This window comes from Procambarus clarkii, chromosome 25, assembly GCF_040958095.1.
Source record: "Procambarus clarkii isolate CNS0578487 chromosome 25, FALCON_Pclarkii_2.0, whole genome shotgun sequence".
NCBI lineage: Eukaryota > Metazoa > Arthropoda > Malacostraca > Decapoda > Cambaridae > Procambarus > Procambarus clarkii.
The window spans coordinates 31,405,316-31,549,494 of NC_091174.1; the positions used below are offsets into that span (position 1 = coordinate 31,405,316).

At 44.0% G+C, this 144,179-nt stretch overlaps 1 protein-coding gene across 2 annotated transcripts; it reads right to left on the bottom strand.

The window, feature by feature from the left end:
- Nucleotides 1-25,238: 25,238 nt before the first annotated feature.
- Nucleotides 25,239-104,112, bottom strand: LOC123750550 (hematopoietic prostaglandin D synthase-like). Of its 2 annotated transcripts, none has more exons than XM_069331383.1 (5): nucleotides 104,097-104,112; nucleotides 49,417-49,567; nucleotides 30,623-30,815; nucleotides 28,739-28,862; nucleotides 25,239-25,736 (listed from the first exon to the last, which is right to left on the bottom strand). In XM_069331383.1, exons 2-5 carry the CDS (start codon nucleotides 49,547-49,549, stop codon nucleotides 25,563-25,565), a joined length of 624 nt encoding a protein of 207 aa, XP_069187484.1. In that variant the 5' UTR covers nucleotides 49,550-49,567; nucleotides 104,097-104,112; the 3' UTR covers nucleotides 25,239-25,562. The 2 variants fall into 2 exon arrangements, with proteins under 2 accessions (XP_069187484.1, XP_069187483.1); XM_069331382.1 differs by lacking the exon at nucleotides 104,097-104,112 and adding an exon at nucleotides 59,256-59,382.
- Nucleotides 104,113-144,179: the final 40,067 nt, after the last annotated feature.

A 144,179-nucleotide genomic window follows, 5' to 3' on the forward strand; every position in this document is an offset into this window, starting at 1 on the left:
GTCACCAGAACCTGACGTGTCGCTGCTTTGTCTACTTTTGTGGGGGCATCGTTCCGCATTCAGGATTTGCTTGGGTTCTAGTACTCGATCCAGTGGAAAGTCGATTAGGAATCCCAAATGCACGACTCGTGTGCGTCTCTCTCTGAAGGCTCCAGCTTTTCCACGCATACAGGTTTCCCTTACAGAACTCCTCCTTTTTCTAAGTAATTTACAGTCTGCTGGTCTCGTTGTGTTCTTATAATTTCTCCTCTCAGGTTGACTATGATGGAAAGTTTGAGCTCTGGTTGTTCCTTTTCCATTGTCGTTACTACTCCCTATGCTGTAGGAAAGTGGTCTGTATGCATTATCTAGAATTATGGAAGATGTGCAGAGTTTAACGATCTTTGGTGTGAGACTGGTGGTGTCCTCTCCTGTCTCATACTGTTGTCCTGTGGCCGGGCTGTGGAGAGAGGTACATTGTCTGACACAGGCTAGTGAGAGAATGGTACTGTCCTCTACTATCTCATACTGTCGTCTTGTGGCTGGGTTGTGGACAGAGAAGCATTGCCTGACAGTGGCTGGTGTGTGACTGATCCTGTTCTCACTGGGTTCATTATGACTGGTCTGTTGCTTGTAGAAGCACGTGGTGAAGCCTCGATAGCAGTTTTCTTCAGTGCCTGCTGCATCTCGGTCCACTGTCCTTCCTCGTCTGAAAGCTGCCTCCATTGCCTCTTTCTCTTTGACTTCCCTATGACGTCTCCACGTAGTGAGGACCCATTAACTGCCCTACCTAATGCCTGAGGCACTCCTAGGCCTGGAGAAATTCATTTCCCTCCAACAAGGGGCGTAAAATGATTCCTCCAGATGGAATCAGGGATACCTAACACCTAATTGAGCTGTTTGTCTACCTTTTCCTATTAGGCTAAGTATACCTTCTAAGGTGCCCTCTTTTTGCGATACCCTGCGGGCGATGTCTGCAGGGTATTACCTAGCCCTTCAGGGTAGGACTCTTAAGTTACCTGGTCCGTGATACAGTCCTAAAATATTTAAAAAAACGGTCATGGGCGATGGGTGCAGTACGACCGTTTAAGTCACCTGAAAGGTTGCACTCTAGCTGCCGTGAGGTGAGGATGTATCGCCTGGCCTCTCTGGTAGTTTGGGGCGTTTGCCGTTTTCGCCGGCAGGGGGTGTGGGTGTCTCTACCCTCCCTGCTGTTCCTGGCTGGAGTGGATGTGGCGCTTTTGACATGGGTGGCCATCTTCCCCTTGTTGTGAGGGTAAACTCCGTGGTTTGGAGTTTACGGTGTGTGCAAATTATCCTGTAGTAGAGGTGGTCATGTGTGACATACTCCGTATCCCAGTTGTGGATATCTACAGTGTTGAGCTAGTAACTGCTCACCATGTGGTTATCAAGTTTGTGGGGGAAGCGGCGTACCATGACTTTCTCCGGTGGTACGAGGGACGTACCTTGCAGCTGCCAAATAGCACCGGATCTGTCTATATCGGATCGCAGCGGTGCTATGACGTATGTGAGTGTCCATGGGGCCCCCATGGAGTTTCCCGAGACGCTTCTCCGGCGATTCTTCCAGCAGTTTGGCACCGTCGTCAGTGTGCGGATGCACTTGCTGTCGTCTGGCCAGTATGCGGGGGTAAAAACCAATATTCGTACCCTAGGGATGCGCCTGCGGTCGGACATTCCCTCCTCTGTCCGGCTTTTAGGGTACTATGTACGGGTGTACTATGCACGGCAACCGCGGACGTGTTTTCGTTGTGGCCTGTTGGGCCATCAAACTGCTGGGTGTACTGAGGCTGCGGTAGCTCCCGTGAACATGTTCAAAGATGATTTCCCGCCGCTCCCTCTGGAGGAGGACTCCAGGGGTGAGGTGGTGTGTGTCCCGTTGGATGCTGCGGTTCCCCCTGCATCGCCTGTCCTGCCTTCGGTTGTTGAGGACCCTCCTCCGGGTGTTGCCGTGCTGTTGGATGTGCTTCCTCACCCTGTCCCCGCTGCTCCCGATGAGCTTCCGGGTGATCTCTGTGTGTCGTCGGCGCTCTCCTTTTCCTCGTCCTCTACTCCTGCGCCTGGCCTTGTGCCCTCGTCTTGTGTTCCACCTGCGATGGGTGCTGGGGTGGCGGTGCCGCCGCCTGCTGTGTGCGGTCAGGTTCTATCTGTGGTTGAGGCTGCTGCTGTTCTGCGTCAGGCGGCGGTTCGTCCGGTTGGTAGTCCCCGTGTTTCTGGGTCCGCATCCGGCTCGGACGATGTCCGCCAGGAGCCCAAACGTTCCCGGCTTTCGTCTTCTGCCTGGGCTGATGTGGGTGACTTCAGTGACTGTGGGTCTTCGGGTGTTAAGGTGGATCCGGTTGTATTGATGTCTATGGAGTTAATGGTGACAGAGGTCCATGTGACTGCTGGTGCCCGTGACTCGGCAGTGCCTTCTGTTCCTTCGCCTCCAGGGGGCTCTCCGCGGTGGGGGGAGGTGGCTCCCGCTGCCAGGGATGGTATGGATACTGATCCAGGGCGTGGCCTAGTGGTTACCTTACGGAAGAATGCGTTGTCATGGTCGGGGAGATATAACCCCCATATACATATCTTAAGGTAGTAACCTTCAGCATCACTGGAACACATAGCCTGGTCACATATCACTCAAGGTTCTAGGGGAGTAAAAAGCTAGCAACAAATATTCCAGTTTACTGGCATTAAGAACCTTCCACAACAGTGAGAACTAAAAACACTCTACTAATTTCACACACATATCACCAATACTCTATATCCAGCTTCTCAACAACTGAGCATGATACATCAAATACAGGTCTGCAAACCGCATCAATCAACACTAGCTGACACCAGGAACTTCGCCTATCGCAGTGGAACACTAGTGCCTATATGCTGCTAATACTAACAAGGATGGTGGTGTGTCAACCAATAACACATGAGGTAAGAGGAATATCACATACAGCACCTTGGCATTTCACCAGTTTCTCAAAATATATCACCTCACAAAGGCACATAATAATCACCTACCACCTGGTATACATAAAGATAATGTTAAAACAACAAGATTAAAACCAGTGCACTAAAACAGAAGCGATAAATAAGCAGGGAAAAATGAGAAGTCCTCTCCTCCATTTTAAACTTAGACCCAAATATCACAGGAAAATGGTTATCATGTATAACCAAACTCAATTACGGGCTCACCATAGCCCGTGCTACATGGACACTTCGTCCTGAGTAGCTAAATCTTTAACAACAACAACAATGGTATACATAATGGACAACAGTAGAAAATGATCCATATAAATACATACAGTTACATGATTAACATCTAGCAGGCACAATACCCCAATATAAGGTTACAAATCACGGACAAAACCCTAACACGTCCGCTCGCCTGAGGAGATTAAAGAACAGTGACGTCTTGTGGCAAGCTTGCCGACAGGCGACACTGTTACCAACTTCAAATTGTCAATGGACCTTCAACTTTCAAATCTCGCTAACTCATTTACAATATAAACTCATTCATGAACTTCTAATTCGCTATACAACAACGTAAAGAGTATAAGGCACAACCTTACATAATGATATGTAATAGTAATTCGATACATTAAAGAAATTATCATGAAATACAAAATAAGTACACAAAGAAATCACACGGATACGAGATGGCAACACTGGCAGAGTCGGTACTTCACTGGTTCATAGGGGAGGAGGGGGGGGTGGGGGGTATAGGGAGGATTCAACGACATCACCAACGGTCATACATATGCACACAAAGATAATAAATATATACAACATGTGTATCATAAGATTGTCTAAGTGGAAAACAGTTCACAGTGCCAAAATTTCATATAATGTCAGGACAAATGGGTAATGCAAGGTGCAAACTAATATGGAATCTTCTCAGTATACATGTGATGAATACATATGGAAACTAAATGTGGACCATGTTACACTCGCTAACATGGTCCACATAATGTTACCTAGATAGCATGGAGGCATTACTTGCAATAAACATACAAGGATGTTTTTTTAAAATCTATGACATTAGGCTACTGCTATAACTAGACACACACACACACACATATATATATATATATATATATATATATATATATATATATATATATATATATATATATATATATATATATATATATATACATATATATATATATATATATATATATATATATATATATATATATATATATATATATATATACATACATATATATATATATATATATATATATATATATATATATATATATATATATATATATGTATGTATGTATATATATATATATATATATATATATATATATATATATATATATATATATATATATATATATATATATATATATATATATATATATATATATATATGTCCACAATTACATGGCATACATCTTTGATACAGAATTAATATAGACTGGGAAATGTATGTCACACATTGACAATACATAAAATAAGATTAATATATGGTAACATGAGATTACATCATATACACAATATTCGTGATACGAGGCTATCAACCAAGATATCACTGTATAGTTTGAGCACACTCATACACCAGTCTCAGTATAATCATACTGGTGTATGCGTGGTCATAACATCCCTCCATCCCAAGCAATGAGTACAATGTGAGACACAGTGTACACATTCTTACAGTCATGGACAGCAAAACCACATCATGAATAATACATCAATATTCACAATAATCTTCATAAGCTGCACAAATATACGGTACAAGCACAATTACAGCATCAACAACTACCATACATAAAACATATAATAAGAATATTACATCATCAAATTTTAAATCAATTACAAGTAACTCAGCACTTACAAGTAATTATAATCATTATCTCATCAAGTAAATCAGGAAATTTAGGGTGGTTCTTCACATAGGTTTTCTCAGATAAAACATCTAGATAAGGCAGAACATTTAACTTGCCAGGAATATGATGAATATGGAGATTGAATTTCTGTAAATACAAAGATCACCTCAAAATTTTTTTATTATGGATTTTCATTCTGTCATTAAAAGTTAAAGGATTATGGTCAGTATATACATCAACCTTATTTCCATGTAAATATACGTCAAACTTCTTGCATGCCAATACAAGAGCATAAGCCTCCTTCTCAACAACAGAGTAATTTCTCTCTGTACTAGAGAACTTTCTCGAAAAATAGTACACAGGATGCTCAACATTATCACATCCAATCTGGATTTGGACAGCCCCTGCACCCAAATCAGAAGCATCTATATACATGATAAAAGGCTTAGTAAAATTAGGACTAGCGAGGACTGGGAATGAAGATAAAATACTTTTTAAGCCATCAAAGGCTTCTGGACACTGGGTAGTCCACTTAAATCTAACTCTCTGCTGCAACAAATCAGTCAGAGGTGAAGCTACCATAGAAAAGTTCTTATAGTACCTACGGTAATAGGCACACATCCCTAAAAATCGCTGAACCTGTTTTTTGTTAGTCAAGATAGGATAATTTACAATGGCATTAATTTTATCAGATAGAGGCATCACCCTACCTTGACCAACCTCGTGCCCTAGATAAACAATTGTACCTCTAGCAAAGGTACATTTCTTTGGGTTAACAGTAAGTGAGGCCTCTTGCAACTTAGCGAACAACAAATTTAAACCCTGCAAACGTTTTTGCTAAGAATCACTAAATAAAACAATGTCATGTGCAGGCGATGAGTCACAATAACGTGGCTAAAGTATGTTGACCAGACCACACACTAGAAGGTGAAGGGACGACGACGTTTCGGTCCGTCCTGGACCATTCTCAAGCCGATTGTGATAAGGAATGTTGTTGTTGTTTCAGATTTAGCTACTCAGAACGAAGTGTCCATGTAGCACGGGCTATGGTGAGCCCGTAGATGAGTTTGGTTATACGCGATAACCTTGTTTCTGTGATATTTGGGTCTAAGTTTAAAAATGGAGGAGGGAATTCCTCCTTTTTCCCCTGCTTATTTATCGCTTCTGTTTTATTGCACTGGTTTTAATCTTGTTTTATTAACATTATCTTGGTGGCGGATGTAGATGCAGAATGCTCACTAATGAGTCCCATTCCTCAACGGCTTTTCTAATCATTGTAGTCGCGGTGGAATGTGCATCTAATGCAGCTGCTGTCGTTGGATTAATGTTGAGTTTGATGCGCAGGGCTTCAGTAGCTTCACATTCCAGTTAGTAGTGCAATAGTGGCGCCTCTGCTTCTGTTTCACAGATGTGACACTCTTTAACTATTGGGTTCATTACCTCCCAGCAGCACTTGTAACCAAGTCTGAGTCTGTGTATGGCTACTGCAATGTCTCTGGATATCTTTTTGCCAGGCTTGAAAGAGAAGTAACAGGAGTGGCTTGTTCGTACCATATCGCAGTGGATCTTCCTTCCGCTACTTAGGCTCTGTGGCGACTTTTGATAGTTGAGAATATTTTCTTCTTGATTTGCTCCTTTATCTGTGAGAAACTTTTAGGTATTTGAACCTGTACAATAGGTAGAGCAGTGGCAGTTTTTGCTAGTGAGTCTGCCTTTTCATTACCATCTATGCCAATGTGACTTGGTATCCAATTTAGGATGATTGACAGCCCTCGATTATGGGCTTCTTTTCCTATATGTTGAATTTCTGTGAGGAATTGTGTATTATCTCTGTGCTGACTGGATAACAATCCCTGGAGCGAAGATTTAGAGTCTGTATGAATGATGACATCATGTAAATTATTCTCAATTGTATAGTTTATTGCCTCCTTCAGGGCATATAATTCTGTTTGCAATACTGAGCACCCACTATTCATGCTCCAGTAAGCTTCATGGTTGGTAGTGTAAACTGCTGCCCCAGCAGAACCTTTTTCTTGATCAACTGATACGTCTGTGAAGATGTGAGTCGTTGTGGGTCTAGAGATGGTTTCCATTTGTGGTTCTATTACTTCCTTGAGCTTCTGCGGGTCACATGCTGATTTTTTAACTGGTAATCTTTCAGTGATTATCTTTAGATTCGATTCTTCCCATGGAGGAGGCTGTCGAAAGTGTTGATATGGTCTATCTTCCCCTTTGTTTTAATGGTCCATTTCAGGTCCATTTTCTCTAAACTCTTGACCACATTATCCATCCATGAGCTTGTTCTATACTGTAGGTTTTTCTGAAAGAATCTCTGGATGCTGTCTTTGATTGACAGTCTGGCGGTTGTTCCAGTAAGTTTTCCTATTATGGTGGAAATCCTTTGTTTCATCCTGTTTTCTAATGCTGGTAAATTTGTTTCCATTCTAAGGTTCTCTCTACGCGTCCATATAGGTGCTCCCAGCATTGTTCTCAGAGCATCATTTTGAGACACTTCTAGTTTCTCCCATTGGTTATCACTGAGGGATGTAAGAGCAGGAGCAGCATAGTCGATGAGTGACCTAACTGCTTGAACGTAGTACATTTTGAGTACTGGTAGAGATGCATCCTCTCTAAGACTGGTCAGTGAGCGCAAAGCTGAGTTTCTGGTTTTACAGCGTTGCTGAAGATATTAAATTTCTTGAGTGAATTTCAACTGGTTGTCTATTATGACTCCTAGGTATTGAAAAGAGGTGACCCACTGTTATAAAAAATAGTGAGCTTGCAATGGGGAAACTGGTACTATTAAGGGGTAAGGGTAGTTAGAAGACAGAGTCATCAAATATGGGAGAGCTAAAAGGCCCGGCCCTAAAAATAAACTATCCACAGTAATAATAACTTGCTACTAGACCATGTCAGTCTAAGGGTTGATCAATGCCCTCTCACACAGGAAGAAGGGATACTCTGTTCTATTTTACTTATTTATTAACCCCTTAACAACCCCCCCTATACACTCACACCAATAACAATAATAATAATAACTTTACCACACTACCTTACGTTAAAAGCCTTGGTCCACATAAGCAGTATACAAGGTTTTACTCTGAACACAAGCTAGGGTAAAGCTCTACTATTGAATAACTTGAAGTTAGAGTCAGCTTAGGGTAGGGGGACCACGTGGTTCCAATGGAACCCCCTTTAGAATAACTAGTAATATAAACTCTAAAAACACCTACGACACACAAAGTATACTACTCTACACATAGAACATGAGTATGCCAGAGATTGAATAATGTACTCAGTATATACTTATCTTGAACAAGACACAGAAATAATGAAACGAAGAGGAAGGAGAGGAAGTTCCTTTCACCACAGCCAGCAACCAGAGAAGGCCGCTTCAGCCCAGATCAGCCTCCCGCATCGTGTGGTGCCGGGAAGAGCCTAATTGATCGTGCAGCTAAGCACATTAAAAATCTTCCCCTATGCAACGTATTGTTACTTTACAAATTATTAGAGTATTAGTAAACATAGTTGGTGCCTATGTTATTATTTAATAATCAACCCCCAGCTCAGTCTTTAAATGCTCTTTGAAAAACAAGAATAGTCTTTCGTCTGGCAGGGAAGATACAAACAAAGACACATCGAGTTGCGTTTTGCTACTCTAACGTAGCTTATTTAGTTCAATTTTGTCCTCTGGTTTCCACTGAAAAACCCAGGGTCGTAACACCCACTCAATTTCTTGTCCTTGTATTGCCAGTCTGATGTCTTGAGTTCTTATTTTAACAGCCATAGCTTTGGTTTTATTGCTGTTTATTTTCACTTATATGCGTTCCGCTTCCCTGCTGATAATATCTAGGCATTTTTGTGTATGGTTCCTTGCACCTTTGCCATTGATGATGACCACAAAGTCGTTTGCATAGTTAAGAAGTTTGGCTTTTGGTAGCTTGAGCTTCATGAATTGTTCCATGAGACAGTTGAAGAGGAAGGATACTAAGTTGAAGAGCTTAGTATTCCTCCCTGCGGAGTTCCATTTTCCAGCCTCTTTGAGGTCGATGTTTTTCCTTGGAATTTGACTTTAGCTTCTCGGTTAAGCAGGCTTCCTTTGTCAAAAGCAAGAGCGTGTCCTTTGATTTCCTTATCCACAAGGCAGCACAGTGTAGCTGGAGCACTGGCTAACTCGAAGGCTTTTTCAAGGTCTAGAAAAATAAGGATTCCAAGTTTGTCATTGATTTGATCAAGGAGCGAGGTAAGGCATTCTGTGGTTCCAATACCTTTTCTGTAAGCAAACATATTTTGGTGTAGTGGATTGGCTTTCCATTCAATTCGATTAAGGGCCATTCTTTCTGCAGTTTTGGCCAGACAGCTTGTTAATGAGATGGGTCTTGGATTTCCTGGGTCTTTAGGTTTTGAAATGGGAACTATAATTGCACTGTTCCAAGAGAGTGGTCGGGTTCTTGTCACCCATGCTCTGTTGATAAGATTCAAGAAAGCTTCTTCACCCTTTTCTCCTAGCTTGGCTAGCATGTTGTAATTTTGTCCTCGCCTGGAGCTGTATTTTTAGTTTTCTTTGTAGCACTTCTGAGTTCTTTCAGATTGAAAGGTTGGTCTAGTTTGTCACGTAAGGCTAAAGCATCATCTATTTTTTTCCATTTTTTTCTTGCTGCTTGTAGTTGTAAGTAGTTGTTGTTGTTGTCTTTGTTGGTGAGTCAGAGTTGCTTGAGGAAGTTGAGTGGAACTGGCTCTTGAAGCAAATAGATTTGCTAGCCTTTCTGCTTCTTGCTCTGGATGAACATGGCGCGGCAGAGCAGAAGGCGATTTTCCTTTGGCCTTGTTGATCTGCCTCCAGATGTCGCCCAAGGACGTATGTTGATTTAGCTTGGCACACCACTCGAGCCATTTTTCTTATCTGATTTTTGCTGTTTCTTCGTGCACATGATCTCGGACAGCTCTAAGAAGTTCTAGATTAGCTTCGGTTCTATCTCTTCTAAAATTCTTTCGTGCACGATTTAGTCTGTTATGTAGCTCTTTGATCCTATCACAGTAATACCAATGGTCCCTGTGTTGTTGGGTAATTGTTTTCCTCTTGGGGATGGCGTGATTTGCTGCTCTATGTATTGCATTTACTAAATATTTTTCCATTTCTTCGGTGATGTCAGGAGGAGTGTAGTTTTGGTGCCAAGTTTCGAGAGCTTCCTGAAACTTCGTCCAAATATACCGTACCAAAGTACCATCCGGGCTCGGGAGCTGGAGGTCTAGGAAGTAGTGCTATATTAATAACTGATTTTGTAGCAAAGTGGTCACTAGTCAGAACATGATCCACTGACCAATGACACAACTCATAAATACTGGTGGATGGTGGAAACAAACGTGAGATCTAGCTTCCCCCCACCAGTGTGGGTTGGTTCCGTCGAATTAAGCAGACTGATTTCTGGCACTTCATCCAAAAGATGTTCAATATGTCTTCCGTTGGCGTCGGTTCTTGGTGAATCAAGTAGTAATTTACTATGAGCGTTGAAGTCGCCAGAGATGATAGTAGGTGTAGTGACTGCTATTTCAAAGTATGTTGAGAGATCCAAGTCATGTTCTCTCTGGCTCTTGTATACATTGAATATGGACAGCGTTGAGTTTCTCATAGTGAGATTAACTCCCATAATTTCGACGTTCTCGCCACAGTTGGGCAGGTCTGTGACTGCCGTGGCATTGATATGATTTCTTACTAGAATTGAAATGCCTCTGGTGCCACCTTGTGCCATAGGGAAGTGGAATCCTTGATATCCTGGGATATTGATATTTCTTTCAGTCCTGGTGAGTGTTTCTTGAAGTAGAACAATATCAATGCTGTCCTTGAGAAGCACTGCTCTGAGTGTTTGTGCTTTGCTTTTGAATCCTTGAATATTCCATTGTATAATTTTGAGATTGTCCATTTTTCCGTTATAGTGGAATCATTGAGTCCATGGTTTTTACACTACTGGTTTTCCCGACCGTTTGTGTCTTCTTGGCTGGAGTGGAGACTTTCTTCTTGGTTGGTGAGGAGACTCTTGGTTGGGTTGAAGCATCTTTGCTACATCCAGCTACTGGGGCCTTTGATGATGTAGGGATCATCATTTCTGCTTGGGAGGTCTTGGAGGCAACGGCAGGTATGTTCGTTTTGCTGTTTCTTAGTGGAGTAGTGCTTCTTTGTTTCCTCCAGTTGTTGGAGGCCCTGTCCTTGCTCAGACTAGAAGGATTTGGTGCGTCAGACTGTTGCTGATCTTCATTTATTCGGACTTGCCGAGGGGTGTACCACTGTCTTTTTACCGAGGGTCTGGTCGATTGGGGTCTAGAAGTTGTTACTTTGGGTTGCTGGGTTGATCCGAAAGCTAGTATTTTTTTTACCCTTTCTGGACATCGTTTGTTCCAGGCGTGATGTGTATCCCCGCAGTTCGGGCATATTGCTTTCGTTTGTTTGCCGTCTTTGTGCAGATTCTTGCATATGTCGGTATTGTGGAGCTCGCTACATACACCACATCGTTCCGGGCCTCTGCAATCATCTTTGTGGTGGCCGAAGCGCTGACATCTGTAACAGTGCATGGGTTCTAGGCTGTACAGTCTCAGCCTGAATTGAGATTCAGGCTGATCCCAACAATAGATCCCAACACTCAGAGTGTTGATGCGAGGTCCTTTTATTGTTACAAGAACCTGTCTTGTTTCTATATTGTTGTGCTTGCATCTTTCCGCCGTTGTGACATGTGGACATTCTAGGAGTTTGTTTGCATGAATTTCGACCGGGAAATTTTGAACTATCATTTTGGTGATTTTTTTCTTCTAGTCTCAGTTCCACTAGGTGTTCTGTGTTCCTGAGGTTTGTGATTATATCCAGATTAGCTGTGGATATGTTATATCTACCTCTAATGTCGGGCTTGGCTCTAAGATCAGATCCTGGATTATTCTTTTCTAGTGCGGCAATGTAAGCATAAGTGGAACCATCTACTGTTTTTTTGGTTTTGAATATGGTCCTTGGCATTGGTTTGGGTGCTGCTCTTGAGTTCTGGTTGGCTTCTAGTTTGGTTTCTTTGGACGTTTCTTCGGTTCTTCTTCGTTTGTTAGCCTTTCCGTTGACTACAAGTTGCCACGGTGCTTCGTTTAGGGTTGGGTCGTCTTCAGCAATTTTCCTTGCTCTTGCTACTATATCACTGTGTCCTTCTGACGTTAATAATTCAAGAAGGATGGTTGGGAAAGTCATATCCTGGGGCGACATGGCTACACTGTACTAAAAGAGTAACTGAGGGAGTGACTGTAACTGTGTACTGCTACACTCAGCGACTGACGTGTCTTTTTTGTGTGATGAGGAAGTAGTTGTTGTTGTTGTTATAGATTCAGCTACTCGGATCAAGTTCCAAGTAGCACGGGCTATGGTGAGCCCGTAACTTACCTGGCACAGGAGCGGGGCAAGAAGCACGGGCTATGGTTAGCCTCGTAGACGGGAGATGTCTCCCGATGAGGAAGATTGATAAAGATTAAGCCACCCAAGAGGTGGCACGGGCATGAATAGCCCGTAAGCGATGAGGAAGTAGAGACAGGCAATAAATAGGCAAGACAGAGCTGAGGAGCAAAGTAAGGTGTAGTAGAGGGGATAGTAATAATAATAAGAGCTGCAGAGGGCCTATTGGCCCATACGAGGCAGCTCCTATTATAACCACCGAAAGAGAAGGAGATAGGAATAAGAAGAGGATAGCAAGGGAGCGTAGGAGAAGACAATGAACAGAAAAAAGGAGAAGAGAGAAAGAAAATGAAAGAGAAAGAAAGATAAATGGAAGGGGTAAGCTTATGTTAGGTCACGTTTGTTAGAAAGATTAGAGCATTTGAGTTTATACTGTGAAAGAGAAGAGTCCACAGCAACAAAGCCAGGACTCAAGTTCATGTTGGGTACATTGTGTATTAGAGCCGATTCAACAAGACGGCGTCTGTGTAGAGTAGCGGCAGGAAAGGAGGAAGGAATTTTGGAGGAAGACCAATCAATGGGATGATTAGAATCCCTCACATGGCAGAAGAGAGCATTGTTAGTGTCAACCAACATATATTCTCCCTAACATATATTTGGTCCAGGACGGACCAAAACGTCGTCGTCCCTTCACCTTCTAGTGTGTGGTCTGGTCAACAAAACACTGTCATCTAAATAAGCACGGGCAATTTGGAATATCCTGCAGCAACCAATTCATTAATCTCTGGAAGGTTGCTGGGGCATTTTTAAGACCAAAAGGCATAACGTTATACTGAAAACAACCATCAGGTGTTACAAAAGCTGAATACTCACTAGCTCGACTTGTCAAAGGCACTTGATGATATCCCTTGGACAAATCGAGTTTAGATATATATTGACAGTGACCAATCTGGTCGATACAATCCTCAAGTAATGGCAATGGGAAAGTGTCTACTTCAGTTACCTTATTTAACCGCCTGTAATCAGTACACAAGCGCCAACTCCCATCCGGTTTAGGAACTAACAAACATGGTGAACACCAGGAACTCTGACTGGGTGTAACTAGACCATTTTCCAGGAGGAACTCCATTTCCCTCCTGATAATATCTCTCTTTTCTGGAGATACTCTATACGGATGCATACGAATAGGAGTGGTGTCTGTGAGCTGAATACCATGGCTCAAAACAGAGGTCTGGGTAGGAACTTCTCCAAACAGATTAGAATACTGGTGTAGTAACATTCTCAACTCTCCCTGTTTAACCTCATCCAAATGTCCCATCATCTTCTCAAAGCTAGAATTACAAAAGGTATGATTAGACAAGTCATCAGATATATGGTTCTCAGGGGTGACTGTGTCCTGTACCACACATGACACTGGCCTGGAGCCTTGAAATGCTTTTAACCTATTTATGTGCACTACCAAAATCTTGGAAGGGTTCTGCAGACTTTTAATTTTATATGTTAATTCAGAACGTCTGCAATAACTTCAAACAGACCTTCAAAATAATGAGCTAAGGCAGTTTCCACTCTGGACTTTAAAACAAGAATAAGATCACCTCGCTGAAAACATCTCAACTTCACCCTGAACTTCTTGTCATGGTTCTGTCTCATCTTCAACTGCGACTTCTTCAGGTGCTCAGTAGCACTAACTGTGCTCAGTAGCACTAGCTCAGTAGGCACTACCCACTAGCTCAGTAGGCACTAACCACTAGCTCACTAGTAACAATCCACTAGCTCAGTAGGCACTAACCACTAGCTCACTACGCACTAAACACTAGCTCACTAGTAACTAACCACTAGCTCAGTAGTCACTAACCACTAGCTCAGTAGGCACTAACCACTAGCACACTACACATTGACCACTAGCTCACTACACATTAACCACTAGCTCACTACACACTAACCACTAGCTCAGTAGGCACTAACCACTAGCTCACTACACACTAACCACTAGCTCACTACACACTAACCACTAGCTCAGTAGGCACTAACTACTAGCTCACTACACACTAACCACTAGCTCACTACACACTAACCACTAGCTCAATAGGCACTAACCACTAGCTCACTACACACTAACCACTAGCTCACGACACACTAACCACTAGCTCAGTAGGCACTAACCACTAGCTCACTACACACTAACCACTAGCTCACTACACACTAACCACTAGCTCAATAGGCACTAACCACTAGCTCACTACACACTAACCACTAGCTCAATAGGCACTAACCACTAGCTCACTACACACTAACCAGTAGCTCACTAGTAACTAACCACTAGCTCACTATGCACTAACCACTAGCTCACTAATAACTAACCACTAGCTCAGTAGGCACTAACCGGTAGCTCACTACACACTAACCTCTAGCTCACTAGTAACTAACCACTAGCTCAGTAGGCACTAACCACTAGCTCACTACGCACTAACCACTAGCTCAGTAGGCACTAACCACTAGCTCACTACGCACTAACCACTAGCAACTAACCACTAGTTCAGTAGGCACTAACCACTAGCTCAGTAGGCACTACCCACTAGCTCAGTAGGCACTAACCACTAGCTCACTAGTAACAATCCACTAGCTCAGTACGCACTAACCACTAGCTCAATAGACACTAACCACTAGCACACTACAAACTAACCACTAGCTCAGTAGGCACTAACCACTAGCTCACTACACACTAACCACTATCTCACTACACACTAACCACTAGCTCACTACACACTAACCACTAGCTCAATAGACACTAACCACTAGCTCACTACACACTAACCACTAGCTCACTAGTAACTAACCACTAGCTCACTATGCACTAACCACTAGCTTACTAGTAACTAACCACTAGCTCAGTAGGCACTAACCACTAGCTCACTACACACTAACCACTAGCTCACTACACACTAACCACTAGCTCACTACACACTAACCACTAGCTCACTACACACTAACCATTAGCTCAGTAGGCACTAACCACTAGCTCACTACACACTAACCACTAGCTCACTACACACTAACCTCTAGCTCAGTAGGCACTAACCACAAGCTCACTACACACTAACCACTAGCTCACTACACACTAACCACTAGCTCAATAGGCACTAACCACTAGCTCACTACACACTAACCACTAGCTCAATAGGCACTAACCACTAGCTCAATACACACTAACCAGTAGCTCACTAGAAATTAACCACTAGCTCAGTATGCACTAACCACTAGCTCACTACACACTAACCACTAGCTCACTAGTAACTAACCACTAGCTCACTATGCACTAACAACTAGCTCAGTAGGCACTAACCACAAGCCCACTATGCACTAACCAATAGCTCACTACTAACTAACCACTAGCTCAGTAGGCACTAACCACTAGGTCAGTAGGCCCTAACCACTAGCTCATTACGCACTAACCACTAGCTCACTACACACTAACCACTAGCTCACTTCACACTAACCACTAGCTCAGTTGGCACTAACCACTAGCTCAGTAGGCACTAACTACTAGCTCATTACACGCTAACCACTAGCTCACTACACATTAACCACTTGCTCAGTAGGGACTATCCACTAGCTCACTACACACTAACCACTAGCTCACTATGCACTAACCAGTAGCTCACTAGTAACTAACCACTAGCTCACTATGCACTAACCACTAGCTCACTATGCACTAACCACTAGCTCACTGGTAACTAACTGCTAGCACAAAACGCACTAACCACAAGCTCACTAGTAACTAACCACTAGCTCAGAAGGCACTAACCACTAGCTCACTACACACTAAACAATAGCTCACTACACACTAACCACTAGCTCACTACACACTAAACAATAGCTCACTACACACTAACCACTAGCTCACTACACACTAACCACTAGTTCAGTAGGCACTTACTACTAGCTCACTACACACTAACCACTAGCTCACTACACACTAACCACTAGCTCAATACACACTAACCACTAGCTCATTTGGCACTAACCACTAGCTCACTACACACTAACCACTAGCTCACTACACACTAACCACTAGCTCACTACACACTAACCACAAGCTCACTTCACACTAACCAGCAGCTCACTATGCACTAGCCAGTAGCTCACTAGTAACTAACCACTAGCTCACTATGCACTAACCACTAGCTCACTAATAACTAACCACTAGCTCAGTAGGCACTAACCACTAGCTCACTTCGCACTAACCACTAGCTCACTAGTAACTAACCACTTGCTCACTACGCACTAACCACTAGCTCACTAGTAACTAACCACTAGCTCACTACACACTAACCACTAGCTCACTAGTAACTAACCACTAGCTCAGTCGGCACTAACCACTAGCTCAGTAGGCACTAACCACTAGCTCACTACGCACTAACCACTAGCTCACTAGTAACTAACCACTAGCTCAGTAGGCACTAACCACTATCTCAGTAGGCACTAACCATTAGCTCAGTAGGCACTAACCACTAGCTCACTTCACACTAACCACTAACTCACTACACACTAACCACTAGCTCACTTCACACTAACCACTAGCTCACTACACACTAACCATTAGCTCACTTCACACTAACCACTAGCTCACTACACACGATATCAGTAGGCACTAACCACTATCTCACTACAGACTAACCACTTGCTCAGTAGGCACTAACCACTAGCTCAGTAGGCACTAACCACTAGCTCACTACACACTAGCACACTACGCACTAACCAGTAGCTCACTGGTAACTAACCGCTAGCTCAGTAGGCAGTAACCACTAGCTCACTACACACTAACCACTAGCTCACTTCACACTAACCACTAGCTCACAACACACTAGCTCAGTAGGCACTAACCACTATCTCTCTTCAGACTAACCACTTGCTCAGTAGGCATTATCCACTAGCTCACTACACACTAACCACTAGCACACTTGTAACTAACCACTAGTTCACTACGCACTAACCACTATCTCACTAGAAACTATCCACTAGCTCACTAGTAACTAACCAGTAGTACAGTATGCACTAACCACTATCTCACTAGTAACTATCCACTAGCTCACTAGTAACTAACCACTAGTACACTACGCACTAACCACTAGTACACTACGCACTAACCACTAGCTTACTAGTAACTAACCACTAGTTCACTACGCACTAACCACTAGCTCACTAGTAACTATCCACTAGCTCAGTAGGCACTAACCACTAGCTCACTAGTAACTATCCACTAGCTCAGTAGGCACTAACCACTATCTCTCTAGTAACTATCCACTAGCTCACTAGTAACTAACCACTAGTACACTACACACTAACCACTAGCTTACTAGTAACTAACCACTAGTTCACTACGCACTAACCACTAGCTCACTAGTAACTATCCACTAGTACACTGCGCACTAACCACTATCTCACTAGTAACTATCCACTAGCTTACTAGTAACTAACCACTAGTACACTACGCACTAACCACTAGCTCACTAGTAACTAACCACTAGTTCACTATGCACTAACCACTATTGTGGGTACCGACCTGTGAGATTTATATTTATTTAATTTATATGAATTTATATTTACGTTAATTTATATACTTCGATAGCAATTTGTATAATGATAAGTGGACTGTATTTCTGCAATAATCTCATAATCTCACAAATCGATCCTCTACACATTAGGGGGGGTTATTAAATTAATATATATATGCAGCCAATCAAACTACAGAAATAACTACATACATTAAAGAGGTTCCTTATCTTATAGTACAGCAGGTTAGTCCACCAGGTATAACTAGGGTGTAGACACCAAATTATCCTCTTTGAGGTAGCTTCCATATCACCCAGTAACTGGTGCACAAATCTTGCATCCTCGTCTTGACCTGTCAAAAGTGCGCTAGCTGTGAAGCCAGAATCCTATATATGACAAGCTATATCAGAGAAAACACTATACAGTACATAGAACATGAAGACCTGGCTTAATTACCTTTAGTTTGAGGCGATTTCGCGATCTAACCGGGTCACCCTATATCCTGACATTAATGGCCATAAATGAATGATAAACGGGTTTCGGATAGACACTTAACTTGAATTGTAGACATCGTGTTGGAGATGGTACCTTTGGTTTCCATAACACTACGTCCAAGTAAAATTAACAGGAGCCGAATTTGCTCCCGTGTGAGCCTCTGGTCTCGTATCAACAACAATGGCTGCCCCCTTCCTCCCTGACGCCTGGCCTACTTTGTCCACATGTCAGAAAGTGATAGAAGGGTCACATTTACTCTACTTTAATATTGATAATTAAGTTAATTTATATAAGATGTTTTTATGATGGTAAAGTCCAAAGACTTATGTATTTAAGAATAATTCCCAGCAGAATAGCTGGTGAATTATAATAGTATGTGGTGATGATATCCCGTTTTCTATAGACGGTAATTCCACTACAAGTTACGTTTTCTATGGGTAACTTGTTGGTAATACAGCTATTATCTGTATGATATATTAAATGGTGTCGGATTTTCCGACATAATTCCCCAGGGGGCTGCTCACGGGTCGAAGTCCTCTTTAGAACAGACGAACACCGATACTCCTCCTTCGAATTATTTGATTAATTTGATGTTAGTAGTTAGTAATCACACATTTGTGTGTCTGTTCGTACAGGACGGATGTCCCGTACTAGAGTTGTAGGGGTTAGAAGTCTAATGCGATTTCATTTCCCTGTCAACTCTTGAAAGGCTAATATTCAAGCCTAATTACATATTATTTAACCCAGAAGACTGGATGTGATCAAGTACTACAGTCAAGTATGATTCAGGGACTGCAGTGAGATCAGTGACATAGATATAACTTGAAGTTTCTTCAGGTAACTGGTCACTGATATATAAACACTGAGGCCCATGGAATACATCTTGATTAAATAATAAATGTATCAAATCAGTCATCAGATTTATTGGGGTTTAATTTAGTTAATTGATTCAGAAGATTGAATAGCTCATCATTAAAGTAAAGTATGGTTCTGAGACTGCAGTGGGTTCAGTGACATTGGTCGCAGTGACTTGTAGCTGATTTAGGCTACTGTTCACTGATTTGCCACTGAAGCCTCATGAACTCATCTTCAGCTTCAAATGATGATACCAACATCAACCTCTGTTACTATAGTCAGCTGTAATCTCCTTAGTATAATGCTACTGGAGAAATATAATCAGCTGACAAATTTAGGTTTCTACTGGTATTGTTTATCTGCAGGCATAGGTCTCCTCAGGCTTGATACTGGGCCTGAGAGTAATTTACCTCCTGCAGAGTTTAACATGGTTATGCCCTGATATTTAGTAGGGCTACCAATGAATTGATGGTAGTAGTCTGTCCCCACAAGGACAGCCATTTGGCATTTGATTTGCTCAAATTTACCTGCAGCTGCTTGATAATAGCTTTCCAGGTCAGCATAATCAACTTGAGATTGTTGTGACAAATCTTCACATTTCTTGATCTGTCTTGTTAAGTGGCCTTTAAGACCTGCAAGGGTTCTTTTCATTCTCCCTGCATTATCCATACTGGCTAGTTGGTGAAGCCTTGTGGGACTTGTACTTGGGCTGCTCATAATACTGAACAAGCACTGATGGTAGCCTAGGGTAAATTCTGCACTCACTAGGCAATAATCCTACCTCTACTAGAGGTTAGCACTTAAAATTAATACACATTATATATATACAATCATCCACACTAATGATTTGAGTGATAAACCAGTGTCACTGGAAGTACCTTTAGGTTAGCTCTTCTATATCACCCTAGGATGGTAGAGACACTAATTAATCACTCAAAGGTGTAATGACCATAAGTAAATTATTATATATACAACTCAACTCGAGTTGATAAAAATTACACCCAAAATAGGGTCTGGACCATTCATTAATGGTGTTAGGTTGTTCAATATAGTACAACTGACTATTGTAATAATGGGACTAGTATGAACAATAATAGTTCAACTAGTCATATCCTACCCTGTTGTGGGTTGGCAATTAGTAAATATTATACTGTGATCACTAGTGCAATATATATTAAATAATTCTCTATTTTGGAGAAATAATATACACAATTATTGATAATAGCCTCTTAATTAGCCTCTATGAAACTTCTAATATTATCTAGAAGTATTAAATATTATTAGTGACCTCGCGAAATAAAGTCCACAAAATTCGTAGATAATCTCTCGCGAAATGTAACACCACGAAATCCGTGAACAATCTCGCGAAGACACAGTCACTAATTTGGCTGGATTCTATATTAGCGCTGTCATTTCACGAAATAACACGCCACCAAATATCTGTGGGTGTGCATGAAACCGCTGACGAAGCTGAACTGGGCTGAGGGAGGCTCCTGAGCTCCCTCGAGGCTACGCTGCCGTCTTGACTGCTGGCTTTGTTTAAATAACACTGCACTAGTATATTTAATGAATCCACTGGTTAACTGGTTCATCCGGTACTAAGATGACCAAATGTGGGTTCAAAGGATCAAATAATCCGTCATCCGGTTCGAAGATGACCAAATAATGTGGGTACCGACCTGTGAGATTTATATTTATTTAATTTATATGAATTTATATTTACGTTAATTTATATACTTCGATAGCAATTTGTATAATGATAAGTGGACTGTATTTCTGCAATAATCTCATAATCTCACAAATCGATCCTCTACACATTAGGGGGGGTTATTAAATTAATATATATATGCAGCCAATCAAACTACAGAAATAACTACATACATTAAAGAGGTTCCTTATCTTATAGTACAGCAGGTTAGTCCACCAGGTATAACTAGGGTGTAGACACCAAATTATCCTCTTTGAGGTAGCTTCCATATCACCCAGTAACTGGTGCACAAATCTTGCATCCTCGTCTTGACCTGTCAAAAGTGCGCTAGCTGTGAAGCCAGAATCCTATATATGACAAGCTATATCAGAGAAAACACTATACAGTACATAGAACATGAAGACCTGGCTTAATTACCTTTAGTTTGAGGCGATTTCGCGATCTAACCGGGTCACCCTATATCCTGACATTAATGGCCATAAATGAATGATAAACGGGTTTCGGATAGACACTTAACTTGAATTGTAGACATCGTGTTGGAGATGGTACCTTTGGTTTCCATAACACTACGTCCAAGTAAAATTAACAGGAGCCGAATTTGCTCCCGTGTGAGCCTCTGGTCTCGTATCAACAACAATGGCTGCCCCCTTCCTCCCTGACGCCTGGCCTACTTTGTCCACATGTCAGAAAGTGATAGAAGGGTCACATTTACTCTACTTTAATATTGATAATTAAGTTAATTTATATAAGATGTTTTTATGATGGTAAAGTCCAAAGACTTATGTATTTAAGAATAATTCCCAGCAGAATAGCTGGTGAATTATAATAGTATGTGGTGATGATATCCCGTTTTCTATAGACGGTAATTCCACTACAAGTTACGTTTTCTATGGGTAACTTGTTGGTAATACAGCTATTATCTGTATGATATATTAAATGGTGTCGGATTTTCCGACAACTATCTCAATAGTAACTATTCACTAGCTCACTAGTAACTAACCACTAGTTCACTACGCACTAACCACTAGTTCACTAGTAACTATCCACTAGTACACTATGCACTAACCACTAGCTCACTAGTAACTATCCACTAGCTCAGTAGGCACTAACCACTAGCTCACTATTAACTATCCACTAGCTCAGTAGGCACTAACCACTAGCTCACTAGTAACTATACACTAGCTCAGTATGCACTAACCACTAGCTCACTAGTAACTATCCACTAGCTCAGTAGGCACTAACCACTAGCTCACTAGTAACTATCCACTAGCTCAGTAGGCACTAACCACTAGCTCACTAGTAACTATCCACTAGCTCAGTAGGCACTAACAACTAGCTCACTAGTAACTATCCACTAGCTCAGTAGGCACTAACATCGAATAATGTTACGAGAATAAGACACCATTTTTGTTCTGAAATTGTTTATTGACTCGCAACTACATCTCATCATATTTGATATTATATAAAGTATTACTTTTTATTGACTTGAGAGTAACGGGCCTTGATTCACATAGGTCTTGCAGGTTGACTGTCTTGATCTGTACATCCTCTTCAGTCGGATTGGCTTACCTAATTATTAACTAAACAGTTTGGGCACTAAGAAGTGCTACGAGGTCGTGCTTACTTGTAACTAACCACTAGCTCAGTAGGCACTAACCACTAGCTCACTATGCACTAACCACTAGCTCACTACGCACTAACCACTAGCTCACTATGCACTAACCACTATCTCACTATGCACTAACCACTAGTTCACTAGTAACTAACCACTAGCTCACTAGTAACTAACCACTAGCTCACTAGTAACTAACCACTAGCTCGCTAGTAACTAACCACTAGCTCACTATGCACTAACCACTAGCTCACTACGCACTAACCACTAGCTCACTAGTAACTAACCACTAGCTCAGTCGGCACTAACCACTTGCTCAGTAGGCACTAACCACTAGCTCACTAGTAACTAACCACTAGCTCACTAGTAACTAACCACTGGCTCACTAGTAACCAACCACTAGTTCACTATGCACTAACCACTAGTTCACTAGTAACTAAACACTGGCTCACTGGTAACTAACCGCTAGTTCACTACGCACTAACCACTATCTCACTAGTAACTAATCACTAGCTCACTAGTAACTAACCACTGGCTCACTAGTAACTAACCACTAGTTCACTACGCACTAACCACTAGTTCACTACCCACTAACCACTATCTCACTAGTAACTATCCACTAGCTCACTAGTAACTAACCACTAGTACAGTACGCACTAACCACTATCTCACTAGTAACTATCCACTAGCTCACTAGTAACTAACTACTAGTACACTATGCACTAACCACTATCTCACTAGTAACTATCCACTAGCTCACTAGTAACTAACCACTAGTACACTACGCACTAACCACTATCTCACTAGTAACTATCCACTAGCTCACTAGTAACTAACCACTAGTTCACTACGCACTAACCACTAGCTCACTAGTAACTATCCACTAGTACACTACGCACTAACCACTATCTCACTAGTAACTATCCACTAGCTCACTAGTAACTAACCACTAGTACACTACGCACTAACCACTAGCTCACTAGTAACTATCCACTAGCTCACTAGTAACTATCCACTAGCTCACTAGTAACTAACCACTAGTTCACTATGCACTAACCACTATCTCACTAAAAACTATCCACTAGCTCACTAGTAACTAACCATTAGTACAGTACGCACTAACCACTATCTCACTAGTAACTATCCATTAGCTCACTAGTAACTAACCACTAGTACACTACGCACTAACCACTAGCTTACTAGTAACTAACCACTAGCTTACTAGTAACTAACCACTAGCTTACTAGTAACTAACCACTAGTTCACTACGCACTAACCACTAACTCACTAGTAACTATCCACTAGCTCAGTAGGCACTAACCACTAGCTCACTAGTAACTATCCACTAGCTCAGTAGGCACTAACCACTATCTCACTAGTAACTATCCACTAGCTCACTAGTAACTAACCACTAGTACACTATGCACTAACCACTAGCTTACTAGTAACTAACCACTAGTTCACTACGCACCAACCACTAGCTCACTAGTAACTATCCACTAGTACACTACGCACTAACCACTATCTCACTAGTAACTATCCACTAGCTTACTAGTAACTAACCACTAGTACACTACGCACTAACCACTAGCTCACTAGTAACTAACCACTAGTTCACTACGCACTAACCACTAGCTCACTAGTAACTATCCATTAGGTCAGTAGGCACTAACCACTAGCTCACTAGTAACTATCCACTAGCTCAGTAGGCACTAACTACTAGCTCACTAGTAACTATCCACTGGTTCAGTAGTAACTAACCACTAGCTCACTAGTAACTATCCACTAGTTCACTACGCACTAACCACTAGCTCACTAGTAACTATCCATTAGCTCAGTAGGCACTAACCACTATCTCACTAGTAGCTATCTACTAGCTCAGTAGTAACTAACCACTAGCTCACTAGTAACTATCCACTAGCTCACTAGTAACTATCCACTAGTACACTACGCACTAACCACTAGCTCACTAGTAACTATCCACTAGCTCAGTAGGCACTAACCACTAGCTCACTAGTAACTATCCACTAGCTCAGTAGGCACTAACCACTAGCTCACTAGTAACTATCCACTAGCTCAGTAGGCACTAACCACTAGCTCACTAGTAACTATCCACTAGCTCAGTAGGCACTAACCACTAGCTCACTAGTAACTATCCACTAGCTCAGTAGGCACTAACCACTAGCTCACTAGTAACTATCCACTAGCTCAATAGGCACTAACCACTAGCTCACTAGTAACTATCCACTAGCTCAGTAGGCACTAACCACTAGCTCACTAGTAACTGTCCACTAGCTCAGTAGGCACTAACCACTAGCTCACTAGGAACTATCAAATAGCTCAGTAGGCACTAACCACTAGCTCACTAGTAACTATCCACTAGCTCAGTAGGCACTAACCACTAGCTCACTAGTAACTATACACTAGCTCAGTAGGCACTAACCACTAGCTCACTAGTAACTATCCACTAGCTCAGTAGGCACTAACCACTAGCTCACTAGTAACTATCCACTAGCTCAGTAGGCACTAACCACTAGCTCACTAGTAACTATCCACTAGCTCAGTAGGCACTAACAACTAGCTCACTATTAACTATCCACTAGCTCAGTAGGCACTAACCACTAGCTCACTAGTAACTATCCACTAGCTCAGTTGGCACTAACCACTAGCTCACTAGTAACTATCCACTAGCTCAGTAGGCACTAACAACTAGCTCACTAGTAACTATCCACTAGCTCAGTAGGCACTAACATCCAATAATGTTACGAGAATAAGACACCATTTTTGTTCTGAAATTGTTTATTGACTCGCAACTACATCTCATCATATTTGATATTATATAAAGTATTACTAATTATTGACTTCAGAGTAACGGGCCTTGATTCACATAGGTCTTGCAGGTTGACTGTCTTGATCTGTACATCCTCTTCAGTCGGATTGGCTTACCTAATTATTAACTAAACAGTTTGGGCACTAAGAAGTGCTACGAGGTCGTGCTTAAGCAAATTATTATTTTTAGTGACGACCTCGTTATGTATTAGATAAATACAAACTGAGGAGCCATGATGGAGGGAAGAGGGGCAGACACAGTGGTGTGGGAAGCGCTCAGTGAGTGGTGGCGGATGTTACAGGGTGCGATGATAACCACTCCTTGATCTGGGGAAGTTCCTTCACCTTGTTGACATGAGCCAGCAGGGCCGGGAACTTCCCTGTTCTCTCGGCCTCCTCTCTCCGTATCGCTCCATAAAATAAGCAGAGGACCAAGTCAGCCCAGGTGATCTGCCAGGAAGTGAGGCAATAATGAAATGAAACATATTTTATCGGAATTCGTACTTATTTTTCCATTTATATTTAATTTTTCTTGGAGTTCATTGAAGCTTGCCTTTATCAAGGATATTTTCTAAATTCCTATATTGTCATTTGACGTATGAGATCGCTGTTTTGAAAATTTACTTAGAAATATAATATTATTGAACATTTCTGGTGCTATACAATTTTTTTATTTTAATTTATAATGGCATATAGTGAGTAGTGTACATGATGTATGAGCTATTTTTGTTTAATATGAGTTAAAACTAACGAAGATATATGACCGAACCTAACCAACCCTACCTAACTTAACCTATCCTATCTTAACCAAGCCTAAACTAGCATAATAAAGTTAATAATTTATCTTCTTATTATAGTAAAATAATAATATTTCAAATACCAATTGTTTTTTTTTTTGCAAATAAGGAAAATCACTCGCCCTATTAGGGAAATCGGGCCTTGCATAGTCAGCCGAGAAGTGCGTTCTGGCTACTAAGTACAATATATATATATATATATATATATATATATATATATATATATATATATATATATATATATATATATATTGTACTTAGACAATATAGGTTGTACAATAGACAATAGGTTACGTTGTACAATATATATATATATATTGTACAACCCTACCTAACCTAACCTATAAAGATAGGTTAGGTAGGGTTGGTTAGGTTCGGTCATATATCTACGTTAATTTTAACTCCAGTAACAAAAAAATGACCTCATACGTAATGAAATGGGTAGCTTTATCATTTCATAAGAAAAAAAATTTGAGAAAATATATTAATTCAGGAAAACTTGGCTTATTAGGCAAATCGGGCCTTGCATAGTAGGCCGAGAAGTGCGTTCTGGCTACTAGGTACGACATATATATATATATATATATATATATATATATATATATATATATATATATATATATATATATATATATATATATATATATATATATATATATATATGTCGTACCTAGTAGCCAGAACGCACTTCTCGGCCTACTATGCAAGGCCCGACTTGCCAAATAGGCAGAGTGATTTTCTTTATTTCTCCACCGCCCCTCAAGCCTAACCATTTGGACTGGAGGGTAGATCGACGGTCTCGCTACATGCAGGTCGGCGTTCAATACCCGACCGTCCAAGTGGTTGAGCACAATTTCTTCCCACTGTCCCATCCCAATTCCTTATCCAGAGCCTTCCCAGTCCTATATAGTCGTAATGGCTAGGCACTTTACCCTGATAAGTCTTTAAGTCGCCAACCCCCACTTAAAAAAAATTCCATTTGAGTTACTTCAATTAATATTAGTATATTATATTAAGAACATGAATTACTGACTTAGTTATTTTAGTTAATGTTAGGTTAGGGTAAGTTAAGATAGCATATGTAGGTTAGATTTGGTCCTATTTCATCGGTAGTTTTTAACTAAAATTAATAACAAAAATCATTTATAATATAATGGAAGCTTAATCATTTCATAAGAATTTTTCTTTACCTAAACGAGGATACAGAGTATACCTGTAATGGGTGATGACCTTAACCTTTACTAACGTAGAGAGTACCTTGTGGTGGGGGCTGACCTTACCTAGACTAAGGCACAGAGTATACCTGTGGCAGGTACTGACCTTACATACCTACCTTGTGGCTACCTTTTGATGGTTCCGGGATCAATGGCCCCGTGGCCCGGTCTCCGACCAGGACTCCCGGTTGGTCGTCTGGTCAACCTGGCTGTTGGATACCGGCTGCTCGCAGCCTGACGTATGAATCACAGCCTGGTTGATCAGATATTACTTGGAGGTGTTTGTCGAGTTTTCGCTTAAAGACTGTGAGAGGCCGACCAGATATGGTCCTTATGTGTAGCGGTAGAGTGTTGAACAGTCTCGGGCCTCCGTTGTTGATAGAGTTCTCTCTCAGAGTACGTATTGCACCTCTGCTTTTCAACGAGGGTATTTTACACATCCTGCCATGCCTTCTGGTTTTGATGTGATGTAATCACCGTATTCAGATTTGGAGCCAGTCCCTTTAAAATATTCCACGTATTGATTATTATGTATCTCTTGTCTGCGCTCTAGAGAATACAGATTTAGAACTTTTAATCGGTCCCAATAATTTAGATGACTTATAGAGTGGATCCTAGCAGTAAATGATCTTTGTACGCTCTCCAGGTCAGCCATTTCTCTGCCTCTGAATGAGGATGTCGATGTGCAACAATATTCCACCCTAGAGAGCACTCGATCGTGTCTTGAAAAGTTTCATTGGTATGGCATGCCCTGTTTGAACGGTCCTTATAATCCAACCTGTCATTTTTCTTGCAGTCGTGACAATTACTTTATTGTGCTTTTTAGAGGTAAGGTTTTTGACAGGATTACTCCTTGATCCTATATGTTGATTTTTCTTTCAACAGAGTGATTTAATTCCGTTTTTATATATGGTTTCAGTGTTAACATTTTGCTCTTTTTCCATAACGCAGGAAAACTATGGTAGAAAATGTAACTAACATCCCTAATCTAAGGCACAGAGTATACCTGTAGTGGGTCCTGACCTTACCTATAAACTAAGGCACAGAGTATACCTGTAGTGGGAACGGACCTTACCTAAACTAAGGCACAGAGTATACCTGTAGTGGGTACGGACTTTACCTAAACTAAGGCACAGAGTATACCTGTAGTGGTTACGAACCTTACCTAAATTAAGGCACAGAGTATACCTGTAGTGGTTACGATCCTTACCTAAATTAAGGCACAGAGTATACCTGTAGTGGGTACGGACCTTACTTAAACTAAGGTAGAGAGTATACCTGTGGTAGGTAAACCACAGGTACTTTACCTAAATTAAGGTAAAGTAACTTGTGGTAGGTACTGACCTTTCCCAAACTAAGGTAGAGAGTATACCTGTGAGCGGTAAACCCCAGGTACTTTACCTAAAATAAGAAAGAGAGTATACCTGTGGTGGGTACTCACCTTATCAGAGACAAACCATTGTTTCTCGCTCAGCCGCTTTTCAAGGCGCGTCATGAAGGGATCAATGTTGTTAGAGAAGTAATTATCCTTCAGCTGCTTCTGCTCGTTACTCTTGTCTGGGGACCTGCCACACCAAGCATTATTTGTTTTACTTAATAATAATATATAAATATATATATATATATATATATATATATATATATATATATATATATATATATATATATATATGTATGTCGTACCTAGTAGCCAGAACGCACTTCTCGGCCTACTATGCAAGGCTCGATTTGCCTATTAAGCCGATTGATTTTCTTTATTTCCCCCCAAAAAAATTCAATTGGTGTATTTGAATTATTATTATTATTATATTATACTAGGAACATAAATTATTGACTTAGTTATGTTAGTTTAGGTTTGGGTAAGATAAGTTAGGTTAGGTTAGGTTATATATCTACGTTAGTTTAAACTTAAATTAAACAAAATGAACTCATATGAAATGAAATGGATAGCATTATCATTTTATAAGAAAAAAGTTAGAAAAATATATAAATTCAGGAAACTTGGCTTATTAGACAAATCGGACCTTGCATAGTTGACCATTTATTCATTTATTTATATTTGCGAACAAACGTGAATGGTTCCCAAGCCAATATGCACACCCTAGAAGGATTTAAACCCAGACAGAGAGGAGCACAATGCACTATGGTGTATCAAGTACTATAGCCGCTAGACCACAACTGACTGTTCAAAAGTGTTGGTAGTCGTAGACGATTTCTCCAACACCCGACAGTGACAGTGTTTGGTTGTCAACTTGGTCACAGATATTTCATTAAATCACCTTATTTGTTGGGGTCACGTGAGCAACACAAATGTAAACCAGCCTGAATGGTTCACAAGCCAATATACAACCGAAAACTCCACACCCCAGAAGGATTCGAACCCAGACTTTTCGGTTGCATATATGCTTGGGAATCATTCAAGCTTGTTTGCATTTGTGTTGCTAACGTGGCCCCAACAAATGATCTCCCTAACCCCTCCCACTCCCTACTCCCTCCTACTTCTCCCTCATTCCAAACCCCCGCCCATCCCCTCATTCCCTACACCCATCAACTCCCTACTCTCACCTAATCTCCCTCACTCCCTACTCTCACCAACCCCCTCCCTTCCTATTCCCACGAACTCATACTCTCTCTCTACCCCCACCCACTACCTATCCCCCACCCACTCTTCCCACTCTCTACCCCCACCCACTACCCCCCTCACTCCCTATCCCCACCCACTACCCCCTTCACTCCCTACCCCCCCTCACCACCTACCCCAACCCACTCCACCTCACTACCTACCCCACCCACTCCCCCTCTCTCCCTACCCCCGAACTCTCCCTTTAACTCCTAACCCCAACCCTCTCCCAACCTCCACCTATTCACTCTCACTCCCTCTTCTCACCCGCTTCCCCTCACTTCCTACTCCCATACAATCTCACTCACTCCTTACCACCACCCACTCCCCCTCACTCTCTACCCCCTCCCTCACTCCCTACTCCCACCCAATCTGCATCACTTCCTACCCCCATCTATCCCTCACTCCTTAATTTCACCCACTTCCTATCTCTACCCACTCCCGCTCACTCCCTACCGCAACCCACTCTCTCTACCCCACCCACTTCCTCTTATTCCCTTACCCCCACCCACTCCCTCTCTATCCCCATCCACTTCCCCTTAATCCCTACTCCCACCCACTCTCTGCCGCTACCTACTTCCTACCCCACCACAAACATTGAGTACAACTACCAGCTCTGCACAGTTCGGCTCAACAATTTGTGAACCTCAGCCAGCCTAACTTCACAACTCTTGACATTTTTAAAGGCAATAAAAGGCAATATACCCTCCGTGCCAAATGCTGTGTGCCTCCATTAACAGTTCGAAGGCAGTGTCGGCAAGAGCGTCACAAAAAGCAGCTTCCAGGTCATCTTCCGGCACGAGTCCGGCTTTCTTGGCAGCGAAGCGAGCGATGGCCAGTGACTGGGGCAGCGTCTTACCGTCAACAATCAGTACCGGCAATTTGCCTCCTTCCGTAGCTGGACAAACACACGCAAGATAAGGTCATTATGGAGATCATTGTGAATAGTAAAATATAATGTATAACGTTAAAATAAATAGCTTAAGTTAAGATAAAAGTACAAATAACTTCGTGGGTATTTATGTTTGGGGAGTGCAGATGTTCAGCCCTTGAGAGAACGTTTGACACATCACCGACAACATGTTATCATACATACAGATTCGAGAACCGCCATTGAAACCTTGCAACAAGAACACATATGTGATAACATCCATCTGATCACAAATGTCATATCATTAATGTAAACACTCAAACGACAAGGCCAAAGGGTACTTATCAACTGGGTGCCAAGTCATGTGGGAATAATAGAAAATGACATTGCAGACGAAGCTGCAAAACTTGCAACTAAGAGAAGAAATGTAGACATTTATATACCACAGACTCTATCACAGATTAAGAAAGTAATTAGAAACAAAGCAATGCAAAAGATGTACAGTGACCACAACACAGCAGTTGCAACATCAGGATCTGCGGGTTGGTACAAAAATTCAACCAACTACGAACCCCTTAGTTTGATGAAAGGGAGCAGTAGCGCAACAGAAGTACACTTACATCGCATCAGGCTTGGATACCCAGGTGTATGGGAAATAGGCTTACAGGCTCCGGAAGATGAGTGGAAATGTCAACACTGTGGAAAAATGCCCGACAGACCACTGGAACATTATCTAACACAGTGCACAGTTACAAACCCATTAAGATTTCAACTTAGATTCCACAGATCAGAAGAAGTTGTTAAACACATATGGCAAAATCTTCCTGAAGCGACCATACGAGTCTTAAATACTCATACTCCGCCCAAGTAAAACAGAAACAAGCAACACTTAGTGGGCCAGCCAGAGGCTTAGGGCCCGCGCAGGAATATCCCTGCAAAAAAAAAAAAAAAAGTTTGACACATTTCAAGATCATGTTCATTGTTCAGTCTTAGATCACAGGATAATGAAAGTGTCAATAACATATTAAGGTAAATAGAAGAGTTGTGATTCAGTGTTGAATTGAACGTAATGAACTCAGCATGAGGATTACAGTACTGGATCATCTAACTTTGGAGATATTTTATTCAAATATTCAACAATAACAACGATGACAGTTACAACACGCCGATGGTAGTGAATGACACACCATAATCTTCTCTGAAACAAACATAAGATCAGCAGATAAGTTTAAATGGATCATCTAGGCTGCCCGCACCCACAAAGAACACCGCATTAAGAGCAAATTTGCAGGTAGCAGCGTCATTGTACGGGTGGGTGGAGACAGAGCCATGAAGTTCATCACAGAGAATGAGCAGGCGTATGAAGGTAAGAGTTTAAAGCTGTTGAAAGCAAGTCAATAGATTAGACGGACCAAAATTATTAAGAACTACAGTATTCATGCTGATGTTAGGTATATTCAAGAGCTTCCCCAGACCATCTGGGCCAAGAGCAACATGGGACCTGGGAGAGTGCCAAAAAAATCAAGCAATTGCTCCGTGATTACAGTACCGGGCATAGGGCCATGCAGAGTGGAACTATATATCTGGCAGCTCGTTCTTATGCAGCAAATGCCAACGGAAGATCCACAGAACCTGGCAATGTGATGGCCAAATTAGGTGAGGGTGTTGCACAGCTTTCACGACACTAAACTATGTCTGGAAAAGACTAATGATGGTGTCCCTGAAACACCCAAATGTGTCAACTTCAAGCAATCCCACTATGCCTGGAATCGATATTGCAGAATGAGACCTATTTGGCATTGCCCAACACATTAGCCGATTCAGGTTCCAGGTGAATCAGTAAATAGAGGAACCCAGGGTTAGGAGGGCAATCAGGCCTGGGGCATTGGCATGAGCAGTGTAGATCACCACCACCACTTCCCTATCCCTGAGGTCTACCCCACCTCTTTCCCTTGCCAGGAACCCACCCACCCACACTTCAAACCCTACCCATGGTGCCACCCTCCCCCCCCCCCGTACCAATGAACAAGACCTCTCCACCGTCTTCCATCTACCTCCCCTTCCCTTCCAAGCACTCCATCCAACACCACTTCCCAAAGAGCCGGCCACCATCCTGACCCCCAGGAGATCGTCACTCTGGCTTGTGTCAACGCAATATTAGACCATATGATACAAGCTCACTCAGTCGTCCACCAAATATTGCAAAAAACAAACGGAACTTGAGAAAGCCCTCTGCCAGATTAAGACGACTCAGGACCAAATCCTCAAAATCCTGCAACAGCAGAGTTCATCAAGTGGAGGTCCAGCAAGCCAGAGTCTGGTGCAAGATGATGCAACACATCTCCTGACTCCAGAGCTTTGTGTTAGATAGAGAAGAACCGCCATCATCAATCTACTGGAACTTAGTGAATCACCATGTGGGAGGAGACGACGGATCACCTCGTCATCCAGACATCGTCCATATTCACCTGGTTGTGTGAGCAGGAGGCTGACTGGTAGGTACCCCTCTCTGGTCAATTATTCTGGTGTACAGAGTGAGGTAAAATATTATCAAATTCTTGTTCAGTATATCATATATAGTTAAAAAATCAAAGTGGCTCATTCCGGGTAGAAGTTGACACTTACAGGACCCTCGTGACACATGCACGCACACGCACGTACGTATGCACGCACACACGCATGCACATGCAAAACACACACACACACACACACACACACACACACACACACACACACACACACACACCTGCCCTCACCCAACCCTCCCTCCCCCCCCACCCTATTCTGACCCTGACACCCCTTCCCCATTCCCATCATGTCCCCCCTCCCACCTTTCCCCCCCTATCCCCCCTCCCCCTTCATCCCATACCCTCCCTATCCCTCCTCCCCCCTCACCCCGTATCTTCCATGTCCCCCCTATCTCCTTAACCCCCACCCTACCTGTCCCCCATTCCCTTAAACCCCCACCCCCATCCCAAAATCCTCTGAGACCCCTGCAAACCACCTCACAGATCCTCTCACCCACGGAACAGCTTCCCACACCAGCAGAATGCTCGCCAAGAAAGGGACATGAAAATGAACAGAAGAAAGTGAGCTTCAAGGCGATGTACACTAACATAGATGGGATTTCAAATAAAACAAGTGAACTTGGAGAATGGGCACTAGAAGAAAACCCTGACATAATAGCACTCACAGAAACAAAGTTAACGAAAATCATAACAAACGCAGTGTTTCCACAGGACTACTATGTAGTGAGGAAAGAGAGAAGGGAGAGGAGGAGATGGTGTAGCTTTGCTACTAAGGGAAGGTTGGAGTTTCGAAGAGATGGTATTTCAGAACTGTGAAGGTTTCAGTGACTACATATAGCAACTATAGCAACTGGAGGACAGAAAATTATAGTAGTAGTGATATATAACCCCCCACCGAATGACAGAAGACCCAGACAGGAATATGACAGAAACAACTTGACCACCATCAATATAATAGAGAGAGCAGCTTCTGTGGCTAGCAGGAACGGATCCAGACTTCTAATCATGGGAGACTTCAACCATGGGAAGATAGATTAGGGGAACAGAGACCCACATGGAGGCCCAGACACAGGAGAGCTAAGCTGCTGGATGTGGCAACAAGAAACTTTCTAAGTCAACACGTCAAGGGACCGACAAGAATCAGAGGAGGGGATGAACCAGCCTTGCTTGATCTGATATTTACCCTTAATGAGTCGGATATAAGGGAAGTTAAGTTGGAAGCTCCCTTGGGAATGAGTGATCATAGTGTATTGAGCTTTGAGTACCTGGTTGAGCTGGGAATTATCACCCCCAAAACCCCAAAAAAGAACTGGGAACCAAAGGACTGGCGTACCGAAAGGGAAACTATGAGGAAATGAATAAATTCCTATAGGATATACACTGGGACACAGAACTCGGAACCAAGTCCGTACAAGACATGATGGACTATGTCACCCAAAAATGTCAGGAGGCTGTAAGCAGGTTTGTCCCATCCCAACAGGAAAAAACAGAGAAGCAAAGGAAGAATCCGTGGTTTAATAAGGAATATATGAAAGCAAAGGAGCTGAACAAAAGGGCATGGAGGAACTTCCGTAATAACAGAACACCAGAAAGTAGAGAGAAATACCAGAGAACCAGGAACGAGTATGTCAGTGTGAGAAGAGCAGCTGAGAAAAGGTATGAAAATGATATAGCTAATAAAGCCAAGACCGAACCAAAGTTACTACACAGTCACATCAGGAGGAAGACAACAGTGAAGGAACAGGTGATGAAACTTAGGGTGGGCGAGGACAGGTACACAGAGAATGACAAAGAGGTATGTGAAGAACTCAACAAAAGGTTCCAGGAGGTCTTTACAATAGAACAGGGAGATGTCGCGGCGCTAGAAGAGGTGGCAGCAAACCAGGTGACCTTGGATAGGTTCGAAATTACAAGAAATGAGGTCAAGAAGCACCTATTGGAGCTGGATGAGAGAAAAGCTGTTGGGCCAGATGGAATCTCGCCATGGGTATTGAAAGAGTGTGCAGGAGCACTTTGCCTACCACTCTCCATAGTGTATAGTAGGTCACTGGAAACGGGGGACCTACCAGAAATATGGAAGACTGCTAATGTAGTACCAATATACAAAAAGGGTGACAGACAAGAGGCACTGAACTACAGGCCAGTGTCCTTAACTTGTATACCATGCAAGGTGATGGAGAAGATTGTGAGAAAAAACCTAGTAACACATCTGGAGAGAAGAGACTTCGTGACAACCCATCAACATGGGTTCAGGGAGGGTAAATCTTGCCTTACAGGCTTGATAGAATTCTACGATCAGGTGACAAAGATTAAACAAGAAAGAGAAGGGTGGGTGGACTGCATTTTTTTGGACTTTTGGGAAGCCTTTGACACAGTACCCCATAAAAGGTTGATGCAAAAGCTGGAGAAACAGGCAGGAGTAACTGGTAGGGCGCTCCAGTTGATAAGGGAGTACCTGAACAATAGGAAGCAGAGAGTTACAGTGAAGGGAGAGACCTCAGACTGGCGTGAAGTCACCAGTGGAGTCCTACAGGGCTCTGTACTTGGACCTATCCTGTTTCTGATATACGTAAATGATCTCCCAGAGGGTACAGACTCATTCCTCTCAAAGTTTACTGACGACACCAAAATTATGAGTAGGATTAAGACAGAGGAGAACAGCTTGAGGCTTCAAGAAGACCTGGACAAGCTGCAGGAATGGTCGAACAAATGGCTGTTCGAGTTTAATCCAAGCAAATGTAATGTAATGAAGATAGGGGTAGGAAGCAGGAGACCAGATACAAGGTATCACCTGGGAGATGAAATACTTCAAAAGTCAGGGAGAGAGAAAGACCTGGGGGTTGATATCACGCCAGACCTGTCCCCTGAAACTCATATCAAGAGGATAACAGCAGCAGCATATGCCAGGTTGGATAACATAAGAACGGCCTTTAGAAACTTGTGTAAGGAATCTTTCAGAACATTATATACCACATATGTCAGACCAATCCTGGAGTATGCGGCACCAGCATGGAGTCCATATCTAGTCAAGCATAAGACAAAAATGGAAAAGGTTCAAAGGTTTGCCACCAGACTAGTACCCGAGCTGAGAGGTATGAGCTACGAGGAGAGACTACGGGAATTAAACCTCACTTCGTTGGAAGACAGAAGAGTTCGGGGGGACATGATCACCACATTAAAGATCCTCAAGGGAATCGACAGGGTTGATAAAGACAGGCTGTTTAACACAAGGGACACACGCACTAGGGGACACAGGTGGAAACTGAGTGCCCAAATGAGCCACAGAGATATTAGAAAGAACTTTTTTAGTGTCAGAGTGGTTAACAAATGGAATGCATTAGGAAGTGATGTGGTGGAGGCTGACTCCATACACAGCTTCAAGTGTAGATATGATAGAGCCCAATAGGCTCAGGAACCTGTACACCTGTTGATTGACAGTTGAGAGGCGGGACCAAAGAGCCAGAGGTCAACCCCCGCAAGCACAACTAGGTGAGTACACACACACACACACACACACACACACACACACACACACACACACACACACACACACACACACACACACACACACACACTGTGCCTTACAGGCTTAATAGAATTCAACGACAAAGATTAAGCAAGAAAGAGAAGGATGGGCGGACTGCATTTGTTTTGGACTGTCGGAAAGCTTTTGACACAGTACCCCATAAAAGGCTTATGCATAAGCTGGAGAAACAGGCAGGAGTAACTGATAGGGTGCTCCAGTGGATAAGGGAGTACCTAAGCAATAGGAAGCAGAGAGTTACAGTGAAGGGAGAGACCTCAGATTGGCGTGAAGTCACCAGTGAAGTCCCACAGGGCTTTGTACTCGGACCCATCCTCTTTCTGATATACGTAAATGATCTCCCAGAGGGTATAGACTCATTCCTCTCAATGTTTGCTGACGACGCCAAAATTATGAGCAGGATTAAGGCAGAGGAGGACAGCTTGAGGCTTCACGAAGACCTGGACAAGCTGCAGGAATGGTCGAACAAATGGTTGTTCGAGTTTAACCCAAGCAAATGTAATGTAATGAAGATTGGGGTAGGAAGCAGGAGACCAGATATAAGTAATCATTTGGGAGATTAAATATTTCAGGAGTCAGAGAGAGAGAAAGACCTGGGGGTTGATATCTCGCCAGACCTGTCCCCTGAAGCTCATATCAAGAGGAATTAAACCTCACTTCGCTGGAAGACAGAAGAGTTAGGGGGGGACATGATCACCACATTCAAGATTCTGAAGGGAATTGATAGGGTAGATAAATACAGGCTATTTAACACAAGGGGCACACACACAAGGGGACACAGGTGGAAACTGAGTGCCCAAATGAGCCACAGAGATATTAGAAGGAACATTTTTAGTGTCAGAGTGGTTGACAAATGGAATGCATTAGAAAGTGATGTGGTGGAGGCTGACTCCATACACAGTTTCAAGTGTAGATATGATAGAGCCCAATAGGCTCAGGAATCTGTACACCTGTTGATTGACGGTTGAGAGGCGGGACCAAAGAGCCAGAGCTCAACCCCTCCAAACACAACTAGGTGAGTACACACACACACACACACACACACACACACACACACACACACACACACACACACACAACCACATATATATCCACACACTTCTGGATATAAGTTAACAAATGGAAACGAACCTCAAGGGAAATATTTGGCTCATGTGGGAACTAGTTTCTGGCACCCAAGTGTGAAAAAACACTACGCCCTACACCGGAGAACTACCCCCCCTTCTCTCACCCCCCACCACCCCCCACCATAGCACCAACAGTACACACACAGCCTCTCTCTCTCTCTCTCTCTCTCTCTCTCTCTCTCTCTCTCTCTCTCTCTCTCTCTCTCTCTCTCTCTCTCTTTCCTCCTTCTCTCTCTCTCTTTCCTCCTTCTCTCTCTCTCTCTCTCTCTCTCTCTTTCCTCCTTCTCTCTCTCTCTTTCCTCCTTCTCTCTCTCTCTCTCTCTCTCTCTCTCTCTCTCTCTCTCTCTCTCTCATAGGGAAAACATGGCAGGGACCCAAACTCGGGGTGACAAACGCAGGAGGACTATCACGGCTGGAACAAACTCAGAGGATGGAGTGGAACATGAAGACTGGATGAAGGGAGTATTCCAGCACATGTGGAATGAATTCAGTGAAGGACTGAGGGTAATGAGGGAGACAGTTGCCAACCTGCAAGATGATCTAAGGGCAGCAAAGGAGGAGATAAGATGCCTGAAGGAGACTCCTCCGCAATACCAGGCACAAACCGTATCTCAGGGAGATGGGAATGCTACTGTGGAAGGGACCTCCACAACACAGCTCTCATTTGCTGAAATGCTTCAGGGCTCTTAAAAAGAGCTCTGAAGCTAGGTCTGCAGTTAGGGAAGTTGCCAAGGAAGTGGCTTCCTCTCAGGAAGCAGCAAGATGTACTAGTCGGCTGATAGAGAGAAAAAGAGCAGTAGTAGTAGTAGCAGGCATTAAAGAGCAAACAGTGACCAGCCCAAAGGAGTGGAGAAACTAGGACAAAAACATAGTTACCGAGATCCTTAAAGAGGTAAGGATGGAGGGAACTGACCAAAATGTTGAAAAGGTTTCCAGGTTTGGAAAGTACAACAAGGACAGAGACCGAATGATAAAGGTGGTATTCATGAGCGAGATCACAAAAGAGGAACTGTTAGCAAGGAAGAGCAGTCTAGTAAATGTACAGAAGTTCAAAAAAGTATTCCTGCAGAGGGATATGACAAAGGAAGAGAGAAGGCAGGCAGCAGATACGAGGAAAGAGCGCAGGGAGAGAGAAAGGGATCAGAGAACCACAAGACCGAACCCTACAATCTCAAAGGGGAGTGGGGAACCTTCCTCAAACAGTACAACAGCCGGAGCACCACCCCCACATTCTACCCAACAGACACCCAACCTGCCCCATCCCCTGTCAGCCCCCCACTAAGTACCCTCCTAGGGCACCCTCCCCCCCCCCACCCAACCCCCTTCTCCCAATCACCCCCTCCTCCAACTCACCCCTCTCCCCAGGACCTCAATTCTCCCCCATCACCCAAGCCCTCCCTTCTCCCACATGCCCTCCCATCTCTCCCACCTCCAAGCTCTCCGTTCTCCCCCACCCCCCTAATCCCCCACCCCATCTAAGCCTTCCCCTCTCCACCACTCCCCTAAACCCTCCCCTCTTCCTCACCCACCTCAGCCTTCCCTTCCCCCCCCCCAAGCCTTTCCCCCTTTTCTGCCTCCCCAAGCCCCCCTTTCTCCCCCATCCCCCCATGCCTCTCCTTCCCCCATGCTCCCCCAACCCTCCCCCTCTCACCCCCCCAAACCATCCCCTTCTCATTCTCCCCCCAACTCTCCCCCTCTCACCCCCCTACTGTCCCCCTCTCACCCCCCTACCCTCCCCATTTTACCCACCCCACAAGCCCTTCCTTCTCCACCAGTCTCCCCGCACCACATCCTCCCAGCTCCCGCTCACCCCAGATCCCACAGGTATCCCCTCCCCCTAAGGAGATGCAGAAGAGAGTCAGTTTCAAGGTAATGTACTTGAACATAGATGGGATCACAAGCTAGGCAAGTGAACTAAGGGAAAGAGCACAGGAAGTGAACCCAGATGTAATCGGACTCGCTGAAACAAAACTCGCAGGAATCATAACGAATGCCGTGTTTCCCCAGGAGTACACAGTAATAAGGAGAGGAAAGGTAGGGGAGGAGGCGGAGTGGCCCTACTCATGAGAAAGGAATGCAGTTTTAAGGAGATAGCTATCCTTGGCTGTGAGGATTTCAGAGACTACATAGCAGGCACCATGACAATGGGAGGACCAAGAACAGTAGTAGCAGTAATATATAACCCTCCACCAAATGACAGAAGACCCAGTCAAGAGTATGAAAACAACAACATGGCAGTTAACACTATAATTGAGAGGGCAGCCTCTGCCACCTGTAGAAATTGATCCCCCCTTGCTCATCATGGGGGACTTCAATCACGGAAGGATTGACTGGGAGAACAAGGAACCGCATGGAGGCAAGGATACATGGAGAGCCAAACTATTGGAGGTGGTGACTAGAAACTTTTTAACCCAGCATATCAGAGAACCCACAAGGATGAGAGGAAATGACGAACCAGCGAGACTCGACCTAGTCTTCACTCTGAACGACTCCGTTATAAGAGAAATCGGTTTTGAGGACCCAGTAGGAATGAGCGACCACAGTGTACTGGTGTTTGAGTACCTGATTGAAGAAGGATTATTGAACTCGAGGAGGGATACTGAAAACAAAAGGTTGCCATACCGAAAGGGAAACTAAGATGGCCCAAGGCATGATGGACTACATCACGCAGAAGTGCAAGGAAGCAGCAAACAAGTTTGTCCCAGTCCAAAAGGAAAACAGTGAGATGAAGATGAGAAACCCATGGTTTAATCAGAGATGTAGGCTAGCTAAGCAGCAAAGTAAAAGTGCATGGAGAAATTATAGGAATAACAGGACACTTGAGAGCAGAGAAAGATACCAGAGTGCAAGGAATGAATATGTCAGGATGAGAAGAGAGGCAGAAAGACAATACGAAAATGACATCGCAAGCAAGGCAAAGACTCAGCCTAAATTGCTGCACAGCCACATCAGGAGAAAAACAACAGTAAAGGAACAGGTTATGAAATTAAGGATAGGGGCAGAAGGATTCACTACAAACGACAAGGAAGTGTGTGAGGAACTGAATAAGAAATTCCAGGTCTTCACCTTAGAGCAAGGAGAAATTCCAGAGATAAGAGAGGGAATAGTTAACCAGGAACCACTGGATGAGTTTGAGATTACCAGCGGGGAAGTAAGGAAGTGTTTACTAGAATTGGATGTGACAAAGGATATAAGTCCAGATGGAATCTCTCCTTGGATACCAAAGGAAGGAGCAGAAGAACTGTGCCTGCCACTCTCCATAGTGTATAACAAATCACTAGCAACAGGGGAACTGGCAGAAATTTTTAAAGCAGCTAACGTAGTCCCGATAGACAAGAAAGGGGAGAGACAGGAGGCACTGAACTACAGGCCAGTGTTCCTAACCTGCATACCATGCAAGCTGATGGAGAAGTTTGGGCGAAGGAAGCTAGTGGAACATCTGGAGCAAAAGAACTTTGTAACACAGCATCAACATGGGTTCAAGAATGGCAGGTCCTGCCTCACAGGGTTACTTGAATTCTACGACCAGGCAAGAAATAGAAGGGTGGGCAGATTGCATATTTTTGGATTGTCAGAAAGCCTTTGATACAGTACCACACAAGAGGCTAGTAAAAAAGTTGGAGATGCAGGCTGGAGTGAAAGGGAAGGTACTCCATTTAATAATGGACTACCTAAGCAACAGGAGACAACGAGTCAGTGTGAGGGGGTGATGTCTCAGATTAGCGAGACGTTACAAGTGGAGTCCCGCAGGGGTCAGTCCTTGGACCTATACTGTTTCTGATATATGTAAATGATCTCCTAGAGGGTATAGACTCGTTTCTCTCAATGTTTGCTGATGATACAAAAATTATGAGGAGGATTGAAACAAAGAATGATAGTAGGAGGCTACAAGATCACCTAGACAGACTGAGTGAATGGTCCAAAAATGGCTCTTGAAGTTCAACCCGAGTAAATGCAAAGTAATGAAACTAGGCAGTGGAAACAGGAGGCCAGACACAGGATACAGAATAGGAGATGAAGTACTTAATGAAACGGACAGAGAGAAAGATCTAGGAGTTGATATAACACCAAACCTGTCTCCTGAAGCCCACATAAAAAGAATAACGTCTGCGGCATATGCGGGGCTGGCTAACATCAGAACAGCGTTCAGGAACCTGTGTAAGGAATTATTCAGAATCTTGTACACCACATATGTAAGACGAATCCTAGAGCATGCGGCCCCAGCATGGAGCCCGTACCTTGTCAAGCACAAGACGAAGCTGGAAAAAGTTCAGAGGTATGCCACTAGACTAGTCCCAGAACTAAGAGGCATGGGTTACGAGGAAAGGCTGCGGGAAATGCACTTTACGACACTGGAAGACAGAAGAGTAAGGGGAGACATGATCACAACCTACAAAATCCTCAGGGGAATCGACCGGGTAAACAAGGATAAACTATTCAACACTGGTGGTACGCGAATAAGGGGACACAGGTGGAAACTGAGTACCCACACAAGCCACAGGGACGTTAGAAGGAACTTTTTCAGTGTCAGAGTTGTTAACGCATGGAATGCATTTGGCAGTGATGTGGTGGAGGCTGACTCCATACACAGTTTCAAATGTAGATATGATAGAGTGCAGTAGGCTCAGGAATCTGTACACCAATTGATTGACTGTTGAGGGGCGGGATCAAAGAGCCAAAGCTCAACCCCCGCAAGCACAAATAGGTGAGTACACATACAGCAAACACACTTACACATAAACAAACACACGCACAAGAAAAACCAGGACTTTTTTTTCCTCAGCCAGGGAAAATGATGGAGGGACATGGACAGGGGGAGAATGGTGGATACTACCTTTAAATGGCTCAACCAGACATTAGGGGGATTCGGCAGAGACCTGCAAGCAATGCAAATGGTATTCAGCAGAGACCTGAAAGAAATGAAAATGGGATTCGGCAGAGACCTGCAGGACATGAAAGATGGATTTGGCAGAGACCTGCAGGAAATGCAATTATTAATACAGATCCAAAGGAGTGAGTTAGAGGAAGCCAGAGAGAAGATAAAGGGACTCAGGGAAAATCAGAATTCAAACCAGCATAGGGTATGCAATCTCCTGGAAACAGGGAACGAAACTGATGGAAGGCTCCTTCCAGGGGGGACTCTCTTTTGCAGAAACACTGCAGAACAGCCCAAGTGCCAAGGCCGCTTTAGATGCAGCAGCTATGATAGCAGCTACCTCACAGGAAGCTGCAAAATGCACTGAACAAATGCTGGAAAGGAAACGAGCAATTATAGTTGTAGGAGTACAGGAACCAGAGGGATCCAATCGGGAGGAGTGGAGAAGGAGGGACCGAGCAACTATGACAGAGATCTTGGAGGGACTGGATATGGAAGAGCCAAATAGCAACATAGAGAAGGTTTTCAGGCTGGGCATCAACAAGAAGGAAAGGAAACGATTGATAAAGGTAGTGCTCACGAACGAGGCAACAAAGAAGAAAATCCTATCCAGGAAGAGCAGACTTGTGAGGCTAGGATGGATACGAGGACGTCTTTCTGCAAATGGACATGACAAGGGAGGAGAGAAGGAAAGCTGCAGAAGCAAGAAGGAGATGCAGAGAAAGGGGTGGGGATATGGGAGCCACAGGACTCAGCTCAGTGTCTCCAGGAACCTCAGAAGGGAGTGGGAATCCCCCCACCAGCAGGCCAGCACCCCCAGGGAAGATTGTAACAGAAGCCTCCCACCAACAAACCCCTCAGCCATCCCCCACCAACCACCTGCACCTCCCCAGACAGTAAAGTTCCGCTTCAGACCATGCCCCCAAGTTCCCTGACCCCAGACCCCCCATGTTCCCCCCCCCATACCCCTTTTCTTCTCCAGCCCCTACCCCAGACCCTCGCTGTTCCTACACCCCTTGCCCTTCCCTGTTTCTCCAGCCTGTGCCCTTCCCAGTTTCCCCACCACAAGCTCTCCTCCCTACCCCACCCCTCCCTCCCCTCCCCAACCCCTAACCTCCCTGTCAACCCACCCCAGTCTACTCTGCATACCCCAACCCGTGACCAACCATCACATGCCCCTCCAGGTCCCCCATCCCCTGCCCCAACTAACCCCCAACCCTGGATCCCCTTAGCCACATCACGTCAGACCCCCCTTTTCCCCCCCTGTTCCAGATCCTCCCAGCCCCCTTCACACCCCAGACCCCCCAGGTTCTCCTTCCTAGGTTCACCCATCCCAGACATCCCTTGCCCCCCAACTCCAGTGGAATCAACAGAAACTGAGTATGGACAGAAGAGAGTCAGCTTCAAGGTCATGTACTCGAACATAGATGGGATTACAAACAAGGCTAGTGAACTCAGGGAAAGAACACAAGATGTAAACCCAGATGTAATTAGACTCACAGAAACAAAACTCTCAGAAATCATAACGAAGGGGGGGGGGGGTTTCACCAGGACTACACTGTAATAAGAAAAGAGAGGGAATGAAGGGGAGGAGGCGGAGTGGCTCTACTAATGAGAAAGGAATGGAGTTTCGAGGAGATGATTATTCCAGGCTGCGAAGGGTTCAGAGACTTCATAACAGGCACCATCACGATGGGAGGACCAAGAGTAGTAGTAGCAGTGATATATAACCCAGTCACCAAATGAAAAAAGACCCAGGCAAGAGTATGACAGAAACAACATGGCAGTTAACATTATCATTGAGAGAGTAGCCGCTGCTGCCTGTAGAAATTGATCCCATCTGCTCATCAAGGGGGACTTTAATCATGGAAGGATAGACTGGGAAAAACAAAGAACCACATGGAGGTGAGGAAACATGGAGAGCGAAACTGCTGGAGGTGACGACTAGAAACTTTTTAAGTCAGCATGTCAAGGGTCTCACGAGAATGAGAGGCAATGATGAACCAGCAAGACTCGACTTAGTATTCACTCTGAACGATTCAAACATAAGGAAAATTGATCTTGAAGCCCCCGTGGGTATGAGTGATCACAGTGTACTGTTTTTTGAGTATCAGGTCGAAGAAGGGTTAATGTACTCAAGGAAGGGATCAGAAAGCAAGAGGCCGGCATTCCGGAAGGGAAACTATGAAGAGATGAGAAAATTTCTAACTGAAATAGCTTGGGAAACAGAGCTCAGAGGAAAGACGGTTCAAGACATGATGGACTACATCACACAGAAGTGTATGGAGGCAGCAGACAAGTTCGTCCCAGTCCAAAAGGAAAAAAATGAAATGGAGATGAGAAACCCATGGTTTAATCAGAGTTGCAAGCTAGCAAAGCAGCTAAGTAAAAGGGCGTGGAGAAACTATAGAAACAACAGAACACTAGAGAGCAGAGAAAGATACCAGAGCGCCAGGAATGAATACATCAGGGTGAGAAGAGAGGTAGAGAGGCAATATGAAAATGACTTAGCAAGCAGGGCAAAGAATCAACCCAAACTGCTGCATAGCCACATCAGGAGGAAAACAACAGTGAAGGAACAGGTAATGAAACTGAGGATAGGGGCAGGAAGATTCACTACAAATGACAAGGAAGTGTGTGAGGAACTCAATAAGAAATTCCAGGAAGTCTTCACACCTGAGCAAGGAGAAGTCTCAGAGATAAGGAAGGGAACATCAACCCAGACACCACTAGAGGAGTTTGTGATTACCAGTGAGGAGGTGAGGAAGCATCTGCTAGATTTGGACGTGACAAAGGCTATAGGCCCGGATGGAATCTCACCATGGATTCTAAAGGAAGGAGCAGAAGCTCTGTGTCTACCACTCTCCATGGTGTACAACAAGTCACTGGTAACAGGTGAACTGCCAAAAATTTGGAAGACGGCCAATGTGGTCCCAATATACAAGAAAGGTGATAGGCAGGAGGCACAGAGCTACAGGCCAGTGTCCCTAACTTGCATTCCATGCAAGATGATGGAAAAGATTGTGCGAAAAAAGCTAGTGGAACATCTGGAGCAAAGGAACTTTGTAACACAACATGAGCATGTGTTCAGAGATGGCAAATCATGCCTAACAGGATTAATTGAGTTTTATGACCAGGCAACAAAGATCAAGCAAGAGAGAGAGGGCTGGGCAGACTGCATATTTCTGGACTGCCAGAAAGCTTTTGACACAGTGCCACATAAGAGACTAGTGCACAAACTAGAGATGCAGGCAGGAGTGAAAGGGAAGGTATTCCACGGGATAAGAGAGTACCTAAGCAACAGGACACAGCGAGTCACCATGAGGGGTGAGGTCTCGGAGTGGCGGGGAGTCACCAGTGGAGTCCCACAGGGATCAGTCCTTGGACCTATACTGTTTCTGATATACGTAAATGATCTCGCAGAAGGAATTGACTCCTTCCTCTCGATGTTTGCTGATGATGCAAAAATTATGAGGAGGATCAGGACAGAGGAGTATAGTATTAGGCTACAAGATGACCTAGACGAACTGAAGGAATGGTCCGACAAATGGCTACTAAAGTTCAACCCAAGTAAATGTAAGGTAATGAAACTAGGAGGAGGAACTAAGAGGCCAGTCACTGGATACCGAATGGGAGATAAAGTCCTTCACGAAACGGACAGAGAGAAAGATCTGGGAGTTGATATCACGCCAAACCTGTCTCCCGAAGCCCACATCAAAAGAATAAAATCAGCGGCCTATGCGAGGCTGGCTAACATCAGAACTGCTTTCAGAAACCTGTGTAAGGAATCCTTCAGAACCTTGTATACCACATATGTAAGGCCAATCCTGGAGTATGTGTCCACCAGCATGGAGCCCGTATCTAGTCAAGCACAAGACGAAGCTGGAAAAAGTTCAGAGGTATGCCACTATGCTAGTCCCAGAACTAAGAGGCATGAGATATGAGGACAGACTACGTAAACTGCACCTCACGTCGCTAGAAGACAGAAGAGCTAGGGGAGACATGATCACCACATACAAAATTCTCAGGGGAATTGACAGGGTGGACAAGGATGGATTATTTAACACGGGTGGCACACGCACAAGGGGACACAGGTTGAAGCTGAGTACCCAAATGAGCCACAGAGAGTGTGGAACTTTGGACCCCCTCAAGAAGGAGTCTTAAGCTCCACACTATTTGACATACTTATGCACGCCATTGCAAATATTGAAATTCCGGAAGGAACACAACAAGTGGGGTATGCAGATGATGTCCTAATACAGGCCAAACCTTGGGAAAAATTAAACAGTCCATTGACCTCCTTGTAAGGAAATGTGTTGAACTCGGTTTCACTCTCTCTTCATAAACAAGACAAAAGCATAGTCTCATCACAAGCGCGGAGATAATGAAGAACTACAAGTTAATGGTGTAAAACTTGAGTGGGTTGACTATTATCGGTGCCTTAGGGTCACTGTCGGCTCTAACAAGGGGAAGAAAGAGCACCTCAACCAATTTATAGTAACATGTAAAATTCGACTTAGGGCACTGAAAGCTGTGACCTGGAATGGCCATGGGGCATCTATTGCCGTTTTTTAAATGATGTACGAAATGTGTGCTCCTTCGTAAACTATGGCACACCAGTTTTGTGGACTCGTTCCCAAAGTGTGATGAACAAATTTGAAAGCATCCAAAAGGAAGCCATGACACTCATTCTTGAAGTCCCAAGAACTGCCAAAACATCTAATCTACGGGAGGAGTTCTCTCTCTCTCGACTGTTAAAAAGCACAATTAAGGAAATGAATGCGGAGCTTGCAATTAAGATAGCCAGAGATCCCGCTTACAAAGATATTGCCAAGAAAAAACTGAGTTCTTTGCTACTTAGGAGGAAACAGGAAAATAAAAAAACTGGCATCACAGATCAGTCTGCTGCCTCGAAGAACTTCACCTGTTTGAGCAAGCCCGTGAGCTTATGCTTGAGAGAGATTACCTCCCTGGGAGGATGACTCGTGTAGGATTATCATCAATTAAATGACAACGAAAAAGTATAACATGATACCAAAGGAAATGTGGCACAGGTATCTTAAGGGAATTTATAAAGAATTTATTAAGCCGGAAATGAATTAGATCTAATATACACTGATGGGTCATCTAATCCTGTAAATGGAATGGCTGGTGCCGCATACAATGTAAATAGGAATAATGTCTTCCAACGCAAAAACGAAGAAAAAGCTCGCATTGAGAACTATGCCTCTTCAATGCAAGCGAAGCTAACTGCCATTGCTATGGCGTTCGTATTTCTTGAACGAAGAACTAATGATGCAGTGATCTACACTGATACACAAGCAGCGCTACAGAGCCTTAGTAAAAACGGGCACAAAATTTTGCGATAGTCGCTGAAATCAAGAGAGTTGTGAGAGTACTAACCAATCAAGGGAAAAGGCGTAGAATTTCTGTGGATCCCCTCCCATGTTGGAATCTGTGGAAATGAACGAGCAAATGTGCTGGCTGCTGTAGGCGCTAAAGGAGACCATATGGAATACTACATATTCAAGACTTCTACTAATTAGAGGTATTATCAGGCAATATCATCGTGACAAGGTAACTGAGGAAAGGAGTATAGAAGAACAAGTCAGTGAATCTGTATGCTGGAACAATATGGTTGCTGCTGGCAATTCCAATCTATTTGGACGAAGAGGAGGTGGCCACGGGAGAGAATCAGTAATATCAAGAACTCGTCTTGGATACAAATATCCATGGAGATTCAGAATAGAAACAACAGTTGAGCAGAGCAGTTGCAGAATCTGTAGCGAGAGTGATGGACACCGCATTGACCACTTCCTGAGAGAATGTGAACATCTAAGAGTCATTTGAAATATGGGTAGAATAATAAACCCCAGAAATATGGGTAGAATAATAAACCCCAGAAATATGGGTAGAATAATAAACCCCACATTGTTTGAGTTAGAAAAACACTATTTGTCAAATATAGCTACTGTTCTAAGAGATTTCCCCCCTTTTGTACCAGCACAATAACGAAAGATTTTTAAGGGTTGACAATGTCAATCTTCTTGTTTGAGAAGCTGTTCACTTGAGATATTTAAGCTCGTGCCAGTCTCGGTTCAAGTGACAGGATGAACAACCCAACAAGTTTTCTTCCAATTGGGGGGTATTGAACATGCTGCTATGACTGAATGTCCACTCACAGGATGAGTGCCTCTGCCCAATAAATACGCCCCACAGGGAAAAATTTAAACTGTATACTTAATTCATGGATATTATAGGTTTGGGAAATGCATGTTCAGCTCTGGATATAACGTTTGGCAATTCTCTAGATCATGCTCATTATCCAGAGTTATAGATCACAGGATATAGAAAGTGTCAATATCATTTTAAGGTAAATAAAAGGGTTGTGATACAGGGTTGAAATGAACATAATGAACTCAACATGAGTCTTATAGTACTGGAACATCTAACTTTTCAGATATTTAATTCAACTTTTTGTTGGATATATTTTGTTTGTCATAGTTCAGTTAAATGCTGCTAAACTAATGACAAATACTAAATTAAAACTCACTTTTCTTCCTCTCCGGCCAGTCCTCCTTCTCGATGCGCTCGTCAGTGAAGGGGATGCCGCCATAGGCGAAGATCCACCTGACCAGCTCGGCACGGCCCGCGGTGTTGAAGTAGACCAGTTTGTACTCCGGCATGGTGGTGTTGTTGTGGTCCTGTTAACGGGAGAGAACAGTTGAGGGTCTGCACGTCAGCCCGTGGTGGTTGTGGGTGGGGGGGGGGGGGTTGTGCACGTCAGCCCGTGGTGGTTGTGGGTGGGGGGTGTGCACGTCAGCCCGTGGTGGTTGTGGGCGCGGGGGGGGGGGATGCACGTCAGCCCGTGGTAGTGGGGGGGGTGCACGTCAGCCCGTGATGGTTGTGGGGGGGGTGTACGTCAGCCCGTGATGGTTGTGGGGGGTGGGGGGGTGTACGTCAGCTCGTTAAGGTTGTGGGGTGATGTGCATGTCAGCCCTATATGGTTGTTGGGATGTGCACGTCAGCCCGTGGTGGTTGTGGGTGATGTGCACGTCAGCCCGTGGTAGTTGTGGGGGGGGGGTGCACGTTGTGGGAAATTTTTACCCACCATATCTAATAATCATCTAAGAAATGTATAATTTCTATATCATATCTAAATCATATCAAAATCATATCTAAATCGTATCAAAATCACATTAGAATCATTATAGATTCATTATATAGCTTGATCCTGGATGACAATGGCACCATGAACACGTACGCAACAGGGGCCCTTTTGATGCCTACGTGACTTTGTACATGATCTTTCAAGGATCCAGAAGCTTCTAGAAGGATTTGTTAATTAAAAAACTATTGGAACATTTATTCAACATCCGGTAGATTAAAAATCGAATCCTTAATAAGAATCAGTGGTACTTTCAAATACTACTTATAATCTTTAAATCTTATATCTAATTATATTATAATCACATCTTATCTTAATCATAAGTCTAGACTGTAAAAATAATCAATCAATATTCATTGAAAGTTACCTCTCAAGGGAGAGGGAGGAGCATCTCGGGGGGCGAGAAGCGCCCACGACGATGCCTCGCGGCACTCCGCGTTTGTTTACAAATGAGTGAACAAGTGACTGATCCTTAGCGAACATTACCGGCTCAAGGACACCTTATTTAACATTTTTATCGCCAGTGAATACTCTCTAGAACTGGGGGAGTACCTGGACAATATCTACAAGGAAAATCCTAGAACATTTACATAAAATAGAGTGTATAGTGGAGATCAGTGACACGGTTTCCTCCACCTTCATTCATAAACTTTTATCTCGAATCATTCTTCTGCAACTGCAGGATAATCACGTAGCAACGCTACCAGATCATCATACAGCAACGCTGTAGCAAAATATCGTGCCTAAACTCAACAAGAGAGTTAATCAGTTTGGCAAACTTGTCAGACAGGCACCCCGACTGGCAGAGAAGTATATTGAAGTTTATTTGGTATATGATTGGCCAATTGTATGCTTGTGTGACTTTAATATCCGATAAATCTGTCTGTTGGTTAAAAAGCGAGGCAAAGCCTCACATTTCGGTACGTTTATTAAAATTGTAGTGTAGCTTTGAATCTTATCCAAGCACTGAACCTCATGAGTGTCCATTGTGTCAGAAAAGTATACAGCCTCAATAAGTAAGAACCTCACAAGTGTCCATAGTCTTGGAAGAGATTCACTCAAGCTAACTGTATCATATAAATTGAATATGTCTGCATATATATTTGAATATATAAATTAAGTTATCAATTGCTTGCTTAGTTATTTATAAGTTATCATATAAGTTCATTTAATTGAATATAATTTCTAGTAGTTACTTAACAGTATTTAGACTACATTTAAGGTCATTTATTATACTTTTACAATTTAATTTGTTGTTTATAGTATAAGAATCTATTGGCTGTAAGTTATGGTGCTAGGTTAGACTATGTATGTTTAAATCCCTGATTTAAACAGAGCCAGTGTTCAGTCATACAACTGAATTTATTAAATCTTATCCTTGTATAAAATACAAGCTGATGTGAGATCCCTGTCTACAGGTGGATTGGAACTTCTATCAACTAAGTCATTCACCCCACCTGTCCCTTACAGCCCACAATCTGTCATTAGGAAAGAGGGGCTAGGATTTACAACCCTAGCTAGAGATTTTAGTTGAATTAATTTGCAGACAGTAAATTTTTAATTTAGTTCAGTACAAGTCCCTGGTAGTCTCCTCTTATATCAATCCCAGCAGGTTTTTCCCACACACGTCAGCCCCTGGTGGTTGTGGGTGGGGGGGGGGGTGTGCACGTCAGCCCGTGGTGGTTGTGGGGGGGGGTGCACGTCAGCCCCTGGTGGTTGTGGGTGGGGGGGGGGATGCACGTCAGCCCGTGGTTGTGGGGGGGGGCGGTGTGCACGTAAGCCCGTGGTGGGGTTGTGGGCGCGGGGGGGGGGTGCACGTCAGCCCGTGGTGGTTGTGGGGGGGGGTGTACGTCAGCCCGTGATGGTTGTGGGGGGGGTGTACGTCAGCCCGTGATGGTTGTGGGGGGGGGGTGTACGTCAGCTCGTTAAGGTTGTGGGGGGGGGTGCACGTCAGCCCGTGGTAGTTGTGGGGTGGGGTGCACGTCAGCCGGTGGTGGTTGTGGGTGTGTGCACGTCATCCCGTGGTGGTTGTGGGTGGTGTGCACGTCAGCCCGTGGTGGTTGTGAGGGTGTGCACGTCAGTCCGTGGTGGTTGTGGGGGTGTGCACGTCAGCCCGTGGTGGTTGTGAGGATGTGCACGTCAGTCCGTGGTGGTTGTGGGGTGTGCACGTCAGCCCGTGGTGGTTGTGGGGGTGTGCACGTCAGCCCGTGGTGGTTGTGGGGGGTGTGCACGTCAGCCCGTGGTGGTTGTGGGGGGTGTGCACGTCAGCCCGTGGTGGTTGTGGGGGGTGTGCACGTCAGCCCGTGGTGGTTGCTTGCCCCATCATGCTAGTGATGGGGCAAGTGTGATCCTTGGTGACAAATCTGGCGTTGCAACAATTATCAAGGAACATTACCCTGATATAATAATCTAGCACTGTCCTAATCACAGATTAGAACTTGCAGTAGGTGATTCAGTGAGAGAAGTTCATGGAATTAATCACTTTCAAGCAGTTATGGACAAATTGTACTCAGTTTACAGTAGATCACTTCTAAATCTAAACTATATGAATGTGCCTCTCAACTTAAACAACAGATTTGCAAAATAGTGTTCTGAGCACCAGGTGGGTGGCCAGCTCGTTTCGAACAGTCTCAGCAGTGTAAAAAAATTATGAAGCACTTTGTTTTTATTTTGAAAAAGCATTGAAAGATGAAACAAGATTTGGAAGTATTAGACAAGCCTAAGAAGATCTTTTGAAAAGCTAATATCAGAACAGTTTCTATTTTATTTAGCTCTGAGTATGACACGTTGCATGACCTTGGTTTACTGTCAATGTCTAAAGAAACGCACTACTTCGATCGATTATGCAGACAAACTTATTCAACGGATCATAAGGTCATTGCATGGAATAAAAGAGAAACCTAGCACTAGAACTTTAGAAGCTCAAAAGGCAATTCAAAAGGGGAAGTTTGGAGGAATTACCATAACAAGCATTACCAAATTGTCTCCATTAATTATCAACATTTTCTTACTGATCTTGTGAACAATTTGCAGCATCGTATGTTCACGACAACATCCATGAAAGGCTCTCAAATTTCTGAACCTCAAAGTATGTATAAGTCACTGCTAAGTGAAATTTGTGTCCTTGAAAAAGACTACTGGCCTGATGAATTACCACCTAATTACGGAGTAGCTGAAATATTATCTCTCTGTAAGAAGTTTAAGCTTTCTTCTTACTCTGCACCTTTAGAGACTATCTGAAGGATCATGGGCACCGCGCTCCCCAAGATTTACACTCATTACTGAGCTGTTTACAAGTTATTCCTATTAGTACTGCTGAGTTTGAGAGAGAGTTCAGTCACATGAACCTGATAATAACAACAACACGCTCAGGAATTCTCATAATCATGTATCAGCACTTATGTTTCTTAAACTACATGGACCTCCTCTAGTTCAGTGAAATCCTGAGCCATATGCTTCAATTCAATCCTGACGTGATAGGAACTACATCTTTGCAATTAGGAATTGCTAATTTAAGCAATCCTTCAATTGCTTAAATTTGTTATTTAATAACAATTTAATATTGTTATTAAATATCATCCAGCTTGCATTGAGACAAGATTATAGAACACAAAGATTACACATTGTTATCGCAGAGAAGTGGATGACAAGATAACAAAGGGTTATCACGAGACCTTGGATTCCACAACATGGTGAGGTGCACTCAAAATGGAGTGATGATATCGGTCTCCCTGTGTTGCATTTGATGTATAAGTTCTGAAGTTTGTGTCTTCTGGTTACAGAGCTTAGGGTCAGTGTAGGCACGCTTATGGTCAGTATAGGTGCATCTTAGGATAAGTGGAAGCGACACTTACAGTCAATGTAGGAGCAAGTTACGGACAATGCAGACACAGGTTAAGGTTAGAATAGACACAGTTCAGGGTCCGTTGAAGCGCAGTTTTGGTTCAATGTAGGTGCAGGTTAGGAACACAGCAAATGCAGCTTAGCAAGTGTGCAGATATATAAAAATGTCACATGACTCACTCAAGAGACAGTGAGTGTGTTAGTGGATTGTGTAAAGATTGAGTAATTTAAGCAAGAGTGTATGTTAGTGTAAGGATGATGAGGAAATTATAATGACATTTGCGTTGATATGAGGCGATACTTAACTTGATCGTCTTTTCATCTGTGGGGTATATATAAACACTGATTGTTACGTATCCTCATACGTAACATACACTTGATATGACATATACACTTGATATGTACTGACGTATAAAGAAAATTATAAGGGCTTGTAGGATAATACGCAAGCCATGATATCTATATATACATATATCTAAAATGGGTGGATTTTATAATATTTAAAATTGAATAATATTGAATAATAGTCGTACATAAAAAGAATTACGAAGTCGGTATGATTGAATGAGTAAGGATGGCAATTGCTATGATGTTTTACTATGGAAAAACTAAAGTTTCCAGATACCAGTGAAACAAGGATATTTGGACATCTAAACACGTTTGGAACAGAACTGAGACTATGTTCTGGTCCTGGAAAACTAATTTCTGGGTTTTTGTAAAAGATTGATAAAATACTAAGAGTGAAAATAAAAACAAATTCCCTGTGTTTTTAATGCAGTCATAACATCCTCACGAGGCGTTGACAAAGGCAGATGGGGGCGGGTGATAACATGCTAACACTCTCACGCAGGCTTGGAGCATGTTTGATCGCAGAAGTAAAATGGTAACCTATTGACTATTTCTAAATGGTTCTCACCTTCATCTAAACACATAAAGTAGATTACAATATGATAAGGTATACTAAAGAATAAAGGATAAACTGCTTTAAGAGTGCTAGCCTCGAGGGAGGGGGGATGGAGGTCGGGGCTTTGGCGGGCAGGTAGCCAGGGTGGTGGTGGTGATGGTAGCTGGAGTAGTGGTGGTGGAGTGTTAGCCAGAGATAGTGGTCGTGGTTGTGGTAGGCTCAGGTGAGTGAGTGAAATATCTTTATTATCCATGTAAACATGTTGTGATTGTCTCTCCTATGCTTGGGAAGCTGACTGAAGTTAAGTGCGGGTAGTGGTGGCACAAGTAGCGAGATAAATATATTTATTATTTGTAAATATGTTCTTATTGTTTCACCTATGATATATCTGTTTGTGTAGTTGAGAGTGAATTTATCTACAAATACTTATCTAGTGAACTTTCTCTCTCTCTTTCTCTCTCTCTTTCTCTCTCTCTCTCTCTCTCTCTCTCTCTCTCTCTCTCTCTCTCTCTCTCTCTCTCTCTCTCTCTCTCTCTCTCTCTCTCTCTCTCTTTAAAGATATGAAGTGTAAGAGATAGGAAGTGTACGAGATATGAAGTGTATCTTTAAAGATATGAAGTCAATATTTTCCATGTTACACAGAGTAACATGGAAGACATGGCAATAAATGATTAACGCCATCTTTACTTAAGAAAGTTAGGTTAGGTTAACTTGGGTTAGGATAGATGGATATATTATGTGCAATTGTCAGTGCTAGATAAAGTGATAAACTGAACGCCGGTGTAGATAGTGGTGAATGGTGGAAGTTGATTGATAGTGGTAGGTGAATGCCGGTTTAACAGGATGTATGGAAGGAAGAGCTGCAAGTCAGGCGGTAATTCTGCTCGACTTGCAGCCCTTTAAATGATCTCTTTAAATTAGGGGAAGAGTTTCTATGTTAAATATAACTTGTGGTTCATGTGGTTCAAATAATGTATATATATATATATATATATATATATATATATATATATATATATATATATATATATATATATATATATATATATATATATATATATATATATCTTACCTAGTAGCCAGAACGCACTTTTTGGCCTACTATTCAAGGCCCAATTTGCCTAATAAGCCAAGTTTTCCTGAATATATTTGCTCTAATTTTTTTCTTATGAATTGATAAAGCTACCCATTTCAATATGTATGAGGTCAATTTTTTTTATTGGAGTTAAAATTAACGTAGATATATGACCGAACCTAACCAATCCTACCTAACCTATCTTTATAGGTTAGGTTAGGTTAGGTAGTCGAAAAACAATTAATTCATGAAAACTTGGCTTATTAGGCAAATTGGGCCTTGCATAGTAGGCTGAGAAGTGCGTTCTGGCTACTAGGTACAACATATATATATATATATATATATATATATATATATATATATATATGTATATATATATATATATATATATATATATATATATATATATATATATATATGTCGTACCTAGTAGCCAGAACTCACTTCTCAGCCTACTATGCGAGGCCCGATTTGCCTAATAAGCCAAGTTTTACTGAATTAATATATTTTCTCTAATTTTTTTCTTATGAAATGATAAAGCTACCCATTTCATTATGTATGAGGTCAATTTTTTTTTATTGGAGTTAAAATTAACGTAGATATATGACCGAACCTAACCTACCCTACCTAACCTAACCTAACCTATCTTTATAGGTTAGGTTAGGTTAGGTAGCCGAAAACGTTAGGTTAGGTTAAGTTAGGTAGGTTAGGTTGTCGAAAAAACATTAATTCATGAAAACTAGGCTTATTAGGCAAATCGGGCCATGCATAGTAGGCTGAGAAGTGAGTTCTGGCTACTAGGTACGACATATATATATATATATATATATATATATGTTGTACCTAGTAGCCAGAACGCACTTCTCAGCCTACTATGCAAGGCCCAATTTGCCTAATAAGCCACGTTTTTCTGAATTTACACATTTTTCTTTTTTTTTCCTTATGAAATGATAACGCTATCCATTTCATTATGTATGAGTTCATTTTTTTAAATTTAAGTTAAAACTAACGTAGATATATGACTGAACCTAACCAACCCTACCTAACCTAACCTAACCTAACCTAACCTATCTTAACCTAACCTAAACTAACATAACTAAGTCAATAATTTATATTCAAAATATAGTATAATAATAATAATCATAATAATAATAATAATAATAATAATAATAATAATAATAATAATAATAATTCAAATAAACTAATTGGAAACAATTTATTGGAATTAAAGAAAATCACTCGGCCTATTAGACAAATCGGGCCTTGCATAGTAGGCCGAGAAGTGCGTTCTGGCTACTAGGTATGACATATATATATATATATATATATATATATATATATATTATATATATATATATATATATATATATATATATATATATATATATATATATATATATATATATATATATATATATATATAAAGTTGGCGTATATATATACTCTACACCCCAGAAGTGACTCGAACCCATACTGCCAGGAGCACAATGCAACTGGTGCACAGGAGACCTTAACCGCTCGACCATCACGACCATACAAAAGATAATGGTAGCCAAGGCTATTTGCCCATCATCCTGATGGCACTCTGATGGTAATCTTGGGCATAGTTATTTTATCAAATCTCCTCATTTTTGGGGGCCACGTGAGCAAAACAAATGCGAACAAGCCTGAATGGTCCCCAGGCATCCATGCAACTGAAAATTCCGCACCCCAGAAGTGACTCGAACTTACTGCCAGGAGCACTATGCAACTGCTGTACAGGAGACCTTAACCGCTCGACCATCATGACTGTACAAAAGATGCCAAAGATTACCATCAGAGTGCCGTCAGGATGATGGGCAAATAGCCTCGGCTACCATCATCTTTTGTACGGTCGTGATGGTTGAGCAGTTAAGGTTTCCTGTACAGCAGTTACATCTTGCTCCTGGCAGTATGGGTTCGAGTCACTTCTGGGGTGTGGAATTTTACACCCCAGGTGTAAACATACACCCCACACCCCACTGGGCGTGGGGTGTGGGGTGTATGGGTGTGTGATGGACACAGTCTTGCGAGGGTGGTGGAGTGTGTGGTTGTTTGTTGGACACAGACTTACAGTTGCTGACAGTGGGGTGTGGAGTGTGTGGGTGTGTGGTGGACACAGACTTACAGTTGCTGACAGTGGGGTGTGGAGTGTGTGGGTGTGTGGTGGACACAGACTTACAGTGGCAAGGTGAGGGTGGTTGAGTGTGTGGGTGTGTGGTGGACATAGAGCCACGGTAGCGAGGTGAGGGTGTGTGCGGGACACAGACTTGCAGTGGCTGGGCCAAGGTGGAGGAGTGTGCGGGTGTGTGGCGGACACAGACATACGGTGGCGGGGCGAGGTGTGTGTGTGTGTGTGTGTGTGTGTGTGTGTGTGTGTGTGTGTGTGTGTGTGTGTGTGTGTGTGTGTGTGTGTGTATGTATTCACCTAGTTGTGTTTGCGGGGATTGAGCTTTTCTCTTTCGGCCCGCCTCTCAACTGTCAATCAACTGTTTACTAACTACTTTTTTTTCTCCACACCACACACACACACACACAGATACTCACACACACACACACACACACACACACACACACACACACACACACACACACCAGAACACACACACACACACACCAGGAAGCAGCCCGTGACAGCTGACTAACTCACAGGTACCTATTTACTGCTAGGTAACAGGGGCATTCAGGGTGAAAGAAAATTTGCCCATTTGTTTCTGCCTGGTGCGGGAATCGAACCCGCGCCACAGAATTATAAGTTCTGCGCACTATCCACCAGGCTACCAGGCCCCCCTGTGTGTGTATTCACCTAGTTGTGTTTGCGTGGGTTGAGCTTTGCTCTTTCGGCCCGCCTCTCAACTGTCAATCAACTGATTACTAACTACTATTTTTTTTCCACACCACACACACACACACACACACACACACACACACACACACACACACCAGGAAGCAGCTCGTGACAGCTGACTAACTCACAGGTACCTATTTACTGCTAGGTAACAGGGGCATTCAGGATGAAAGAAACTTTGCCCATTTGTTTCTGCCTGGTGCGGGAATCGACCAGTGCCACAGAATTACGAATCCTGTGCGCAATCCACCAGACTACCAGACCCTGTGTGTGTGTGTGTGTGTGTGTGTGTGTGTGTGTGTGTGTGTGTGTGTGTGTGTGTGTGTGTGTGTGTGGTGGACACAGACTTGAGGTGGCGAGGTGAGGGTGGTGTAGTAAGTGGGTTTGTCGTGGACACATAGATATATAGATTTTATCCTAGTGACTAACGGTGGCGGGGCGAGGGTGGTTGAGTGTGTGGGTGTGTGGTGTACTGAGACTTACGGTAGCGAGGCAAGGGGTAGTGGAGTGAGTGGGTGTGGTGGACAGAGACTTACGGTGGTGGGAGGAGGTTGGAGGAGTGTGTAGGTCTAGCAAAGACTTCAAACTGAGTGGTACAGGTCGTCCCTCCTGATAGTCTTTATCTACGACTGCTATTGTCCTGCTCACTCTCCCTCTATCAGCACAAGTGCTGTTACCTGATTGGCTGTCTGCTTCAGCATAATGATAACGGAGGTAAAAAGCTGAACAATGATGACAGATAGGAGGAGGGGCGAATTGAGGGAGAGGAGAACGACAATCACTGATAAAGTTGAGAAGAAGAAATAATAACTGCTATTTCAAGATATGTGATACTTGTTGGAAATCCGACACACACATTAACATTCTATAGTTAGCCATTACCAAAGTTAAGAAAATGGGAGATTCCGTGACATCATCACAACAAGACGTCTATTTACACATCTCATTACTTTTAAAGCCACACTCTAGTGTTTAAACTTAATAAAATAGTGTTCATTAAGACTGGTTCTAAGATAATTATACTATATGCCACAGGCTCTTTTGCTATTATTAAATAAACTTTGAAAATTAACAGGTTCCGGAAGATGAGAAGAAATGTCAGCACTGTGGAGAAATGCCCGATAGACCACTGGAAAATTATCTAACACAGTGCACAGTTACAAACCCATTAAGATTTCAACTTAGATTCAACAGAGCAGAAGATGTTGTTAAACACATATGGCAAAATCTTACTGAAGCGACCATACGAGTAATAAATACTCATACTCCGCCCAAGTAAAACAGAAACAAGCAACACTTAGTGGGCCAGCCAGAGGCTTAGGGCCCGCGCAGGAATATCCCTGAAAAAAAAACCCAGAGTATTGGAACCTAACGCAAGAGAACACCACCTCGGGAAGGTGGCGTCATTGTCTCGGGGAAAAATGTAAACACACACGAGACAGTACTTCCAGAGATTTTGCGACACCCTTCACACAATGAACTATTCAATCCTAGTGACTTGCCACAGCAACCTCTACAATAACGGGAGTACCATAGTGTCCGACTAGTGTAATATCTATAGTTAAGGGGCCCATTAATCTAGAAAAAATATAATTTCGGTTAAACTGTGGGGCATCACCCCAAACATCGTGAGTTTACTCATCTCTACTACACTCACATATATTTCATGATGTCACACCTGTACTTATATGTTATTGTTAATTTTTACATTGCATTCCTATGGCAGTTAAATTTGTGATCTGAAGATACTGAGAAGGTGAGCTGGCCAACATAACTTGTGACGCTTTCATACCCATGTTGTTCCACAGACGCCACATGAGTGCCAGCCGCCTTTGCACTACTAGACTACATGTGCTACACCCTAATCTGTTGGAGGAACCATTCATCAGCCTTACAGGCTATATCAACCACACAGCTGAGACACACTTTATGTTTATACTAACCTATGTTTATCATAACATTTGTAGTACTAACCTTATTGTAGCTAGTTATAAGGCACCATATGTGGTAAAATTTATATGAAATACAAAGTAAATATTTATGGTTTATTTATCTCCACCTATGTGGGATAAACTGTGAACATTTACACCCAACTATGCGCAGGTAAATTCTGGCTAGGCTGAATCTAACATACAGTCCACTTAGAATCATAATTCAATATTGAAGTAACAAAAAATAGAAAATAAATATTCACAAAGAATAAAAACAAATAACTGCCTGCTAGGATTACCCCACATAAGTTTGGTACTTCAAACCAGGATAGTCTAGTTGAGAGAACTAGTCTAGTTCTAGTCCGGGATAGTCTAGTTGAGAGAACTAGACTATTAAATCAAATTAACCAGTGCAATTACATACATATAAATTATAGCAGCAGAACACTGCTTTTCATTTTTTCTAGCCTAGCTTATTCAACCTCAGCTAACAGTGGACAGAACTTATAACAGGAACCAACATTGTTCCAAGGACTGATCCAAAGAGCAATTATGTGCTATTTCATTACAAGAGGTTGATAAGAGGCTTTTACCTATAAAATGTATATATATTTCTTTTAATTTCAGTGTTTTCATATATATTGCAATATACTATTTACTGCACAATAATATTACCATTTATTTACAGTCAACTCTTATACGAGGGAAGGACAATATTAGACTGGAGTTATGGTACAACCTAGTCTAACCTAATTAATTGTGCTAACCTGGAGTAAGGATAGGATTTTACAATTGTATAGAGCTGAACCAATTGTACAGCCTAGCAAATATTTAAAATTGTGCAGTTTCTTATGACAACACGAGTTGTGTTGTAGCTATTTAGTTATAATATTACTACAAGCATAATTTAACTATAATCATTGCACCTTTCAGTGATTTATCACTCAAAGGTGGTGGGTGTACACCAACCAAGGGTGATAATTGAGGAACTAACCTAAAGGTACTTCCATTGACACTGGATTTCAGTCAAATCATTTGTGTGTGTATGATTATATATATATATATATATATATATATATATATATATATATATATATATATATATGTCGTACCTAGTAGCCAGAACTCACTTTTTGGCCTACTATGAATGGCCCGATTTGCCTAATAAGCCAAGTTTTCCTGAATTAATATATTTTTTCTAATTTTTTTCTTATGAAATGATAAAGCTACCCATTTCATTATGTATGAGGTCAATTTTTTTTATTGGAGTTAAAATTAACGTAGATATATGACCGAACCTAACCAACCCTACCTAACCTAACCTAACCTATCTTTATAGGTTAGGTTAGGTTAGGTAGCCGAAAAAGTTAGGTTAGGTTAGGTTAGGTAGGTTAGGTAGTCGAAAAACAATTAATTCATGAAAACTTGGCTTATTAGGCAAATCGGGCCTTGAATAGTAGGCTGAGAAGTGAGTTCTGGCTACTAGGTACGACATATATATATATATATATATATATATATATATTATATATATATGTCGTACCTAGTAGCCAGAACGCACTTCTCAGCCTACTATGCAAGGCCCGATTTGCCTAATAAGCCAAGTTTTCATGAATTAATGTTTTTTCGACTACCTAACCTAACCTAACTTTTTCGGCTACCTAACCTAACCCAACCTATAAAGATAGGTTAGGTAGGGTTGATTAGGTTCGGTCATATATCTACGTTAATTTTAACTCCAATAAAAAATAATTGACCTCATACATAATGAAATGGGTAGCTTTATCATCTCATAAGAATTTTTTTTTTTTAAATATATATATCCACTTCTAGAACCTCGTGATAGTGCGAGTCAACTAGCAGTGGGGGTTGCCCTCGAGTAATACCTCAGGACTCACGAATACTTCGTATTTGTGCCGAACCGGGTTCAATTAGCCTGCTAGGAACCCGGAATGACGCCACTGACAACCGAGCTCCAACCCACAGCTCACGAGCACACTGACCCCCACTGAGCTTATGGAATCACAGTGATTGGCACAAGACACGGGACTGTCAGTAGATAGTGAGTCACAATGGCTCACTGTCTACGGATGACCTACACTGGGAATACACCCATAGACACAATTGACTGCATCACTACCTTTTACAATGCCACTGGCACACCAGCCACTAACCATATCAAACACGTCAACACAAACACCATCAAATTTCTCATTGCCTCAGAAGATGACCTATTTGCCTGTTTCAAGGAACCTGCTTTATCAAAACTCTCACAAGCTTTACTGACTCCTGTTCTCACAATTGAACAAAAAACTAAATGCTCTGTCCTTGTAAGAAATGTCGACAGCTCTGTCCTATCAGCACCTAACACTATTAATCTCGCCCAAGACATCTGACACAGGAATGCTATTACTGTCATGGAGATATACCCAGTGCCCAATACAAAACACCTTAAGATCCAGTTTTCCTCCCCCACAGAAGCTCAAAAACTCTTGCATCATGGGATAAAAATCCTCAACAGCAGCACTCCTCCCTATCTCATTAGTCCAGTTGACTATCTTCCTTTGCTGCAATGCTTTAAATGCTACAAATACAGTCATGAAACCCGAAAATGTAAAAGCCCACAAATTTGTTCAAAATGTTCTGCAGAAGGCCATTTTTACACTAAGTGCTCTGCAAATACTGTAAAATGCATTAATTGCCAAGGAGATCATTCAGCAGTTGACAAATCTTGCCCTTTAAGAAAACAAACCCTAAAATCTCTTCGCAATAACCAACCTCGCACTCAAGCACACCCTCATTCTTCTTCAACCTCCCATAACTTATCTCATCACCAAGCAGCATCAGCCTCCTCCATGTCCTATGCCAGTGTCCTTAATACTTCACCACACCAGCATCATCATCTCCACAATACTGCACAGCAAACTCAGTCTTCTCCACCTCTCTTCCCTCACCCACCACCTCCACCTTATTCTCCTCTTCAGAACCTTTCATATGAACGAGTAACTGCCTGTGTACAAGCTGCTTACTTGAAGGCCAAGGACGATGGCCGTGACTTTGCTGACTATCTTCCAATCTTTCTCACTCATAACGGCCTTCCTAGTATCTCTGTTCCTCCTACTCAACTATTGCGCTCTGCTCAATTCTCGCCTACAGTCCTCACTCCACAAAACACCATGACTTCAGCTGAAGAAAATACTACAGTTTCCCCACAACGTCCTACCAATCCACTCCTGACTGCTACAGAAAACGGTGCCACTGACCAAACAGCACATCCTGGACTATCCCAAACTGAAGCATCCATGTCAAAGGCACATTCAACCTCTTCTCCCAACATTGTCCCCTCCACTTCCAATCTGACTTCAAACACTACAACCTCTGATACCTCTCACCCGGTCCCTGTCAACAAGCCTTCTGCCTCCCTCCATCCCCCAACAACTTCAGTCATTTCTTCTGTAACTCATCTCGTCTCGTCCCGAGCCCGTTCAGCAACCCGTTGCCTTACTCCCACCTCCCGCTGTAAATATCCTACAATTCCTACCACCCTCCTCCAAGATGCACCCCGCTCAATAACTGCCCAACTCATTGAATCACGCAACCCTCATGCTCCTGTACATGCACAAACCCCCACCAGCACCCCATCAAAACCTAAAAATTCATAAAGGTCACACAATTTAATGTGCGGGCATATTTCTCCATTAGACACATGGTGTCAGATTTTATTGAGATCAAGAGACCTGATGTGCTATTATTAAATATCACATACATTACGAACTCATATAAAATCAAACATTATGGCTACTCCTCTTACCAGTCACCAGATGAAGCATATGAAGGAGTTGCAATACTCATCCGTTCTTCATTCAAACATGAACTCTTACACACTCATTGGCTTCACAAACATTTCCTAGCCATCAAAGTTCACACACAAATGGGTTCTCTCATCATCTGCACAACCTACACCCGTCCTAACACCGGCATTCCCATGCAAGATTTCATAACTCTCTTCAACCACACTCACTTGCCTGTTTTTCTGCTTGCAGACCTCAATGCACTTCATCCCACATTCCACCACAATACCTCAAATCAGCATGGCACACAGCTTCACCAAATATGCACTCAAAAACATCTATTCTTTCTTGGCCCTGACTTCCCCACTTTTTTCAATCATTTAGGTTCTGGCAGACCTGATCTCATATTCACCAACAGACATGGCAGCAACTTGCAACACTTCATTTCACCAGGGCCCATTACGGGCTCTGATCATATTCCCTTAATTCTCACAGTCTCCACAAATCCTATTCCCATCCCCAGTACTCCTCAATTCTCATACCTTAGGGCAAACTGGGACATGTTCAAACAACACATAGATGACACTGATCTCACTTATGAATACAATGACAAACATCACACTGACATCGACACACCAGCACGCAACATACAAGACACCATCATTCATGCAGCAAACATCTCCATTCCTAAAACAACACACAAACCACATATCACTTTCACCCCCTCCATTCGCTCTAAACGCCTCTTGGCTTGCTATCACACTAGATTCCTACAAAATATGCATCGTCATGGACAAATACTATGGGACCTAACAGCATTAAAAAACCACATCCTTAACAGCCTAGATGAAGATCACTCAAAACATTGGAAACACCTCATAGTACAAGCAGAACAATACAGAAAACTGACACCTCAAGAATTTTGGAAACAAATCAAACGCTTACAAGGATTTACTCACACACCGTTTAATTACCTTCTTCATAATAACAGCAAAATCACTGATCCTGATGAAGTACTCAACATTTTTAAACACCACTGGGAACAAATCTTTCACCCACATCCTCCTGAACCATTTGCCCGCCCCAACACTGAAGTAGTCGAAGACTGGATACACCAAAATAGACATGCAACTACACCAGACGACCTCATTCACCTTGACAATCTCAACTCAAACACTGAACTACAGACTCCCCTTACTCTAGTTGATGTCAAGACAGCTCTCATGGGCACTCGTCGTAGAGCCCCTGGTGCGTCAGGCATTGGACATATCCTTCTTAGACAACTCCCTGCTTCTATCATTACTGCTATCACTAACCTATTCAACGCCTCCCTTGCCTCTGGATACTTCCCTCTCAACTTTAAGTCTGCCACAGCTGTTCTTATTCCAAAACCTGGGAAACCCCACACTGACCCAAAGAACTACAGACCCATCAGCCTTCTAGAGACACTTGGCAAAGTCTTTGAAAGGCTGATCAACCAGAGACTTAGAACCCACCTAGAAAATAATGACTTACTCACTAACAAACAGTTTGGGTTTCGGCCTCACCGGTCCACTCATGACGCCTTAAACATCATGACCAACTACCTTAGTATCAATCAGCACCAAAGACTTAAGACTGCACTCATCACTAAGGACGTTGAGAAGGCCTTTGACACTGTTTTGCATGACGGCCTAAAATTCAAACTATGCAACAACTTCAATCTTCCTCTTATCACCACCAAACTTCTTTCTAACTACTTAGACAATAGGACAATGAGAATTAAGTTCCTCCGACAACACTGACTACTTCAACTTACATGCCGGTGTTCCCCAAGGCTCTGTTCTTGCCCCAACACTCTACATCCTATACATCAATGACATTCCTGATCCTGTTCATCACACTTCATTAACCATATGCTACGCCGATGATGTCTCTCACCTTGTCACCAGCAACACCATTGATACACTAACAAACAGCACAAACAGAACTTGATGTTGTCACTGAATGGGAGTATAAATGGCGTATAAAAACCAACTCCACCAAATCCAAAATCGCCTACTTTTTTTGTAAAAGAACTATTCGCCCTATTCCTCTTAAACTCTATTCATACACTCCAAATCCTACTTATATCTCTGTGTCTCCCTCCTCCACAGTCCTTGGACTCACATTTGATCGACAACTACTCTTTCACACACACATTACACAGAAACATGCAACAGCTCTTCTAGCAATGAAAAAAACTGTACAGACTTAGATTTGCAAAACCTGACACAAAAATGCACCTTTACAAAGCACTTATTAGACCTCTCCTAACGTATGCTCCACTAGCTCTTTCTCTATCTGCACCTACTGACAAACTAAAGCTTCAAAGAAGACAGAATAGTGCACTAAGATGGGCACTCAACACCCGATGGCAAGATCTTATTACCAATCAAAGTCTCCATGAAAGTACGAACATTCCTGCCCTAAATGTATACTGGAAAAACTTATCAGACAGACAAATTGATAGACTACTCACAAATCATGAGCAACACATTGATTTTCTCCTTCACACTCTCAGACGACCACGATACACTCATGACCTCTTCTCTACCATTCATGATCCTCCTCCTAACTCTATATTTCGATAAACTCTAGCTCTGAACACCCAGCATCTACCATTATTACATATTCAGCTCTAAACAACCAGCACTAACCATCCGTAAAAGTTCAGCACTGACGCTCTTGAGCCAATCACTGCGATGTTGTCGGTTTTGTGATGTCCCTGCTGTTGTCACTGAAAAACCCATCTGAGTCCCTGCCTCGAATGCCGTAACCAAACGACACGCAGCTGGGTTTAGCCCTGGCACTTTTTCTCCTACAAATCTTCTTCCTCTCACCCCCCCGCCCTTGTCTTCTTCTGTCCCCATTTCAAGGCTCGCCCCTACGGGCATCTTCTCCTGTATTTTCGGATTCGGATTCGGAATTTTCAAGCAAGCCAGCATCGTCTCGCTGTCACTACAGCAGCTGTTATCTCCAGCCTCGACGAGCATTTCGGTGCAGCCAAAAAACCAGTTCCAGCCAGCAGTTATTGGAGCAGAACCAGGCACTTCCCAGCCAGCATCTAGTCCTAAGCAGTGACATCTTCCTCGTGGCATCTACTGTGTGTTGTCCAATGTGCTTGTGTCCAGGTCGGACTGCATTTAGGTGAACAGCCCCACTTCGAGCCAGAACAGGCCCAGGTGAGAAGACGGAAGTTTATCTTTTGCAGCTGCGTCATGGCATAGGTGCATTCTTTTTCTCCTCTCCTAAAATTCTTCCGTTTCTGACACTGCCGAGCCAGTTGTGGAATCTCGTGATCGTGCGAGCCCACCATAACTGGGGGTTGCAACCTTCCGGAACACGGTGTTTGTTCGTGGTGAGACCCTTAGGCCAGGTCTTAGACCTGGCCTACACACTGACCCCCACTGAGCTTATGGAATCACAGTGATTGGCACAAGACACGGGACTGTCAGTAGATAGTGAGTCACAATGGCTCACTGTCTACGGATGACCTACACTGGGAATACACCCATAGACACAATTGACTGCATCACTACCTTTTACAATGCCACTGGCACACCTGCCACTAACCATATCAAACACGCCAACACAAACACCATCAAATTTCTCATTGCCTCAGAAGATGACCTATTTGCATGTTTCAAGGAACCTGCTTTATCAAAACTCACACAAGCTTTACTGACTCCTGTTCTCACAATTGAACAAAAAACTAAATGCTCCGTCCTTGTAAGAAATGTCGACAGCTCTGTCCTATCAGCACCTAACACTATTAATCTCGCCCAAGACATCTGACACAGGAATGCTATTACTGTCATGGAGATATACCCAGTGCCCAATACAAAACACCTTAAGATCCAGTTTTCCTCCCCCACAGAAGCTCAAAAACTCTTGCATCATGGGATAAAAATCCTCAACACCAGCACTCCTCCCTATCTCATTAGTCCAGTTGACTATCTTCCTTTGCTGCAATGCTTTAAATGCTACAAATACAGTCATGAAACCCGAAAATGTAAAAGCCCACAAATTTGTTCAAAATGTTCTGCAGAAGGCCATTTTTACACTCAGTGCTCTGCCAATACTTTAAAATGCATTAATTGCCAAGGAGATCATTCAGCAGTTGACAAATCTTGCCCTTTAAGAAAACAAACCCTAAAATCTCTTCGCAATGACCAACCTCGCACTCAAGCACACCCTCATTCTTCTTCAACCTCCCATAACTTATCTCATCACCAAGCAGCATCAGCCTCCTCCATGTCCTATGCCAGTGTCCTTAATACTTCACCACACCAGCATCATCATCTCCACAATACTGCACAGCAAACTCAGTCTTCTCCACCTCTCTTCCCTCACCCACCACCTCCACCTTATTCTCCTCTTCAGAACCTTTCATATGAACGAGTCACTGCCTGTGTACAAGCTGCTTACTTGAAGGCCAAGGACGATGGCCGTGACTTTGCTGACTATCTTCCAATCTTTCTCACTCATAACGGCCTTCCTAGTATCTCTGTTCCTCCTACTCAACTATTGCGCTCTGCTCAATTCTCGCCTACAGTCCTCACTCCACAAAACTTCTTGTTGATAGTAGGTGCAGTTTGCATGAAGGGTTTGTCCTCCCGATGACTGCACCAGTACTGATGTTGTTGGACGCGTTTATGTTGAAGATGATCGGAGCTACCAAGGTGCTTGTTGCTTTGTGCTGTAGATAGAGGAACGGTGATTAAAACAGAGGTGTGTGTTAGAGGGAGACTTGCCGCACCGTAGGGCGGTGTGTTGTGTTTATGGCGTCAGCTGATCCTTGGTGTTGCGACGAAGCATTTGTTTTCTGTGTTTAGCTGTTGGTGGCGCCAGGTATAAATGTGGCGCGGGTCAGATGTGACCCAATTTGTTGGTCGATTGGAGATATTTAGCCAGTGCTTTGACTATTTGGTATTTTTCTTGTGACGAGTGGTCACCGCCTCCTAATATATGCTCGATGGTGAAGGGTATTTTAAGTGCGATAAAGACTTGTTTGAAATTTACTCTGGCACTATTATGTCGGAAGCAGTGCAGGAGATAGTGTTCGACTGTTTCAGGCACCTGACAGTGAGTACAGAGTTCGTTGATGTCTGTTCTGTACTTAGAGCTGTGTGCTGCTAGTTTGGTGTGTCCCAGCCTTAATCTGGTCATCGTTACATCAATTTCTCTGCTTTTATATCGGACATGTTTCCAAGTTTCCCATTTCTTTTTAATGGACCCATAGTGCAAAGGTGAGCATAACGTTTTCCAGTTTGTTGCAAAATCCTGGGAGATGGTATCTTTGAAGGCTCCTTTACGTGCAACATGGGGAATTGGATGACGGGTGAGGTGAGGCGTGTCGTGCATTGCTTTGGCTAGTTGGTCTACAAGTTCAATATGGAGAATACCACAATGTGCTGGGACCCATTGGATAGAGGTGTCATAACCGTTCAATTGATGTTTGTGAAGAAGTTGAAGGCATGGGTAGACAATCTCCTTGCATGTTTTCGAAGAGTACGAAATTGCTTGAATCGCGCTCTTGGAGTCACTACAGATTGTATATATCCCAACTGGTAATGTTGTGATGATTTGGAGAGCTTGATACAAGGCATATAATTCCGCTGTGAAAATAGATAGTTGGTTTGGTAACCGCCATCCCTGCTTGAGATGGTATTCCGGTATCCATACAGCGCAAGTGACCGAGGGTACGTTGTTCATGAAGATGCGAGACCCATCTGTGTAAATCTCTGTGGTATTTGGGTAGCAATTTTTCATTGTTGAGACAAAGACTGAGGCTATTGCTGAGTTTGGTGCAGATTTTGGAATGTTGTCTTCGAGTTGTATTGCTGTATTAGGAGTTGTATAAAGCCAAGGTGGAATGGGGGGAACAGGAGGTTGGGTTTCACAGTTTTGAAGTAGGGAGAGGTCTATATTGAGGTTATTTGTAGCCCGTGTGAGGAAAGGTTGCGAGTGAATGGTTGGGGAGCGGGGGTTATATGGGTTAACTGTTGGGTTAATTTTTGATGTGTATGGGTGTGTCTGGTGAGCAGTGGTGCAGAGTGACAGATAGTTGGCACACATAATGTCTCGTCTGGTGGCTAGGCTTGTGAGGCCTGTTTCCCCGTAAAGTCCGAGGATTGGAGTTGAACGCATTGCGCCACATATAAGTCGCATGGCATTATTTTGTATGACCTCGAGGCTCTGTAGGTTAGTGGGCGCCGCCGACGCATATGCTTGGCAACAATAGTCTAGTTGGCTGCGAATGTAGGTTGTATAGAAACGGAGCAAGATTTTATGGTGTGCTCCCCAGGTGGTGCCAGTGAGGGCTTTCAGTATGGTGAGTCGGGGTTGTGTCGTCTGTTTAAGGTGTTGAATGTGTGCTTTCCAGGTAAGTAAGAGGGAGTCTAAGCGCATGCCAAGATATTTATGTTCTCGTACGTGTTGGATGGGAGTGTTGTGTATTGTGAGAGTGGGTAGATGAAGTAGTCTTTTTTTAGTGAAAATCTGATAGCAGGTTTTGGTAGTACTGACTTGAAGGCCCCATTGTTGTGTCCAATCTATGAGGTGGTCCAGTGCTGTTTGCATTGTAGAGACTGTATTTGGTAGGGCATTGTCTGAATAATACAATGTTAAGTCGTCGGCGTACGCCGAGAGGTGAACAGGATGGGTGTTAGGCAAATCTGCTAAGAATGCGGCAACTAGGGTTGGGCTTAGTATGGAGCCTTGTGGAACACCTGTTTGTATTGGGATGCCATCGGAAAACTCGCCTTGTATAAAGACTTTGGAGGTCCTGTTTGTGAGATAGGACTGTAACCATAAAAGTAATCTTCCCTGTACGCCTAAACGTGCAAGCTTTGCGAGGAGGCAAGTATGAGGAATGCTATCAAAAGCTCCTTTGAGGTCTAGGTAGACAACAAGACAATATTTACTGCTTCTGAGAGAGGTGCGGATTTCATGTTCAAGGCAGAGTATTTGATCTAGCGTGGAGCATTGCGGTCGAAATCCAGCTTGGAGTGACGGTATAATATTGTTATACTCTAGGTACCATTGGAGGCGAGTATGTACTAGCCTTTCCATGACTTTACTGAGGCATGATAGTAGGGAGATAGGTCTGTATGACGCAGGTAGGGATGGGTCTTTTCCTGGTTTAAGGAACGGAAGAATAATACTGGTCTGTTATTGTGAAGGAATATTTCCGTGAGTCCAGCATAGATTGTAATAGTTTAGAAGAGTGCTGTGTGCAGTCGGTGGAAGATATTTGATGAGCTCATATGGAATTCCATCCTCTCCAGGTGCCTTGCCAAGAGGTAGGCGGTTTAAGGCCAATCGTAGCTCGCTTAAGGTGTACACGTTGTCGACGCCGAGCATGGGCAGCGGTATGGCACGGTCAATTTCTTGTCTGAGGGAGAGTTCTTGGGCATGAAGGAAGGGTGTTGAGAGGGTAACTTTAAGGCATTCAGCGAGAACACTTGCACGCTCCTGAGGTGTTTGACAGAGTGAACCGTTGATCATCAGGGGGAACGAAGGGAATGTTGGGCGACCTTTAATGCTGTTAAAAGTAGCCCAGACTTTTGAGTGTGGCGTTGTGGGTGTGAGGCTATCACAGAATGTTGCCCATGATGCTCGTTTTGCTGATAGTATGGTTTTTTTGGCCGCTGCTGTAGCCCGCCGGAGATTGACCCAGTTATGTAGGGAGGGTTGACGTCTTTGTTTTTGAATGGCTCGTCGGCGTAAAGCGACTGTTCGTGCACATTCCGCGTTCCACCACGGTTTAAGTGGTTTGTTGGACCTATGTCCTGAAGTTTTCTTAAGCATTTGGGTTGCTGCAGAATTCTCCACAAAACACCATGACTTCAGCTGAAGAAAATACTACAGTTCCCCCACAACGTCCTACCAACCCACTCCTGACTGCTACAGAAAACGGTGCCACTGACCAAACAGCACATCCTGGACTATCCCAAACTGAAGCATCCATGTCAAAGGCACATTCAACCTCTTCTCCCAACATTGTCCCCTCCACTTCTAATCTGACTTCAAACACTACAACCTCTGATACCTCTCACCCGGTCCCTGTCAACAAGCCTTCTGCCTCCCTTTATCCCCCAACAACTTCAGTCATTTCTTCTGTAACTCATCTCGTCTCGTCCCGAGCCCGTTCAGCAACCCGTTGTCTTACTCCCACCTCCCGCTGTAAATATCCTACAATTCCTACCACCCTCCTCCAAGATGCACCCCGCTCAATAACTGCCCAACTCATTGAATCACGCAACCCTCATGCTCTTGTACATGCACAAAACCCCACCAGCACCCCATCAAAACCTAAAAATTCATAAAGATCACACAATTTAATGTGCAGGCATATTTCAACATTAGACACATGGTGTCAGATTTTATTGAGATCGAGAGACCTGATGTGCTATTATTAAATAGCACATACATTACGAACTCATATAAAATCAAACATTATGGCTACTCCTCTTACCAGTGACCAGACGAAGCACATGAAGGAGTTGCAATACTCATCCATTCTTCATACAAACACGAACTCTTACACACTCATTGGCTTCACAAACATTTCCTAGCCATCAAAGTTCACACACAAATGGGTTCTCTCATCATCTGCACAACCTACACCCGTCCTAACACCGGCATTCCCATGCAAGATTTCATAACTCTCTTCAACCACACTCACTTGCCTGTTTTTCTGCTTGCAGACCTCAATGCACTTCATCCTACACTCCACCACAATACCTCAAATCAGCATGGCATACAGCTTCACCAAATATGCACTCAAAAACATCTATTCTTTCTTGGCCCAAACTTCCACACTTTTTTCAACCATTTAGGTTCTGGCAGACCTGATCTCATATTCACCAACAGACATGGCAGCAACTTGCAACACTTCATTTCACCAGGGCCCATTACGGGCTCTGATCATATTCCCTTAATTCTCAGTCTCCACAAATCCTATTCTCATCCCCAGTACTCCTCAATTCTCATACCTTAGGGCAAACTGGGACATGTTCAAACAACACATAGATGACACTGATCTCACTTATGAATACAATGACAAACATCACACTGACATCGATACACAAGCACGCAACATACAAGACACCATCAATCATGCAGCAAATATCTCCATTCGTAAAACAACACACAAACCACATATCACTTTCACCCCCTCCATTCGCTCAAAACGCCTCTTAGCTTGCTATCACACTAGATTCCTACAAAATATGCATCGTCATGGACAAATATTATGGGACCTAACAGCATTAAAAACCACATCCTTAACAGCCTAGATGAAGATCACTCAAAACATTGGAAACACCTCATAGTTCAAGCAGAACAATACAGAAAACTGACACCTCAAGAATTTTGGAAACAAATCAAACGCTTACAAGGATCAACTCACACACCGTTTAATTACCTTCTTCATAATAACAGCAAAATCACTGATCCTGATGAAGTACTCAACATTTTTAAACACCACTGGGAACAAATCTTTCACCCACATCCTCCTGAACCATTTGCCCGCCCCAACATTGAAGTAGTAGAAGACTGGATACACCAAAATAGACATGCAACTACACCAGACGACCTCATTCACCTTGACAATCTCAACTCAAACACTGAACTACAGACTCCCCTTACTCTAGCTGATGTCAAGACAGCTCTCATGGGCACTCGTCGTAGAGCCCCTGGTGCGTCAGGCATTGGACATATCCTTCTTAGACAACTCCCTGCTTCTATCATTACTGCTATCACTAACCTATTCAACGCCTCCCTTGCCTCTGGATACTTCCCTCTCAACTTTAAGTCTGCCACAGCTGTTCTTATTCCAAAACCTGGGAAACCCCACACTGACCCAAAGAACTACAGACCCATCAGCCTTCTAGAGACACTTGGCAAAGTCTTTGAAAGGCTGATCAACCAGAGACTTAGAACCCACCTAGAAAATAATGACTTACTCACTAACAAACAGTTTGGATTTCGGCCTCACCGGTCCACTCATGACGCCTTAAACATCATGACCAACTACCTCAGTATCAATCAGCACCAAAGACTTAAGACTGCACTCATCACTAAGGACGTTGAGAAGGCCTTTGACACTGTTTGGCATGACGGCCTAACATTCAAACTATGCAACAACTTCAATCTTCCTCTTATCACCACCAAACTTCTTTCTAACTACTTAGACAATAGGACAATGAGAATTAAGTTCCTCCGACAACACTGACTACTTCAACTTACATGCCGGTGTTCCCCAAGGCTCTGTTCTTGCCCCAGCACTCTACATCCTATACATCAACGACATTCCTGATCCTGTTCATCACACTTCATTAACCATATGCTACGCCGATGATGTCTCTCACCTTGTCACCAGAAACACCATTGATACACTAACAAACAGCACAAACAGAACTTGATGTTGTCACTGAATGGGAGTATAAATGGCGTATAAAAACCAACTCCACCAAATCCAAAATCACCTACTTTTTTTGTAAAAGAACTGTTCGCCCTATTCCTCTTAAACTCTATTCATACACTCCAAATCCTACTTATATCTCTGTGTCTCCCTCCTCCACAGTCCTTGGACTCACATTTGATCGACAACTACTCTTTCACACACACATTACACAGAAACATGCAACAGCTCTTCTAGCAATGAAAAAACTGTACAGACTTAGATTTGCAAAACCTGACACAAAAATGCACCTTTACAAAACACTTAGTAGACCTTATGCAGGCGATGAGTCACAATAACGTGGCTGAAGTATGTTGACCAGACCACACACTAGAAATTGAAATTGGATCGACTTGAGAAAGGTCCAGGACGGACCGAAACGTCGTCGTCCCTTCAATTTCTAGTGTGTGGTCTGGTCAACTTAGTAGACCTCTCCTAACATATGCTCCACTAGCTCTTTCTCTATCTGCACGTACTAACAAACTAAAGCTTCAAAGAATACAGAATAGTGCACTAAGATGGGCACTCAACACCCGATGGCAAGAACTTATTACCAGTCAAAGTCTCCATGAAAGTACGAACATTCCTGCCCTAAATGTATACTGGAAAAACTTATCAGACAGACAAATTGATAGACTATTCACAAATCATGAGCAACACATTGATTTTCTCCTTCACACTCTCAGACGACCACGATACACTCATGACCTCTTCTCTACCATTCATGATCCTCCTCCTAACTCTATATTTCGATAAACTCTAGCTCTGAACACCCAGCATCTACCATTATTACATATTCAGCTCTAAACAACCAGCACTAACCATCCGTAAAAGTTCAGCCCTGACGCTCTTGAGCCAATCACTGCGATGTTGTGGGTTTTGTGATGTCCCTGCTGTTGTCACTGAAAAACCCCACTGAGTCCCTGCCTCGAATGCCGTAACCAAACGACACGCAGCTGGGTGTAGCCCTGGCACTTTTTCTCCTACAAATCTTCTTCCTCTCACCCCCCCTTGTCTTCTTCTGTCCCCACTTCAAGGCTCGTCCCTACGGGCATCTTCTGTATTTTCGGATCGGATCGGATTTTTCATATTTGGGTAAATATTGAGCAGCAATGTGAGCGCTTCCCTCTTGATTTCTAGCGTGATGCCTGCATAGGCATCATGCTTTTCAGAGTGAAGGTGCGGTTCCGAGGAACCGGCACCACATTTAACAAGGCCGAGATCATGGACCTCTAGACCTCGACCTCTGGGGTAGCACCCATCGACGTCGTTATGGACGTTAAGGGACCCCAAATTCTCTTCAGTAGTGCAGCTGCACTAGAAGCCCTTTTTGTGGGAACCGACCTGTGAGATTTATATTTGTTTAATTTATATGAATTTATATTTACGTTAATTTATATACTTCGATAGCAATTTGTATAATGATAAGTGGACTGTATTTCTGCAATAATCTCATAATCTCACAAATCGATCCTCTACACATTAGGGGGGGTTTATATTACACATATGCAGCCAATCAAATTACAGTAATAGCTACATACATTGATGAGGTTCCTTCTCTTATAGTACAGCAGGTTAGTCCACCAGGTATAACTAGAGTGTAGACACCAAATTATCCTCCTTGAGGTAGCTTCTATCACCCAGTAACTGGTGCACATAATCTTGCATCCTCGTCTTGACCTGTCAAAAGTGCGCTAGTTGTGAAGCCAGAATCCTATATATGACAAGCTATATCAGAGAAAACACTATACAGTACATGGAACATTAAAGACCTGGCTTAATTACCTTTAGTATGAGGCGATTTCGCGTTCTAACCGGCTAACCCTATATCCTGACATTAATGGCCATAAATGAATGATAAACGGGTTTCGGATAGACACTTAACTTGAATTTGTAGACAGCGTGTTGACAATGGTACACCTTTGGGTTCCATAACACTACGTCCAAGTAAATTTAACAGGAGCCGAATTTGCTCCCGTGTGAGCCTCTGGTCTCATATAAAAAACAATGGCTGCCCTCCTTCCTCCACTCTGACGCCTGGCTTACATTGTCCAGATTTCAGAACGTGATAGAAGGGTCACATTTACTCTACTTTAATATTGATAATTAAGTTAATTTATATAAGATGTTTTTATGATGGTAAAGTCCAAAGACTTATGTATTTAAGAATAATTCCCACCATAATAGGTGGTGAATTATAATAGTATGTGGTGATGATATCCCGTTTTCTTTAGACGGTAATTCCACTACAAGTTACGTTTTCTATGGGTAACTTGTTGGTAATACAGCAGCAAATATTATCTGTCTGTATGATATATTAAATGGTGTCGGATTTTCCGACATAATTCCCCAGGGGGCTGCTCACGGGTCGAAGTCCTAATTAGAACAGACGAACACCGATACTCCTCCTTCGAATTATTAGAATAATTTGATGTTAGTAGTTAGTAATCACACATTTGTGCGTCTGTTCGTACAGGACGGATGTCCCGTACTAGAGTTGCAGGGGTTAGAAGTCTAATGCGATTTCATTTCCCTGTCAACTCTTGAAAGGCTAATATTCAAGCCTTATTACATATTATTTAACCCAGAAGACTGGATGTGATCAAGTACTACAGTCAAGTATGATTCAGGGACTGCAGTGAGATCAGTGACATTAGATATAACTTGAAGTTTGTTCAGGTAACTAGTCACTGATATATAAACACTGAGGCCCATGGAATACATCTTGATTAAATAATAAATGTATCAAATCAGTCATCAGATTTATTAGGGTTTAATTTAGTTAATTGATTCAGAGGATTGAATAGCTCATCATTAAAGTAAAGTATGGTTCTGAGACTGCAGTGGGTTCAGTGACATTGGTCGCAGTGACTTGTAGCTGTTTTAGGCTACTGTTCACTGATTTGCCACTGAGGCCTCATGAACTCATCTTCAGCTTTAAATGATGATACTAACATCAACCTCTGTTGGTATAGTCAGCTGTAATCTCCTTAGTATAATGCTACTGGAGAAATATAATCAGCTGACAAATTTAGGTTTCTACTGGTATTGTTTATCTGCAGGCATAGGTCTCCTCAGGCTTGATACTGGGCCTGAGAGTAATTTACCTCCTGCAGAGTTTAACATGGTTATACCCTGATATTTAGTAGGGCTACCGATGAATCGATGGCAATAGTCTGTCCCTACAAGGAGACCGAAGTCGGTGAGGTGATCAGACTTAATATTATCTGCCAATTTTATTCCTCTATTTCTCAGGAATTTGGCTGTTGCTCTCAGACCTTGAACTTGTAGGTCTACTGGTATTTTGTCCACCACAATGGCTTGTACTCGACAGATGTACCTGCCTAAACGTACTGATGGTTGTACCACCTGGTAGACTTGAGGTCCTGCATCTGTTACAAACCCTGAGATGTTGAATGACATCTGGGCTACAGGCCTTAATTGTAATTCATCTGCCAACTTTTTAGTGATATATGTTCTCTGGGATCCTTGGTCAAACAACCCACGGGTATGGACCTTGGCCCTCTTATTCAGGATGGTAATTTGGGCAGTAGGCAAAGTCGTATTACCTTTAGACTTTGCCGATTGGACACTGTTTGTTTGTTGCACCTTGCAGTACTGTACTGTGGTGGGAATGCTATCTTCCACCTTGGGGTTTGGAGACGTTGTTTTGGTGTCTCTGCACAATGCTGCATGGTGTTGACCTTTGTTACACCTATTACAGGTGTGTAATTGGGTATCACAGTCCTTGATGTTATGTTTCCTGAGGCACCTCGTGCAATGTTGCAAATCTTTGAGTCGCTCAACACGGGCGTCACTATCAGGAAAATTAGAGCAGTGGTACATTGAATGTTTCTCATTGCAGAACAAACATGTTCCATAGCTTCCAGTACCCTTTGGTGTCACGTTCTTGGGTGACACAGTAACTATAGGCTTGGAGGGTCCCACTGCATATACGCCCACACTGTTACTGTTCCACTTTGGTGTTGAATTATATTGTCTAGATTGATTTGGAGTACCTTTGGTACTCTGTGGTTTACTATTATTGGTTTCTGAGGGTTTACTTGGTGGTTTTAATTTGTCATGTGTTCGTAATTGATGAACTACTGACTTTAAACCTTCAGATATTTCATTCATGGATAAGATGCTTTTATTGTAATGAGCACTCATTTGTCTCAATATGTCCCTAGGTATTTTCTCCTGGACAATTATTTTCAAGACCCACTCAGCCCCGTTTGTATCTGCTGTCAGGCTGAGGGCATTGATCAATGATTCTACCTCCAGCTTGAAGACTTGGAGTGAATCAGCTGAAGCCTCCGGTGGGGGTAAATGCAACAGCTCATGAACTAAATGTGATGTTCTTACTTCTGGATCAGCATAATTATCCTTGAGGAGTTTTACTGCCAGATCATAGCCGTCATTAGTTAATCTCAGATGGGATACTACTGTTTTAGCCTCACCTGATAATTGGCCTTGCAAATAAGAGAATTTACTACTCTTTGGTAAAGATTGTTTTGAGTCTACAAGGTCAACGAATTTGTTCCAAAATTCGTCCCAATCTTCCTCATCTTTCCCTGAGAAAGTGGGTAAATTAATTGGAGGGAGTCGAGCTTCCGCTTGACTCGTATTAGATGCAACTGTTGTTGTTGTTGCTGTTGCCTTGTTCTGGGCAATTAATTTGACATAAGGCTGTAACGTGGCCTGAGTGTGATCTTCATAATTCGCAAGATCAACCATAATGTCGTCTATTTCTGTTTCTGATAAATTAGTGTTGGCAAGTTCAGCCACATATGTTGCTATTTGACATTTGATTTGCTCAAATTTACCTGCAGCTGCTTGATAATAGCTTTCCAGGTCAGCATAATCAACTGTTGATTGTTGTGACAAATCTTCACATTTCTTGATCTGTCTTGTTAAGTGGCCTTTAAGACCTGCAAGGGTTCTTTTCATTCTCCCTGCATTATCCATACTGGCTAGTTGGTGAAGCCTTGTGGGGCTTGTACTTGGGTCGCTCATAATACTGAACAAGCACTGATGGTAGCCTAGGGTAAATTCCGCACTCACTAGGCAATAATCCTACCTCTACTAGAGGTTAGCACTTAAAATTAATACACATTATATATATGTACAATCATACACACTAATGATTTGAGTGATAAACCAGTGTCACTGGAAGTACCTTTAGGTTAGCTCTTCTATATCACCCTAGGATGGTAGAGACACTAATTAATCACTCAAAGGTGTAATGATCATAAGTAATTTATTATATATACAACTCAACTCGAGTTGATAAAAATTACACCCAAAATAGGGTCTGGACCATTCATTAATGGTGTTAGGTTATTCAATATAGTACAACTGACTATTGTAATAATGGGACTAGGATGAACAATAATAGTTCAACTAGTCATAGTTAATATCCTACCCTGTTGTGGGTTGGCAATTAGTAAATATTATACTGTGATCACTAGTGCAATTTATATTAAATAATTCTCTATTTTGGAGAAATAATATACACAATTATTGATAATAGCCTCTTAATTGCCTCTATGAAACTTCTTATATTATCAAGAAGTATTAAATGTTATTAGTGACCTCGCGAAATAAAGTCCACAAAATTCGTGGATAATCTCTCGCGAAATGTAACACCACGAAATCCGTGAACAATCTCGCGAAGACACAGTCACTAATTTGGCTGGATTCTATATTAGCGCTGTCATTTCACGAAATAACACGCCACCAAATTTCTGTGGGTGTGCATGAAACCGCTGACGAAGCTGAACTGGGCTGAGGGAGGCTCCTGAGCTCCCTCGAGGCTACGCTGCCGTCTTGACTGCTGGCTTTGTTTAAATAACACTGCACTAGTATATTTAATGAATCCACTGGATAACTGGTTCATCCGGTACTAAGATGACCAAATGTGGGTTCAAAGGACCGAATATTCCGGTTCCGAAGGTCCAAATAATGTGGGAACCGACCTGTGAGATTTATATTTGTTTAATTTATATGAATTTATATTTACGTTAATTTATATACTTCGATAGCAATTTGTATAATGATAAGTGGACTGTATTTCTGCAATAATCTCATAATCTCACAAATCGATCCTCTACACATTAGGGGGGGTTTATATTACACATATGCAGCCAATCAAATTACAGTAATAGCTACATACATTGATGAGGTTCCTTCTCTTATAGTACAGCAGGTTAGTCCACCAGGTATAACTAGAGTGTAGACACCAAATTATCCTCCTTGAGGTAGCTTCTATCACCCAGTAACTGGTGCACATAATCTTGCATCCTCGTCTTGACCTGTCAAAAGTGCGCTAGTTGTGAAGCCAGAATCCTATATATGACAAGCTATATCAGAGAAAACACTATACAGTACATGGAACATTAAAGACCTGGCTTAATTACCTTTAGTATGAGGCGATTTCGCGTTCTAACCGGCTAACCCTATATCCTGACATTAATGGCCATAAATGAATGATAAACGGGTTTCGGATAGACACTTAACTTGAATTTGTAGACAGCGTGTTGACAATGGTACACCTTTGGGTTCCATAACACTACGTCCAAGTAAATTTAACAGGAGCCGAATTTGCTCCCGTGTGAGCCTCTGGTCTCATATAAAAAACAATGGCTGCCCTCCTTCCTCCACTCTGACGCCTGGCTTACATTGTCCAGATTTCAGAACGTGATAGAAGGGTCACATTTACTCTACTTTAATATTGATAATTAAGTTAATTTATATAAGATGTTTTTATGATGGTAAAGTCCAAAGACTTATGTATTTAAGAATAATTCCCACCATAATAGGTGGTGAATTATAATAGTATGTGGTGATGATATCCCGTTTTCTTTAGACGGTAATTCCACTACAAGTTACGTTTTCTATGGGTAACTTGTTGGTAATACAGCAGCAAATATTATCTGTCTGTATGATATATTAAATGGTGTCGGATTTTCCGACACTTTTCACCACAACATCGACCACTGCACTCGAGGCAAAGGGGGCTAACACTCCTGCCTCCCCTCCAGTTCCAGGCTGTAAGAACAATATTCATCCACAGAGTGAGTGCCGTCATCGCCGAACAGCCCATCACTGAGGTCGTGAAGAGCATAAACGCTCTGAACCGATCTCTCACAGCCATCTCGGCCCACCTCATCCAGCAGGATGAAAGCGGGAGGCCAACCCTCAAGGTCACCCTCAAGACTCCAGCAGAGGCTACTCTCGCGGCCGACAACGGACTCAGATGCTGTGGAGTGGCCTGCACACCCCACCAGATCACCAAGCAGCGTTACTTCCGCCTTCGTCAATGTTTTAGGTGTTATCAATACACCCACTACGCCCAGAAGTGCCCAAACAGGCTGCAGAAATGCAGCATTTGTACCGGGGAACACTATCACAGGACCTGCACAGCCACCATCAAGCGTTGTCTACTTTGCAACGGTGAACACACAGCCGTCTCTCAAGACTGCCCCTCCAGGCAGGAAGAAATAACGAAAATGATCGACGCCAGACCACGCAATCCTACTCCAAGAGTGAAATCTTTCAACATTCAAGCAGAAGCCTTCCCAGCACTCCCGACAAGTGGCGCCGCGAGCGGCGCACAACTAAACTACTGGACCAGCAGCTCCCGCGCCAGCCACTCAAGGTCACAGACAACACCTCTCAACCCAGCCAGCCAGCCGTCCTCACTCACGCCGCCAGAAGCCACCCCTGATAGCACTGTTGCAGCCCTGATACACTTCGCAACGGCGCTCTCAGGTGGAGATCTCAGACTACGATATGAAATACTCAAGGAACTATACAAGGAGAACAACCTACCACCGTTTGTGATACCAGAGGCCATGTTCACCTCCCGCTCTACTACAACAGAGGCCAACCCTACACCAGCCACTCCTGCAAACCCGACTACGGCAAACGACAGCACCCCGACGGCTTCTCAACCGATCTCAACATCTGCTGAACCATCAACTGTCATCGCACCTGAACCCAAAGTGACTACCAGCATAGCAGCCCCGAAAATGTTCAACCCATACACTACTGTCGCGAGTTGTGTCAAAGAAAACGCTGACCCGAGAATGCAAGAATTCCAAGTACCACTGCGGGACCCAGTATATGAACACGAGGACGGCGACGGCTTCGAATTGTCAGAATACGACCAAGAATCGATCTACCCAGTAAGCCTAGAAGGTCTGCAATCCCCACGCAGATTCCTGATTCACGACCCCAAGGACACAGAAGAACCATTGTCAATCCTGGACGTGGAAGCAGGAACAATAACGAAGAAACACAGAAACGGCGAGGAAACTGTTACCAGGGTAGTAACTCACATGAAAACCCTGATGTACAACAGCGTATGGCGACCAGCAAGAGAAGAATTGAACGAATATAAACTAGCGACAAGATCCACACCTTAACCAAGCACGCCAACAGACCAAACTCCACGCAAAAGAACAAAGAAAAGTAACCAGCCTAGCTTCAGCACCAGACTCGCCCGAAGGTAGCCGCCTTCATCCCCCCCTCTTTAGGGGTATAGGAACCTAATTTTGCTCGTTTTGAGGTGGTGGAACCCCTGAAAGCTTCGAAGCACCCGACGTGCAAGACAGAAGACGGAAGACTCCAGCTTCAAAGAAGAAAGAAGACTTCAGCTTCAAAGAAGAAAGAAGACTTCAACTCCTAAGAAGAAAGATTTCACACATCAAGAGGAAAGAAGACCTCACACAGCCGCCCCTCCCTCGGGACCCTGCCCGCCAAGCCTAAGCCGACCAGGTGTTCAAGAAGCCTCATATTACGCCGCGCAGCTGGGTCTAGCCCTGGCTCTATCTCTACAACTACCGACGCTTCTTCTCACCCAAGCTATTCTTCACCTATACCCACTTCACAGCTCACCCGAAGGGTATCTTGTCCTATATTTAATTCGATTCGATTCCCCGACCCGCATCATCACATGATATCATCATCCTTTTTCATTGGCACCGGAAGCAGTAGCACGTCGCGCTCACAGTGAGATTTAGGCGATACGCTGTTTGAGCGCCCCCGCACCTGCAACCACCTGCCTCTGCATTATTGCAGCTACATGGGACCACCGTTTTGAGGCATCTGACATCACAACCACCACAGTGATCCAACAGCATGGATTCAACAACAGCCAGAGATGCAGAGCGCTAGTAGCACCTGTTGCTAACTTGCAAGGTCAGGGCCGCTTGGTCGGCCCAGACGAGCATACTCTCGTGGTAACCCTACCTGGGGCCTCATTCTTATCGTGGTAACCCTATCTGGGGCCACAGCCATCTTCCATCCAAGGCAACACCCAGGCAAACTGGCACACACTTCTTTTCAGGCAACGACGGCTCTTCCTCTCGACGTGTTCACGGTTTAGATTACAGCTTTATCAGTGAGATAGCGTGCAAAGATACATTACCCTAATGGGCCAACCCGTACTGCCACTCTGAATAAAACCAGGGACAGCTGGATGGCCTAACTTACGTAATGTGTATTGCCGTGTATAGCACTCTTTCTCTCCTCTGCTAAACATTTCTTCCTCTTCAGGCCGGGACCTACCCCCTGTGCGGTGAAAGTGCAGTGGGTTATTCGTCCTTTCCTCCCAGGTGGGGCCACAGCACGTGCTTGCGCCCTGTGTCTCCCTGCCTGGCTTGTTTGTTATGCCGATCCACTGCTACAACCTCGTGACAGTGCTAGTCAACTAGCAGTGGGGGTTGCCCTCGAGTAATACCTTCAGGACTCACGAATACTTCGTATATGTGCCGAACCGGGTTCAATTAGCTTGCCAGGAACCCGGAATTACGCCACTGACAACCGAGCTCCAACCCACAGCTCACGAGCCTAAGATCCACAGCTCCACGGAGATCACAGCTACCCAGCTGAGTCAACCCACCACCTCCACCACCAGACCACTACCTCACCTAAATGCGCTGCCTTCGCCTCCTCTACGCTCTTTATCCTCCCCCTGACCCTGACGGAAAAGGACAGAAAATCTACATGATCACCCAGACTCCTTACACCTCCATCACCCCCATTGACAAAGGAATAAAGCTCTTTCTACCCTCTGAATCTGACCTCTATGCTTGCCTCACCCCCAAAGCCCGAACAGGACTACAGACACTAGGACTCACCCCAGCACTGACACTGGAACAGAAACATAACTGCACTGCTGTTGCCTTCAACGTAGACACCACCCTCCTCTCCACGATAACAACTTTAGACAAACAACGTACTGCCGACATCGGAAAAGCTAACAACATCATCATAGAAGATCTCTTCCACCCACCAAACACAAAGATCCTCAGAATCCGATGCTCCTCCCCCCGAGGCTGAATCCCTCCTCACACATGGCTTTAAAGCAGACCACATTTCCATCCCACATTACAACCTCAAGATGAGCACATACCAATCCATTACACAATGCTTCAAGTGCTATGGATTCAACCATACCACCAGGCAATGCAAGGAAAAGGAACAAGCCTGCTCCTTATGCGCCAACAAAGGACATTTCTGGAAAGACTACACAGAAGGTTCACGATGCTGTATAAACTGTGGTGAAAACCATCCTGCCACCCACCACAATTGCCAAATCAGGGTGCAACTCATCAAGGCAATGAAGAATAAGACCCCAAAAACACTACCCCAATATCAGGCCCAGACAGCACGCCAGCTCTATCCCCAAAACCTCACTAACCAGCTTCACCGCCCCAACACACTTCCCCAAAATGCTCAAACAATACCCATCAACCCTCAAGGTAGAGGTGCCCTGCTCCCCACCCCCCCAGGTTTCCCACCTCTCCAAAACCACACCACCAGCGGACACCATCTCGCAAACCACCATACTCAGGCCCCCCCTCCCCCCCCCCCTCACCCACCAACAGACGACACCCCGAGAATAGTGGCAGCTATCATAATAGCACAGATATCAGCACAAGGAGACACGAGGAAGGCAATTTCCAACATTCAACAAATCCTACTAGTAAACAACCTCCCTCCAATAGTCATCCCTCCCAGCTTGGCGTCACAACCAGTACAACCCCACAAGCACTTACACCACCACCACCATCATCACCCCTTATTACTCCCCAGACACCAAACCCAGTATCACCCTGTTACGGCCCTCTCGGGACGCAACGGGGTCCTTACTCTGATGTTGTTAGAGGAAGTTGTATCCGACCCCAAGCCAGTAGTGGCTTTCAAGGGATGTGATCCGTGACGCAAGTAACTTAAAGGGGGTAGGGAAAGAAAGTTAAGAACTTAAGACTATAATTGATCCCATCACCAAATAAATAATATATAAAAGAGTGCACAGGGGGAGGGGTATAAACACTTATTTACAGGGGAAATACACTGTAGTCTTCTGCTGAAGACTCTGGACACAGGCTCTCGGTGCTTCTTTGTGGCCTCACAACGAATTCTCTGAGAAGTTGAGCCTACCCTGGCCACAGGTCAGCCAAAACACAGGTCCACTGGGGCACCGCCGTGGAGGCCGTCAACCACACGTCCAGCAGGTCTGCTGGCAGGTTCCGGATCAGCAAGGCTGGTCAGGCCACTCCACGAACGACATAAGGGTAATGCCCTAGACAGGAGCCTCGTGTGATACCACCAATCACTCTCCTGTCCTCAGTACCCCAGTGGATAATCGTCTCCAGCAGTCGCTCCCGGGTAATCCTTCTACTGCCACTCCACTGGCAGGGTAACACCACAGTGTTCTTCCGGGGGACGACTTCACAGCTGCTGCAGCAAAGCACAAGGTATGGAGACGGCTGCCTTGGGTAGACTGACTCAACTTCCATCACAGCAGTCCCAGGTCGACTCTGTAAGCAGACACGTCATCAATAACAGGGACACTAAAACACCTCACTTACAGGCTCAGACACAAACGCCCGACATATCCACTCCATAGATGGCGTTGTAGTCTGAGCACCACCTCACCAGAGGTCAGCGGCGGCGGTGTTGAGTGCTGAACGGGACTGGAAACTGGCCCTCGTAGCTAGCACACATCGTCCACACCAGGTGTCGTCGTCGGTTTGGAGGGGGTTTCGGGAGCTGACCCACAGATGGCGCGGTCGTCACTGCTCCGGGCTCGGACGCTGGATCCGGGTTCGTAACACACCCCCACCCCCTATCACACTCCAGGCATCAAACCCAGTACCACCCCCACCCCTCATCACCTCCCAGACAAAAAACCCAGCACCACCCCCACCCTCTTCCCCACCCCCCATCACCCCCCAGGCATCAAACCCAGTACCACCCTTACTCTCGCCCCCACCCCTCACCACCTCCCAGACAACAAACCCAACACCACCCCCTCCCCCCATCACCCCCCAAACACCAAACCCAGAACCATCTACACCCTCCCCTGACACCCAGGCCTCTAACTGCTTCTCACAGACCACGCTCCCCATGACAGCTACCCCTCTTCAGTCAAAAAGGTCAAGCTCACCAAAACACAAAAGAACTCTCCAAGTGAAAAGAACAAACTCACCAAAACAAAACAAAAAATTTCTGCATGCAAGACGAACAACCCCAATACACAAGAAACCCGACCCAGCAATAAGAAGGACATCAGATACCAAGAAACATGTAACCTCCCTCACCTTAGGCCACACGCCCAACACGTCAACTCACCTCACGCCCAACACGCTAGCCAACCTCACGCCCCTAACCCAAAACCACACAGGTACAAAGCCCAAAATCCCACAAAATCAGCCCCAAAACGTGTCTTTCTCAGCCAAGAGGACTAACACCTCCCCAGACCACTCCCTCACCCCTACACCAAAACTTCCTAAATTCATATCAGAAACCATGCAAAACGGATGTCAAACATATCTCCTACCCAAATCAATAATTACCAAATCTATCTACATAACGAATCAATCCACAAAGGAGAACCTCTCCGGTTCAAACGCCACAAACACTCCCCCATCAAGTCAGTAAACAATGAAAATCACACAATTTAACGTTAGAGCCTACTACAACATCAGACACCTAATAGCTAACTTTGTGGAGAATGAAAGACCGGATGTGCTGCTACTGAACAGCACATTCATGACGAACTCTCACAAAATTAGACATTTTGGCTTCACAACCTACCAATCTCCACATGAAGCACACGAAGGGGTTGCTATTCTGATAAAGAACACCTATAAACATGACCTCCTCACTACCAACTGGCAGCACAAACACTTCCTAGCAGTCCGCATTCACACTCAACACGGGCAGATGATCATTGGTACCACATACATTCGTCCAAACTTAGGTCTCCCCCTCCAGGACCTAAACACTCTTCAACCACACACACATACCAGTCTTCCTCCTAGCAGACCTAAATGCAAAACACCAAACATTCAACCATCGCCAACACAACATGCACGGTCAACAACTACACCAACTCCACCAAAACAAACACCTCACCTTCCTTGGCCCTGACTTCCAAACAACCTATGCACACAATGGAACTGGGAGACCAGATCTCATCCTCACCAACAGAGCAGGCACCCACCTCCAACACTACATCACACCCGGACCCCTCACCGGCTTAGATCACATACCCATATCACTCACACTCTCCAGCAACCCCATACTCATCCCAGCCACCCCACAATATGACTATCAAAATGCAGACTGGGAAGACTTCAAACAACACCTAACTGCCAGCACACAGCCCTACAACTTCCAAGACAAACCACACACAGACATAGATTCCCAAATCCTCACCATCCAGAATAACATCATACAAGCAGCTGATGCTACCATTCCAAAAAATACCCACAAAACCAGATACTCCTTTTTTCCTTCGATCAGAACAAAAAGGCTACTCTCCTGCTATCACAACAGATTCACCCACAGCCTTCATAGATACAACCAAGTAAACACAGACCTCACTATACTCAAAAACCACATACTCAACAGCCTTGACCAAGACCATGCTAACCACTGGGAGAAACTCATACATAGAGCTGAAATACAAAGAAAAACAACTCCACAACAATTTTGGAACTTCATAAAGAGGATCAGGGGAAACTCCTCTTCTGTCTTTACATACATCACTCACAACAATCAAAACTACACCGATCCCTCAGAAGTAGTAGACATATTCAAACAACACTGGCAGGACATCTTCAATCCCCACCCCCCACAGCCAACAGCAATACAAAACATAAATAGAGTAGAAACATGGATCCGACACAACCCTCATGCCATCACACACGACCCTACCATTGACCTCACGACACTAGACGACTTAGAAAGTGACCTCACAGAATCAATACTACCTGAAGAAGTTAAACTAATGCCAAGAACACCAGACGTAAAGCCCCAGGAGCCTCTGGCATTGGCCAAGCTCTCCTCAAGCAACTTCCAGACCCCCTAATCTTTGCACTCACAGACGTCTACAACGCCTCACTAGCATCAGGATATTTCCCAAGCCCATTCAAAGAAGCCACAGCAATCCTCATTCCAAAACCCCAAAAATCCCCGACAGACCCCAAGAACTACAGACCGATCAGCCTACTAGAGGCATTAGGGAAAGTATACGAAAAACTCATTAATCATAAACTCAGGAATCACCTAGAACACAAAAACATATTGACAGACAAACAATTGGTCTTCAGACAACACGGCTCAACACAAGACGCACTGAACATAATAACAAACTACCTCTCCATAAATAAACACCAGAGGGCCAAGACGGCCCTCATTGCAAAGGACGTCGAAAAAGCTTTTGACACTGTATGGCACGACGGCCTACGTTACAAACTCTGCACTCTATTTCAACTATCTGACAACATGCAGAGGCTACTTTGCAGCTTTCTAACAATTAGAAAGATGCAAATCAAGTTCCTCAGCAAGCTGTCAGGTTACTTCAACCTAAATGCAGGTGTCCCCCAGGGCTCAGTTCTCTCACCAACCTTATACATACTCTATATAAACGACATCCCTGACCCAATATACTGGACATCAATGACCCTTTGCTACGCTGACGACGTAACCCAACTGATCTCGGACTATACGATTAACGCCCTCACACGGAAAGCACAACAAGAAATAGACAAAGTCACCCTCTGGGAACACGACTGGCGAATAAAAACAAACAACAACAAGTCTAAAATTACATACTTTTTCTACAACAAACGACGTAACCCTGACCCAGTAAAACTCTACTCTCAATCACCAGATGCAATCCAGATCCCAAGAGTCAACAACACCACAGTACTTGGACTCACATTAGACTTTAACCTTCGCTTTCACACACACAACACCCAAGAAAGCTATAGCCTCAAACGCTCTATCAAAACTCTTCCCACTCAAACATGCCTCCCAAGCCACCAAGCTCTATCTATACAAAACACTTATTCTCCCACTCCTAACATATGCACCGATCTCACTCACACTTGCAGCACCAACAAATAGGAAGAAACTCCAGCGTACCCAGAACAGGGCTCTGAGATGGGTGTTCGATACCCATTGGCAGGACTTCACCACGAGTGAGGCCCTGCATGAGTGGGCGAACATCCCACCTCTGAACATAACCTGGGATACTATGGGGAAGAAACAGATTGACAGAATTCTCACCTATCATGACAACTACGACGCGTTCCTCAGAAACGTCCTAAGCAGACCCAGACATACGCACAACCTCTTTAACCTGATCGACGATCCACCTACTGCTCCGTCCTTTACATAACCCCTCTCCTGTAATACCACTACTCAAATCACCAAACTTCCAACTATAGCCTCCTAACTCTATTCTCCCCCCTCTTTAGGGGGGGACCAACTAGCTCCCGTTTTCTGGTGCCTTGGGTGGGGCACGATGCTGATTAACGGATCTAAGACCACATCTGGTGTGAGCCTCCAGGGCACACCCAGCTGAGAGCTGCTGTCTCCGTGGGTGCTCAGAAAGACGAAATGTTGTCACAGATCCGATTCCTTGCCTTCACTGCCTAGTCTGGTCATAACGATTTCAATGCCATGAAGCTGGGTCTAGCCCTGGCACTTTACCTCATACTGAAAACCCTTCCTCTCACCCCCACTAATTCTTTCCCTATCTCCACTTCCACCCATTAGGGTATCTTGACCTATATTTTATTCATTCATTCAATCCCCGACCCATCAAACCAATCAGCATCGTTGCAAGAGTAGCATCGTCTCGCTCGCAGTGGGACTTAGGCGGCCCTCTGCTTGAGCGCTACGCACGCCCACTCTACCAACTTCTGATACCTCTTAGAGTGCGTGAGTGGATGGATCGATCAGCTCGCCAGCCATAAAGCAAGCCAGCATCGTCTCGCTGTCACTACAGCAGCTGTTATCTCCAGCCTCGACAAGCACTTCGGTGCAGCCAAAAACCAGTTCCAGCCAGCAGTTATTGGAGCAGAACCAGGCACTTCCCAGCCAGCATCTAGTCCTTAGCAGTGACATCTTCCTCGTGGCATCTTCTGTGTGTTGTCCAATGTGCTTGTGTCCAGGTCGGACTGCATTTAGGTGAACAGCCCCACTTCGAGCCAGAACAGGCCCAGGTGAGAAGACGGAAGTTCATCTTTTGCAGCTGCGTCATGGCTTAGGTGCATTCTTTTTCTCCTCTCCTAAAATTCTTCCGTTTCTGACACTGCCGAGCCAGTTGTGGAATCTCGTGATCGTGCGAGCCCACCATAACTGGGGGTTGCAACCTTCCGGAACACAGTGTTTGTTCGTGGTGAGACCCTTAGGCCAGGTCTTAGACCTGGCCTAAGCCACTGGTCTAAGACCTGACCCCCACTGAGCTTATGGAATCACAGTGATTGGCACAAGACACGGGACTGTCAGTAGATAGTGAGTCACAATGGCTCACTGTCTACGGATGACCTACACTGGGAATACACCCATAGACACAATTGACTGCATCACTACCTTTTACAATGCCACTGGCACACCAGCCACTAACCATATCAAACACGTCAACACAAACACCATCAAATTTCTCATTGCCTCAGAAGACGACCTTTTTGACTGTTTCAAGGAACCTACTTTCAGTAAACTCACACAAGCTTCACTGACTCCTGTCCTCACTATTGAACAAAAAACTAAATGCTCTGTCCTTGTAAGAAATGTCGACAGCTCTGTCCTATCAGCACCTAATACTATCAATCTCTCTCAAGACATCTCACACAGGAATGCTATTACTGTAATGGAGATATACTCAGTGCCCAATACAAAACACCTCAAGATCCAATGTTCCTCCCCTACAGAAGCTCAAAAACTCTTGCACTATGGAATTAAAATCCTCAACACCAGCACTCGTCCTTATGTCATTAGTCCAGTTGACTATCTTCCTCTACTACAATGTTTCAAATGTTATAAGTATAATCACGAAACACGCAAATGTAAAAGCCCACAAATTTGCTCCAAATGCTCTGCTGAAGGTCATTTCTATACTCAGTGCTCTGCCCCTATCCTAAAATGCACCAATTGCCAAGGTGCTCACTCAGCAGTTGACAAATCTTGCCCTTTGAGAAAGCAAACCCTAAAATCTCTTCGCAATAACCAACCTCGCACTCAAGCACACCCTCATTCTTCTTTTTCAACCTCCCATAACCTATCTCATCACCAAACAGCATCAGCCACCTCAATGTCCTATGCCAGTGTCCTTAATGCTTCACCTCACCAGCAACATCATCTCCATAATACTGCACAACAAACTCAGTCCTCTCCACCTCTCTTCCCTCACCCACCACCTCCACCTTATTCTCCTCTTCAAAACCTATGATATGAACGAGTCACTGCCTGTGTACAAGCTGCTTACTTGAAGGCCAAGGACGATGGCCGTGACTTTGCTGACTATCTTCCTATTTTTCTCACTCATAACGGCCTTCCTAGTATCTCTGTTCCTCCTACTCAGCTATTGCCCTCTGCTCCATTCTCGCCTAAAGTCCTCACTCCACAAAACACCACGACTTCAGCTGAGGAAAATACTACTGTTCCCCCACAATGTCCTCCCATCCCACTCCTGACTGCTACAGAAAACGGTGCCACTGACCAAACAGCACATCATGGACTATCCCAAACTGAATCATCCATGTCAAAAGCACCTTCACCCTCTTTCCCAACATTGTTTCCTACAGTTTCCTACAGTATTTACTTTCCTACACTGAGCTTTAAATTTGCTCTGTACCTAGTGTTACCCAATCTCCTAATTTTTATGTAATATCAAACAACCTTATAATTGTGTTCATTGCCGTCTTCTTTTATGTGCTAGCCATATGCTGTATTGTGACTACCAATTTTTGTCAACTACCATCCAAGCTGTCATTGCAATCAATCTTATATTGTTTCTGCTGTATTGTGCCTACCAATTTGTTGTCAACTACCATTTTAAGCTGTCATTGCAATCAATCATAGCTACCTATGTGCTTTAATATACTGTACCTATAATTTTCTCTCATCTTTTTTTTCATTCCATGTAATCTGTTATCATTTTTTTGTCTATAAATTTTGCAAGTATTTACTTCCTTAAAATTTTCTTAGATTAAGGACCTGCCCGAAACGCTGCGCGTGCTAGTGGCTTTACAAGACTGTAATTACCATATTTGTATCCTCACATTCCTTATGTACATTCTTGTATATGCATAAATAAATAAATAAATAAATAAATAAATAAATTGTCCCCTCCACTTCTAATCTGACTTCAAACACTTCAACCTCTGATACCTCTCACCCGGTTCCTGTCAACAAGCCTTCTGCCTTCCTCCATCCCCCAACAACTCCAGTCATTTCTTCTGTAACTCATCTCATCTCGTCCCGAGCCCGCTCAGCAACACGTTTTCTTACTCCCACCTCCCGCTGTCAATTTCCTACAATTCCTACCACCCTCCTCCAAGATGCACCCTCCTCAGTAACTGCCCAAGTCATTGAATCACGCAAACCTCATGCTCCTGTACATGCACAAACCCCCACCAGCACCCCATCAAAACCTAAAAATTCATAAAGATCATCCAATTTAATGTGCGGGCATATTTCTCCATTAGACACATGGTGTCAGATTTTATTGAGATCGAGAGACCTGATGTGCTATTATTAAGTAGCACATACATTACGAACTCATATAAAATCAAACATTATGGCTACTCCTCTTACCAGTCACCAGATGAAGCACATGAAGGAGTTGCAATACTCATCCGTTCTTCATACAAACACGAACTCCTACACACTCATTGGCTTCACAAACATTTCCTAGCCATTAAAGTTCACACACAAATGGGGTCTCTCATCATCTGCACAACCTACACCCGTCCTAACACCGACATTCCCATGCAAGATTTCGTAACACTCTTCAACCACACTCACTTGCCTGTTTTTCTGCTTGCAGACCTCAATGCACAACATCCTACATTCCACCACAATACCACAAATCAGCATGGCAGACAGCTTCACCAAATATACACCCAAAAACATCTATTCTTTCTTGGCCCTGATTTCCCCACTTGTTTCACACATACAGGTTCTGGCAGGCCTGATCTCATATTCACCAACAGACATGGCAGCAACTTGCAACACTTCATTTCACCAGGGCCCATTACGGGCTCTGATTATATTCCCTTAATTCTCACAGTCTCCACAAATCTTATTCTCATCCCCAGCACTCCTCAATTCTCATACCATAGGGCAAACTGGCACATGTTCAAACAACACATTGATGACACTGATCTCACTTATGAATACAATGACAAACATCACACTGACATCGACACACAAGCACGCAACATACAAGACACCATCATTCATGTAGCAAACATCTCCATTCCTAAAACAGCACACAAACCACATATCACTTTCACCCCCTCCATTCGCTCAAAACACCTCTTAGCTTGCTATCACACTAGATTCTTACAAAACATACATCGTCATGGACAAATACTATGGGACCTAACAGCATTAAAAAAACATATCCTTAGCAGCCTAGATGAAGATCACACAAAACATTGGAAACACCTTATAGAACAAGCAGAACAATACAGAAAACTGACACCTCAAGAATTCTGGAAACGAATCAAACGATTACAAGGATCAACTCACACACCGTTTAATTACCTTCTACATAATAACAAAATCACTGATCCTGAAGCAGTTCTCAACATTTTTAAACACCACTTGGAACAAATCTTTTACCTACATCCTCCTGAACCATTTGCACGCCCCAACATTGAAATAGTCGAAGACTGGATACACCAAAATAGACAAGCAACTACACCAGACGACCTCATCCACCTTGAAAATCTCAATTCAAACACTGAACTACAGACTCCCCTAACTCTAGCTGATGTCAAGACAGCTCTCATGGGCATTCGTCGTAGAGCCCTTGGTGCGTCTGGCATTGGACATATCCTTCTTAGACAACTCCCTGCTTCTATCATTACTGCTATCACTAACCTATTCAACACCTCCCTTGCCTCTGGATACTTTCCACTCAACTTTAAGTCTGCCACAGCCGTTCTTATTCCAAAACCTGGGAAACCCCACACTTTCCCAAAGAACTATAGACCCATCAGCCTTCTAGAGACACTTGGCAAAGTCTTTGAAAGGCTGATCAACCAGAGACTTAGAACCCACCTTGAACACAATGACTTAATCACTAACAAACAGTTTGGATTTCGGCCTCACCGGTCCACTCACGACGCCTTAAACATCATGACTAACTACCTTAGTATCAATCAGCACCAAAGACTTAAGACTGCAGTCATCACTAAGGACGTTGAGAAGGCCTTTGACACTGTTTGGCATGACGGCTTAAAATTCAAACTATGCAACAACTTTAATCTTCCTCTTATCACCACCAAACTTCTTTCTAACTACTTAGACAATAGGACAATGAGAATTAAGTTCCTCCAACAACACTCTGACTACTTCAACTTACATGCCGGTGTTCTCCAAGGTTCTGTTCTTGCCCCAACACTCTACATTCTATACATAAACGACATTCCTGACCCTGTTCATCACACCTCATTAACCATATGTTATGCTGATGATGTCTCTCACCTTGTCACCAGCAACACCATTGATACACTTACAAACAGAGCACAAACAGAACTTGATGTTGTCACTGAGTGGGAGTACAAATGGCGTATAAAAACCAACTCCAGCAAATCTAAAATCACCTACTTTTTCTGTAAAAGAACTATTCGCCCAATTCCTCTCAAACTCTATTCATACACTCAAAATCCTACTTATATCTCTATCTCCCTCCTCCACAGTCCTTGGACTCACATTTGATCGACAACTACTCTTTCACACACACATTACACAGAAACATGCAATAGCTCTTCAAGCCATGAAGAAACTATACAAACTTAGATTTGCAAAACCTGACACAAAAATGCACCTTTACAAAGCACTTATTAGACCTCTCCTAACATACGCTCCACTAGCTCTTTATCTGCACGTACTAACAAAATAAAACTTCACAGAATACATAATAGAGCACTAAGATGGGTACTCAACACCCGATGGCAAGAGTTAAATACCAGTCAAAGTCTCCATGAAAGTACGAACATTCCTGCCCTAAATACCTACTGGGAAACTATCAGACAAACAAATTGATAGACTACTCACTTATCATGAACAACACATTGATTTTCTCCTACACACTCTCAGACTACCACGAAACAATCATGACCTCTTCTCTACCATCCATGATCCTCTTCCTAACTCTGTATTTCGTTAAACTTTAGCTCTCAACACCCAGCATCCACTATCATTACATATTCAGCTCTCAACAACCAGCACAAACCATCCGTAAAAAGTTCAGCCCTGACGCTCTTGAGCCAATCACGGTGATGTTGTGAGTTTGTGATGTCCCGATGTTGTCACTGAAAACACCCGACTGAGTCCCTGCCTCGAATGCCGCAACATAACGACACGCAGCTGGGTTTAGCCCTGGCACTTTTTCTCTTACAAATCTTCTTCCTCTCACCCCCCTTATCTTCTTCTGTCCCCACTTCCAAGCTCGCCCCAATGGGCATCTTCTCCTGTATTATTCTGATTCTGATTCCGAGGAGACAGAGAAGAACCATTGTCAATCCTGGACGTGGAAGCAGGAACAATATCGACCAAACACAGAAACGGCGAGGAAACTGTTACCAGGGTAGTAACTCACATGTAAACCCTGATGTGCAACAGAGTATGGCGACCAGCAAGAGAAGAATTGAACGAATATAAACTAGCGACAAGACCCACACCTTCACCAAGCACGCCAACACACTAAACTCCACGCAAAAGAACAAGGAAAAGTAACCAGCCTAGCTTCAGCACCAGACTCGCCCGAAGGTAGCCGCCTTCACCCCCCCCCCCCCACCTCTTTAGGGGTATAGGGACCTAATTTTGCTCGTTTTGAGGTGGTGGAACCCCTGCAAGCTTCGGAGCAGACCGACGTGCAAGACAGAAGACGGAAGGCTCCAGCTTCAAACAAGAAAGAAGACTTCAGCTTCAAAGAAGAAAGAAGACTCCACACATCATGAGGAAAGAAACCTCACACCGCCGCCCCTCCCTCGGGACCCTGCCCGCCAAGCCTAAGCCGACCAGGTGTTCAAGAAGCTTCATATTATGCCGCGCAGCTGGGTCTAGCCCTGGCTCTATCTCTACAACTCCGACGCTTCCTCTCACCCAAGCTATTCTTCACCTATACCCACTTCAAAGCTCTCCCGAAGGGTATCTTGTCCTATATTTAATTCGATTCGATTCCAAAATCAACAGAGCAGGCACCCACCTCCAACACTACATCACACCCGGACCCTTCACCGGCTCAGATCACATGCCCATATCACTCACACTCTCCAGCAACCCCATACTCATCCCAGCCACCCCACAATATGAATATCAAAATGCAGACTGGGAAGCCTTCAAACAACACCTAACTGCCAGCACACAGCCCTACAACTTCCAAGACAAGCCACACACAGACAGATTCCCAAATCCTCACCATCCAGAATAACATCATACAAGCAGCTGATGCTACCATTCCAAAAAATACCCACAAAACCAGATACTCCTTTTTTCCTTCGATCAGAACAAAAAGGCTACTCTCCTGCTATCACAACAGATTCACCCACAACCTTCATAGATACAACCAAGTAAACACAGACCTCACTATACTCAAAAACCACATACTCAACAGCCTTGACCAAGACCATGCTAACCACTGGGAGAAACTCATACATAAAGCTGAAATACAAAGAAAAAAAACTCCACAACAATTTTGGAACTTCATAAAGAGGATCAGGGGAAACTCCTCCTCTTATGTCTTTACATACATCACTCACAACAATCAAAACAACACCGATCCTCAGCAAGCTGTCAGGTTACTTCAACCTAAATGCAGGTGTCCCCCAGGGCTCAGTTCTCTCACCAACCTTATACATGCTATATATAAACGACATTCCTGACCCAATATACTGGACATCAATGACCCTTTGCTATGCTGACGACGTAACCCAACTGATCTCGGACTATACGATTAACGCCCTCACACGGAAAGCACAACAAGAAATAGACAAAGTCATCCTCTGGGAACACGACTGGCGAATAAAAACAAACCTCAACAAGTCTAAAATTACATACTTTTTCTACAACAAACGACGTAACCCTGACCCAGTAAAACTCTACTCTCAATCACCAGATGCAACCCAGATCCCAAGAGTCAACACCACCACAGTACTTGGACTCACATTAGGCTTTAACCTTCGCTTTCACACACACAACACCCAAGAAAGATATAGCCTCAAACGCTCTATCAAAACTCTTCCCACTCAAACATGCCTCCCAAGCCACCAAGCTCTATCTATACAAAACACTTATTCTCCCACTCCTAACATATGCACCGATCCCACTCTCACTTCCAGCACCAACAAATAGGAAGAAACTCCAGCGTACCCAGAACAGGGCTCTGAGATGGGTGTTCGATACCCATTGGCAGGACTTCACCACCAGTGAGGCCCTGCATGAGTGGGCGAACATCCCACCTCTGAACATAACCTGGGATACTATGGAAACAGATTAACAGAATTCTCACCTATCATGACAACTACGACGCGTTCCTCAGAAACGTCCTAAGCAGACCCAGACATACGCACAACCTCTTTAACCTGATCGGCGATCCACCTCCTGCTCCGTCATTTACGTAACCCCTCTCCTGTAATATACCACTACTCAAATCACCAAACTTCCAACTATAGCCTCATAACTCTTCTCCCCTTTCTTTTGGAAGGGGGGGGGGGGGACCAACTAGCTCCCGTTTTCTGGTGCCTTGGGTGGGGCACGATGCTGATTAGCAGATCTAAGACCACATCTGGTGTGAGCCTCCAGGGCACACCCAGCTGATGGCTGCTGTCTCCGTGGGTGCTCAGAAAGACGAAATGTTGTCACAAAAATCCGATTCCTTGCCTTCACTGCCTAGTCTGGTCATAACGATTTCAATGCCATGCAGCTGGGTCTAACCCTGGCACTTTACCTCATACTGAAAACCCTTCCTCTCACCCATACTAATTCTTCCCCTATCCCCACTTCCACGCTCACCCATTAGGGTATCTGGACCTATATTTAATTAATTCATTCATTCATTCCGAAATTTTATTATTCACACAACAACTTCAACACCATGACTGGACGCGGCAAGGGACTCGGAAAGGGTGGCGCCAAGCGTCATCGTAAGGTGTTACGTGACAACATCCAGGGTATCACCAAGCCCGCTATTCGTCGCTTAGCTCGTCGTGGCGGCGTCAAGCATATTTCGGGTCTCATCTACGAAGTGACCCGTGGCGTCCTGAAGGTGTTCCTCGAGAACGTCATCCGTGATGCTGTAACCTACACGGAACACGCCAAGAGGAAGACCGTCACTGCCATGGACGTGTTGTACGCTCTGAAGCGCCAAGGTCGTACCCTCTACGGATTCGGCGGACAAGAGCTTGGCTAATCCATCGATTCCACCCACCACCACCTCAAAACGGGACCTAATTAGGTCCCTATACTTTTTTACTGAAGGGCTTAATAGACGATAACAAATTGTTTTGATATCAGCTAGCACATTGGGTCTTATGAAATCTATTTTTTTTCCTCGTATGCTTAAAGGGACTCTGATTGGGGAGGGAGGGAGGGGGGGAGGAAGGTGTGTTACGTTATATACTAGCAGAGCAGGATCATTGGTGGTGGTGGTGGTGGGGGTGAGGGAGAGGGAGGGGGAGAGAGAGAGAGAGAGAGAGAGAGAGAGAGAGAGAGAGAGAGAGAGAGAGAGAGAGAGAGAGAGAGAGAGAGAGAGAGAGAGAGAGAGAGAGAGAGAGAGATCTTTCCCATCTCCTCCTTTTTACATGAGTGAGCTACCGTTTTATTCATTTCATCCTTCTCAGAGCTGTTTTGATAGTATCCAAATGATGGTAAATGAAAAGGGAGGAATATATATATATATATATATATATGTCGTACCTAGTAGCCAGAACTCACTTCTCAGCCTACTATGCAAGGCCCATTTTGCCTAATAAGCCGAGTTTTCATGAAATAATTGTTTTTCGACTACCTAACCTACCTAACCTAACCTAACCTAACTCTTTCGGCTACCTAACCAAACCTAACCTATAAAGATAGGTTAGGTTAGGTTAGGTAGGGTTGGTTAGGTTCGGTCATATATCTACGTTAATTTTAACTCCAATAAAAAAAATTGACCTCATACATAATGAAATGGGTAGCTTTATCATTTCATAAGAAAAAAATTAGAAAAAATATATTAATTCAGGAAAACTTGGCTTATTAGGCAAATCGGGCCATGCATAGTTGGCCAAAAAGTGAGTTCTGGCTACTAGGTACGACATATATATATATATATATATATATATATATATATATAGATAGATATATATTATAGCTTCAAGACTCCGAACCAATATAGAAGCATCAAGAGGAATTGCTTGTGTTATGGGCCAATAGGCCTTCTGCAGTTACTTCCATTCTTATGTTTTTATTCCCATTGGTTCGTGTTTTATCTTGTGTAAATGTCAATCACCTCACCCAAAACTTTGGTACCATATCACCTCACCCATGTATATGTGTGTGTATATATATATAGGGTAAGGCAGGTCCTAGTCAACAACGGCTTCTCCAATGGTTTCGTGGAAGACATCATAAGAAGGAAAGTGAAACGCCATGCAACCTCTGAAGAGACAACTAACACAACACCTATACCCCCTATTAGACTATTTTACTGGAACTTCTTTTCCACAGCCCATAAAACGGAGGAAAGGGTCCTGAAAGATATTGTCAGTAGAAGGGTCCTGAAAGATATTGTCAGTAGAAACGTTATCCCGACAGACAAAAATCAGAAGATACAACTGACGATTTACTATAAAACCAGAAAAACGGCCAGCCTACTCATGAGAAACTCTCCAGACACAAAGCAGAACGCTTTAAAAGAGACCAACGTCGTCTATGCCTTCAAATGCCCTCTTGGGGACTGTAAGCCTAAAAAAAAACCAGTATATAGGCAAGACAACAACATCTCTTTCCAGGCGTTTAACGATGCATAAGCAACAGGGCTCCATTAAGGAACATATAATCTCTTCCCACAAACAAACCATCACCAGAGAAACCTTAGCAAACAACACAGAAATCATCGATAGATACAGCGATAGCAGGCGGCTTGACGTCTGCGAGGCACTACACATCAAGAAGTCAACACCAGCCATCAACAGCCAATTAATGCACAACTATATTCTACCCACTTCAAGACTCCGCTCCAATATAGAAGCATCAAGAAATATGGACCAATAGGCTTTCTACAATTACTTCCATTCAATATCCATTGTTTCGTGTTCTGTCTTGTGTTGGAATTTAATACCCATTGTTGAAAGTTCGTTTTTCACCTCATCCACCTCACCCAAATGTAGATATAAACCTCGAAGATGTGTAAGCTCTATTCAGTTTCAGTTGTGTGTTTGTAAACTAAAGTCTTTGAAAATGTAATAAGTTTTACGAAACGCGCTCAAGTGTCGCGTCAGACTAGAAATAAAAATGAATTTTGGAGAATTGATCTTTGAATTACCATCAACAGTGAAAAGAAACATAAGAAAGATAGAGAAAATTCGTGTTAGAATTATTAATCTTACTTTTTCGGTCATATTTAATAATATATGTCTACAGGATAGACTGCTACCAAAATATACTAATATATATATATATATATATATTAGTATATTTTGGTAGCAGTCTTTCCTGTAGACATATTTTATTAAATATGACCGAAAAAGTAAGATTAATAATTCTAACACGAATTTTCTCAATCTTTCGTACATTATGCTTCACTGTTGGAGGTAAATCAAAAATCACTTCTCCAAAATTCATTTTTATTTCTAGTCTAGTCTGACGCGACACGGGCGCGTTTCGTAAAACTTATTACATTTTCAAAGACTTCACAAATACACAACTGATTAGAACTTGCGTTTCCCTGATTTTATATCTACATTTGAGTGAGGTGGGAAGGGCGATGTGGCATTACATTTGAGTGAGGTGGGAAGGATGATGTGGCATTGGAGGATATTAATAGGGTATTAAAAGTATCAACACAAGACAGAACACGAAACAATGGATATTGAATAGAAGTGTTTGTAGAAAGCCTATTGGTCCATATTTCTTGATGCTTCTATATTGGAGCGGAGTCTTGAGGTGGGTAGAATATAGTTGTGCAATAATTGGCTGTTGATTGCTGGTGTTGACTTCTTGATGTGTAGTGCCTCGCAAACGTCAAGCCGCCTGCTATCGCTGTATCTATCGATGATTTCTGTGTTGTTTACTAGGATTTCTCTGGCGATGGTTTGGTTATGGGAAGAGATTATATGTTCCTTAATGGAGCCCTGTTGTTTATGCATCGTTAAACGCCTAGAAAGAGATGTTGTTGTCTTGCCTATATACTGGGTTTTTTGGAGCTTACAGTCCCCAAGTGGGCATTTGAAGGCATAAATGCCTTCAAATGCCTTCGAATTTGAAGGAAAATTTGAAGGCATTTATGCCTTCAAATGCCCACTTGGGGACTGTAAGCTCCAAAAAACCCAGTACATAGGCAAGACAACAACATCTCTTTCTAGGCATTTAACGATGCATAAACAACAGGGCTCCATTAAGGAACATATAATCTCTTCCCATAACCAAACCATCGCCAGAGAAATCCTAGTAAACAACACAGAAATCATCGATAGATACAGCGATAGCAGGCGGCTTGACGTTTGCGAGGCACTACACATCAAGAAGTCAACACCAGCAATCAACAGCCAATTATTGCACAACTATATTCTACCCACCTCAAGACTCCGCTCCAATATAGAAGCATCAAGAAATATGGACCAATAGGCTTTCTACAAACACTTCTATTCAATATCCATTGTTTCGTGTTCTGTCTTGTGTTGATACTTTTAATACCCTATTAATATCCTCTAATGCCACATCATCCTTCCCACCTCACTCAAATGTAATGCCACATCACCCTTCCCACCTCACTCAAATGTAGATATAAAATCAGGGAAACGCAAGTTCTAATCAGTTGTGTATTTGTGAAGTCTTTGAAAATGTAATAAGTTTTACGAAACGCGCCCGTGTCGCGTCAGACTAGACTAGAAATAAAAATGAATTTTGGAGAAGTGATTTTTGATTTACCTCCAACAGTGAAGCATAATGTACGAAAGATTGAGAAAATTCGTGTTAGAATTATTAATCTTACTTTTTCGGTCATATTTAATATAATAATATATATATATATATATATATATATATATATATATATATATATATATATATATATATATATATATATATAAAGATGAATAGGAAAACCAGAGATATACTGAACATCTTGTTTGATTCTTTACTTTAAAATGCATAACGTTTCGAATACTTCTCGTATTCATCATCAGATCTAAAAGAAAAAACAGAAATCACAATCAAATAACTGGTAAACAAAGAACTCATACTGAATATAATTGCCTATCAAAGAAAGGAAAATGCTTAAAAACAAAACAGTTAAGCGCACTTAAAGTGATCAATACAAATAAAACTTATTAACTGTCACATATATTAAAGCTAATTTAAAAATCCATTAAACTACAAGATAAAATTTATAACTACTAAAACAAACCATTCTATTAAACTTACGTGAAGTGATCAGAAGTGGAACTTGATACCAAACACATAGATACTAAACACTATAACAAATATTTATATAATGACTACAAATCTACAAAAATTGTATGTAAAATACAAACAGAATAAACGACAATTATAAAATACTAACCAAAATCTTATAAAAAACTCAAATATAAAATAAAATTAAATACCAAAAAATGTATTATATATCCAATATAAAAGATTATATTAATGTACAATGTCAAGACTTGAAATAAGTAGGAAAGGGCAAAGACATGGTAAACTAAACAAAATTATAATAAAATTAAACTACTAAAATGAACTATAAATCAAATTACAGGGCCTACTGTGCACTATACAGTGTACAATTGAACAGCTGAAAGGTTGCTATTTAACAGAGGCCACAGCTCCTTTATATATAAGGATTCCATTACTCTCAAATCTGACTGGCCATTCATACAAGTGTCCAGAATTTTAAAATCAGATTCCAGCAGAGAATGATCAAACTCATAACAATGGTTTCTAATCTCCGAAAATGCTGGTTTAGACAATGGTAATCCAGTCCTAAAAGATAATCCCCGGTGCTCAAGTATCCTAATCTTAAAGTTCCGAATGGAACTCCCGATATATCCAGCATTACAGCTGGAACAATTATACATATATACGACATTTGAGCACAAGGGGGTAGGCACTTTATCTTTAAATTTAAAATAAGAGCCTATGGTATTTGTGTTGACAAAAATAAATCTAAAGTCTACTTGAGGATAACACTGCTGCAACAGTCTCCTCAAACGACTCCTTACAGAAAAGCTAATACTGCCATAAAATGGTAATTTAATATATTTAAGATCCCTTTCCACTGTAGTAACCCTACACGATGGGTGAAACTTCTTATTTAAGAAATTCCTTATAAAGGTATAAACCATATGCAAAGGATAACCATTATTTGAAAAAAATTTCACAAGAAAATTTCCGAAAATTTCACAAGAAAATGTATTTCCTGATCAAAGTTATTCCAATTAGAACATAAAACAAAGGCCCTATTCAGTAGAGTGTTAATTGCATTTTTCTTAAAAATATCAGGAACAAAAGAATTAAAATTTAAACCTAAACCAGTAAAGGTTGGTTTCCTAAAAACATTAGTGTTGAACCCATTAAGGTTATTCACCTTTACATCAAGAAACGACAATGAATTATCAACTTCACACTCTGCAGTAAAACGTATATTACTATGTTGTGCATTAAGATACTCTCTAAATTTCTCAATATGATATTGGTTCTTAAACAACAAAAAAGTGTCATCTACATATCTCCTGTACAAGACTGGTTTAAAGGCCGACGGACAATTATCAAGCCAATTTATTTCATGAAAACTCAAAAAAGCATTAGCCAGTGCAGGACCTAAAGGAGACCCCATTGCTACTCCATCTATTTGTTTATAATAAATATTATTAAACATAAAGATGGAGTCTTTAACTGCTATTTAAAACGACTTCTGTAAGGAGTCGTTTGAGGAGACTGTTGCAGCAGTGTTATCCTCAAGTAGACTTTAGATTTATTTTTGTCAACACAAATACCATAGGCTCTTATTTTAAATTTAAAGATAAAGTGCCTACCCCCTTGTGCTCAAATGTCGTATATATGTATAATTGTTCCAGCTGTAATGCTGGATATATCGGGAGTTCCATTCGGAACTTTAAGATTAGGATACTTGAGCACCGGGGATTATCTTTTAGGACTGGATTACCATTGTCTAAACCAGCATTTTCGGAGATTAGAAACCATTGTTATGAGTTTGATCATTCTCTGCTGGAATCTGATTTTAAAATTCTGGACACTTGTATGAATGGCCAGTCAGATTTGAGAGTAATGGAATCCTTATATATAAAGGAGCTGCGGCCTCTGTTAAATAGCAACCTTTCAGCTGTTCAATTGTACACTGTATAGTGCACAGTAGGCCCTGTAATTTGATTTATAGTTCATTTTGGTAGTTTAATTTTATTATAATTTTGTTTAGTTTACCATGTCTTTGCCCTTTCTTACTTATTTCAAGTCTTGACATTGTACATTAATATAATCTTTTATTTAGGATATATAATACATTTTTTGGTATTTAATTTTATTTTATATTTGAGTTTTTTATAAGATTTTGGTTAGTACTTTATAATTGTCGTTTATTCTGTTTGTATTTTACATGCATCTTTTGTAGATTTGTAGTCATTATATAAATATTTGTTATAATGTTTAGTATCTATGTCTTGAAATCAAGTTTCACTTCTGATCACTTCACGTAAGTTTAATAGAATGGTTTGTTTTAGTAGTTATAAATTTTATCTTGTAGTTTAATGGATTTTTAAATTAGCTTTAATATATGTGACAGTTAATAAGTTTTATTTGTATTGATCACTTTAAGTGCGCTTAAGTGTTTTGTTTTTTAAGCATTTTCCTTTCTTTGATAGGCAATTATATTCAGTATGAGTTCTTTGTTTACCAGTTATTTGATTGTGATTTCTGTGTTTTCTTTTAGATCTGATAATGAATACAAGAAGTATTCGAAACGTTATGCATTTTAAAGTAAAGATTCTGAAACAAGGTGTTCAGTATATCCCTGGTTTTCCTATTCATCTTAAAATTAAGATTCCCGAAGGGAACATCGACATATATATATATATATATATATACGTACCTAGTAGCCAGAACTCACTTCTCAGCCTATTATTCAAGGCCCGATTTGCCTAATAAGCCAAGTTTTCCTGAATTAATATATTTACTATAATTTTTTTCTTATGAAATGATAAAGCAACCCTTTTCTCTATGTATGAGGTCAATTTTTTTTTATTGGAGTTAAAATTAAAGTAGATATATGACCGAACCTAACCAACCCTACCTAACCTATATTTATAGGTAAGGTTAGGTTAGGTAGCCAAAAAAAGCTAGGTTAGGTTAGGTTAGGTAGGTTAGGTAGACGAAAAAACATTAATTCATGAAAACTTGGCTTATTAGGCAAATCGGGCCTTGAATAGTAGGCTGAGAAGTGCGTTCTGGCTATTAGGTACGACATATATATATATATATATATATATATATATATATATATATAAAATATATATAAATATATATATGTATGTCGTACCTAGTAGCCAGAACGCACTTCTCAGCCTACTATGCAAGTCCCGATTTGCCTAATAAGCCAAGTTTTCATGAATTAATGTTTTTTCGCCTACCTAACCTAACCTAACATAACTTTTTCAGCTACCTAACCTAATCTATAAAGATAGGTTAGGTAGGCTTGGTTAGGTTCGGTCATATATCTACGTTAATTTTAACTCCAATAAAAAAAAATTGACCTCATACATAATGAAATGGGTAGCTTTATCATTTCATAAGAAAAAAATTAGAGAAAATATATTAATTCAGGAAAACTTGACTTATTAGGCAAATCGGGCCTTGCATAGCAGGCTGAGAAGTGCGTTCTGGCTATTAGGTACGACATTATATATATATATATATATATATATATATACATATATATATATATATATATATATATATATATATAATATATATAATATACAGAGTAAATCTACCCCAAAAGTAATGATTTATTTGTCTACAAAACTAAACTCTAATAATATATTATTATTAAATATGACCAAAAAAGTAAGATTAATAATTCTAACACGAATTTTCTCGATCTTTTGTACGTTATTTTTCACTGTTGGTTATAATTCAAAAATCAAATCTCCAAAATTCATTTTTATTTCTAGTCTGACGCGACACTTGAGCGCATTTCGTAAAACTTATTACATTTTCAAAGAATTTAGCTTTACACATACACAACTGAATAGAACTTACACATCTTCGATTTGTTTATATCTACATTTGAGTGAGGTGGATGGGGTGAGGTGGTATTAATAGGGTATTAAATTCCTAAACACAAAACAATGGGTATTGAATGGAAGTGATTTTGTAGAAAGCCTATTGGTCCATATTTCTTGACACCCCACAGAGGAATTTTTTTTGGGGGGGAAAAAATCCCCTGTGAGGGCCAGGGTTTTTAGGTGAATTTAGAAAATCCCCTGTGAGGGCCAGGGTTTTCAGGTCCAAAATCCCGTGTGTGAGCCACGGTTTTCTGGGTGAAAATTCCTCTGTGTGAGCCAGGGTTTTCAGGTAAATTTAGAATATCGTCTGTGTGGAGCCAGGGTTTTCAGGAGAATTTGGTTAGTCACAGATTTGGGATTAAGGATTTCTTATGAGCAAGTAATTTCTGAGATCTTAGAAGTTTGTTACAAGTTCTTATAATGAAAATAAATATGAAAATCTTAAAGAAAATTTTTAGAAAATATCGTGTTTGTGTCACAGCTTTTCCAGGTGAACTCTACGGACATATTTTGCCTGTTTTCAACTTACAAAATTCGTCTGTGTGAGCCATGGTTTTCAGGTTCCAATATCGTCTGCGTGAGTCAAGGTTTTGAGGTCCAATATCCCGCGTGTGAGCCAGGTTTTCAGGTAAATTTCGTCAGTCGCAGATTTTAGAAGTTTGTTAAAAGTTCTTATGCTGAAAATAAGTTCATAACATTTTTTAAAAGTTCATATGGGAGAAACTCTAATTTTTCAGAGTTCAGTTTTAAGAAAATATTTCAGAGTTTCAAATAATCATAGAAGTTTATTTATATGTTTATGACCGAATTTGTAAAAAAGACCATTTTCAGAGAATATTGTCTTAGATGATTTGTTAAGGAAAACAGACAACTTAGCCATAACATATAGTTTTATATCCATTTACAGCTATTTCACCTGTAAAGACCAAAATTGAACAGAGCCCAGTTATAGACAGAATTTCGTCAGAGACCATTTATACCTAAAAATGAATAGAGTCCACTTTGCTAGCGAAATTAGTCAGAGACAGTTTTAAGCTCAAATTTCATCAGAGTCCAGTTTTCTAGCAAAATTCGGCAGAGTCCATTTTCAACCCATTTTTCATCAGAGTTCATTTTATACCTAAATTTCGTCAGAGTCCAATTATCAACAGAAATTCGCCAGAGTCCAGTTTTCTAGCAAAATTCGTCAGAGTCCAGAGTTCTATTCAGTTGTGTATGTATAAACCTAAAGTCTTTGAAAATGTAATAAGTTTTACAAAACGCGCTCAAGTGTCGCGTCAGACTAGAAATAAAAATGAATTTTGGAGAATAGATTTTTGAATTACCACCAACAGTGAAAAGAAACGTACGAAAGATCGAGAAAATTTGTGTTAGAATTACTAATCTTACTTTTTCGGTCATATTTAATAATATATGTGTACAGGAAAGACTGCTACCAAAATATACTAATATATATATATATATATATATATATATATATATATATATATATATATATATATATATATATATATATATATATAATATATAATATATATATATAATATATATATATATAAATAATAAAATATAGGGAAGGGAGTACCACCTCTGGCTGGAAGAAGGGGGACCCATAGCCTCAGAGGAAACCACACATAACGCATTGGAGGGAATGTAGGTCCCCTCCAATACAGTTTCTGTGTGCTTTTCTCCTACCACCCCCTTCCCCCATTTTTTTTCCTTTATTGTGTATTTAAAGGTTACAAAACATAAAAGACAAATGCCTAAAGGTTATGGATCTCTTGAAGCTCCTCCGCTTCTGGACAGGAACCGAGGACGCAGTAAGCATTTCCCCTCTGGATCGCCACACTCAGACGCTGAAACAAAAAACTGGAAGACCTTGGGTCTCTGGTGACGTCAATGAGCTTGGAACCCAATTCCTTGAGAAATTCCATGGCACTCTTGCCCCAGGGGCCATGCGTCTCAGACGCTATGGGAACAAAGAGGTATTGACCTTCCAGTCGCCTGTACTTGAGTGATTTTGCTGTTTCCCTGTGGTTGGCCGCCCCACCTGCTTGATCAGCTCCGAAGTGTACATAGGTGTCAGCCAGGGTGGATACACATGTGTAGTCCCACACCAACTGTCTACCCTCCTTCCATGAGTATATGGTAATGCCATCAGGGCGAAGTGCGGGGATATCTGGGTTTTGGACCCCTAGGATGCGAGGTTCTCTCTCCGCTGGGCACCTAGCTGAGACGAGGCTTCTCTTGATGATGTCATTGACCTCGTTGTGTCTTGCATGCCAGCCCTTTGTGCTTCCGCAATGCAACCCATGCAGTCCGTATTGGTCTGCTTCCACCCTGTTGCAAATACACTTGTATTCAGTGTGACTTGGGGCACCAAGGCGGAGGGCCACTGCTGCACGAAGGGATTCTGGATCTAGGCGCGTGCCCATTGCTGACATGGGTACTGCCAGGAGGAAGTCTACTGCATGGAGACAAGTACATATATATATATATAATATAATATATATATACATATACATATATGTATATATGTATACATATACATTATGTATATATATATATATATATATATATATATATATATATATATATATATATATATATATATATATATATATATATTAGTATATTTTGGTAGCAGTCTTTCCTGTAGACATATTTTATTAAATATGACCGAAAAAGTAAGATTAATAATTCTAACACGAATTTTCTCAATCTTTCGTACATTATGCTTCACTGTTGGAGGTAAATCAAAAATCACTTCTCCAAAATTCATTTTTATTTCTAGTCTGACGCGACACGGGCGCGTTTCGTAAAACTTATTACATTTTCAAAGACTTCACAAATACACAACTGATTAGAACTTGCGTTTCCCTGATTTTATATCTACATTTGAGTGAGGTGGGAAGGGTGATGTGGCATTACATTTGAGTAAGGTGGGAAGGATGATGTGGCATTAGAGGATATTAATAGGGTATTAAAAGTATCAACACAAGACAGAACACGAAACAATGGATATTGAATAGAAGTGTTTGTAGAAAGCCTATTGGTCCATATTTCTTGATGCTTCTATATTGGAGCGGAGTCTTGAGGTGGGTAGAATATAGTTGTGCAATAATTGGCTGTTGATTGCTGGTGTTGACTTCTTGATGTGTAGTGCCTCGCAAACGTCGAGCCGCCTGCTATCGCTGTATCTATCGATGATTTCTGTGTTGTTTACTAGGATTTCTCTGGCGATGGTTTGGTTATGGGAAGAGATTATATGTTCCTTAATGGAGCCCTGTTGTTTATGCATCGTTAAACGCCTAGAAAGAGATGTTGTTGTCTTGCCTATATACTGGGTTTTTTGGAGCTTACAGTCCCCAAATGGGCATTTGAAGGCATAGACGACGTTAGTCTCTTTTAAAGCGTTCTGTTTCGTGTCTGGAGAGTTTCTCATGAGTAGGCTGGCCGTTTTTCTGGTTTTATAGTAAATCGTCAGTTGTATCCTCTGATTTTTGTCTGTAGGGATAACGTTTCTATTAACAATATCTTTCAGGACCCTTTCCTCTGTTTTATGAGCTGTGGAAAAGAAGTTCCTGTAAAATAGTCTAATAGGGGGTATAGGTGTTATGTTAGTTGTCTCTTCGGAGGTTGCATGGCTTTTCACTTTCCTTCTTATGATGTCTTCGATGAAACCATTGGAGAAGCCGTTATTGACTAGAACCTGCCTTACCCTACAGAGTTCTTCGTCGACTTGCTTCCATTCTGAGCTGTGGCTGAGAGCACGGTCGACGTATGCGTTAACAACACTCCTCTTGTACCTGTCGGGGCAGTCGCTGTTGGCATTTAGGCACATTCCTATGTTTGTTTCCTTTGTGTAGACTGCAGTGTGGAAACCTCCGCCCTTTTCCATGACTGTTACATCTAGAAAAGGCAGCTTCCCATCCTTTTCCGTCTCGTAAGTGAAACGCAGCACGGAACTCTGCTCAAATGCCTCCTTCAGCTCCTGCAGATGTCTGACATCAGGTACCTGTGTAAAAATGTCGTCAACATACCTGCAGTATATGGCCGGTTTCAAGTTCATGTCGACTAAGACTTTTTACTCGATGGTACCCATGTAGAAGTTTGCAAACAGGACACCTAGGGGAGAACCCATAGCGACCCCATCTACTTGCTTATACATGTGCCCATCCGGGCTCAAGAAGGGTGCCTCTTTAGTACAAGCTTGGAGTAGTTTCCTCAGAATACTTTCTGGCATGTCAAGAGGAGTACAGGCTGGATCACGATACACTCTGTCGGCTATCATTCCGATTGTCTCGTCCACAGGTACGTTGGTAAACAGCGATTCTACGTCCAACGAGGCTCTTATCCCTGTGGCCCGTGCGCCCCGCAGTAAGTCCACAAATTCCTTTGGAGACTTCAGGCTGAAGGCGCAAGGAACATAAGGAGTCAGCAGGCCGTTGAGTCGCTTCGCCAATCTGTACGTGGGTGTGGGTGTGGGTATCTGGCTAATGATTGGCCGAAGTGGGTTTCCAGGCTTGTGCGTCTTGACATTTCCATACGCATATCCAGGTTTATATTCCCCAATGATCTTTGGCAGGTGGAGTCCGGATTTCTTGGCGTTCACAGTTTCGATCAGTTTGTTGACCTTTGCTTTTAATTCGGCTGTAGTGTCCTTCGTTACCCTTTGGAACTTAGTTTGGTCAGAGAGTATGATGTTCATTTTCGCCAGATATTCGTCTTTTTTAAGAATGACATATATTGGCGACTTGTCACCTCTCCTGACAACTATCTCCTTGTTCTCACGAAGGCTTTTAGCTGCCGCTCTAAGCTCGGGGGACAGTATGGTGCTTCTGTAGTTGCCTCGATTCTTTCCTCCTTCTGCAATAAGTTCTGCTTGTAAGGTATCTTTGGTAGTGACCTTCTTTTGTGTCTCGAGGTCGAATATGTCGTCCAACAGAATTTCCAACTCCACTTTCCGGGCCATTTCACTCGGTCTGGACATAACATGACAGTTTATGCCCAGATTTAGGAGAGTGACTTGGTCCTCAGTGAGGTTAATTCCTGCAAGGTTCAGGAAGCCATCTCTTGGTCGTGGAATTGCCATAGGTCCTCCATATAATGTTGTTAGTTTCTTGATAATCCTTGTTTCAGTGCTGAGGTGATGTTGGTCTGTGAGGATGTCGAGGTGTTGTTCAATGCGGGTACGGATACTATGGTCGATGTTGCTATTTCTCCACTCGTTTGTAGCATGAAGTAGTTGCGTTTTTTTGTCTTTGATTTCATTCTCTGCCTTGTATATCTGATCACGAATCAGATCCTGGCGATATTTTATCGTGGAAAGGGTCCTGAAAGATATTGTTAATAGAAACGTTATCCCTAGAGACAAAAATCAGAGGATACAACTGACGATTTACTATAAAACCAGAAAAACGGCCAGCCTACTCATGAGAAACTCTCCAGACACGAAACAGAACGCTTTAAAAGAGACTAACGTCGTCTATGCCTTCAAATGCCCACTTGGGGACTGTAAGCTCCAAAAAACCCAGTATATAGGCAAGACAACAACATCTCTTTCTAGGCGTTTAACGATGCATAAACAACAGGGCTCCATTAAGGAACATATAATCTCTTCCCATAACCAAACCATCGCCAGAGAAATCCTAGTAAACAACACAGAAATCATCGATAGATACAGCGATAGCAGGCGGCTCGACGTTTGCGAGGCACTACACATCAAGAAGTCAACACCAGCAATCAACAGCCAATTATTGCACAACTATATTCTACCCACCTCAAGACTCCGCTCCAATATAGAAGCATCAAGAAATATGGACCAATAGGCTTTCTACAAACACTTCTATTCAATATCCATTGTTTCGTGTTCTGTCTTGTGTTGATACTTTTAATACCCTATTAATATCCTCTAATGCCACATCATCCTTCCCACCTTACTCAAATGTAATGCCACATCACCCTTCCCACCTCACTCAAATGTAGATATAAAATCAGGGAAACGCAAGTTCTAATCAGTTGTGTATTTGTGAAGTCTTTGAAAATGTAATAAGTTTTACGAAACGCGCCCGTGTCGCGTCAGACTAGAAATAAAAATGAATTTTGGAGAAGTGATTTTTGATTTACCTCCAACAGTGAAGCATAATGTACGAAAGATTGAGAAAATTCGTGTTAGAATTATTAATCTTACTTTTTCGGTCATATTTAATAAAATATATATATATATATATATATATATATATATATATATATATATATATATATATATATATATATATATATATATATATACAACTTTAGAACACTTTCCCACCAGGAGACTCGAACCCTAGCCAGCACAGAAGCCTTCCAGCAACTGGCATAACAGGTACGCCTTAACCCTCTCCACCACCCGCTCAGACCCTTAAAAGAGATGGTAATTTCGGAGTATTTAAATACCCCAAAGATCAACACCTCCCAAGAGCACCAGAGCAAGTGAGGGGTCATTTAGACGTTAATTTCATCAAGTCCCTGTTAATATGGGAAGACACAGTGTCTCTGCTTAAGGCACAACTCTCCTAAACACGAGAGTTAAGTATACAACTTTAGAACACTTTCCCACCAGGAGACTCGAACCCTAGCCAGCAAAGAAGCCTTCCAGCAACTGGCATAACAGGTACGCCTTAACCCTCTCCACCACCCGCTCAGACCCTTAAAAGAGATGGTAATTTCGGAGTATTTAAATACCCCAAAGATCCCCCCAAAGATACCCCTGTTATGCCAGTTGCTGGAAGGCTTCTGTGCTGGCTAGGGTTCGAGTCTCCTGGTGGGAAAGTGTTCTAAAGTTGTATACTTAACTCTCGTGTTTAGGAGAGTTGTGCCTTAAGCAGAGACACTGTGTCTTCCCATATTAACAGGGACTTGATGAAATTAACGTCTAAATGACCCCTCACTTGCTCTGGTGCTCTTGGGAGGTGTTGATCTTTGGGGTATTTAAATACTCCGAAATTACCATCTCTTTTAAGGGTCTGAGCGGGTGGTGGAGAGGGTTAAGGCGTACCTGTTATGCCAGTTGCTGGAAGGCTTCTGTGCTGGCTAGGGTTCGAGTCTCCTGGTGGGAAAGTGTTCTAAAGTTGTATACTTAACTCTCGTGTTTAGGAGAGTTGTGCCATATATATATATATATATATATATATATATATATATATATATATATATATATATATATATATATATATATATATATATATATATATATATATATGACAATGTCAGACCACGGAGGAAAAATGAAACAGGAAATTTCCTTAAGTACTTTCGTATAATAAATACATCTTCAGAAGGGACCTTCTGAAGATGTATTTAATATACGAAAGTACTTAAGGAAATTTCCTGTTTCATTTTTCCTCCGTGGTCTGACATTGTCACATTCTTAATCACGTGTTTATTTTCGTGATATACACACACATATATATATATATATATATATATATATATATATATATATATATATATATATATATATATATATATATATATAATGTATATATATATATAATATACAGAGTAAATCTACCCCAAAAGTAATGATTTATTTGTCTACAAAACTAAACTCTTTATGGAATCATATGAGGCCCCTCCACTGAGGGGGGAGGCCTGGATGTTTGTTGTCATGTGTATTTATGCTGCTTGCATGTCGTCGTTTATTTTGCCTTTGTTTTCTTGACAGCTTTCTTTGCCTTTGGTGGTTTGGGAGATTTTGAAGATACAGGGGTACTTCGGTTTAAGAGTTTAATCCGTTCCAAGAGACAGCTCGTAAACCGAAACTAATTTTCCCATAAGAAATAATGGGAACTGAATTAATCTGTTCCTGACTACCCAAAAACCTCACTTCAAACTAAATTTTATACCTAATTCATCGAAATTCATCGTTCCTCGAGCGCTATGTCATGGGTTCGTATCCTGGCCGGGGAGGATTTACTGGGCGCAATTCCTTAACTTTAGCGTCTGTTTAACGCAACAGTAAAATGTGTACTTGGATGAAAAAACGATTCTTCGCGGCAGGGAATCGTATTCCAGCGACCTGCCCGAAACGCTACGCGTACTAGTGGCTATACAAGAATGTAGCAACTCTTGTATATATCTCAAAAAAAAAAAAAAAAAATCTACACTACAAAAGTATGTTCAAGTTATTACTTATCCTTGCTGGTGACTGCTGTTGGCATATGGAAAATGGTGAGGAGGGGGAGGAGGAGAGGTGTTACTGTTTGGAAAGAGAGTCTCCTTCCATTATAACATCAGGCAGTGAGGAGCTCTCTGGGGTGCACTCTCTGGCACGTTTTGCCTGCATACCACTAGGTCCTGGTTGTGGCACAGTGTTCGATTTTCTCACAACAAAGCAGTCCATTGAAGATTGTTTTTCCATTCGCAAGATGTCTCTGTAGTGAGGCATCACATTGTCATTGAAAAGATTAATGCATTGGCCTACTACAGCTTTCTCTGGGTGAGTCGTTTCAGTAAAAGTTTGCATTTCTTCCCACATTTGACACCACTTCTTAATGGTTGTGGAAGGGACATCCTCCTCCACTGGAGAAACATCCTCAGCTGTGTTTTCTTGCTGTTCCTTTTGAAGGGCTTGGAGTTCTTCGGAGGTCAGTTCTTCATTGTGTTCTTCCACCAACTCCTCCACATCAGCACCATCCAATTCCAAGCCCATTCTCTGGTCCAGAGTAACAATTTCCTCAACAGTAGGCACTTCATTTACAGGCTTAAATCCCTCAACCCCCTCCCCGCTCAGCTCGTTGTCGCCGTGTGGGGGCTTCGTGGGCGGCTGCCGGAGTGTGATGCTCCTTAGGACAGTCCTCTGTCCTTTTCTAGCCTTGTGCTCCTGCTGCCGTCCTCTCCAATTCTGCTGGGCACCTTTTCCTTTTCCTTCTGTTTCGTTTTTCTCCCCCCTCTTCTCCTATCTGCTTGCCGTTTCCTGCCGACCTTTTGCTCGTTCTGGTTCTTCCATGGACTTCTTCTATTTTGACGCCCGGGTGCTTGAGGAGGCATACTCATGCACCCGTAGAACTGCAGTACCCGACGTCGAGAGTGAGGGGAACCTTTTATTGTCAATCCCCACTTCGTCACTGAACCCGATCTCGACGGACTGTCGGTTTCTTAAGGTGGCGTTTGTGGGGCGTATACTCACGACGCACCCCTAGGAGGCCCCGACCAGATCGGCGATAGCTTCTTGTTGGGTGTCCTGCCTCTAATTGTGGCTCCATGGTGGGTGTGGGGGCACATTCGTGAGTGAATTCTTCTTTTCGTCAAGATGATATCTCCTGTTTCGGCTGCTTCTGGCTTACTTTCTCAGGCTCGTGGGGTGGGCGACCAAGCCCCCGAGTCGGTCCGTATTGGAAGACCGGGCTCTGTAGCCTCCGCTGCGTTGGGCCCCGACCTTGCTCCTCCTTTGGCCTCTCTGACTCCTTCCCCTGGCTCCCCTCCCTCCTCTGTGGTTGGGTCGAGCCCCAAGCCCCCAGTGGTGACTACCTCGTCCCCTGGCGCGGCTCCTTCTCTAGTTGTAACTACTGCGCCTTTTAACCCCTCTCTCTCTGGGGGTTCTCACCGCCGTCCTCGTCACGGCCGCCCTCGCTCGATTCCTTCCAGTTCTGCTACCTATCAAGCCTTGTTTGGTCCCGCTTCGTGGGCCAAATATTTTGATCTCCTCCCTCTTGATTCTGCGCCTCCTGACGATTTCTCCCTTCATCGACATCTCATTGATTCCGTGGATGCCTCCATTACTTTCAACCCCACTCGTCTCGGTACACGTGTCGTTGCTGCTCCTTCTCAGGATGCTGCTTCCCGCTTGGCTGCCTTATCCTGCCTTGGCGAGACCCCCGTTCGGGTCTCGAAGAACGCTCAGTTGAATGCCAGTGTTGGCACTATTTTGCTCCCGCCCCATGTTGCAACCGGTGTTCGGGACCTGCGCGACTGCCACGACGATATTCGACATATCCTCGCTGCCCAGGGCCATTCTATTCTCCAGGTGGACACGTTTACTCGTCCCCCTCGTGGTAGTCGCCGTCAACCCCTCCGGGTTGTGAAGATTACCTTTGATGGTAGGACCCTTCCACCCTCTGTCATTCTTGCTGGTGCCAGGTGCTCTGTCTAGGAGTACATTCCTTCTCCTCGGCTCTGCAACAAGTGCTGGAGGTTTGGGCATGGTGCCCTCCGCTGCTCCGGGACTGTCTCTCTCTGTCCTTTGTGTGGTGGCGAAGGTCACTCTAAGTCGGAGTGCACTTCTCCCCAGGCTCGTTGCCTCAACTGCGGTGAGGCCCATCCTACCTTCTCCCGTGCGTGTGTCCATTACAAGCTTGAGGCAGCCGTCCTCAACCTGAAGCACCGGGAGCGTTTATCTTTTCCTGAGGCGAGGCGCCAGGTTCGCCGGCTCCCGCCTTATGCTAATATCTCTTATGCTCGCGTGTTGCGCTCTTCCTCTCCTCGTCCTTCCCGCCTTCCTCAGACTCACAACCGTTTCCGGGCCTTGGACCCTGATGCGCCCACTGCCCCCTCCTCTGTTCCTTTGGGTTCTCTCCCGAAGGATCCTCCTCCTGGTCCTCTGTCTGAGGTTCCCCTTCCTTCTACCCGGTCTGTCGTGTCTTCTGTGTCTTCTTCCTCGTCCCCCTCCGATCCTCCTTCCCATCCTCTTCCTCCATCTATCGGCTCTCCCCACCGCCTGTCGGTGCGGGCGGATGTCCATCGCTCTCCTAACGGCCGTCGTGTGTGCTCTCGTTCGGCTTCTCCTGTTGAGACACTGGAATCCGTTGCCCGGTACGTAGTTGCTGGGACACCGGTCTCTTTAAGTCAGAAGCGTAAGCCTGGCTCCTCTCCTTCCTCTTCCCCGGCGGGTAAGAAGGCTTCGCTTTCTTCCTCAGCTCCTCCTTCTGGCTCTGTTGCTCCTTCCCCCTCCCGTTTCAGTGCTTGCGCCCCCTGTTCCTGCTATGGAGGTTTCTTTGGCCCCTGCTTCCCTTTCGGTTGCTGCTCCTGCTGGGGTGCACTCCCCTCTTTCTACTCCCCCTCCTCCTGCTGCTGTCCTTGACGGCTCCTCTCCGTTGTCTCCTCCTCTTCCTCCTCCTCCTCCGGACCCTGCCCGCCCACCTCTGATCTGTTCTCCCGTTTCCTTCCCTCCGTCTTTGCTCAGTTTACCCATGCCCCCTAACCCTGACTTTGCTGACCCTGATCCCGACCCTGATATTCTTTAACGTGCTCTGTTGCTCTTTCGCCTTTGTTCCTTCCTTGTTCTCTGTTTTTGTCCTTTCTCTTCTCGTCGTTGTCCATTCTTCAATGGAACGTTCGAGGTTATTACGCCAATTTCCTCGAACTCCAACTTCTGGTATCGCGGTTTTCGCCCCTTTGTGTCTGTCTCCAGGAGCCAATGCTTGGTGCTCGTCCTGGTCGTTTTCGTGGCTATTCCTTTCTCTCCCCCCCCCCCAGCCATTGCTGGGGCTTCTAATTCTTCTGCTCTCTTGATTCGGGCTGATGTTCCCTTTGTTCCTTTACTTTTTCCTTCGCCTCTCCATTGTTCTGCTGCTCGTATCTTTGTGGGGAAATGGTACACAGTTTGTTCCATTTATCTCCCCCCGAGTGTCCCGCTCTCTCTTCCTGATTTGAAACACCTCCTGGACTCCTTGCCGGAGCCTGTGCTCCTGCTGGGTGACTTCAATTGTCGTCATTCTCTTTGGGGTGACGTTCTGATGAATACCCGGGGTCGCCTCCTTGAGCCGTTTCTCCTCTCTTCTTCCCTGTCTCTTCTGAATTCTGGTGAGCCCACTCATTTGGACTCTCGGACTCGCACCCTTTCTTGTCTTGATCTTTCTCTCTGCTCTTCTTCTCTTTACTTGGATTTCACGTGGCAGGTTCTTGATGACCTCCATGGAAGTGATCATTTCCCCATCCTTGTTTCCTTTTTCTCTTTTCGCCCTTCAATCTCTTTCCCTAGGTGGCAGTTTGCTAAGGCAGACTGGACCCTATTTACCCTCAGTGCTGCTCTCCCTGACCTCTCCCTTCTGCCTCTCTCTCGCGCTCTCCTCCTTTTTCATGACACTGTCTTCAACGCTGCCCTCCGCTCTATTCCTCGCTCTTCCTCTCGGGGTCCACGGAATTGCGTTCCCTGGTGGAATGCGGACTGTGCTCGGGCTGTCCGCTGTAAGCGTGCAGCCTGGAAGAGGCACAGCCGTAGGCAGACGACCGATTCTTTTCTTTTCTTTCGGAAAGCGAGTGCGGTGGCCCGTAGGGCCATCCGTACGGCTAAACGTGAATGTTGGGCATCTTATGTCTCAACAATTACGTCCGAGACCCCTCTGGCCCAGATCTGGAAGCGTATCCGCAAGATAGCGGGTAAGTTCGTTCCCGATGTTTCACCGGTCCTTCACCTCCATGATACTCTTGTGGCGGACCCGTTGCAGGTCGCTTCCGAACTGGGTTCCCACTTTTCTTCTGTTAGCTCTGGTCTTCATCTTCCCCAATCTTTCCTTCTTCGTAAACCTGTATTTGAGTCTCGTCCTTTAGATTTCTGCACTCATCTTCAGCTTCCCTATAATGATCCCTTCTCTCTCTCTGAACTTCGTTCTGCCCTGGCCCTCTGCGGTTCTACGGCGGCGGGCTCCGATGGTATTCATTATGAGATGCTTCGCCATCTCCCTCCGACCACGTCTCAGTATTTACTGAGTCTGTATAATCGGATCTGGGAGTCGTCGTCAGTCCCTGAGGACTGGCTCGATGCCGTTGTCCTCCCTGTTCGCAAACCGGGGTCTCTGGGTACTTCCCCTAAGGACTTTCGCCCTATTGCTCTCACAAGTTGTGTCTGCAAACTCTTTGAACGTATGGTTAACGTTCGTCTGATGTGGTTCCTGGAACACCATCACCTCCTCTCCCCTTCACACTTTGGTTTCCGCAAGTGCCGCAGCACGACAGATGTCCTGGTGAACTTGGAGGTCTATATTCGTACTGCTTTTGCTTCGAAGACCTCCGTTGTTGCCGTCCTTTTTGACCTAGAAAAGGCTTACGACACCACTTGGCGTTATCATATCCTATCTCAACTTCATTCTTTTGGCCTTCGTGGTCATCTCCCTCTCTTTCTCCGCAGCTTCCTCTCTCGTCGTTCCTTTCGGGTGCGCCTTGGTACCGCTCTCTCTCCCTCTTTTCAGCAATACGAAGGTGTGCCCCAGGGTAGTGTTCTGAGCACTACTATTTTTCTTGTTGCCCTCAATGGTCTTCTTTCCTCTCTTCCTTCTGGTGTCTTCTCCGCTCTCTATGTCGATGATCTTACCCTTTGTTGTCAGGGTGATGATTCGCCTCTCCTTCAACGCCGGCTTCAACTTGCAATTGATGCCGTGTCGTCTTGGGCCACAGGTCATGGCTTCAAGTTCTCTACTTCTAAGACTTGTGCCATGACTTTTACGCGGAAACGGGTTGTTCTTCGTCCCTCTTTGTCACTTTATGGTCATCCCCTTGAATACAAAGATTCCGCGAAGCTTTTGGGGTTATTCCTTGACGCTCGTTTGTCTTGGTCTCCCCATATCTCTTACCTCCGTGTTGAGTGCTCTAAGGCCCTTACCCTCCTTCGGGTCTTGTCCCATACTTCTTGGGGGGCAGATAGGCGCACTCTCCTTGCTTTACATTCCTCTCTCGTCCTGTCTAAGCTCGATTATGGTTGCCCTGCTTACTCGTCTGCTTCTCCTTCTACTCTTCGCCGTCTTGATGCTTTGCACCATGCTGGGTTGCGCCTCAGTTCTGGTGCCTTTCGTTCGACTCCCATCCTTAGCTTGTATGTTGACACTGGCTTCCTGTCTCTCCAGGACCGCCGTGATCGCTACTGTCTTCGCTATCTTGCGCGGTCCTTGCAATATCCTTCCTCTCGCCTCTGTCGTGCTTTAACTTTTACCCCTCCTGCGGTTCCTGTTCCTCTTCACCACCTCCCTCTTTCTGTCCGGTTATCTCGCCTACAGGATTCTCTTTCCGTTCGTATTTCTGATGTTTCTCCTCGTGTTGTTCCTTCTTTGCCCCCGTGGAGGGTCCCTCTTCCGCGGTTTTGTACTTCCTTGACCCGTATCACTAAAGCTTTTACCCCTCCTACGGTTCTAAAACGCCTTTTCCTCGAGCACTTTTCTTCTCACTCCCGCTCCGTTTCTGTCTTCACCGATGGTCTAAGTCAGCGGACGGTGTTGGCTACTCTGTTGTTTTTCCTGATCGCACTTATATGTGTCGCTTGCCTCCGGAGACTAGCATCTTTACAGCGGAACTTTATGCTATTCTCTATGCTCTTCGTCTCCTGCTTTCTCGTTGTCAGTCTTCCTTTGTGGTTGTTGTTGACTCTTGTAGTGCCCTCATGGCTCTCGGGTCCTTTAATCCGGTTCATCCAGTAGTTGTCGAGATCCAGCATTGGCTGTTTCTCGTTCACAGTAAATTTAAGTCGGTTGAGTTTTGTTGGGTTCCCAGCCATATTGGTGTGTCTTTAAATGAGCGTGCGGATGCTGCCGCTAAGGAAGCTGTCCGCTCTTGTCCCATCTCTCGTAAAGGCATTCCGTATTCCGACTTTTACCCGGTTATCCATTCCTCAGTCCTTACCCGTTGGCAGGCTTCTTGGTTCTCTGTTACAGGTAACAAGCTACGTACTCTTAAATGTTGTGTTTCCTCGTGGCCGTCCTCCTTCCACCGTAACCGGCGGTGGGAAACAGCTCTGGCGAGGTTGCGTATTGGCCATACTCGCTTAACCCATGGTCACTTGATGGAGCGCCGCCCTGCTCCTTATTGTCCTAGTTGCATTGTCCCTCTTACGGTCGTGCATGTCCTTCTTGAATGTCCTGACTTCCAGGACGAGCGTGTGTCTTGCTTTCCGACCGCCCCTCGCGGTCACCTGTCCCTCGATAGAATTCTTGGTGACTCGGATACTTTTGATATCGTTCGCCTTATGCGTTTTTGTTCTCGTATTGGCATCCTTGGTGATATTTAGCGCCCTCTGATTATTTTGCGTATTTGATGGTGCTACATAGCCTTCCCGGTTTGGTGCCTTCTTTTGATAATTACTTAAATCCCTCAAAGTCTAGTTCTGTCACACATTCAGGCCACAATTATATCCAGTCAGAGATCGGGGTTCTTTGAGTCACTTCTTGCCAGGCTTTGTTAACGAGTTTTAAGGCACTACAAATGTTAAAATGGTCTTTCCAGAACTCTGAGAGTGAGGTTTGTGGCTTCAGTCACCTCAAACCATTTCCGAAAAAGTGCCATTTCATAAAGTTTCTTAAAATTCGCTATGATTTTCTGGTCCATAGGCTGAATTAGAGGATTGGTGTTAGGAGGAAGGAACTTTACAGTGAGAAAATTACTGTATCTGTGCAACAATTCATCTTCCAAGCCTGGAGGATGAGCAGGAGCATTGTCGAGGAGAAGCAGATTTTCAGAATGATACACAAGCAAGGGTTTAATTTTCAAATCGCCACTCGCATTTGAACACAGCACAAGCATAAACCTTTCTTTCATAGGCTTGTGTCTGGACAATGATTTTTCCTCCTTGGTAATGTATGTCCTCTTAGGCAATCTTTTCCAGAACAGTCCTGTCTCATCACAATTAAATACTTCGACTGGGCATCAGAAAATAACATGATGTTTAACAGTGATAAATTCCAAGTACTCAGGTACGGTAAAAATGAGGACCATAAACATAATACAGAGTACAAAACACAATCAAATGTACCCATAGTAGGAAAACAGCATGTCAAGGATTTGGGAATAATAATGTCTGACGACCTAACGTTTAAGGAGCATAACCAAGCAAATATTGCGACAGCCAGAAAAATGATAGGATGGATTACGAGAACTTTCAAATTCAGGGATCCCATCACAATGGTTGTACTCTTCAAGTCACTTGTGTTGTCCCGTCTTGAGTACTGCTCAGTACTCGCTTCCCCCTTCAGAGCAGGAGAGATTGCTGAAATAGAGGGAATACAGAGAACATATACGGCACGCATAGACGCAATAAAGCACCTAAATTATTGGAATCGTCTCAAAGCCCTCCAAATGTACTCGCTAGAAAGAAGACGAGAGAGATATCAAATAATATACACATGGAAAATACTGGAGGGCCAGGTACCAAATCTACACAGTAAAATAACAACGTACTGGAGTGAACGATATGGAAGAAAATGCAGAATAGAACCAGTGAAGAGCAGAGGTGCCATAGGCACAATCAGAGAACACTGTATAAACATCAGAGGTCCGCGGTTGTTCAACGTCCTCCCAGCAAGCATAAGAAATATTGCCGGAACAACCGTGGACATCTTCAAGAGGAAACTAGATTTATTCCTCCAAGGAGTGCCGGACCAACCGGGCTGTGGTGGGTATGTCGGCCTGTGGGCCGCTCCAAGCAACAGCCTGGTGGACCAAATTCTCACAAGTGAAGCCTGGCCTCGGGCCGGGCTTGGGGAGTACAAGAACTCCCAGAACCCCATCAACCAGGTATCAACCAGGTAAACTTGTGGCGGTAGGTATCCCTCAGCCTCTGCAAACTCTTTAAATTCTTCAATAAATCTTTCAGCCGGTGGTTTGTCTGAGCTAGCAGCCTCCCCATGCCTCACAACAGTATGAATACCACTTCTTTTTCTAAATTTTTCAAACCATCCCATGTTTTCCTTAGAGTCTATTGTATTTTCACTTGTTCCAGGGGTTTTCTTTACAAGGTCTTAATGCAATACCCTGACTTTCTCACAAATGATGGCCTCTGAAATACTATCACCCGCTAACTCCTTGTTGTTTATCCAAATTAATAACAACTTTTCCACTTCCTCAAGTATTTGTGGTCTTTGTTTCGTGATTGTTGATACGTCTTTTGCCACTTTAGCACTCATTATGTCCTTTTTCTTTACAAGTATAGTGCATATCGTTGACATGGATTTGTTGTACTGCCTACAAAGTTCAACAACACGTGCACCATTTTCATGCTTCCGAATGATCTCTTGTTTTTCCTCTATTGTCATCCTCACATGCAATTTCTTGCCTTGAACCTTACCACTGGCTTTCTTGGGACCCATTGCGAGATATAATAAAAAAATTTATGTTCAAATAGCAAAAAATCAGAAAAGAAACGGTAAATCCTAGTGAAGAATTCAGGCGGGATAGTCACTGGGCATGAGGCACTGGTAAACTGAGCGGCGAGTGCCGTACCACCACGCGCTAGGTTGGCCCGTACGCGTATGAACACCTTCATATCCTGAGGCAATGCTCGTTTCCCGATGTAAATTTTTGCAGCAAATTCTGCTCGTAACCCGAAAAACTTGTAACCAGGAATGCTCGTAATCCGAGGTACCAGTAAAACATCTCAACTATTGGGACAGACTAAAGAGCCTAAATCTGTACTCACTTGAACGCAGTCGGGAGAGATACATAATAATTTACACGTGGAAAATATTAGAGGGGCTGGTCCCAAACCTGCACACAGAAACAACATCACATGAGACCAGAAGACATGGCAGGATGTGCATAACACCCCAGTTGAAAAGCAGAAGTGCAACAAGTACTCTGAGAGAGAACTCTATCAACATCAGAGGCCAGAGACTGTTCAACACGCTTCCGCTACACATAAGGGGCATAACTGGCAAACCCCTCACAGTGTTCAAGAGAGAACTGGCTAAGCACCTCCAAAGGATACCTGATCAACCAGGCTGTGATTCGTACGTCAGGCTGCGAGCAGCCGCATTCAACAGCTTGGTTGATCAGTCCAGCAACCAGGAGGCCTGGTCGATGACTGGGCCGCGGGGACGCTAAGCCCCGGAAGCACCTCAAGGTAACCTCAAGGTAAGGTACCACGGTAATATCTGGACCATCAACCATGAAGAGCTCAGTGCCCCAGAATATTTTGCAGCTCCAGGATTTTCTCATTCTCTTATCGGACATAGACAAGGACAGAAATTATATTACCGTATCATCCTTTGCAGATGACACTAGGATTTTTATGAGAGTTGACAACATGAGGACACGGCAAACCTCATCTCAAATGTTTACAAAACACAGTCAAAGCATATTATATAAAACCAAAAAAGGAATGTAAAGGATTTTGGTGTACTCATGTTGGAAGACCTTAACTTTAAAGAACACAATAAAGTAGCGTTCACGACTGCAAGCAAAATGACAGGTTCGATAACAAGAACATTTCAAACGAGGTGTTGTACAAGTGATACTTTCCAAGATGCTAGTGTTCAGTGCGGTGGTTAAGCCTTCAACACCGCCAGGCACAAGAAGTAAAACAAATAAAAAAAAAATTCGTCCTATAAGTGTTCATTTGTGTTCCTGACCACGGGGGGAAAAGTTAATTGTATTTACCAATGACGTCACGGAATGTGGTCACTCAATTAGGGTGTGTCCCCGTTGTGTTGGTGGCTTTCAAGCAGCCAGAGTTGCCACAAATTTATTTTCCCGACATTATTTTCAATGTCTATGGCATACTTTACCCCTTTTTTCACTGATATTGTTCAATATATTGTCACTTAACTTTGTATTATAATACAACTGTCATACATTCAATATACTCTCACATATTAGTGTCAAATTATGCACACAAACATGTTTTATTTTACAGCAAATATAAAATGTATTCTGATTTTTCTGGGGGGAGCCCCTACGGCTCCCCGAAGCTATCCATGGATATGGATATCCTAACTATTTTGCATCAGTTGATGTGGGTGGAGTTTCTAGGCCTTCCGGGGACCATGAGCCAGAACCTGGCCTCTTCACAGAGGCACAAGGAGCAATGACCCATAGAAATGCACATGTGATTTAGAGCATTCTATATCTACCATCGACTGGGACAGGCACCCAGAAAGGTAAGCACCACAAGACAGACCCCTATTCTGGTTAACAACGAAAAACATCAAACGAGTGGACAGAACTTCTCAAAGGAAAAACGAGCAAACAAGCATGACGTCGCACGAGCCGCATGTCTGCACAGCTCCTCCCTTCCCGGGAGGGGGCAGGGGGAGCCCCAGACCTTTGCGCCAGCGATCCTCACCCCAGTTCCTCGGCTGATGGGATCGGGCATAGTCGTGTGGTTCAACTCCAGTCTTCTCCCAGTGCTGTTACTTGTTTTCAGTGCTGCTCTTATGGTGGTCGTGTGAGCTGGGAGTAATATTCTCAGGTACTCGGGCTGCATGTGCTTAGGGTCTTCTTTCCTGAGTGTCCTGTAAGTACTGCCCTTGGGGCTTGGGGTTCCCTTCCACAAGTCGCCTTGGTTCTACCTCTGTTGGCCTTTTGCTGCTTGGCGTTTGGCCGCCCCGAGTGTTTGAGGCGATTTCCACCCTTGTTGCCTTGGGGTAAGTGCTGTAATTACTCAATTATCCGGGATTCGAACATCCGAAAAACGCCTTTATACGGCCAAAATCGTGACCGGATAAAGTTCTCAATATCCAGCCAAAATGTCCATGGGAGCCGGATAAAAGCTGGTTTAGCCAGATAAAAAATAGGAGCCGGTTAATTTGCTGCTGATGTTACACTATCAGGACAGTCAGCCGGATAATCATTGAATTACCCGGATATGAAAGCCATGGGGCGGGCCGTACCGTATTAATCCCGTCTGCCGATGGTTCAAGGCGCATGGTGGAGGAGGGGGTAGGGAGGGTGTGTGGTGTCAAGAGAGAGCGGAGCGTTGGGAGGGATCACATAAGGGGGATGTGGAGCAGCCTATACACTACAGTACAGGAATTGCCATTAATTTTAGAACAATTCATCATAGCCAAAATCAAAGGAAATACTAGTAATTATGTAATAAAAAATACCATACAAGTTAACTAAAAAAAATTTGCACAGGCTGAAGTTTCCTTCAAAAATAGTTATTTTTTTTTCTGGCTGGTGGCCTACGTAACATGCCTCCTCCCTGTTCCAAGTGGACCCGTCCATGCCTGGTCAAGCCATGTGCTCTCGACCCTCGTGTTATACCAGTGCCGCGCCATGAGTGAAATATTTTTTTTAAATAACTTTTCCCCCTCCCCGCTCAGCTCGTTGTCGCCGTGTGGGGGCTTAGTGGGCGGCTGCCGGAGTGTGATGCTCCTTGGGACAGTCCTCTGTCCTTTTCTAGCCTTGTGCTCCTGCTGCCGTCCTCTCCAATTCTGCTGGGCATCTTTTCCTTTTCCTTCTGTTTCGTTTTTCTCCCCCCTCTTCTCCTATCTGCTTGCCGTTTCCTGCCGACCTTTTGCTCGTTCTGGTTCTTCCCTTGGACTTCTTCTATTTTGACGCCCGGGTGCTTGAGGAGGCATACTCATGCACCCGTAGAACTGCAGTACCCGACGTCGAGAGCGAGGGGAACCTTTTATTGTCAATCCCCACTTCGTCACTGAACCCGATCTCGACGGACTGTCGGTTTCTTAAGGTGGCGTTTGTGGGGCGTATACTCGCGACGCACCCCTAGGAGGCCCCGACAAGATCGGCGATAGCTTCTTGTTGGGTGTCCTGCCTCTAATTGTGGCTCCATGGTGGGTGTGGGGGCACATTCGTGAGTGAATTCTTCTTTTCGTCAAGATGATTACCCCTGCTTCGGCTTCTTCTGGTTTACCTTCTCAGGCTCGTGGGGTGGGCGACCAAGCCCCCGAGTCGGTCCGTATTGGAAGACCGGGCTCTGTAGCCTCCGCTGCATTGGGCCCCGACCTTGCTCCTCCTTTGGCCTCTCTGACTCCTTCCTCTGGCTCCCCTCCCTCCTCTGTGGTTGGGTCGAGCCCCAAGCCCCCAGTGGTGACTACCTCGTCCCCTGGCGCGGCTCCTTCTCTAGTTGTAACTACTGCGCCTTTTAACCCCTCTCTCTCTGGGGGTTCTCACCGCCGTCCTCGTCACGGCCGCCCTCGCTCGATTCCTTCCAGTTCTGCTACCTATCAAGCCTTGTTTGGTCCCGCTTCGTGGGCCAAATATTTTGATCTCCTCCCTCTTGATTCTGTGCCTCCTGACGATTTCTCCCTCCATCGACATCTCATTGATTCCGTGGATGCCTCCATTACTTTCAACCCCACTCGTCTCGGTACACGTGTCGTTGCTGCTCCTTCTCAGGATGCTGCTTCCCGCTTGGCTGCCTTATCCTGCCTTGGCGAGACCCCCGTTCGGGTCTCGAAGAACGTTCAGTTGAAAGCCAGTGTTGGCACTATTTTGCTCCCGCCCCATGTTGCGACCGGTGTTCGGGACCTGCGCGACTGCCACGACGATATTCGACATATCCTCGCTGCCCAGGGCCATTCTATTCTCCAGGTGGACACGTTTACTCGTCCCCCTCGTGGTAGTCGCCGTCAACCCCTCCGGGTTGTGAAGATTACCTTTGATGATAGGACCCTTCCACCCTCTGTCATTCTTGCTGGTGCCAGGTGCTCTGTCCAGGAGTACATTCCTTCTCCTCGGCTCTGCAACAAGTGCTGGAGGTTTGGGCATGGTGCCCTCCGCTGCTCCGGGACTGTCTCTCTCTGTCCTTTGTGTGGTGGCGAAGGTCACTCTAAGTCGGAGTGCAATTCTCCCCAGGCTCGTTGCCTCAACTGCGGTGAGGCCCATCCTACCTTCTCCCGTGCGTGTGTCCATTACAAGCTTGAGGCAGCCGTCCTCAACCTGAAGCACCGGGAGCGTTTATCTTTTCCTGAGGCGAGGCGCCAGGTTCGTGGGCCAAATATTTTGATCTCCTCCCTCTTGATTCTGCGCCTCCTGACGATTTCTCCCTCCATCGACATCTCATTGATTCCGTGGATGCCTCCATTACTTTCAACCCCACTCGTCTCGGTACACGTGTCGTTGCTGCTCCTTCTCAGGATGCTGCTTCCCGCTTGGCTGCCTTATCCTGCCTTGGCGAGACCCCCGTTCGGGTCTCGAAGAACGTTCAGTTGAATGCCAGTGTTGGCACTATTTTGCTCTCGCCCCATGTTGCGACCGGTGTTCGGGACCTGCGCGACTGCCACGACGATATTCGACATATCCTCGCTGCCCAGGGCCATTCTATTCTCCAGGTGGACACGTTTACTCGTCCCCCTCGTGGTAGTCGCCGTCAACCCCTCCGGGTTGTGAAGATTACCTTTGATGGTAGGACCCTTCCACCCTCTGTCATTCTTGCTGGTGCCAGGTGCTCTGTCCAGGAGTACATTCCTTCTCCTCGGCTCTGCAACAAGTGCTGGAGGTTTGGGCATGGTGCCCTCCGCTGCTCCGGGACTGTCTCTCTCTGTCCTTTGTGTGGTGGCGAAGGTCACTCTAAGTCGGAGTGCACTTCTCCCCAGGCTCGTTGCCTCAACTGCGGTGAGGCCCATCCTACCTTCTCCCGTGCGTGTGTCCATTACAAGCTTGAGGCAGCCGTCCTCAACCTGAAGCACCGGGAGCGTTTATCTTTTCCTGAGGCGAGGCGCCAGGTTCGCCGGCTCCCGCCTTATGCTAATATATCTTATGCTCGCGTGTTGCGCTCTTCCTCTCCTCGTCCTTCCCGCCTTCCTCAGACTCACAACCGTTTCCGGGCCTTGGACCCTGATGCGCCCACTGCCCCCTCCTCTGTCCCTTTGGGTTCTCTCCCGAAGGATCCTCCTCCTGGTCCTCTGTCTGGGGTTCCCCTTCCTTCTACCCGGTCTGTCGTGTCTTCTGTGTCTTCTTCCTCGTCCCCCTCCGATCCTCCTTCCCATCCTCTTCCTCCATCTATCGGCTCTCCCCACCGCCTGTCGGTGCGGGCGGATGTCCATCGCTCTCCTAACGGCCGTCGTGTGTGCTCTCGTTCGGCTTCTCCTGTTGAGACACTGGAATCCGTTGCCCGGTACGTAGTTGCTGGGACACCGGTCTCTTTAAGTCAGAAGCGTAAGCCTGGCTCCTCTCCTTCCTCTTCCCCGGCGGGTAAGAAGGCTTCGCTTTCTTCCTCAGCTCCTCCTTCTGGCTCTGTTGCTCCTTCCCCTCCCGTTTCAGTGCTTGCGCCCCCTGTTCCTGCTATGGAGGTTTCTTTGGCCCCTGCTTCCCTTTCGGTTGCTGCTCTTGCTGGGGTGCGCTCCTCTCTTTCTACTCCCCCTCTTCCTGCTGCTGTCCTTGACTGCTCCTCTCCGTTGTCTCCTCCTCCTCCTCCTCCGGACCCTGCCCGCCCACCTCTGATCTGTTCTCCCGTTTCATTCCCTCCGTCTTTGCTCAGTTTACCCATGCCCCCTAACCCTGACTTTGCTGACCCTGATCCCGACCCTGATATTCTTTAACGTGCTCTGTTGGTCTTTCGCCTTTGTTTCTTCCTTGTTCTCTGTTTTTGTCCTTTCTCTTCTCGTCGTTGTCCATTCTTCAATGGAACGTTCGAGGTTATTACGCCAATTTCCTCGAACTCCAACTTCTGGTATCGCGGTTTTCGCCCCTTTGTGTCTGTCTCCAGGAGCCAATGCTTGGTGCTCGTCCTGGTCGTTTTTGTGGCTATTCCTTTCTCTCCCCCCCCCCCCAGCCATTGCTGGGGCTTCTAATTCTTCTGCTCTCTTGATTCGGGCTGATGTTCCCTTTGTTCCTTTACTTTTTCCTTCGCCTCTCCATTGTTCTGCTGCTCGTATCTTTGTGGGGAAATGGTACACAGTTTGTTCCATTTATCTCCCCCCGAGTGTCCCACTCTCTCTTCCTGATTTGAAACACCTCCTAGACTCCTTGCCGGAGCCTGTGCTCCTGCTGGGTGACTTCAATTGTCGTCATTCTCTTTGGGGTGACGTTCTGACGAATACCCGGGGTCGCCTCCTTGAGCCGTTTCTCCTCTCTTCTTCCCTGTCTCTTCTGAATTCTGGTGAGCCCACTCATTTGGACTCTCGAACTCGCACCCTTTCTTGTCTTGATCTTTCTCTCTGCTCTTCTTCTCTTTACTTAGATTTCACGTGGCAGGTTCTTGATGACCTCCATGGAAGTGATCATTTCCCCATCCTTGTTTCCTTTTTCTCTTTTCGCCCTTCCCTCTCTTTCCCTAGGTGGCAGTTTGCTAAGGCGGACTGGACCCTATTTTCCCTCAGTGCTACTCTCTCTGACCTCTCCCTTCTGCCCCTCTCTCACGCTCTCCTCCTTTTTCACGACACTGTCTTCGACGCTGCCCTCCGCTCTATTCCTCGCTCTTCCTCTCGGGGTCCACGGAAGTGCGTTCCCTGGTGGAATGCGGACTGTGCTCGGGCTGTCCGCTGTAAGCGTGCAGCCTGGAAGAAGCACCGCCGTAGGCAGACGACCGATTCTTTTCTTTTCTTTCGGAAAGCGAGTGCGGTGGCCCGTAGGGCCATCCGTACGGCTAAACGTGAATGTTGGGCATCTTATGTCTCAACAATTACGTCCGAAACCCCTCTGGCCCAGATCTGGAAGCGTATCCGCAAGATAGCGGGTAAGTTCGTTCCCGATGTTTCACCGGTCCTTCACCTCCATGATACTCTTGTGGCGGACCCGTTGCAGGTCGCTTCCGAACTGGGTTCCCACTTTTCTTCTGTTAGCTCTGGTCTTCATCTTCCCCAATCTTTCCTTCTTCGTAAACCTGTCCTTGAGTCTCGTCCTTTAGATTTCTGCACTCATCTTCAGCTTCCCTATAATGATCCCTTCTCTCTCTCTGAACTTCGGTCTGCGCTGGCCCTCTGTGGTTCTACGGCGGCGGGCTCCGATGGTATTCATTATGAGATGCTTCGCCATCTCCCTCCGAGCACGTCTCAGTATTTACTGAGTCTGTATAATCGGATCTGGGAGTCGTCGTCAGTCCCTGAGGACTGGCTCGATGCCGTTGTCCTCCCTGTTCGCAAACCGGGGTCTCTGGGTACTTCCCCTAAGGACTTTCGCCCTATTGCTCTCACAAGTTGTGTCTGCAAACTCTTTGAACGTATGGTTAACGTTCGTCTGATGTGGTTCCTGGAACACCATCACCTCCTCTCCCCTTCTCAATTTGGTTTCCGCAAGTGCCGCAGCACGACAGATGTCCTGGTGAACTTGGAGGTCTATATTCGTACTGCTTTTGCTTCGAAGACCTCCGTTGTTGCCGTCCTTTTTGACCTAGAAAAGGCTTACGACACCACTTGGCGTTATCATATCCTATCTCAACTTCATTCTTTTGGCCTTCGTGGTCATCTCCCTCTCTTTCTCCGCAGCTTCCTCTCTCGTCGTTCCTTTCGGGTGCGCCTTGGTACCGCTCTCTCTCCCTCTTTTCAGCAATACGAAGGTGTGCCCCAGGGTAGTGTTCTGAGCACTACTCTTTTTCTGGTTGCCCTCAATGGTCTTCTTTCCTCTCTTCCTTCTGGTGTCTTCTCCGCTCTCTATGTCGATGATCTTACCCTTTGTTGTCAGGGTGATGATTCGCCTCTCCTTCAACGCCGGCTTCAACTTGCAATTGATGCCGTGTCGTCTTGGGCCACAGGTCATGGCTTCAAGTTCTCTACTTCTAAGACTTGTGCCATGACTTTTACGCGGAAACGGGTTGTTCTTCGTCCCTCTTTGTCACTTTATGGTCATCCCCTTGAATACAAAGATTCCGCGAAGCTTTTGGGGTTATTCCTTGACGCTCGTTTGTCTTGGTCTCCCCATATCTCTTACCTCCGTGTTGAGTGCTCTAAGGCCCTTACCCTCCTTCGGGTCTTGTCCCATACTTCTTGGGGGGCAGATAGGCGCACTCTCCTTGCTTTACATTCCTCTCTCGTCCTGTCTAAGCTCGATTATGGTTGCCCTGCTTACTCGTCTGCTTCTCCTTCTACTCTTCGCCGTCTTGATGCTTTGCACCATGCTGGGTTGCGCCTCAGTTCTGGTGCCTTTCGTTCGACTCCCATCCTTAGCTTGTATGTTGACACTGGCTTCCTGTCTCTCCAGGACCGCCGTGATCGCTACTGTCTTCGCTATCTTGCGCGGTCCTTGCAACATCCTTCCTCTCGCCTCTGTCGTGCTTTAACTTTTACCCCTCCTGCGGTTCCTGTTCCTCTTCACCACCTCCCTCTTTCTGTCCGGTTATCTCGCCTACAGGATTCTCTTTCCGTTCGTATTTCTGATGTTTCTCCTCGTGTTGTTCCTTCTTTGCCCCCGTGGAGGGTCCCTCTTCCGCGGTTTTGTACATCCTTGACTCGTATCACTAAAGCTTTTACCCCTCCTACGGTTCTAAAACGCCTTTTCCTCGAGCACTTTTCTTCTCACTCCCGCTCCGTTTCTGTCTTCACCGATGGGTCTAAGTCAGCGGACGGTGTTGGCTACTCTGTTGTTTTTCCTGATCGCACTTATATGTGTCGCTTGCCTCCGGAGACTAGCATCTTTACAGCGGAACTTTATGCTATTCTCTATGCTCTTCGTCTCCTGCTTTCTCGTTGTCAGTCTTCCTTTGTGGTTGTTGTTGAATCTCGTAGTGCCCTCATGGCTCTCGGGTCCTTTAATCCGGTTCATCCAGTAGTTGTCGAGATCCAGCATTGGCTGTTTCTCGTTCACAGTAAATTTAAGTCGGTTGAGTTTTGTTGGGTTCCCAGCCATATTGGTGTGTCTTTAAATGAGCGTGCGGATGCTGCTGCCAAGGAAGCTGTCCGCTCTTGTCCCATCTCTCGCAAAGGCATTCCGTATTCCGACTTTTACCCGGTTATCCATTCCTCAGTCCTTACCGGTTGGCAGGCTTCTTGGTTGTCTGTTACTGGTAACAAGCTACGTACTCTTAAATGTTGTTTCCTCGTGGCCGTCCTCCTTCCACCGTAACCGGCGGTGGGAAACAGCTCTGGCGAGGTTGCGTATTGGCCATACTCGCTAAACCCATGGTCACTTGATGGAGCGCCGCCCTGCTCCTTATTGTCCTAGTTGCATTGTCCCTCTTACGGTCGTGCATGTCCTTCTTGAATGTCCTGACTTCCAGGACGAGCGTGTGTCTTGCTTTCCGACCGCCCCTCGCGGTCACCTGTCCCTTGATAGAATTCTTGGTGACTCGGATACTTTTGATATCGTTCGCCTTATGCGTTTTTGTTCTCGTATTGGCATCCTTGGTGATATTTAGCGCCCTCTGATTATTTTGCGTATTTGATGGTGCTACATAGCCTTCCCGGTTTGGTGCCTTCTTTTGATAATTACTTACTTACTTAAATAACTTTTTTATTTTGATAGTAACTTTGAACATTTTTGGCCAAGACTATGCCTGGTAGCAGCATCAATCGTTCTGGTGTTAAGAGGAAGAAGGTTGTCCTAACAATTAAAGATAAGTTACGTGTTATACAACTTTGTGAAAATGGCCAGTCGACTTCAAGTGTTGCCAAGGAATTTAATATAGGCACTAGTACTGTTTCTGATATAAGGAAACAGACAGAGAAAATTCTGAAATACATTTCAACCTGCGAAAGTGAAGGTGCAAGGACTAGCAGAGGGTGTGGTAGGAAAACTATAAAACTTCGACACATGAACAGTTGGATGAGGCTGTGTACAAGTGGTTTGCTCAGCACTGCACAGCTGGGGTGACAATTTGCGGGCCAGAAATACAAAATGCTGTAAGCAGGTTTGCAGCAAGCCTTGGAATAAAGGATTTCGAAGCCAGTGAAGGGTGGGTTGCAAGGTTCAAAGGTAGGCATAATATTGTGAAGAGGAAAATTGTCGGTGAAAAACTGAGTGCAGATGAAAGCAGTGTAGTACCATTTAAACAGAAACTAATAGCATACATTTTGTCAAAAAATGTATATTCTTATCAAATTTATAATGCTGATGAAACTGAGCTGTATTGGAGAAGTTTACCAGAAAAAACTCTAGCAATAAGGAGTGAGGGTTGTGTGCCAGGCCGTAAGGTTAACAAAGACAGGCTGTCGGCCATGATGTGTGCGAATCCCGATGGCGCAGACAGAATCACGTATGCAGTTGTTGGCAAATCAAAGAAACCAAGAGCCTTGCAACATTGCTTGGACAGACTGCCAGTCAAATAATACAACTCACAAAATGCATGGTTTACACAGATCTTTCTTTCCTGGTTTCATGACGTGTTCTGCAGGGAAGTTCGTGCCTATCTAGTTAAGAAACTCAAAGTAAGGCCAAGCGAAGTTCGGGCTTTGCTGCTGCTTGATAATGCGCCTGCCCACCCCTAAATTGACACGTTAACCTCACATGATGGCAAGGTAACGTGTATGGCACTTCCTCCTAGTACAACCTCTCTCATCCAGCCTATGGATTGGGGAGTTATCTGAGCTACGAAAAGGTTGTACACCAAAAAGATGCTGAACGAAGTTTTGGTGGTTTTGCCTCTTCCGGAAGATATTGAACTCGGTGTGGATAACAGGGCTAAAAAAACTTGAGAATTTGAAGAACTATACAATCAAGGAAGCCATCTATAACTGGGCCAAGGTGTGGAGTGAAGTAAAGGAATCGACTCTGAAAAATTCCTGGAAAAACTCCTCACGTCTACGGTCAGAAATGAGGAGGATGAAGAAATGAATTTTGAAGGATTTACAGATGAAATCCATGGAATGTTCAGAAATGCCGGCAAAAACTTAGAAAGGCAGGATGTGGTTGATTGGCTTGAAAAAGATGCCAATGACCCAGGATATGGTGTGATGAGTGAAGACGAGATTCTTCAGTCTATTACGGGTGAGGTCGACGAGGAGGAGGGTGAAAAAAGCAGTGAAGAACCAACACCAATGACCACAAAATACAGTGTACTCATGACCTATGTTGACGGATTAATAAATTTTTCATCCAATTGTGCTCATCCAGAAGTTGGAAACATATATCAGTACCTGAGGCGAACCAAAGAGCTGATCATACAACTGGCCAGTGAACACAGAAGGCAAGCTACACTTGATTGTTATATGGTACGAAAATCAAGCCAAGCGCCTTCAACAAGTGAGGCGTCACAGGCAACCCAAGCGCCTTCAACAAGTGAGGCATCACAGGCAAGCCCAGCGCTTTCAACAAGTGAGGCGTCACAGGCAAGCCAAGCGCCTTCAACAAGTGAGGCGTCACAGGCAACCCAAGTGCCTTCAACAAGTGAGGCATCACAGGCAAGCCCAGCGCTTTCAACAAGTGAGGCGTCACAGGCAAGCCAAATGCCTTCAACCAGTGAGGCTTCCGCAGCTGGCAGTCAAAACTAACTTTGCTTAATGAACTGTACAGTAATTTTATGTGTTAATTTTAGTGTTGTGTTAGTATAGGTTACGTAAATTGTCAAGAATTTTCAACTTCAAGATGTGTGGCATCAATCAAGAAGATGAACAACAAGGTAAGTTGAGGTTTCTAGTTGAATATTGAATAATTATATGTGGCAAGGCAATTCAAATTATGTTGTTTGTAGTATAAAAATAGTTGGAAATGGTTAGTTTTGGACTCAGAGGTGAAAAAGTACCATTATCTGGAACATGTGACTATCCGGCTAGGGGTCCTTCCCATATAGTCTGGATAATCGATTGGAGACAGTGGTAGTTATTGCACTGGTGGGGCACGGGGTACTGCATAGCTATTTTTCACCTTTAACCCTCAAACCGCTAGGGGTCCAAATGGCTTCAACACCCACAGGCGCAACAACAACAAAAATTCAAAAAAATTCTTTAGTCGCGTAAAAGTGTTCATTTTTGTTCCCTGATCACGGAAAACATAACAAAAATATCGTAGGTGGCATATTTTAGCCGCAATAGGGTAGGGAAGCCTGGCAAAAAAGGGGAGTTGACAGAGCCTTCTCCAGACGAGGTCTACTCCTCCCAAGCTGTCAGGCGGCAGTTGCCACAAATATATTATTACCTAATCATTTCAATGTCTCTGATTGATTTTTTCTTTGTTTTTGCAGTAATATTATTTAGTAGAATGAATTGTGATATATTTATATAATAAAATGCGTGAACCATCGCTGTACTCAAAATTATGGGGTGCATATTAGTGATTCAGTTATGTTCATAAAACAATAAACAAATAGTTTTGCTGTTATTACACTATATACACAGGTTACATAGAAGTATCTGCATGTTATGCTCACCATAACGAACTACTAAGTTGGCATGGTGAGTCAAAATGCAACGAGGAGTGACCTCCACATACAAGCCAGCCACTCACTGCCACTCCTTCCCTCAACACCACCTCACTCGCCCTCAATATCCTCCCACAATATTGTGGCGAGTGAGGTGGTGCCAGGGGTGGCAGTGTGGTGATGCCGCGGGGTGGCAGTGTAGTGGTGGTGCCAGGGGTGGCAGTGTGGTGATGCCGCGGGGTGGCAGTGTAGTGGTGGTGCCAGGGGTGGCAGTGTGGTGGTGGTGCCAGGGGTGGCAGTGTGGTGATGCCGCGGGGTGGCAGTGTAGTGGTGGTGCCAGGGGTGGCAGTGTAGTGGTGGTGCCAGGGGTGGCAGTGTAGTGGTGGTGCCAGGGGTGGCAGTGTAGTGGTGGTGCCAGGGGTGGCAGTGTAGTGGTGGTGCCAGGGGTTGCAGTGTAGTGGTGGTGCCAGGGGTGGCAGTGTAGTGGTGGTGCCAGGGGTGGCAGTGTAGTGGTGGTGCCAGGGGTTGCAGTGTAGTGGTGGTGCCAGGGGTGGCAGTGTAGTGGTGGTGCCAGGGGTGGCAGTGTAGTGGTGGTGCAAGGGGTGGCAGAGTGGTGGTGGTGGTGCCAGGGGTGGCAGTGTAGTGGTGGTGCAAGGGGTGGCAGAGTGGTGGTGGTGGTGCCAGGGGTGGCAGAGTGGTGGTGGTGGTGCCAGGGGTGGCAGTGTGGTGGTGGTGGTGCAAGGGGTGGCAGTGTGATGGTGGTGGTGCCAGGGGTGGCAGTGTAGTGGAGGTGGTGCCAGGGGTGGCAGTGTGGTGGTGGTGGTGCAAGGGGTGGCAGTGTGGTGGTGGTGGTGCTAGGGGTGGCAGAGTGGTGGTTGTGCCAGGGGTGGCAGTGTGGTGGTGGTGGTGCCAGGGGTGGCAGTGTGGTGGTGGTGGTGCCAGGGGTGGCAGTGTTTTGGTGGTGCCAGGGGTGGCAGTGTGGTAGTGGTGCCAGGGGTGGCAGTGTGGTAGTGGTGGTGCCAGGGGTGGCAGTGTGGTGGTGGTGCCTGGGGTGGCAGTGTGGTGGTGGTGCCAAGGGTGGCAGTGTGGTGGTGGAGGTGCCAAGGGAGGCAGTGTGGTGGTGGTGCCAAGGGTGGCAGTGTGGTGGTGGTGCCAGGGGTGGCAGTGTGGTGGTGGTGGTGCCAAGGGTGGTAGTGTGGTGGTGGTGCCAGGGGTGGCAGTGTGGTGGTGGTGCCAAGGGTGGCAGTGTGGTGGTGGTGCCAGGGGTGGCAGTGTGGTGGTGCCAGGGGTGGCAGTGTGGTGGTGCCAGGGGTGGCAGTGTGGTGGTGGTGCCAGGGGTGGCAGTGTGGTGGTGCCAGGGGTGGCAGTGTGGTGGTGGTGCCAGGGGTGGCAGTGTGGTGGTGCCAGGGGTGGCAGTGTGGTGGTGGTGCCAGGGGTGGCAGTGTGGTGGTGGTGCCAGGGGTGGTAGTGGTGCCAGGGGTGGCAGTGTGGTGGTGGTGCCAGGGGTGGCAGTGTGGTGGTGGTGGTGCCAGGGGTGGCAGTGTGATGGTGGTGCCAGGAGTGGCAGTGTGGTGGTGCAAGGGGTTGCAGTGTGGTGGTAGTGGTGCCAGGGGTGGCAGTGTGGTGGTGGTGGTGCCAGGGGTGGCAGTGTGGTGGTTGTGGTGCCAGGGGTGGCAGTGGTGGTTGTGGTGCTGGGGGGCAGTGTGGTGGTGGTGCCAGGGGTGGAAGTGTAGTGGTGGTGCCAGGGGTGGCAGTGTGGTGGTGGTGCCAGGGGAGGCAGTGTGGTGGTGGTGGTGCCAGGGGTGGCAGTGTGGTGGTCGTGCCAGGAGTGGCAGTGTGGTGGTTGTGGTGCCAGGGGTGGCAGTGGCGGTTGTGGTGCTGGGGGGCAGTGTGGTGGTGGTGGTGCCAGGGGTGGAAGTGTAGTGGTGGTGCCAGGGGTTGCAGTGTGGTGGTGGTACCAGGGGTGGCAGTGTGGTGGTGGTGGTGGTGCCAGGGGTGGCAGTGAGGTGGTGGTGGTGGTGGTGCCAGGGGTGGCAGTGTGGTGGTGGTGGTGGTGCCAGGGGTGGCAGTGTGGTGGTGGTGCCAGGGGTGGCGGTGTGATGGTGGTGATGCCAGGGGTGGCAGTGGGGTGGTCGTGCCAGTTGTGGCAGTGTGGTGGTGGTGCCAGGGGTGGCAGTGTAGTGGTGGTGGTGGTGCCTGGGGTGGCAGTGTGATGGTGGTGCCAGGGGTGGCAGAGTGGTGGTGGTGCCAGGGGTGGCAGTGTGGTGGTGGTGATGCCGGGGGGTGGCAGTGTGGTGGTGGTGGTGCCAGGGGTGGCAGTGTGGTAGTGGTGCCAGGGGTGGCAGTGTGGTGGTGGTGATGCCGGGGGGTGGCAATGGCAGTGGTGGTGCCAGGGGTGGCAGTGTGGTGGTGGTGGTGCCAGGGGTGGCAGTGTGGTAGTGGTGCCAGGGGTGGCAGTGTGGTGGTGGTGCCAGGGGTGGCAGTGTGGTGGTGGTGGTGAGAGGGGTGGCAGTGTGGTGGTGCTAGGGGTGGCAGTGTGGTGGTGCCAGGGGTGGCTGTGTGGCGATGGTGGTGCTAGGGGTGGCAGTGTGGTGGTGCCAGGGGTAGCAGTGTACTGGTGGTGGTGCCAGGGGCGGCAGTGTGCCTCAAAGAATGAGGTGATTTGATAAAATACCATGCCCAAGATTACCAACCGAGTACCGGCGGGGGGATGGATATAGCCTCGACAACCATCCTCTTTTGTTCGGTGGTGTTGGTCCAATGGTTAAGGCTTCCTGTACGTCAGAATGCAGAGTGTTCCTGGCAGTATGGGTTTGAGTCACTTCTGCGGTGTGAGTTTTCAGTGGGATATATGCCTGGAGACCGTTCAGGCTTGTTCGCATTTGTGTTCCTCACGTGTGCCCCAAAGAATGAGGTGATTTGATAAAATACCATGCCCAAGATTACCAACCGAATGCCTGCGGGGAATGGAAATAGCCTCGGCTACCATCCTCTTTGTCTGGTCGTGTTGGTTGAGTGGTTATCTTGAGATGATTTCGGGGCTTTAGTGTCCCCGCGGCCCGGTTCTCGATAAGGCCTCCACCCCCAGGAAGCAGCCAGTGACAGCTGACTAACACCCAGGTACCTATTTACTGCTAGGTAACAGGGGCATTCAGGGTGAAAGAAACTTTGCCCATTTGTTTCTGCCTCGTGCAGGAATCGAACCCACGCCACAGAATTACGAGTCCTGCGCGCTATCCACCAGGCTACGAGACCGGTTAAGGGATCCTGTATGCCAGCAGAGTGCTCCTGGAAGTATGGGTTCGAGTCAATTCTGGGGTGTGAGTTTTCGGTTGCATATAGTCCTGGGGACCATTCAGTCTTGTTCACATTTGTGTTCCTCATATGTGCCCCAAAGAATGAGGTGATTTGATAAAATACCATGCCCAAGATTACCAACCGAGTGCCAGCAGGGGATGGAAATAGCCTAAGCTACCATCCTCTTTGTCCGGTCATGTTGGCCGAGTGGTTAAGGGATCATGTACGCCAGCAGAGTGCTCCTGGCAGTATGGGTTCGAGTCACTTCTGGGGTGTGAGTTTTCAGTTGCATATAGTCCTGGGGACCATTCAGGCTTGTTCGCATATGTATATATATGTGTGTATAATGTTGCACCTAGTAGCCAGAACGTCGTACTCGACCTACTATGCAAGGCCCGATTTGCCTAATAAGCCAAGTTTTCCTGAATATATTTTTCAATATTTTTTTTCTTATGAAATAGTAAAGCTATCCATTTCATTTTGTACGAGTTAATTTTTTTTAAATTTGAGTTAAAACTAACGTAGATATACGACCGAACCTAACCAACCCTACCTAACCTAACCTAAACTAACACAATTAAGTCAATAAAATACGTTCTAAATATAATATAATAATAATCATTCAAATAAGCTAATTGGAAACAATTTATTGAAAATAAAGAAAATCTCTCGGCCTATTAGGCAAATCAGGCCATGCATTGTAGGCCGAGAAGCGTGTTCTGGCTACTAGGTACGACATATATATACATATACTCAACTATATATATACATATATAGTTATACATATATAGTTGAGGCAACTATCTATAGCCTCAACTATATAGTTGAGGCAATAGATAGTGGTAAGGATTGCGATGTTGTGTACCTTGACTTTAGCAAAGCTTTGATACAGTGCCACATGAAAGACTGATTAAAAAGATAGAGGCTCATGGTATTGGGGGTGCTATATTAAGTTGGATTAGGGCATGGCTATACCAAAGGAAACATAGAGTTAATATAAATGGGGTTACGTCTGAATGGGAAAATGTTTTAAGTGGAATACATCAAGGCTTTGTCCTGGGACCTCTGTTGTTTATAATATATATAAATGATTTAGAATCAGGTTTGAGTAGCAACATTTGCAAATTTGCCGATGATACAAAAATCGGTAGGGAAATAAACATGGAAGAAGACTCACTATCACTTCATGTCGATCTAAATAGGGGTTTGAAATGGTCAAAAGATTGGCAGATGCAGTTAGTATTCGATCTATTCAATTTATAAGTTATACTACCTTCCTGTGCTTTGCTTAGAATATTTTTAAATAAGTTACATTTTGAATCCATATCGAAATTTACGTCTCCTATCGCTGGGTTCACGTCTCGCTCCAAGACCGGCCCGCCCCCATGCCCAAGACTTTCCAATCTATTTGACCCAAAACATTTCTTAGGATATTGAAATAATCTTTTCGAAAATAAGGCACTTAAACAGAATTTTCCCCCTACAGATCTATTCCATTCAATGCTGAATCTGATTTCTTTATGATCACTGTTCCCTAGCTCACTCCCTATTTCGATGGCATTAATTTGCGTTTCCCTGTTAGTTAACACTAAATCTAAAATATTATTTACCCGCGTTTGTTCCTTAATGTGTTGCGTAAGAAAGCAATCTTCAATTAATTCTTGAAAATCTTCCACTTCATTATTCCCTGTTCTGTTAAACCAATTTATTCCACTAAAATTAAAATCACCTAAGACAAATACTGCTAGTCCTAGATGCTCTAGATATTTCGCCCCATAGGTGCTATGCTTCCATACTGTCTAAGTTTGGTGGCCTGTATATAACTCCAATAAGATTATTTGCTTTTTCGTTTGATTCTATCCAAATAGTTTCTGCTTGTGGCTCAGTTTTAATTCCATCTTTGAGATTACATTTCAAATTTTCCCTAACATATATAGCTACTCCCCCTCCCCGTCTAATATATTTATCTGTGTGTACTAGTTTAAATCCATTTATTTGATATTCACCTAATAGTTCTCTATTTTCTACAATCATCCACGTTTCGGTTAGTGTAATAATATATATTTTTTCTGTGCAGACAAGAGCATTTAAATCATTTATTTTATTTCTTAATCATCTACTGTTAATGTAATATACCCTAAGTGTATTGTTATTTTGAGGTCCTTCTCTTTCTTTAATCATTTTGCCAATTTGTTTCTCCCACAAACACTTACTTTTATTACCTCTTTCCTCCATTTCAATTCCCATACCACTATCTACTAACAGTTTAAACCCAAACCCAAACAAACGCCTCCAATTACTGGTTCCAATGAGATCGCAACAACAACAACCACCCCAGCCCTCGATAGATGCACCCCATCCCGAGCATACATTTCGTTTCTTCCATAGAAGTGTTCCCAGTTGTCTATTTAAGATTTTGCATTTCATTTTCAATATCTTTCCAGCCGGCAATTTTTACTAATCAAAACTCCCAGATAAGAACATAAGAACAAAGGTAACTGCTGAAGGACAATTCGGCCATACGATTCAGCCCTTATTTATAACCACTCAATCCCACTCATATACATGTCCAACCCACGCTTGAAAAAATAGAGGGACCCCAAGTGCCCTCGACAACCATTCATTTCCAACTTCCTTTCTTTGAAGAATGTCACATATGATCGGGATTCCTCCCTTACTTCTAACTAGTTCTATGGCTGTCTTAAATCTCAGTATTAGTTCCTCACTCCTAACTCGCCTGACATCATTTCCACCTGCACTATTACCAATAATTGGTTTATTTTTATAAGCAGCCATACTATCATTCATGTTGCCAACAATATCTCCAATTCCAGCTCCCGGTTAGCAATCTCTTAACCTGTTCTCCCTATCTCTGGCACAAAACGTTCTGTCTAAATACCTCACCTGGTGATCTCCCGCAACAAAAATTCCCTTGGTTCCTCCTTTTACCTTTTGAGCACTTTGAGCGACCTGCTGCGTCGTTGCTTTGCCTTTGCCTCCTCGTTGAACTGCAGGCTCACCACAGCACTCGTCCTCCAA

Excerpts from the sequence above, each read along its gene's own strand:
- LOC123750550 (XM_069331383.1), bottom strand. The coding sequence starts at position 49,549 with ATGCCGGAGTACAAACTGGTCTACTTCAACACCGCGGGCCGTGCCGAG. Across the intron at positions 30,816-49,416 it reads CTGGCCGGAGAGGAAGAAAA|CTACGGAAGGAGGCAAATTG; the intron begins GTGAGTTTTAAT and ends GTGTTTGTCCAG. Across the intron at positions 25,737-28,738 it reads AATGGTTTGTCTCTGATAAG|ATCACCTGGGCTGACTTGGT; the intron begins GTGAGTACCCAC and ends ACTTCCTGGCAG.